Consider the following 127,168-nt stretch of genomic DNA (forward strand, 5'->3'; position numbering starts at 1 on the left):
CATTTTACCTACCTTATAAAGGATGGAAGGCTGAGTCAACCTTGGGCCGGGCTTGAACCTGCAGTAATTGCAGGCTTTGTGTTCTTAATAACAGGCTTTACCAGCCTGCGCTATTCACCGGCCCTTCCAACCTTCCTAACCCACTTTTCTAAAGGTGAAGGTGATGTCCCAGCAGAACTATGGAATATCCTTCTCAAACACACACATACACACTCCCGCCTCCAGTCCTGGGGCTGGGGACATTGCCAGGTAGCTCAGCCACAGATTGAAAATATGCTCTGGCTGCACTCCTGGCTCTGTCTTTCTCCCTTGCTATTTATAGCTGCCTCCAAATAACTTGTTTTTGTCGTGGAAATGGAAAGAGACATCCCTCCCAGAGATAGAGAATAGGGTGGTGCCAATTTTTAGGCACTAGACACTGAGGGCAGAGGCTGGGTAATTATTAATCTTTGAAAACCTAGTGGTTTTGCCAACGTAAGTGGGGCATGAGTACTTTAAATAAGCAAACGCAATTTCTGCTCCATCCCTTTTTTGTCACTGATTGTTATAATGGGATAAGGAAGATTTATTTTTTTTAATAAAAGAGGAAAGGAGAAACAGCTTTCCAGAGATTGGGGCAGAATGTTTCTTTGCTAAATCAGTAGCTGAGTCAGGTCATCTAGTGGGTTTATTCTTAATCAAGTAGGATTGGGTCTTGTAGTGCAAATCAGCATGGGAATTCACAAATATGAAGCGTCCGTGCAAAAACACAGCTTACTTGGGTCAAGCCACTGCTGAGGGAGCCATCTACTGCATCTCATGCTTGCAAAGCCAGGGCAGCCACATTCCCAGCCATATTCTACTGCCCTAAAATGCAGAGTAGCTCTCTAGGCTAACTTCCTGCATATTTCTTTAGCCAGTTCCGAACAGCCTTTCCTGGTCTATGCCTCCATCTGGCTCTCACAATGCGAACTCAAATGATATGTCTCCATGTGGTACGTATTGTGGTTGTGGTTATGACTGTGCAATGCAAAGAAAGTGGGCCAATTATGGGGCCGAAGTGGCTGCTCTGCTAACGCTCTGAATGTATGATTTATTTTCTGTGGGCACAGAGATGGCTGCCCTCCCATCACTTGCAAACGTAGGCATCTGTTTCTTCTCCCTCTTCCTTTCACCCCTCCCCCCCAAAAATCAGCACTAGACTGGCTCCCATTAGTTCTAGCAGCTCCTTCCCAATAAAGACACTTTTCCTTTTATGGCAAAAGCATCTGGAAAGTGATGGAGGGGAGGAAGGGGGGGGGACAGCCACTCCCAGTTCAACAGTCCAATGGTACTCTCTTGGCAGAACCTGGAGAACAGCCCGAGACCTCTCAGTGAGAACTGGCTGGCTGATGGTCTTGGGGGTGGGACAGGGCACTTTTTCCACAAGAGGGTGCTGTCCCCAACTCCTTCTGGGCCTGTTTTACAGACTGCTGCTCACCATTGAACAGAATTAGAAACAGTCCAAAGAATTCAGAGTGAGCAGAATGCCAAGCCCTTCCAGTTAGAGTTCGGTCTGCCGCAAAAGCTTTCAGCAAAGCTGAGATGGTCAAGCATTTCTTCTTCCCTGGAACATGCTCAATCTCTAGAAAGCAGCCCCCTTACATGCCTCTTTGAAGCAGTGGCTGTGGCTTGAAGTGGCCTTTAGATGTTTATCATACTATGACAGGGGTCCCCAACCTTGGCAACTTTAAGCCTGGTGGACTGCACAAAAGTGCCTACTGTTCCTGTCCAATTGTTCCCTTTATTATATCTAATTAATATAGCTAATGTATATTCTTTACTTATATATATGTGTGTGTGTGTGTGTGTGTGTGTGTGTGTGTGTGTGTGTGTGTGTTTTCTGAGGTTTTCGCGGGTGTTTGTATGTAGGTCTTTGGTTATTCAGGTTTTCTCCCGCGTAAAATTGGAAGTGTCTTGGCGACGTTTCGACGAAGTCTCATTCGTCATCTTCAGGCTTCAGCTTCGTGCTTCTGGGAGCAATGTTCCAGTAGCGGAAATTTTGAGCAGTTCGAACAACCAGTAGTGGAAATTTTGAGTAGTTCAGAGAACTGGCAAATACCACCTCTGGCTGACCCCAGAGTGGGGTGGGAAGGGAGATTTTGCAGTATCCTGCCCCTGCCACGCCCACCACACCATGCCCACCAAGCCATGCCCACAGAAACGGTAGTAAAAAAATTTGGATTTCACCACTGCTTTTAAGGTAGTCCCCAGGAGGGAGGGGGATGGAGGGGAGCAGCTGGAATGGAGGCTTTTTTGTGAAAGGCAGGAAAATGGGGAAGGGGATTTTCCTGCCTGTCATCCATTCCTCAATCTCAGCACAGACTGAGGGAAGGATGGTAGGCAGGAATATTCCCCTCCCCACTTTCCTGCCATTCACGACAAGGAGTGGCTGGGGTGGGGGCAGTAAGGAGCCCCTTGATGTGAGTGATGTTGAGTTTGCCACAGCCACCCAGTCACCCAGTCAGATGACCTCCCCCAACAAGCCACGCCTACAGAACCGGTGGGGAATTTTTTTAATTTCACCCCTGCTTCAAGCAGCTCAATTCTCGATAAATTGATTGATATGTCCATGTAGTGTTCTTGGCACAATACTGGTGTTTTGCCATTGCTTTCTTCCAGGACACTTCTGCTTCTCAAGATAAAATTATGGGATTTCCTGGTGGTCTCCCACAATGGTGGGTTTCAAATTTTTTTTACTACCGGTTTTGTAGGTGTGGCTTGGTGGGCATGGCATGGATTGGTGGGTGTGGCATAGCTTAGTGGGTATGACTTGGTGGGCGTGGCAGGGGAAGGATACTGTAAAATCTCGATTCCCACCCCACTCCAGGGGAAGGTTATTGCAAAATCCCCATTTCCTCCTGATCAGCTGGGACTTGGGAGGCAGAGAATAGATGGGGGCAGGGCCAGTCAGAATTTTTACTACCGGTTCTCCGAACTACTCAAAATTTCCACTACCGGTTCTCCAGAACTGGTCAGAACCTGATGAAACCTACCTCTGGTCTCCCATCCAAGTGTTGACTAGATCCAATCTTACTTATTATTTAAAATTCAGCCAAGGTTGGCTTGGAGCTACTACTAGCTGGGTGGTAGATTTAGTCAATCTCTACTGTAGTCTTGTCTCATATGTCTCTGATCTTGGTTGTTTTCTTGCAAATGTTTCATTACCCAAACCAGGTAACACCATCAGTGCATTGATGATGACCCCTCAGTTCTTATTTAGCAACTGCCTCATTTATAGCGACCATTTGAAATTATGATGGTGATGAAAAAGTAATTTTATGACCAGTCTTCATGTTTTTGACATTCTCAGGTCTGTAAAGCAAAGGAAAGCTGAAATAAGATTGTAAGCAGTTTCACTTAGCAACTCTTTCGTTTAATGACTAAGATGCCATTCTCAATTGTGGTTGCTAACCATTCCAAACACCTCTTCCCAAGGCTTGAACCAGATGGTTAGGAGTCGGACCTCAGTTCTACAGACACCCATTGGCTATTCCGAGAAGCCCTGCATCTCATCTAGCTGACAGTGAAAGCTCATCCATCAGGAATGTGATTGTTTAACAGTGAAACTAGTTACTCAGAGAGATGTTCAAGCAGAGGCTGGATAGTCATCTTTTGAGAATACTTTAATTCGGATTTCTACATTTGAGGAGGGGAATTCAACTCCATAGTCCAAATGTGTCTCTCCTCTCTTACTGAGTTCACCACACATACTACTAAGCCATCAAACAATCTCCCCCCCAAAAAAAATTCATGTTACACAATTGCAACAAATGTGACCCCTGATGTGTGAACAGAGTCGAAATTTCTGTCATTGTTTAAATTCTGTTTAAAGCAGGCAAATTGTAGCTCTTAGTTCTCATGAATTCCACATTCGAAATTTCACATTCAAACAAAATGCTGTGTAAAACAAATCTCCTTTTATTTTCTAACAAACATGAAGTTCAAAAAAACAACCAAACTCCTTCCGGCTTTTTTGGTATTAGAAAAGAAGGGGCAAAAATCTATCTATCCAGTTGTGCTTCTTTCTCCCATATACAGTATCACTTTACATCTTTCCACAAACATGATGACATCTCTTGTTCACATTTGAACTAAAAAGCCCCTCATAGTAACCTTCTGCTTCTGCTCAGGCCTTGATCATTTGGGTTTTCCATATCTGCACGTTTTCAAATCATCCATGCCATTTGCAAAGTGTGGCAACCTGAACATTATGCAATATGATTTTGGTAAATAAATCAATAAATACAAATGAAAATTAATAAATTTTAAATCATTTTTTTTTGCTATATTTTGTATTCAGGCAATACAAAAGGAGAGGTCTAATATTTAATGACTTTGTTTCAAAAATGAAATTTGGGGATGAGGATGGGTTTCCTAGCAGCAGCACACTGATAGAGAGATTCTCAGCAGCATCACAACCTCAAGCCCTTTTTCCTGGTCAATGCAGTTTTAAAGATTAAGTGCAATATTTTATTTTAATTTCCCCTTTTCACCACTTTCCAGCCATTTTATTTTTCCTGGTGAATGCTCTCTTTTCTTTGGGTGGCAGCTGTTGTATTTCTGATTGCGGGATACTTGCTTTTCTTTGTGTATAGCATTTTTATGGATGTATTGGTTTTAATGGATTGTATTAATCTGACATGTATTGATTTATCACCTGCTTTGGAAGCCTCTGAAGTAAGCAAACCTAAATATTTGAAGAAAATGAATGTCCAAATAATATGAGTATTGGCTCAACTATCCATGCACAGTCTCAGAAACTGTGAATGCTCAGTCTTGGATAACAGTACAACTGCACTGGCGGAGTGACAAAGATATAGGGCAGCCAGAGGGAACATTCATGATCTCCGCATATATTAATCTTTTGAAATTGGCGCATAGTTAATAAAGGGAAATTTGTGGCGGATTGCAATTGATTGTTATGGCTATCTTCCTTCCAGGATCAGAGGCAGAATATGAATACCAATGTATGAGGAAAGGAATAACTTGTGCTACAACCTTCACATCCTCTCTCCATGAATGGGCTGCCATCTGCCCTCCCCATGTTTAAGAGGCAAACTCCAGGAACTTCATGGAGTTGCATAACTTGAAAGTAAGGCTGGTCTGATCCAATTCAGCTCTAGGCCATACTTGGAATACTGCACCCAGTTTTGGTCTCCACAATGTAAAAAAAAGTGGAACCTCTAGAAAGAGTGCAGAGAAGAGCAACAAAGATGATTAGGGGACTGGAGGCTAAAACATACGAAGAATGGTTGCAGGAACTGGGTATGTCTAGTTTAATAAAAAGAAGAACTAGGGGTGAACTAGAAGTGTTTCAATATCCAAAGAAAAGAGAGTCAAGATATTCTCCAAAGCACCTGAGGGCAGGACAAGAAGCAATGGGTGGAAACTAATCAAGGAGAGAAGCAACCCAGAACTAAGGAGAAATTTCCTGACAAGTTAGAACAATTAATCAGTGGAACAACCTGCCTCCAGAAGTTGTGAATGCTCCAACTCTGGAAGTTTTTAAGAATATGTTGAATAACCATTTATCTGAAGTAGTGTAGGGTTTCCTGCCTAAGCAGGGGGTTGGACTAGAAGATCTCCAAGGTCCCTTCCAACTCTGTTATTCTGTTTTTCTATACTTACAAAGTTCTGCTGTTTTCTTCTATCTTCTTGAAAGGAAAGCAGGATGTCTTATTTTGGATGGGGTTGATGATGGCTTCGAGATGTTTAATTCCTGGGTGTTAGAGAAAATCTTCATCTTTTTCAAACCCCATCACACTGTCATTCTCTCTGTTTATTTATTAGTTGGTATATCGTCTGGTTGGTTTCTCCTCACTCTCACTTCCTTCTAGGGAAGGAAGCTGAGGATAAAGGGCAGAAAGCAGAAGACAGTAGGTCTTCTCTCACACAATACAGCAGGGTGTTACCCCAGATGCTTCCTCCTCTGTGGCTGAACTTCTGGTGTAGAGACCAACTGCTCCTGTCCCTGTCAGAGAAGAGTCGTAGCACTGCAACAAGGCATAATTTCTATCAGTGCCTGAACCCAGAAAAAATCTTAGGGGAGCTTAGGGGAGCAATAGAACACACATGATTCCTGGTGTCAGCCAAAAATGGAGCCAGTGGTTACTTGTGGGCAGATGGCTGAGCCAGAACATGAAGCTCCACCCCAGTGTAGCTGCTGATGGTTGGTAAATAGAAGCCAGGCTTCTGGACTGTCATAAAGATTTGTGTCTTTTCTATAAAGAGCAGAGAACAGTCATTGACAAATATCTACATACAGAACACAGGAGACCATCCTGAAGCTGGAGTAGACAGAATTAAGAGCTCAGCAATGGTCCTATAGGTGTTGCACTTGCCATCAGAATTTTCTTTAAAGCAGGGGTCTCCAACCTTGGCAACTTTACGACTTGTGGACTTCAACTCCCAGGGTTTCTCAGCCAGCAAAGCCAACTCTTGGAGTTGGTCCACAAGAACTCTGGAAGTTGAAGTCCACAAGTCTTAAGGTTGCCAAGGTTGGAGACCCCTGCTTTAAACATTGCCATTCCTCTATTGTGAAATAGCCCAATTCCATGGGATGGTAGGTGATAGCAGAAGCCATTTTTTCGGAAAAGAACTCAAGAAGGCAGTTTGTCAACTGACCTGTTTTATTGCTGCATGTTCATCTTAATATATCCATCACTGCTGACCCAGTTAGATTTTCTGATCGTATCCCAAGGTCCTTTCCTAATATTTATTTTATTTATTTAAAAGATCTGTATGGCCGGAATATCTAAACAAACAACTCTGGGAGGCTCACAACAACAGGAAAACCCAAAACTATAAAAATTGTAAAACATAAAACCATCAAGCCAAAACAAAACCTGGCACTTGCAATAATCCCCTTGGGATGCCCCACAACCCATTCCAGACGCCCTCATTCTATCCCAGTGCCTAGGTAAAAAGCCAGTTCTTGATGGCCTTCCAACAAGCTTGAGGGCCCACAGAATTATTGGTGTGTGTGTGTGTGTGTGTGTGTGTGTGTGTGTGTGTGTGTGTTATGCATGCTTGCATTCCATTAGGTAGGGGCAGCCATGGAAAGGGCACACTTCCAAGGTCTCCTGAGAAGGCAAGATTTCAGGGAAAGGACCTGAAGTATGGCTGCCCTATCCAATCTGGTAGGATAGGCGGATTATCTCAGGGAGCTGTGGTTCCACAAATATGCTAACAAGATACTCCATAGCTTCTAGGCTGGATATGTCTTACTTGTAAACCTCCTGAACACCTTCATTATTGATAACACCACCAGCCTCTCTCCTGCTGAACGTTTCCTTCAGGCAAGTGCTATGTTCCTCTCTCTCTCAGAGGAACATAGTTGCCTGAAGGAAACGTTGCCATGCATACCCTGCTTTCAGCAGGTCCCTTTTGCAGCAATTTTTATTTGCAAAGAACCTGCTCTTCTCTCAGAGAAAGGCTCAAAGCTAAATCATCACAATGCCTATTTTTCAGATACGAAATGAATACGGTAGATGTGATTAACTGCATTTTGTAGCGCAGCAATTTCTGAAAAAAGTAGAAAATACATTTTCACATGATTACTTCTTGGAATTACCAATATTGTAACCTTTGTTCCTGTATCTATTCAAGCAGGACCAATCATGACATCTACAATATTGTTGGGCTCTTATTCCTTGCTCTGTTTCCACCACGACATAACTCATCATCCATCAACCGTGCCCTCCCATACTCTATATAGCATAGCTTTTTCATAAAAGAATAAATGGCCACACACAAAACTCACTTCACAAAGAAAATGACTTTCCAGTGCGCTCTGTTACTCTGTGAATTTAAACTAAGTATGGTATCTTCTTTCCAAAGGAAGATTGCAGGGCAAAGTTGCTAGGCTATATTTGATTAGGAAAGTTTTAGATAGCAAGGTGGGTGGCACATACATTTAATAAATAAATTTTTATTTATTTAAATATTAGTTATTTATTTATATTTATTTATATTTCCACTTTGGAGAGAATAGAAATTATATGGTTTTGGCACACTACGATAGGATTAATATAATGTGCTAAACCCAGGTTAACAAATACAATTGTTTTGTTCTACTAATATCTCATAAACTTAATACAAGTTTATACAAGACCTGATTCAAACAGAGACTAAAGCAAAGTTTAAATAACTCAGATTAAGGCCTGGTAGCTCTTTTTATTCTATATGCTAAATTGGCCTTGTTTTGTGATTTAGCATGCTGTACAAACACAACTGATTGGGAATGTTTATGGTTCTGTATGTTGTGCAAACATGAAAAAACGTATTCGTTTTGTAACCAAATTAAATGTGTTTTTAAACACAGCTTATGTGCCTGTCAATGAGCTGTTCATGAAAGCTTATGCCTTTTAGTGAAATGTGTTAGTCAGAAAAGGTGCTAGCAGACTCCGGATTTGTGTGTGTGTGTGTGTGGCCACTCTGGTTATCTGAACAGACAGATTCCAATCCAAGAAAGCTGACATCATAGGGCATTAAAGAATTCTTTCTGTGCAAGAGGCTGACATGTCTGTTTCCTGGGAAATGCAGGAGAGTGGGAGGAATGGGGAGAAATGAATCCTTAATCACTCAGAAAGACCAACTTTAAGATATCCCACCACTTAGCCTGCTGAACTGCAAGCAACCAGAAGGAAAGGAAGCCGCCATCAATTTATCCAGATGTTTAGTTATGTCTCCATACTTTTGATCCCCCGCCCTACACACCCACCTATCCAACCAGGGGTGAAATGCTACCAGTTTACTGCAGTTTGGGCGAATCTGTGGTGATAAAAACTACCAGTTTGGGCGAACCAGTAGTAAAAAAATGCTTTAAAAAGTAAAAAAAAAAGTTTCCAACAATCACAGCTGTGCCGCGTGATTGTCGAAACCTTTTTTTTTTTTTTACTTTTTTAAAGCATTTTTTTTACTACCAGTTTGGGTCCTTATTTTACCCACCTTGGAAGGATGGAAGGCTGAGCCTGGTGAGATTTGAACTGCCAAATTCCAGGCCAGCCAGCAGCCAGCAGAAATAGCCTGTAGTACTGCACTCTAACCACTGTACCACCGCAAACAAAATAAGCTTCAGAGGGAAATAATGAATGATAGATTCCTGAAATTGTCTACAGCAGGGGTGTCAAATTCACATTGTCACTTGATGTATCACAACTTTCCCCCCCTTCACTAAAATAGGGTGACGCATGGCCCACTGGACGCGAGTTTGACACCCCTGGTTTAAAGTATTGTTCAAGAGTGATGTCCTTTGAATTTAAGTTTAAAATTAATATTAAGGCCATTTTTGGAATAGGAAACGTTCATCTGCTCTTGTATGCACATTTTACTGAGAAATCAGCTGCATCAGGTTTTATGAGACAGTCCTGTGTGGGTTGTGAGGCTATTGGCTAATTAAACAGATGGTTGTGTTATCTGCAAAGAGGGGGAAGGCAGGCTTGGGAGCTTCTAGAAAACATGTCACTTGTTGCGAGGCTACCTTTCAATTAGCCCTCACAATCACTGATATTTTCTCATGATTTCAGAAATGGCAAGTTTTCAACCTCCTTCCATCCCCTACTACTAGTTTTTAGCTTGATGCCTTCTAACTCCACTTTAGGAATGAAGGTAGCTAGATACATTCGAGCAAGTGGACGGTTAGGGGGTTTATCCAGCTGGGCCGCTCACGTGTGGCAGTGCTCATCTTGTTCCAAGAGAAGAAGGATGGGACCAAGTTCCTGGCCAATCACTTCCTCTCAGCCCTAGGAAGGAGGCAGTGGCAAATTACTTCTGAAAAGCTTTCCAAATAGAATTGCAGCAACTTATCCAGGTAGTCTCCAGGAGTCAACATTGACTCAAAGGTACCACCAACAACAACCATCACCACTGGTTCTCTTCCATCTCTACTACTCAATGTACAATCATTCTGTGAAATAATTGAGTCTGATATAGCAGAGGCACTATTTTGCCAGCATATCTATGATTGTTGATGCTCCTTCCAGCCATTTAAATTCCAATTTTTATTTCTTCTACTCCAGTGTGCATAGCAGTGTCCATTCTATGAATCGTTGAAGTCTGAATTTCAAAATCTTGAGCTTTACCTTAATTACATAAAAGATAAGTGCAACTGTTTGGTAGCTGGAGCATTCTCTAGCAATTTCAGGCAAGAGTTCTTCAGGTTCTCTGTTGATCACATCTAATCCATGAAACGTATTTCTCTTCCCCAGATAATCTTATAATATTATATTGTGTATCTGATGATTTTATTTTCTTTGGTTTAAGTTGTAATTTTGCAAGAAGAAACTGACAATCTGAGCTGCAGCCAGAATCACATCTTTTTTTTATTGACTGCAGAGTTTATTTGCTTGCAGAAAATATATAAATGTAATGTTGGTGTTTTCCATTCAGTGCTATCCATGTGGAGAGTGAAAAATGACTCTCCACATGGTTGTCAGAAGATGGTATTTGTTATAAGCACATAATTTGCTGGGTAGAACTCTCGTTTAGAATTCCTCATTCCTTTCATATGCAAGTTTTCTATAATTTCAAAAAGCATTTTGCTTCCAATATTAGCATGTCAGGTTCCTACAATTATTATGAAGTGTGTTGATTCATACAGTGTCAACAAGATGTTGCAGGTTACTATGAAACTAGTTATGGTCTGCAGCTGCTTCTGCATCTAAGACATAGACTTGGAACACAAATGATAGGTTTAACGGGCTCAAATTGAGATTACTATAGCATTTTGGGACTTGCACCTCAGCATTGACTTTGGCACCTTTTATGATGGCTTCTATGATTTTGTGAGGGCATAAAGCTGGGGTTGCTATCTGCATTTGGGAAAAGCAGCTGCAGCCCCACAGAAAATGTTTCCCATCCCCCCCTTCCCAAGAATAAGCTCACTCACCTTTCTCCCAAAGGGCAATAAAAGTTTTCAGCCCCAGAAACTTGAAAGGAGATTGCTTTATTAGTTAGTTAGTTAGTTAGTTCATTCATTCTTTCATTTGTTAGTTCGTTCATTCATTCATTTGCTCATTCATTCATTTGCTCATTCACTCATTCGCTTATTCATTCATTCATTTATTTGCTTATTTGCTTATTTGCTCATTCATTTACTCACTCATTCATTCATTCGTTCATTCGCTTATTCATTCATTCATTCATTCATTCATCTGCTCATTCATTTATGGATTCATTCATTCATTCGCTCATTCATTCACGGATTCATTCATTCATTCATTCCAGGGGTCACACAGTTTACTCATGTTGCTGATATCTAGAGCTAACTTTGCTCCACTCAGGCCTATAGCCTCGGTGTGCAAAAGAGAAGAACACAACAAGCAGCCAAGGGAGTGGGAAATGACATCCGGGAATGTATAACTATTACAGGCAAGCAGTTCAAGACTACAAGTTACTGCCAAGACGACAAGCTACAATAAGCAGCCTATTATGATGTGATTCCTGCCTGGAGATTGGCTTAGAAGCGGCCTGGAGCTCGGAGCAACCAGAAGAAGAGCAATCATGAGAAGGCAGCACCTAATCTCAACAAGCACAAGAACTTTTAAGACTTTCATTTAAAGACTTATTTATGTGGCTACATCAACTTCCAAAGCCTAGGAGGGTAGAGCTAACCCAGAAAAGGTGCGTGCTACAATAAAGCATTTTGTACAGTTATCTTCCATACTATTCTTGGAAAATAAGAAGCCTTGCAGGCTTAATTATGGTTTACCCATTTTCTCTTATTTTCTCGCTCAAAGTGGAGGAATTGATGTTCCTCTGTTCTGATATGAAGTGACTTAGTCCAGTCCATTCAGTTTACCTCTTCCCAGAGTGTCAATTTTCATTCTTGTCATTTTTTTCCTATCACCACATCAAAGTTGTCAGGATAGTTATGAGATTCCACAAACCAATTGTGTGTGTGTGTATGGGTGGGTGCATGCACACTGACCTATTTATTTATATATACTGTAGTGCAACACCGGATTTTCCTTTTGCCAGTGGCTACATCAGCAGCTAGACATCCTTTTTTGACTTCAATTCAGCCACGTCATAAACATAGTCTTATCCTCTGCTCATTCCCAGTAGCTCAACCTTCCAACCTGGGGTGAGGGGTGGTGGGTTCATTTTACCGGATTATAGTGACATTACCTGTGCTATGAATATCCATTCATTTTTCCTGCTGGAATATTGGAAGAGTTGAATTCTGGGAGTTGAAGTCCACAAGTCTTAAAGTTGCCAAGGTTGGAGACCCCTGGATTAGATGGCAGCAGAATTCCTTATTTAGGGGAATTAAGGCACCTTTTTGTGCAATAGAAATCATGTCACAAACAAACCTGTGTTAGTTTTGGTGTACTGCTTTGCCTACTCTGACATAGATATATGTGAGAATGCTGAGGATTATCTCTGATTGTTTTGTTTTTTTTAGAATAGAATAGAACAGAACAGAACAGAACAGAATTTTTTATTGGCCAAGTGTGATTGGACACACAAGGAATTTGTCTTGGTGCATATGCTCTCAGTGTACATAAAAGAAAAGATACATTCGTCAAGAATCATAAGGTACAACATTTAATGATAGTCATAGGGAAACAGTCAATATAAATCTTAAGGATACCAGCAACAAGGTTACAGTCATACAATCATAAGTGGGAGGAGATGGGTGATAGGAATGATGAGAAGATTAATAGTAATGCAGACTTAGTAACTAGTTTGATAGTGTTGAGGGAATTATTTGTTTAGCAGAATGATGGCGTTTGGGAAAACACTGTTCTTGTGTCTAGTTGTTCTGGTGTGCAGTGCTCTATAGCATCGTTTTGAGGGTAGGAATTGAAACAGTTTATGTCCAGGATGTGAGGGGTCAGTAAATATTTTCACAGTCCTCTTTTTGACTTATGCAGTATATAGGTCCTCAGTAGAAGGCAGGTTGGTAGTAATTGTTTTCTCCGTAGTGCTAATTACTCTGAAGTCTGTGTCTGTCTGGTTGGGTTGCAGAGCCAAACCAGACAGTTATAGAGATGCAGATCAGTAATTCCTCTGTAGAACTGTATCAGCAGCTCCTTGGGCACTTTGAGCTTTCTGAGTTGGCGCAGAAAGAACATTCTTTGTTGTGCTTTTTTGATGACGTTTTTGATGTTAGGTGTCCATTTAGGTTGTGATATATGGTAGAACCTAGAAATTTGAAGGTCTCTCCTGTTGATACTGAGTTGTCTAGCAAAATGTTTATACAGATTGGTAGAAAAAGAAGTCAGTACCCATGTTCCTACAGTATACTTAGGTCAATAAAAGTTTTAGCAGTGTACGTAGATGATAAGTTTGACTAATTTTTATAATGACTTAGCAGTTGTGTTAATTGATTAGTTATGGTTCAGTGTATTATCCAAGTCCCGAAAACATGCTAATTCAATAACAGGCTTAAGTATATTGTGAGAATTCATCCTATCAGCAATTATTGTGCATGATATCTACATGAAACTTTCATAGTCAGAGATAGTCTATCTCCAAATACTAATTCTAAAGATATCTAGCAAGAAAAAGTACAGTATTTCCTTAACTTGGCCCCATCTGAGTTTTAAAGTATTTTTCTTGACTATGGCAATGGTCTGATCTGAGCCATTCTAGAGATGCTGGTTGCCTCAAATATCCAATTAAAACAAATTCTTGTAGTATTGAAGAAGAAAGAAGAGGGGGACAATCTATTCTCTAAAGCACCTTAAGGCAAGGCAAAAAATAATGGATGAGACATATCAAAAAGAGATTTAAGGAGAAATTTCCAGACAATGAGAGCAATCAATGAGTGGAATATCTTGCCTTCAGAAGTTGTGCTCCAACACTGGAGGGTTTTAAGAAGAGATTGGGCAGCCATTTGTCCAGAATGCTATAGGGTCTCCTGCTTTGGTAGGGATGGGATTAGATGACCTCCAGGTTCCCTCCCAACTCTGTTATTCTGCATTTTGTAAATAAATTGCAAAATGAAAACACCATACAAAAGTAAGTGGCAGCAAGGTAGTCATATAAAACCAAAAACAATATAAATTAAAACATAATTTCAAGCCAGTTAAAAAGCATAGGAAAACAGGAAGGCCTCCAGCTAGTGTTAAAATTATACTAATGTGAGTGTTGTTTTTTTTTTGTTTTTTTTGTTTACATTTATACCCCGCCCTTCTCCGAAGACTCAGGGCGGCTTACAGTGTATAGGGCAATAGTCTCATTCTATTTGTATATATTTTTTACAAAGTCAACTTATTGCCCCCCCAACAATCTGGGTCCTCATTTTACCTACCTTATAAAGGATGGAAGGCTGAGTCAACCTTGGGCCGGGCTCGAACCTGCAGTAATTGCAGGCTTTGTGTTCTTAATAACAGGTCTTAATAACAGGCCTTACCAGGCTGAGCTATCCGGCCCTGTACTGAGTGTCAATCAGAGGTGGGTTTCAGCAGGTTCTGACCAGTTCTGGAGAACTGGTAGCGGAAATTTTGACTACTTCGGAGAATCGGTAATTAAAATTCTAACTAGCCCCACCCCCATCTATTCTCTGCCTCCCAAGTCCCAGCCTATTGGGAGGAAATGGGGATTTTGCAGTAACCTTCCCCTGAAATGGGGTGGGAATGGAGATTTTACAATATCCTTCCTCTGCCACACCCACCAAGCCATGCCACGCCCACCAGGCCACGTCCACCAAGTCACGCCATGCCCACCAGGCCACGCCCACAGAACCGGTAGTAAAAAAATTTGAAACCCACCACTAGTGTCAATGGAGCCTATGTTGGTGGGGGCGTGGATTCCATAAAAGAGTTGCATGCATAGAAGTTCTCTCCCTTGTAAAGACCCACCTCACTTCCTTTGCCAGTGGTGGGGTGGGGAACCTGGAGGATTAGAAGATCCTAAGGTCTGGGTAGGTACATTCAGGAGGAGGCACTCATTCAGGTAACCGCATCCTAAACTGTTTAGGGCTTTAAAAATCCAAATTAACTCTTTGAATTAACTCTAATATAAAGTATACTGATCTTCAAATTAACATCTTTTGCTTAGAAACGTGTGACTGTTAGAGCAGTTGAACTATATGCTATTCATTTGTGCTCAAAATGTCCAAATGTATCCATGGACTTTAACCTTCGGATTGCACAATACCTCTTGAACATTGAAGTCCATGGATAAATCTGGATGTTGCACACAAATGTATGTAGTACATTTCAGGGGTGAAATGCTACCGTATTGGACCGGATCGTGAGATCCGGTAGTGATTGTGGCGCGATCCGGTAGCGATGGTGGAGCAAAACTCCTCCACATGCCCAAGTGTCATTACTTCCTGGTTTTAACCAGGAAGTAATGTGTTTTTTACCTTCTGCGCATACGCAGACGGTTTTGAGCATGCACAGGTCTGTGCGCGCATGTGACACGCACATGCACACTTCCAAGCCAGTAAGGAAGGTAAGTAGATTTCACCCCTGGTGCATTCATTACTGTGCTTGTGTCTGAAACAATCACATCCCATGAAGCAAGAAAATGATCCACAATTGGAGCCTGTGCCGACAGCTGCAGCTTGCTTACTTTTGACAAGTTTATATGGAGAAGAGGCCCTATAGTCCACAGAAAGAAGTGAGAGCAAAATTCAGAGGCCTAGCAGAGTTTCTGTATGCTCAGATTCCAAAAGGCAGGAAGGCTCAGAGTCCACTGACAGAAAAACAGAGCAGTGTAAGAAAATATTCCAAGGTTTATTCCTCCCTGCAGCTGGAACTTCAGGAACCCAGCCTCCTCCTATCTTTGATAAAACCTAAATTTCTACCAACTCCATAAAAACATTGGAAACCGTTTTTCTATCTTCCAGAACAGACTAGAAGAAGGATCATTTGAAGTATTAAGAAATCGACAAAAATGTTCTTGGTATTATTATAACCACAAAATGATAGTAAAGAAATCTAAAAATTTAGAAACTTCTTTTTGGTACCATCCAGTGGTCATCTGGATTTCAGTATTTAGATGTGGCTGCCTTAAACCGTCCCTTCATACAGGAAGGGACTTGACTTGTTTACTTTAATATCTGTTTTAATATAATTTTTGTTGGGTTTTTTTAATGGTTTCAGCAGAATTTCTATTTGTTTTTCTATTGCTTATGTGTTTTTTTAAGAGGGAAAAAATAAATTCAATGGTGTGAATTGAGTAATGACAGTCCCATCTTAGCCATGAAAGCCAGCAGGGTGACCTAGAGCCATTCACTCTCAGCCCCAACTCAACTCACAGGGTTGCTGTTGTGGAGGAGATAGGAGGAAGCAGGTTATGTTCATCACCCTGAGTTATTTGTACAAAATAATAAAGATGGGATATAAATAAACAAACAAAGTTTGAGAAACACTGATGCAAACTGTTGCCTGTTGTTTATGTTTCTCCTCTCTCTTTTTTTTGCCTCTTTTTTTGCATTTTTGCTAGTCTATATACTACATCTATATACTACCAAAATTCTCACTGTGTTTATCTACAGGTATTGGTACTGTCAAGGTAGCCAAAACAGTGCATTATACTGCAGCAATTTTAGAGCACCTAAAATCTGTTAACGTAAAGAATGCGTAAAAAGTCCAGGACCCATAACGCCTGTGGAATTGAAATTCCCATGTTGTTCAGACCAATTTTATTCAAGAATTTGCAACGTTCCTGCGGCCATAATAGTTGGAAGGGACCTTGGAGGTCTTTTAGACCAACTCAAACTGCTCAATCAGCTCAAGCAGGAAACCCTATACTATTTCATATAAATGATTGTCCAAATTCCAATCTCTTCTTAAAAGCCTCCAGTGTTGGAGTACCCACAACTTCTGGAGGCAAGTCGTTGCACTGATTACCGGTAATTGTTTTTGCTATCAGGAAATTTCTTCTTAGTTGTAGGTTGGTTATCTCCTTGATTAGTTTCCATCCACTGTGTCTTGTCTTGCCTTCTGGTGCTTTGGAAAATAGAGGTTGACCCCCCCCCTTCTTTGTGGCAGCCCTCAAATATTGGAACACTGCTATTATGTCACCGTGTATTATTACATGGAATAACTTGTCACTGAGTACTTTAATGGAGTTTGTTTCAATTTTCTCCTAGTAAATTTCAGCAAAATAAACTCATAGCTATACTGAAATCTTTGTGTGTAATGGCAGCACCATCTTGTGGTTCAATATTGTAGGTCCCCTTTTTCCTGTCTTGGAAAACAATGCAGTCTTGTTTTCCTCTCATGTAGCATATGGTACTTTAAGTTCTTGTAAACCAGAATGTATTCCCCACTTTTCTTCTGTGAATTTGAAACAAAGCCTTCAAGCTATTTTTTTTTACAGTACTGTAGTTCCAAATAATGCTGTAGAGCTAGCATAATTTTCGTTCCCCAAACTGTGCTGGAATATAATCCAAGAGTTATATCTAGCAGCCTACACCTAGCATCCTGCAAGGGGACCTCAGGGAAAGAACAATTAACTCAGTACTAGAAGAAGTTTCAATCACCTAGCCCAGTGATGGCTAAACTTTTTGCCATCGCGTGCCAGGAGGGGGGTCGGGGTGTGTGTGTCGTGCGCGTGTGCGCCCATACTCATAATTCTATGCGCACCACCCCCGTGCATGCACGCGCGACCCCTGCCTCCTGGCACGTGATGGCCCGGTAGGCCCGTTTTTCTCTCTCACCTGGCTTCAGAGCTTCTCTATGAGTCTGGGGAGGGCAAAAACGCCCCCCCCGGAGGCCCTCCAGAGGCCAGAAACGGCCCATTTACCAACTTCCGGTTGAACAAGGAAGTGACTTTTTTGCTGTCCCCAGCATCCAGAGACTCATAGAGAGGCTCTGAAGCCATGTGTGAGAGAAAAACTGGCCTTTCCCACCACCACCCAGCCCCTCTGGAGGCAGGAAACAGCCTGTTTCCCTACTTCTGGTGGGCCCAGAAGCCTGAAAATCAGCGAGCTGGTGAGCGCATGCGCCCCGGAGCTGAGCTCGCGTGCCCACTGATATGGCTACGCGTTCCACTTGTGGCATGCGTGCCATAAATTTGCCATCACGCACCTAGCGGGTTCTGTTGAAAATCTGAACCACCCAGTTTTTCTAAGATAGTGAAAGATATCCTAAATCCTTTGGCTTGCTACTCTTCTACTGTATAATGCTACTGCAGATAAAATTGGAAGTGATTACCAAATACCACCACTTCAAAAGGTCACTCATTTTTCCAGATGGGTCAAAGCAGAAACAAACCACACTACAATGTGTAATTCTAATACCAAGAATTATGATTGAGGCTTCAAGCAATGTGGCATAAACATGCATGGAATGAAAGTTCTATAAACACTTCCAATGAAAAAAGAGTTGCTTCCAGACTAACCATTTCCTCTGCAATTGCCATGATCTATTTTTTGTTTTTAAACTGAAAATCCAGATAGCATGACAATCAAATCACTACTTTCTCTTCCATTTGGCAGAAAAAGTGATTAGTTTCTCTTTTTGTTATCAATTAGTTATTTTGCTCTTTAGAAAAGAGGGTGAGAAAAAATTGGAAAGAGAGTAGGAATTAAAGCATTGTCTCCAGCAAGGCACAAAAGCTGGGGAAAATGTGAGACAGCTCATCCCCAAAGTGCTGAATGTGAAGCAATAAAAAGAGCAAAATGCGCCAATACACCACCATTAACATCAAAAAAAATGCTGAATTAGGGCAAGCTGTGAAGTTTCTTGGCCCCTGGGGAGTGGATGATATAATATATGAATGTATGAATATAAACAATATATTAAGCATTCTGCAGAATCTGTGTTAATCCAATTACTTATGAAAGTCCAATGCAACTTTAGCTTCTGTAGGATCACAAATGGTCTTCCAATGGTCGAAATAGTTGCAGCCATAACCACTTCAGTCTGTGAGACTCCCCCCGCCCCATAGTCGCCCATTTTAATTTTCCTTCTTAAGCTGGGATAGACAGCCAATTTTATAGGAGGAGGAGGAGGACCTGGGCATACTTTTAAATGTGTGGACGAACTCCCAGAATTCCCTATCCAGCCGCATCATTGCTGAGAATTCCAATAGTTCTGTAAGAAGAATGAACTAGGACTTAAAATGATATAATGAGGCAGAAACCACAATAAAACCAACAAGACTGAATGCAAGATAGATAAATATGACTTTCTATGTTTAGTTATAAAGATAGTATAGGATTAAAGGGGAGGTGCCGGGGGAGGGGAGGAGAGAGTACATGTGCAAATGTGTGTATTCCCCTTAGGCTGATAGTAACCAGCAGCAATTCTAAAGTACCGTATTTTTCGAAGCATAAGACGCACCCTTTCCCCCACCCCCAAAAGAGGGTGAAAATTTGGGTATGTATTATACACCGAATGTTGCTCTGCCCAGCTTCTCAAGCAGAGGTTTCAGAGGCTGAAAAAAGCCTCTTAAAGGGAGGTTTCAGAGGCTGAAAAAAAAGCAAAGTGCAGAGCTCACAACCAACAAACCTGTTGCTAAAGCTCACCTCTGAGAACAGCTGATTGGGGGTATTCCCAGAGGCCATCCACCCACCAATCAGCTTTTTTCTTATTTTCCTCTCCAAAAGCTAAGATGCGTCTTATACTCTGGTGCGTCTTATAGTCCGAAAAATACAGTATATCAAATCAGACATGCTGTTGGATGACAATCAAAAGTTCCACAGGAGGCAGGATCAGCTTGGCATCTATTGGCAATTTTAGTCTGTTATGACCATGTCCTCTCCTTCTCAATTGTCTAGTGTGCTCTTCCGCTATCCTTTTTTTCTCCCAATCCTGCAGAAAACTGAAAGATCTGTGGTCTTTTTTTTTTTTGCAAAAATTTTTTATTTTTCCATAATAATTCCCACAATTTGACCAGTGTACAATACAATCACTTATCCAACAATCAGTCCTATACTCAAATTATACTCAGTCAGGGCTGCTCGACTGCCACTCCCCCCTTTAATCCTTTCTTCCCTTCTCATCCTTCTTAAACTTCCCCCACCACCTTCTCCTCGCTTTCCTACTTCCCCTCCTCTTTCCCACTTCTCACTACCATCCTTTCTAACCCTCTATCTTCTCCTTCTTCTCCTCCTCCTATCCTTTCTTCTCCTCCTTCTTTCCTCCCTACCCACCTACCTACCTACTTTCTTCCTTCTTTACTCCTCTTTCCTTACCCTTTCCTTCGGGAGTGTTTGCCGAGCAGTCCCGACATTACACCATTCCAACTTGTTTAATTCTACCATTATTCCTGTACAATGGCAACCAATCAATTTATAGTCTTCCCCTTCCCCGCCTCCTTCCCCCCCCCCGAGACTTCCCAGAACAGAATACAGGGTATTGTAACTAACAAACATAATCTAAAATATAACATAAAACATATTCCATTTCACACCATCACACTATCAATTCCCTTCTTTCTTAAACTAATACATAATAATTCCTAACTTCACTCAAAAACTAATTGATATTTTTTAATCTGATACTTATTTTGAATATAATCAATCCACTTCCTCCATTCCAATATATATTTTTCTTGTGTACAGTCTTTCAAGTAGGCAGAAATTTTGCCATTTCTGCTAAATTTGATACTTTACTAATCCATTCTCCAATTGTAGGTAAGTCTTCTTTCTTCCAATATTGTGCAATCAATAATCTTGCAGCAGTTATTAAATTCAGAATCAGTTTTGTCTCTATAACAGTGCAATCTGAGATTATTCCTAATAAAAAGAACTGTGGAACAAACTTGATCTTCTTTTTCAAAATGTTCTGCATAATCCACCATATTTTAATCCAAAAGGCTTTAACTTTTTTGCAAGTCCACCATATATGATAATAGGTAGCATCCTCACAATCACATCTCCAACATTTTGCTTTCACATTTGGATACATACATGACAGTTTTTTAGGATCTAAATGCCATCTATAAAACATTTTATAAAAATTTTCTCTTAAATTTTGTGCTTATGAATTTAACATTCCTCACCCAAATTTTTCCCATGTTTCTAACATTATAGGTTGTTGAAAATTTTGTGCCCATTTTACCATACAATCTTTAACCAACTCCATTTCTGAATCAATTTCAACCAATACATTATATAATCTCTTTATATGCTGTTGACCTTGATCTTTTATTTGTTTTACCAGATTATCATCACTTTGCCTTATACCAATTTTCTGATCTATTTTCCATCTAGATTGCAATTGTCCATACTGGAACCATGTATAATTTCTTCCTTCATCCTCAATTTCTCCCTAGATTTCAACTGTAATTCCCTTTTCCATAGTCAAAAGCTCTTTGTAAGTGATAACTTCCATTTTTTGTAATATATTTATATTCTCTATCATATGTCTGGGGATGGTCCATATTGGTATCTTTCCATCTAACTTATATTGATATTTTTTCCAAATCCTCAACAACGCACTTCTGACCATATTATTCTTAAATGTCTTATCAATTTTCTTGTCATATATTACATATGCCATCCATATAACAAACCATAACCTTCTATATTCAAAATCCTTTCCTCTGTTAAATTAATCCAATCAGAAATTAAAGTTAAAACAACTGCATCATAGTACAATTTCAAATTAGGCATTTTAAACCCCTCTTTCCCTAACGCCTTGCATTATTTTTAACTTTATCCTCGGTTTTTACCCTTCCATACAAATTTATTAATCCTTTTGCCATTCTTGTAAATTTGCATCTTTCTTCAAAATTGGAATCATTTGAAACAAAAATAAAAATCTAGGCAAAACATTCATTTTATAGCTGCCACTCTTCCCAACAATGATAATTGTAACTTCTTCCATTTCTCCATTTCTTTAATTACTTTTCCCCACAATACCTCATAATTGTTTTTATATAATTTTACATTCGATGCTGTAATGTATACTCCTAAGTATTTAACCTTTTAACTACTTCATATCCAGTTATTCTTTCTAATTCTTCCTCTGATGTGTATTCATATTTTTAATTATCATTTTGTCTTCTGTTGATTCACTTTAAACCCAGATACCTTACTATACTGATCAATTGTCTCCATCAAATATACAGCTGAATGTATTGGTTGAGATAAAGAAACAACCAAATCATCTGCAAACGCCTTAATTTATAATCTTGATTTTTAATTCTAATTCCTTTTATTCGATCTAAACCACGATCTTACTCAATAATATTTCCAAAGTTAGAATGAATAATAATGGTGACAAGGGACATCCTTGTCTAGTCCCTTTCTCAATCTTGAAAGATTCTGTTAATCCACCATTTACTATTATTTGAGCTGTTTGCTTTTGATATATAGCCTTAATTGCTTGAATAAAATAATCCCCAAATTGCATTTTTCTATTACTTTAAACAAAACTGCCAATCCAATCTATCAAAAGCTTTTTCGCATCCAAAAGAGGAATGCTGCTGAAACCTGGCTGTTTCCTTCCAAATATTCAAGTAAATTTACAATTTGTCTCATATTATATCTCATCTGTCTCCCCTTAATAAATCCTGATTGGTCATTATGAATTAATTGATTCATCAGTGGCATCAATCTATTCGCTAGTATCTTAGCAAATATCTTATAATCAGTATTTAAAAGCGATATTGGCCTATAATTCTCTGGTTTAACACCATCTCGATCTTCTTTAGGTATTAATGAAATAAAAGCTGTCCTCCATGAAGGAGGAGCTTCTCCTCCCCTTTGTATTCTGTTAAATAACTCCTTAAGTGGTACAATCATCTCATTTTGTAAATTTTTATAATAAGTAGTTGTCAAGCCATCTGTACCTGGTGCTTTATTCGCTTTAAGCTGCTTAATTGCAAACACTATTTCCTCTGAAGAAATTAATTGATTCAACTCTTCCCTTTGATCTACTGTAATTTCTAAAATACCGTGGTCCTGTAAATATCTATCTATATCTTTATCACTAATCACATCTCTAGAATATAACTTAGTATAATATTCTAAAAAAGCTTTTTTAATCAAATTTTGCTGATATACTTCCTTACCTCTATATTCTATTTTATCAATTATCGTCGTTTCTGTTTCTTTCTTAATAAATATGCTAACCACCTTCCAGGTTTATTAGAATTATTAAACAAATTATGTCTTACATATTGTAAATTAGTTGCCACCTGATCTGCCATTAACATATTAAATTGACCTCTTAATATATTTATTGACTCTTTTGTTTTACTATCTCCTGGATTGCCTACCAATAACTGCTCCTTCCTTTTAATTTCCTCTTCTAGTTCTTTTCGCCTTTTGTGCAGTCTATTTCTATATTTATTATTCATCTCTAATAAAATTCCCCTCATATAAGCTTTACTGGTGTCCCAAACTATCTCTATAGGTGTCCCTTTATCCATGTTCAAAGAAAAAAATTCCTTCATTAGAGTTTTACATTCATTTACATTTTGTTCATATTTAAACAAGTTCTCATTCATCCTCCACGACCTCCTGGCCTCTTTTTCCCGATCTAACTCAATCCATACCGGCTATGATCAGACAAGGTTCTAGAACAAATTTTGTCTTCTTCACTCTGAAAAACAAATCATTAGTAATTAAAATGAAATCAATCCTAGAAAAGATTGATGTCTGTCAGAAAAAATGTAAAATCTCTCTCTTTTCATTGCGTTCTCGCCATACATCTCTCAATTCTAAATCTTCCATCAAATCAAAGAATGCCTTTGGCAGTTTTACACGATTGGAAATATTTCTAAAACTTCTTTTATCTTTCTGGGTATCCATCACTCCATTCCAATCACCCATTAATATATAAGTTTTATAATCCCAAGATGTTATTCTTTTATGTAAAACTTATAAAATTTTTCTTGTTGTTGATTTGGTGCATAAACTCCTATTAAAAGTATTTTCTCCTTCCAATAAAAGTTCAATAGCAATATATCTTCCTTGATTATCCGCTTCAATTAATGTTGCAGATAAATTACTCTTTATATAAACAACTAGTCCATTCTTCTTTTCTGTAGCAGATGCAACAAAATGTATTCCCAATTTGAATTTATCAAATATTTCTGGTCTAATGTTCTAATATGTGTTTCTTGTAAACATACAATGTCATTTTAAATTGCTTCAAATAATGAAATATCTTTCTTCTCTTTTGTGGTGAGTTTAATCCATTGACATTCCAAGATAAAAGTCTAATTGCCATTATCAGCAATCGGAAACTTTTGAAGCACCAGCCGCAAATCATATCTTTCTTTGGGCCTTGCTCCTCCACTGTTTCTGTCTTGGTAATAGCAGATTGAGCCTGTTGAGCCTTTTCTTCTTGTTCCTTGCGTTTGACAGCTGCTCTTGTCATCCTTGGCTCTTTTGGAATCTCTGATCCCATCTTAGACACATCCAACGCTTGTAAACGGTCTTCTTCCATTACTATCACTTCTTTTTCTTTAATTTCACCTTCCTTTCTCCTACCATCCGGAGATGGTGGACTTCAGCTTAAGCACATAAGCATAAAACTCTTGTGCTTTACTGACTGTATTAAGACGATGTGCTTTCCTTCATAGTAAACTATTATACCAATTGGGATGTCCCATCTATACTCAATCTGACGTTTTTAAGTTCGTTCACCAAAAAGCAAACTCCTTCCTACCTCTCAACATTTTGGGGAATTTCCTTTAGTATTAAAATATCTTGGCGGCTGCTTGAATCTTGTCTCCTTTAAAAAGCTTGTAAAATCTCATTTCTCACTGTTCTAGTAGTAAAATAAATAACAATGTCTCTGGGAAGATTTCTTTGTCTTGCTATCCAGGAATTCACACGATAAATTTTATCAATATAAAATGCCACATCTACTGGCCGAACTGCCAAAATCTCTGCAAAGGCCTCCGAAAAAATTTGCTTCAAATTCTCATTTTTACATTCTTTTAGTCCACGGATTCGTAAAGCAAGTTCCATTGCTCTATATTGTACCAAAACAATTTCATCATCAACTTTATCCATTTTACTTTGAACTGCCTCAATCTCATTTTCCAATTTTAAATTAACTTTCTTTATTTCTTCTACTTCCTGCTCCAATAAAATCACATTTGATGCCAGACCCTGTACTGCTGACACCAAACCTTCTTTAACTTCTTTATTTCCAGTCTGAATTTCTAACATCTGTTTTTCATCTCTGACATTTCTTCTGTAATTAATTTAAACTTATCCTCTATCTGGGAAGTTTGCCAATTCATAGCATCGTTAAGAGATTCTTTCATAAATTCTTTCAGGTTATCCTGAAGTGCTTCCAAATTTAGTGATTTTGTATCTGCTGTATGTGCTGGAGAGACTCCCGGTGTTAATGTTCCTGGAGTTTTTGTAGCAGTTGACTTTAATTGTTTTGCTGCCATCTCTTAAAATTTCTCTTTAACTTAATATTACGTATAAACCTTTTAAGTCTTTTTTTTTCCCAGTCTCAGTATCTCTTCTCCCTTCTCATTACAATGTTTAAAAAAAAAAAATTTCCAGCTGGCCTCAGCAATAAACAACAGACAGTGAGACTTGTAACACTTTCGTTTTCAACTGTGTAGCTCATTAAAGAACGATCGCCATTTTCACTTTGAAGTCAGATCCAAAACTTAAAAAAAAAAATAACAACAGGGAATTGATTGATTACTTGCTTTTATAATTAGAGCTCTCCTGTTTCTGTTCAGTCCGGTATTATCTTCTTTAAGTTAAAATTGGTCCCGGCTAATATTACGTATAAACCTTTTAAGTCTTTTTTTTTTAAAATCAGTCTCAATATCTCGATCTCTTCTCCCTTCTCATTACAATGTTTAAAAAAAAATTCCAGCTGGCCTTCAGCAATAAACAGCAAACAGAGAATTGTAACACTTTCGTTTTCAACTGCGTAGCTCATTAAAGAACGATCGCCATTTTCACTTTGAAGTCAAATCCAAAACTTAAAAAAAAAAATAACAGGGAATTGATTGATTACTTGCTTTTATAATTAGAGCTCTCCTGTTTCTGTTCAGTCCGGTATTATCTTCTTTAAGTTAAAATTGGTCCCGGAAGTTGGTCGCGGCAATTAGGTCTGCCGGAGCAGGAAAAAAGCCTCAGATCTGGAGCACTTGAAGTTCTGAGGGGGCTTAACCCTTCGAGCCCCCTGGTATCTTCCAGGAGCTCTAGGGAAGCTCTACCTCTGCTTCTTTTTGCTCACCACCGCTTCTTCTCCCGAAGAGGGGGGTTTCCGAACTGCTGGACAGCTGATTGTCGCTGTCTTAGAAGTCCAACATGATCCAGAGGTTGGTGACCAGAAAGATCACCTCCATTGCCAACGGAGCCAACCAGGAAGTCAAAGATCTGTGGTCTTAAAGAGGAGATTTTGGCTCTTTTAAAGCCCCAACTTTCACACGTGTGAATACCTGATTACCAGGTTTGTGGAGATCCTACTTCATGAGCGCCTGCTTCCTTGAAACTCTGTACTTTCCAAATTCAACTCAAGCCATTTCAGTTTCCTTCGAGTATGTACAGGTAGTCCTTGACATTGAGCCCAAAATTTCTGTTGTGTCTGCGGCCCCCGAGCCAGGCCTCCTGCCAGAAAGTGACTTGAAAAGTGAGGGGGAAGGGCCATCAGCCCTTGGGAGCACCGGCTTCCCTGGCTCAGCTCCAGGAGCCAGAGGCAGGCCAGGTGGAAGAGATAACAAGGCCTCTATCCCCTGACTCTTTTCCCCCCACCAGGCCATGCATTCAGACCCAGCTGATGGCAATCAGGCTTGGTTGGACCCTAGTTTTCGTAGGCAGGAGAGGAGGGAACAACAGAAGCAGGGGTGGGGCAGGCCTAGGAACTGCTGAGTCATGGAGCCACACCCCACAGGATATAAAGGCAGCAAGAACTGCTGTGCCTCTTCGTAGCAGGCAAATCAATTGATTAACTAAGAGCTGAAGTTTGTTCCTGGGTGACTCATCGGCGTCGAGGGAGATAACAGAGACACTTGGCAGACACTCGCTATTTTGCTGCCAGAGCTGATAGTGCCGGCTAATTAAGCCATCACTCCGATGGAGGCGAAGGAGGACAGAACAATTTCTTTTACTAAGTGAAACATTTGTTATGACTTTTCTTGCCGCAGTTGTTCAGTGAATCACTGCTTTTGTTAAATTAGTGAAACTGTTAAGTGAATCTGGCCTTCCTATTGACTTTGCTTGTCAGAAGGTTGCAAAAGGGAATCATGTCCCCTGGACGCTGCAATCATCATAAATATGACTCAGTTGCCAAATGTTTGAATTTTGATCACGTGACCATGGAGATGCTGCAATGGTTGTGTGAAAACTGGTCATAAGTTCCTTTTTTTTGGTGCCTTTGTAACTTTGAATGGTTACTAAATGAACTGTTGTAAGTCAAGGACTATCTGTAAAGAGATTTGATAGAGCACTAAAACTTCATTGCTGTCATGATTGGTGGGTGATTTCCCACCGTCTGGCATATGTAAAAGGATGCTGGTTGAGGTATTCTGGGAGTTGAAGTCCACACATCTTAAAGTTGTCATGATTAAAAAACACAGCATTGTATAGTTATGAAAAGGAGAATGACAATGTAATCTTCTATGGGTCTGAGAGAAATAGGTCACAGTTATCCCCAATGGCATCTACATGTCTCGCTCATTTTAACATGGCAGGCAAGTGTCTGCTCCCATCTCTGAACCAATGCCATCGGCTGTCGTTTGAAGATCATTTGACGGCCGTCTCCAGGAGGGCCTTCCACCAGGTTCGCCTGGTTCGGCAGTTGCGCCCCTTCCTTGATCGGGATGCCTTATGCACGGTCACTCACGCGCTCGTTACCTCTCGCTTGGATTATTGTAACGCTCTCTACATGGGGCTCCCCTTGAAGTGCGTCCGGAGGCTTCAGTTAGTCCAGAACGCAGCCGCGCGGGTGATAGAGGGAGCTGCACGCAGCTCCCATGTAACACCTCTCCTGCGCAGGCTGCACTGGCTACCTGTGGCCTCTCGGGTCCACTTTAAGGTGTTAGTCACGACCTTTAAGGCGCTCCATGGCTTAGGACCTGGGTACTTACGGGACCACCTGCTGCTACCACATGCCTCCCACCGCCCCGTACGCTCTCCCAGTGAGGGACTCCTCAGGTGCCGTCCGCCAAACAATGTCGGCTGGCGGCCCCAGGAGTAGGGCCTTCTCTGTGGGGGCTCCCACACTCTGGAACGAACTCCCCGGGCTTCGCCAGATATCTGACCTTCGGACATTCCGTCGCGAACTGAAAACATATCTCTTTATTCGCGCGGGGCTGGCTTGAATGGAATTTTAAACTCAAATTTTTAGCAATTTTAATGGGGTTTTTGGTTTTATGGTAAATTTCTTAAATTTTTCAGGCTCATTTAATAAGTTTTTAATTGATATTTTAACTTTGTATATTGTATATTGTTCTTTGTTGGTTTTATTCTGCCTGTACACCGCCCTGAGTCCTTCGGGAGAAGGGCGGTATAAAAATCAAATAAATATAAATATAAATATATCTGAGGGGACCTCTGGAATGACATCTCCCCACCCACACCAAATATGTTTGACAGCAACCTTGTTGGCCTTTAAAAAAGCATCAAATGCCTGGTTCTTTCAGCGGCAGCCAAAAAAGCCAATGCAATCCTGTTGCATTAACAGGGGGATACAATCAAGATCAAGTGAGGTACTAATACCACTCTATAAAGCCCTAGTAAGACCACACTGAGAGTACTACATCCAGTTTTGGTCACCACGCTATAAAAAAGATATTGAGACTCTAGAAAAAGTGCAGAGGAGAGCAACCAGGATGATTAGGGGACTGGAGACTAAAACATATGAAGAACGGCTGCAGGAACTGGGCATGGCTACTCTAGTGAAGAGAAGGACCAGGGGAGACATGATAGCAGCCATCTATTTGAGCCATCTATCCACTATTTGAGGGGCTGCCACAGAGATGAAGGGGTCAATCTATTTTCCAAAGCACCTGAAGGCCAGATAAGGAACAATGGATGGAAACTGAGCAAGGCTTAGGACCCGGGTACTTACGAGACCGCCTGCTGTTACCCTTTGCCTCCCACCGACCCGTACGCTCTCACAGAGAGGGTCTCCTCAGGGTGCCGTCCGCCAAACAGTGTCGGCTGGCGGCCCCCAGGAGTAGGGCCTTCTCTGTGGGGGCAGTGACGCTCTGGAACGAACTTCCCCCTGGCCTGCGTCAAGTGCCTGATCTTCGGACCTTCCGTCATGAGCTCAAAACATATTTATTCATTTAAGCGGGACTGGCATAATACTGTTGAATTTTAATTGGGTTTTCTTAATATTTTAAAATTTTAAATCTAAATTTTTAATTATCAGCCTTTATAATTTGCTATGTTTTAAATGTTGTCTTAATTGTATATATTCTGTTTTTTATTTTTGGCTGTACACCGCCCTGAGTCCTTCGGGAGAAGGGCGGTATAAAAATTTAATAAATAAATAATAATAATAAATAATAATAAAGGAGAGATTCAACCTAGAAATGAGGAGGAACTTTCTGACAGTGAGAACAATCAACCAATGGAGCAGCTTGCCTTCAGAAGTTGTGGGAGCTTCAGCACTTCAGCCTTTAAAGAAAAGATTGGACTCCCATTTGTCAGAAATGAACTAGGGTCTCCTGCTTGAGTGGGGGGGGGAGGACGATGGGAGGACTAGATGACCTGTACGTCCCTTCCAACTCTGTTAATCTGTAAATCTTTCCTTCTGCGCTGGGGGCCTAGATTGTCTTTGCCTGGAGGAGGATACTACTATCCTTAATGCCTATTAAGAGTTTGCTTTTATTTTTAACTAGCTGGATGCCCGTGCTTCATGAAACTATGTGCTCAGGCTTGATAAATTGACACTTACAGCCTGAAACTTAATGTAGAATGTATAACTCCGTAGCATCAGTGTGTGTTAATATAATGCAACTGGCAGTTGGAACAGAGGGGGAGTGGGAACAGAATGTCCCAGGCCGCAGCATCCATCAGTATTCATTCGGGTACATCCTGGCAGCGTATGAGAATTGAGGGGTGTTTGGAAACAGTATTTGCTGTGTGAGCAAGAAGGAGACAGGAAGGAGGCTGGGCATGGCTTAGCTCAAACGTTCTGTATTAAAGCTCCTTCTGTATTAAAGCTGCTGTGAAAATAAAACTAAAAGTGAAACTCCTCTCCTCCGCTTGTATTTTGCATTTGTAACAGATTTCTTTCAGGTGGGGAGTGGGAGTAGAACTCCTTAGCATCAGAGCTGTTAATAATAATATAGGAAATACTAACACTCCAATGGTCATTTGAAAAATCCTTTCTTAATAAGTACCTAGAAGCCAAGAGGAACATAGTGGCAAATTTTCAAGTTTGTAGGCTTTAGGGTTCTGGAGATTTTGTGATTAATGCATGAGTGGTTTTCGCTTTTATATATATGTGTGTCTGTGTGCTATCTATATATATAAGATTGACTGGTTTCTGCCCGGAGTATGTAACTATCTCATCTAAATAACACGCCTTTTAAAGGTAAATTTAGACGCGCGCGTTGCGTTTTCATTCGACGCATTTGAAGGATCGGAGTGAGGGGGCGTCAAGGGGAAGCGGAGCAGACACCAGCCGGACTCGCCTGCAGGATGGCCGTGGGGGCCACGCTTTTCCTTTCAACCGCCAGGGGGCGCCCGATTGGGCGGTCCCGCCGCAATTTGACTCCCTGCGCCGAGGGCGGTGAGCAGCAATACGAAAGAAAGCAGCCTCTTCAGTACTTCCGGAACTCGTTCGGTTCCGTTTCTCCCTCCCCCCCCCCCACACGCACTTTTTCTAGCGAGAGCGGAAGGGGAGAGCGGCGTGCGTGCCTTGACGTCGCCGGCTGGAATCTTCGGGACAGAGACGGAAGGAGGAGGGTGGGGCCGCTGCCCAAACCGAAAGGTGAGTGGACTTGGCTCCCGGGCGAATCGGCCTTGCCACGTCGCTTTCTTCTCGGCTCACTTTGTGAGCGCCGCGGAGAGACTCCCAGGGCCCGTTGCCCCTTTAAGCCCTTCCGCGGCCGAAGTGCTGCCGCCCGTAGCGGACTAGCCTCTTTGCTTTTCTCCCGCAGGATGGTGACGGACGTGCAACTGGCCATCTTTGCCAACATGCTTGGAGTCTCGCTGTTTCTCCTGGTCGTCCTTTATCACTACGTGGCCGTCAACAACCCGAAGAAGCAGGAGTGAGCGAATGACTGGAGCGCCTCTCCGGACCCCCACCCCACCCCACCAGGTAATTCGACTCCCCTTCTTTTCGGGCCCCCTCCCCCGCCCATGGATCCAGAGGCAGCGAGTATCTCACACCCATCCCTCCTTTTCTTTTGACAGAATGCAGAGCCATCAGCACATGAAGGCCCAGATGCTATAGCTGTACTTGGCTTTGTTGAAACCCTGAAGATAATAAATGATTAGAGAATACACTTCATTTGCTGTATCAGAGAGTTGTTACGATTGCATCACTTCCCAAAGCAGATTCTAACCATCAGTCTCTCTTACACACACAACACACACTTCAAAAAGCAGTAGGTTTTCTTTTATTTTTCTGACAAATGAAATTTATTAATAGAAACATGTTATAAGACAAACTTGTTTCAAAAATAGCTTCCAACCCAGTAACCAATTATATACAGTGGTGGAAATAACATTGGAGGAAGGGTCTTGACCACCGCTCTGGGCTGTAGTCAGACCAGGAGGAGCTGGTCATGTTATGGTTTCCACGTGTCATACATGCACCTATACAGCTTCTTGCAGTTAGCCTGATTTGCTTCTTTTTTTGAAAGGCACCTCCTTCACAAAAAAAACATTAGATGGATTTCCAGATTTAGATGAGGATTCCTGGGAAACCTTAAGCCTTCCATATCTTGTGTAGCTGGCTACAAAAAGAGGATGTGATGTGAGGCCCTTATTCCTAGCAAAGTCTCAAAGTCAGAACTACTGGCTGCTGTCCTAAAAAGCAGCTTTGGTTTAAGAGAGGAGAGGAAGGGGGTGATTGGATCTGGAACTCATCAAGTGTCAACAAGAAGGGTCTCAAGAGGTTTCTTCCACTCCAAGGGATGAGTTGGAGTCAGCTGGCATGCTGTGGGGTGGTGGCACTTGAGGAGCTAGAGCACAATGGCTGCAGCTGTTGTGCCCCCACTGGCAAGTCAGGCCTCAGTGCAGAAAGACAGGATCTTGCGGTAGGTGAGTTGGGGGGAATCTGATCGCCCAGGGAGATGCTGCAACAGAGAGAGCTGGCTCAGAGGACTTATGATGTCAACTGCAGCTATGCTGCCCCAAAGTTTCAATAAGGAGGGTGGCTACTGCCTATACAACGGTAAAGGCGTTGCTTCTTCTTCTTCTGTCTACAAGACAAGGGTTCAAGGGGATGGCAGCGGCTGCAGGCAAGGGTTGCAGCAGCAGCTGGCTTTGCAGAACTCCCTCCTCCCCATACCTCGTCCAGCAAAACTTTGGGAGGACACAGAAAAAGTGATTCTTCCCTCTGACTCGTTACTGGCATTTCCAGTTGAAATTCTGTAGGAAGAGAAACAAGGTTGTATCTGTTGCCACTATTTAGTATGGAAAATCTGAGGGACAGTCCAAAAAGGACAAACGGCAGCCTTGGTAACAGTACAGAATGCCCTGCAAGAACCTACCTGGCAAGGAACTTTGTGCTGGTATCTCTGGGGCTGCATATTTCCACACCTTGAGGGAAGAGTCATCACTGCAGCTATGAAATCTGAGTAAGTGCTGGGTTTGTCCTACTGGTCTCCTGCGTATGGGGATCCTGCTCGGCCGAGGCATCAGTATATCTAGACTGCAAAGAAAACACTTGGTTGGAAGTTGTGCATCATAGTCAATCAGTAATAAAGAACCTTAGGAATCCTAAGAGAATGCTGGACAACAGTAAGAATATGCACAATTTCTAGATTGGTCTTAGCTTTCTTGCTTAAGAGATGACTAATATGAAACTTCCAAACCTGGTCCTTTTATGTTAGGCACAAAAGGGGAAATTGTATAGATCTTTCCACCTCAGTTTATAAAACTACTATTTGTTACCTTCTAGTTGCTATTACCTTGTAGTTTCTGATAATTTTTCATTGTTCAGACGTCTTGAAAAGTTCTGCATGGAGAAAGAGAAACCAGTTGGGATATTGCATGTAAAGCCTGTATGTCCAATGCTACCATAGTATTGGTACAGAGGATATTGATGATAAGAAATCACTGTGCTAGAGGGGTCCTACAATGTGTTTTTGAAATTTGGTAATGCCAGACAACTAACGACCAGTGATTGATGTCTAGTGTAAGGAAAGTCCTAAACAGACTAGCAGCCCAGGGGGATGGCATTTACCCATGAGAGTCAAGCTCTGTGTACCAGTGTAATCACTGCCTTTTACCTGTAGCAACGCTAGGCCACAAGGTGGAGGCTTCAGCTTCTCAGGGACATGCTCAGTGCTAGCCTTGGCAGTTTTATGTAGGCTGTTGCAGCTGGGTCCTGCATGATCAATGAGAGAAAGGTAAACAAGGAAGGTAATACAAGCTTACACTGAACTCCCCAGACTCTGATACTTCTTAGTTGTGATTTGATTGGCAATCAGATGCACAAAAAGCAATACTAATACCAAAACTCCAGCACATTTTGCTTCTGTTTGGAGCAATGAGATCCATCATATTGAGCAATGACAGGATGATATCCCTAACAGAGACGTGGAGGTTTGTTGTATCAGATCCCTCAGGATAATTGGCTGTATTGTTTGGGGCAGAGACTTCAGTCAAGATATAAAGGGACTGTGATTGAGCTTTCATAGAGACTTGCTGAAATCAGGATAGTTGCTCACTTCAGACACATTAATTCCATCACCATGGAACACAATGGAACCATAAACTAGTAAGATGCTGTTTATCTGGCATGTTATGTAATTTTTGCTTATATAATTAGTTGGATGTGTTGACAAAAAAGAAAGTAAACAATAAATTAATTTAAGTTGTGGGAAAGTATCGTACAAACACAGCCAATATTACAAAGAAAAATATATAAAAATTTTGGCTGGATATTGGATTTCTCAGATGTTTAATCCTTCCTATTCAGGTGTCAAATTTGATGATTTTATATTTATCTACCATCAATATTTTTTAAATGTAACAATTAATGCCTATACACATGGAGTCAAGAAATTGGGAGAGATACTGTATCTTCCTTAGTGAGCAGTTAAAACAAAAAGTCAATTTCTGGATGGAATCCTTAGAAAGGCTGAAGATAGAACCAGATTTGAATAAATCTTATTTTCAGTCAAACCAGAATAAATGCAAAAGTTCAATGTTGTATTTTAAAAAAACAGAGGCTCATTGATGATTTGCTTGTTTCTTTTTTCAAATTTCTGAGTCTTTGATATATATACCTCCATCATTGATTGGCTCTAATTTACTGGTTTGTCGATATATTATTGCTACCTAAAACTGTAAGCTGATGGAGATTCAAACAAGCAAAAAAGCCTCTACTTCTTCCCTCCCTTCCAAGACTTTTTAATTGTTTGAGCTTAAATATGTATATTACTCATTCTGAGTTGTGTTGTATAAGCAAAAACCTATTTGAGAAATCCTCACATTTCTTCCAAATACAGCGTAAACTGAATAAGTAACACTGTCCTGGCAGTATATAGTGAACTTGTAAAAATCATGCTGCTTTTACCCACCATTAAAATCACATGGTGTTAGTTCCAGTTTAACTGCAAGTACAAAAACCATTTGAAAGCAGCATTCAGCAACTTCTGCTCAAGAATAACACCTTCTCTATCTGAATATATTTTCTTTGATTGGAACAGCTTGAGTGGGTTGATGGGAAGAAGATGAATAGGCCCCTATAAATGGACTGATCTGCACTGCTCCAACTTCAATGTCAAATCTCTCTCTCATCACCAAATTATGTTTATAATTTTTTTTCCAACCAATCTTGCAAGAAAGAAAAAGGATAGTTAGAGATTAGTTCAAAGAAAGAAGAAACTCCCCGCATTTTCATGCTGTGGCTACTGTGAGTCAAGTGGCTATGCTTACACTTTAATTACTCAGGTAATAGAGGTGCAACTGACATCTACAAGGAACAGGTCAACAGTATGTGACCTGTTACATCACTTACATTTCTTCTGCTGGCATACTTCAATAGTCTGTTTAATTTCTGCTGTAGAGGCACTTTTTGGCAAAGGGGGAGAGGCAAAGTGGCATACAAACCTGGTATGTTGATAGTAGTTGGAAGGGAGCAGGAGCCTAGGCTGGGAGCCAGCTGGAGATGAGAGGTGTTTCTGGTGGAACAAGGGAGAGAGGGTGCCTGGATGCTGCTCACAGCAGCTCGTAGCAAAGTCTGGTGCTGATGGCGTCTCTTCTCCTGAACTCGAGGTTCTAAGTAGGATGAGGGACAAGCAAAATGCCAGCTCTGAAAGGTCTTGGTATCACCATCCCTTAGGTTCTACTTATTCCATTACAGAAATTACCTATGCATCATTCCTTCAGTGAAAGTTTATCTACAGTAGCATAGGAACATGAGAGGACTCTGTTACCTTCTTTTCCACTAAGGCCAATTCCATTATTTCAGAGTTTCAGAGTGTATTGTACTATAGACCATCTGTCCTCAACCTTTGTGGAACCAGGAACCGGTTTCGTGGAAGGCAATTTTTCCATGGACCGGTGGGGAGGCATGGTTTTGTGTACAACCTAGATCTCGTGCATGAAGCTTTGCTTGCTTACCCGCTGCTTGCGTGGCCTGGTTCCTAATAGGCCGCTGACCGGTACTGGTCCATGGCCCTGGGGTTGGGGATCTCTGCTATAGACTATTGCACTATGACGAAAAGGAGAACTGATTGCATACTTAGTGCTACTGTAATCCAGGGAAAATATAGCTGCCATGTGTGTATGTGCATGGGCACACGCCCAGACAAATGTACAAGATTAGGACAGGCTGCCCTGATATTTTCAGGAACAAGACAGAATAACCCAAGGAATTACTGGAAAGCTCAAGTTTCAGAAAAGCTGACATTTCATCCTTGCAAGGATGTTAATTTCTTTTGCCCTCTGCCACATGTGGAGATTGGTGCTTATATTGTACTGGAGGTTCTTGAGTCTGGGGAGTCTGTGGGCCATCTTCACTCTACATTACAGTCAGCAGGCTGTTGCTTGGGGAAGGGAACCAGTTATAGAAGGTACAGACATATTTGCTGAGAGACACAAAATGTAATATTCACTGACTTCTTCCTCCTTAAGACATTTTTCTTTTGCAGCAGTAGCAAGTAAAGATGCCAAGAAAGTAGAATTGCTGAGCATTTGTCCTCTCTGTCTAAACTTTACCAACAGAGTTTAATTGACACAATGATGCATTCACATAGCATACTCAACACTGTTACTGAAGTAACCCATCCTCTGGGTTCATTTAATACACTAAACTACAAATTATCTATGGTTATATTGTTTGTCAATGCCAGGCAGAATAATGTTTATATACTCAAATATTTGTTTTCACCCAAGAGAAAAGACCATCATGAGTATGGTATTCATCCACTGACTGGGTCACCTTGGACCTCACCTGGTTTCATATTAAGGAGGTATTTGTAAACATCTAATATGATAGTTTGCTACCCCTCACTATATATATTACTGGTAGGGATTTAGAGCTGAAGAATTCAGACTCAGATCCTTGCTTTATGAATAAATACTCTTGATCATGGGTGTCAAACTCGCGGCGTCACGTCATCACATGATGCTTTGCAACGGTTTTCCTTCATGGAGCTGGGGTGGGCGTGGCCTGCGCGTGACGAATTCGGCCCATGGGCTGCCAGTTTGACACCCCTTCTCTTGATGAACTTTATCCCCTCTTAGTTTAATAAGTTGTACTGAGCGCAAAATTTATTGGCACAGACACTACTTTAAAGCTTCTCAGTAGGGTGAAATCAATTAATACAAAATAACAGCCTGAAGGGTTGGAACAATTTCACGAGAGGTTGAAAAGAGGAGGCTCCATAACCTTTTTCAAAGTACCCAACATATTGCTAGAGAACACCATTTTCCTGCAGTTGTCTCATGAGGCAGTAGTTCACAACTTATCAAGTGATGTCTCTGTCCAGTGCTATGTGCAAGTATCACAGAGGCCATCTGAAGTCCATGAAAGGTGAAAGGGGGCTTGGATTGACACAGGGGAAACTTGTGCAAGATTCTTGTACATGTTTATTTCAAAAATTAAGAAATAATGTTCTTTTAAGGCTGCCTCTTTCCACAGCATATCCATTCCCAGATCCATCTGAATGCTCCCAGCACAGATTCGTTAGGCAGCTTACCTCGCACAAGGGCCAGCACCCTTGAGGCACCTTTCCGAGGGCTCTGCCCCAACCCCCCAGAGGAGGCAGGGGTGTGAGAGGAGCTGAAGGTGAAGCTGGGTGAGTTCTTGACCTGAGGGGTAGCTTGTTGATTGACGCTACCATTACTGAAGCTTCTGGCTCGGCAGAGAGAATTCTCTGAGCTGGAAGCAGAAATCCCACTGGGAGAAAATATAAAAGAAAAGAATCAGAGACAGGGCAGTTTTTTCCACAATGCCCTTGGCAAGAGTTATTTTTTGCATCTTGAGATATAAAGTCTTATTCTAAAGTAGTCCTTCTGATACCTTTTGCATGGTGCTTAAGCACAATGTCTTGGTTTCCATATACAACTGTTAACTGTTAGTCTATCCTTCTCCTGCTCACCTCCTTTCTCTTCCCTTTCCTTCTGAAAGGACATTACGCTTGGCTCTTTACCCAGGCATTAGGATAAGAGCTTAAGGAGAGTGGTTAGGGCAGCCTGGGAGATTGGTTTTTAGTTTTTATATATTCTTATGGTTTTATTATAAGTGCCCAGAGCTTTTTAAGATGATCAGACATATTCTTCTCAAAATCCCCAAAGCTTTAACCAAAAACTGTCTACTATTGACCTCACCCCCATATAAACCTGAAAAAAATTAACATAAAATAAATTCTCTCAGCCCAACTCATCTCATAGGTTGTGGGGGAAATAGGAGGCAGAAGGCATATTAAATACGTTCATCACCTTGTGGTGATTGTTTTTTACAACTCTGTAATCTCTTAAATCAGGGTAGAGTCAAAGCAACTGAATGGGGCGGAAAAAAGTTAACCTAAAATGAAATAAAATATACAGTGATAGCTACTTTGATGTGTAGTTATAGATATCAGGCTAGAAACTGGGAGACTGGGTTCTAGTCCCACTTTAGGCACAAAGCCAAGTAGGCAACTGGGGTGGTCATTTAATCTCAGTCCTAAGAAAGAGGAGAGGGCAAACCAGTTCCAAAAAATATTGCCAATAAAATTCAGGGACTTGTCTAGGCAATCACCAGGAGTCAAAAGGAATCGGATACAAAACAAAATACAAAGCAACATATCTGTTAACATCTGTTAACATAGGATAAATTTGCCATGTTTCTTAAACGTAGTTCCATTAATTTTATTGCTAAATAACTATATTGCAGTGTTCTCTCCAGTGTACATATTAGAAGAAAATAACACCGATCACATATAATCCTTTCGTAAAACAATAGAAGAGAAAATAGTACTAGGACAAAGTACCATTTCTTTGTTCTTAGGCCCTTTTCTCTGAAATCTGAATGGAAATGTTATTAAGTTAGAGAAGGAGGCGTTCCTCCCAACTAAATAGAAATCAGTGGGGATTTTAGGTTTATCATTTAGCCTTCTCTTTTCAGAATATTAGCCTTTCTTCTATTCTCCTTCCAGCCGTAAGAAGGATCAGAACAACAAAGTAGTATGTGCAATTTCAAATACCACAAACACCTCTTCTCTCAAAATTATTTTTCTAAAAAGCTTTTGTGACAAAATAATCTACAGGTAGAAAGATTCTATTCTGTTATGAGGACTAATTGAATGTAACACAAGGGAAGGGTATAATGACCCTCCAGTATGCAGGTATTTTATGCAGGCAGATATACTTTCTATGCAGCAAAGCTGCAAATAAAGAGACTGTGGCAATCCAGGACTAAATTTTCAGGGAAAGATTTGTGGAAAAACAATCCTGAATTCCTACAGATAGTCCTTTGTCTGTCCCAGTTGAAATTCCTATGAGCTTTACTTTTTTCATTGAACCTACATCCCCATCTGGTCACGTACTTGCCACCCTTGGGTGGGGTTTTGGTACCCTTCCTCTTGAAGTAGCCTGTCACTCCTCTCATGCTGCGCACATGTTTCAGCATCCACGCACGCAGATTGCTAAGGCAACTGTGTTCAGAGAGGACAATCCGAGGCCAGGGGTTGCATTCTGCCATATCCAGTGCTGCGATTGCTAAAGCCCTTCCAACCTGTATATGAAGGATGGCAGTAGATTGTTAAAATTCAGGCCTCATTTGTGTTTTTCTGATTGTTTTAAATCTAGAGCAGGATTCAACAAAAATAAACCAGAAAGACCCCCACCTTAAACAATTGCTAAGTACACCCCTTACAAATAAAGGGTGATGAGTTTTATCAAAGGCCTCAAATATGGTAATCAGATGTGCTTCTTATACTTATATCATGTTGATCAATGAGCTAAGAAGAGAAAACAATACTGAGGCATCCTGTCACTGGCGTCAATTAACCTGAAGATAAGACGAGCCAATCTCCAGCCTGGCACGTATCAATTTGTATCCCAATTCCATGATTCCAAATTTCTTTTGTGTATTGCAGATTTGGCTTATATATTTCAGAGAATACACAAAAGCAAAAACTTGGAGAAAAGACCCAGAATGTTGGGTAGAACACTTTAACAGACATAGTGTGATCCCTGTGCTGTTCATTGTAAATCAGTTTTCCACTCGGTAAAGGCATGACATTGCTCAATTTTCCCAATTTTAAGATAAAGGTAAGGGTTTCCCCTTTCCAGTCATGTCTGACTCTAGAGGGCAGTGCACATTTCTCAGCTGAGGTAGCTAGAGTTGTCTGAAGACATTTCCATGACCATGTGGACAGCATGACTATACCTGAGATGTATAGAATGCTGTTATCTTCCCACCAAAGTGGTACTTATTTATCTTATTTGCATCTGCATGCTTTTGAACTGCTAGGTGGGCAGGAGCTGGGGCAAGTAACAGGAGGTCACTCCGACACATGGCGCTCAGGTCTCGAACCTGGGCTGTCAGTTTTCCAGTTTTAACTGCTGAGCCATTGTTATGCTTGCCTGAGAATGGATAATCCCAAAGTAAATAACTTTACATTTCACAGCAGAAGTAAATCAAAATAAATCATTTACATTTTACAGCAGCATCTGAGCAATGTTCCATCACCTGCCAGCATTCGAGGAGACCTCACAATGAGTTTATGATGATCAATGCCTGCTAGGTAAATGATTTTTCAGGTGGCTCTACTTTTCAGTCTGTGATGTGCAATTTGTTGGCATCCAAGAAAGAACAGTATCTAAGCAGGCATTTAGTAAACTGTCCTCTTAAGACCCAGAACAAGTCTAAAAACACATCCTCAGCACAGCTCCTGAAAATGCTGAAATTCTGGGAAACTCCCAATACTTTTGCCATGTTAAGAAGTTGCCACTTGGCCAACTTTATAGCCCCACAATCCAAAGGCTATGGATGCTTTCCTCTGAATTAATCATGGTATGAGGAGTTATCTGTGTGTATAGGGTTTGAGCAAGATAGAGTGAGGACATCATGGGCCCTTGCATAAAGACTAAATAAATAGTCCTGAAGGCTCTTTGCAAATACTGATTCCACTTCTCCCTGGATAGGAGAATGTTTCCCAGTGTAGGAGTGTAGACTACTCTTCCACATGTCCTGGAACATGGTGACTTAATCTAACACTGAATCTGGGGTGGGGTGGCCTGAGATACCTGCTCAAACAGCTCCACAGTGTATTTGGATGGGAATGTTGGGAGAGGAGGAGGGGTTGCCCGCCCATTATCGTGACATGCTGCTGGAACAGTATTGACTGATCTTCCTGTGTTGTAATTGCACTCCAGTGTGTAACTAGGAAACAGATGGAAAAGGTTACCAACATTAATGCAAATTATGAACTAATTCTTAGTTTTTTATATGACACATTCTGTAAACCTCTGATAGGTAACTCCATGATTATGAAAAATTCATAATTTTTTTATCCCAAAAGATGTTCCCATAGAGACCTTTTCATGCAATAGCATGATTAGTAAAAAAAAAAGCTGGAGTTTTTATTATTCGACTATGCATTGGTAAAAAGACAGATTCAGGCACCAAATAATATTATGGTTTACTATTAAGAGTCTTGATATCAGAAATGGAACATTCTGCTTGATCTGATTAGGAAAAGCATCCATTTCTCTGTACAGAGCAATGATTGAACTGGATGATCTGGATGTTTCAAACTGGATGTTTGAAAACATTGTAACAATAACCAATATGCTAATGAAAAGACTCTTGGCCTCATGTTATTCCTAGATGAAAAAGATATGTTGGTAGCACCAAAAGGATCAGCATGAAATCATCCTAAACAATAACATATGCCTCTGCTCAAATATGGATTCCTATCATATTTTGTTAGATAGAACGTATTTTGTATACGTTTATACAAATTCTAGCCTTCCTTTGAAAGCCAACTATTTAGCACTGGGAAATTCACTCCATAGTACTAGAGTTACTACATATGCTGCCAGGATTCCCTAATGACCTTCCTCTCAACAGTTACTCCACTTGTGGGAATTTTTTTTTTAAATTTGAATTTATATCCTGCCCTTCTCCGAAGACTCAGGCTTCTCTCTGGCTTCAGTTTGACCTACCAGATTCTTAAGGTGGCAGGAACTTTGGGGATATTGGAGATTTGGAGATGGGAGAAAAGGAAGACCTACAGAACCATGGTTGCGATCATGAGGTAGTATCTCATTGAAGCACATACCTGTGAATGATGCCTGAGGCCTTGTAAATGGCCACACGCCCACTGCCCTCTTTTGATTGTCCATCCCGCTTGTCTTTAGCATACATATTCTTCTCTGAAAAGTTGCACCCCGTGAAATCAAAATGAGCAGAATTCAAGGAGATGAGCTTAGGAAATAGCATATTTTCAACCTGTAAAAGCAATTAAGAGACTGGAGACTCAAAGCTCTTCCTATTTTGACATGCTAGAGAAACAGGCAGTTTTGCTTCTTGTCAGAGACACTGGCTGGGAAGCAACAATCTAGCCAAAGAAACTGAAGACAGTAATAAAGAGATTCAGCCTGCTAGAGAAAGCAATTCATGGTGATTAGGTTTAACAACTGAACAGAACACAGTACATGAAATGCTCAGAACACTGTGCCACGGTCAAACATCAGCAGGAGCATGGAAGTTATAAAAGAGAACCAACACACATAGAAACTGACATCATCTTTAGGTTTGAAAGGCACCTGAAGAAAATATTTAGCACTTTAGTCAGAGAAGTCAGTTGAGTTTTTGTCAATTGAGTCTTCTGTAACCCTCCAAACCCAGTCCTGCAAAGAAGTTAACTAGAGAGAAAAGCAAGAGGCACACATAAAAACATCCCTTTTGTTTGGTTCCTGAAGCCACTTCATTTCTATCTGTAACATTCTTAAGTAAGTCTAAACTCATCTTGGAGGAGCCAAATATGGGACTATTTTATCTGCCTCTAATCCCTTCTGCGCTGCCTTTGGGATTATACAAGCTCAATATTGCCTGTCCAGGGCATTGCTAAAGGGGCCAAATAAGTCTCACCTGGCAGTTCTCGTCAGAAATGTTGTTCCCATACATGAAACAGCCACGCTTAGAGGCATGTCCATGCAGATCAACATAGTAAGCCAGACCACTCTGTTGAGGTGGGATGGTTTCTGGAGCTGGTGGTGGAGGATTCTCAACTTCATTCTCACAGTGTTCAGATAACAGTTCTTTTGAAAGGATCCAGACATTAGAGTCATTGCTTCCTGGTACCTCTGAAGCCTCAAGATCCTGAGATGAGGTGATGCAGGAATCTCTGGAACAATTGCGAAGGTTGTTTGTTTTCTCCAGCTCAGAAAGAGGGATGTCTTCGCTATGGGAACATTTGCGGGTACAACGCTGATTGGCTATTTTTGTGTTGAGTGGAGGGACATAGGTTCGCCAATCAGGAGAACCAGGCTGCATCCGGCTGTGAACATGGTGATAGAGCATGACAGCCTTGGCCCCATATACAGCAGGATGCAGGTCTGCATCAGGGTTCAAATACTGACGATTCAGATTAACTCCACGAGCGTCTGTCCTGTGGGAAGCAGAATAAAACGTGATGAATGAGACCGGGCAAAGATGTCTCTTGTTGATCTTGAACACAGCTACACTGTATGTATGTATGTATGTACGTATGTATGTATGTATGCATGCATATATTTCCTGCTTTTATTATTTTTACAAATAATCCAAGGTGGTGAACAAATTAAGACATTCTTCCACTTGTGAAGGAAGAGAAATTGCAACTATTGTCTTGTGCATAATGTACAGCCAATATTGCCAAGTCTCACATTATTAACAGACTGCTCACTTAAATGTTTATCCTAGAGATCCAAGCAGCCCTAGTCCCCCCTACATATATGAAGCTAGGAGGCAATTATAATGTATCTATGAATCAGAACAGACATTGCTGATCATCAAACTATCCTAGTCAATGTTTTATGCTCATTAGCTCAGTGGCTAGGCAGCCTCACAGGCTCAGAGATTTGGACTGGCTGTTGCTTTGAGAGCAGAGCAGATATTGCTTGATAAATTCAATGATCTCATGTGAACACTTCAAGTCTCAGATCGTAATCTACTACAATTCCCTTATAACTGCAGGAGGGCAAAGAGGAAAAACAAGGATCTACTCTCCCTCCACACCTATTGGCCTTAGCCTGTTGCTCTTTCTCAACCCCCAAGCAATAGTAATCTGCTGGAGAAGCTAAATGTGGATAGATTACAATCAGCCACAAAGAACCAGAGCTTCTTCCTGTTTAACACCCATCCTCCAAAGCCTAAATGTCTGCACAATATTTACCGATAGTGTCCTCGCATCACTCCATCTGGATTTAGCATAGGGATGAGTTTAAAGACAAACATACGACGCAGCATTTGGGCTCGAGGATCCTCCTCTCTCAGTATGAATTCCAGGAATCCATTGAACACAAAGCTAGAGGGTGTTTCCCCGGGATGTACTCTGCTGCTCAGAAAGAATACCTACCACAGGGTGGGGGAGTCAGGAAGAGGAGAAATGCAAAAGTATTAGTGATTTTTCCAAATTGGAAGCTTTCTAGCTTTCCTTAAAGACTGCAAGCCCTGCAAATATTTTTGTTTCCCATCTGTTTATGACATAATTATTATACCAGTATACAGTACTGCTTTAGTGTTAAGTGTCACAGTGCAGAATTAAATAGAGAGAACTCCTACCAGTATCTTCAGGATCACCCTAAGATACAAACAGAAAAGAGGAAGAGAGAAACAAAAGGAAATAGTTTAAACCCTAAAGTTATTGAGAAAATCATTTGAGCAGGATGAAGTTTTCAAAAGTAGGCATTGCTAAAAACAAATAGAAACTCGCAAACCACCAGAAGAACAAAGAATGTGAAAGAAAAACAGGACAGAGAAAAATAAATAAGCAATTACTAAGATTTTTTTCAATTAAATAAGGAAGAGGCAATTAAAGCAGAAAAAAGCAATGTGAAATATGAAAAATCGGGGGCGGGGGCGGAATCAGATGAAAAAATAGAGGAAGAGCAACTAGAAGAGAAAGCAAACTAAGGGGAAGGGTTATCTTGATTGATGTAGACAAAGCAATGCCTCAGTAATGTCAGAAGACACTTGATGGTTTATCCCCCATTGAAATGAGGGATGGGCAGTCACAACTGCCTTCCTATCTCATCCATAGCAATTGTAGACCTATGGCTCTTTCTGAATAACCTATTATATTACAGCAACTTCAGCAGCTTCTACAGCAGCATTTTCTACATCTCACATGCATCAACTAACTTACTCTCTTCCCCACAAAACAGTGTGGTCGGGGTGTGTTCTTGTCCGGGAATAACTTCTCCAGTCGAGCCTCCCGCGTCTCCTGCATGCCATGGCATGATGTGATGGTGACCAAGTCCACACGTAGCTTATCCAGGGAATAGCACAACAATTCCCGATGATAATAGATGGCATCCATATAGCTGGAGATTAAAAGAATAGGCAGGCCATTTCAGTGTAGTGTGGTTTCTAATTTACTCCATGAGCACCACCCTTTAGTTCTGTTCAAGGATCCTCATACTGACTTCTGCCTCCTCCCCAAAAAGAACTTCACACAAGTTCCCCCCCCCAAATAATCTTATTTTAAGGATTTTACTTTGGAAGAGAGAGGAAGGAACGTCTAAAGAATTCTCTCCATTGCCAATTTTCATTCCTCATCTTTGTCCATTTTTCTGTTGGACTTTGATCCAAGAATCATTCCAACACTCGAGCGGAACTATTTTAGCTATCTGGGCCAACTTGTTATTCTTGTGCAATAAAGAGCCATTCCCACAGTTTTCTATTGGAAGTTCTGAAAACTGATATGAAGTAGAAAACCAGAGGAACTTTCTGGTAGCCTCAGCCTTTCAATGGGCCCTCATTTGAGATAAGCTTATTTCTAAAAGAGATGAAAAAGGGAAAAACTGTCCATTTAGATCTTGAAAAATTCTCCCAAAGCATGTCAAATTATTTCACAAAGGCTGCCTGGGGGCCCGATGAAAAATCTTGCCCATCAGCTACCTCCCACTTGAGATCACCTAGGCCTGGCAAGGGAATCAAAGCAGTCACTTACGGTGTACCCCTGGGTGGGGCCGCCTCCTTTTTCCCTTTTCCACGTCCTCCTCTAGAGTATTTTCTTGTTCTGTGGGTGGTGGAGCGCGGCTTCCCCTCAGCTTTTCTAGAGTCTGCGCCTGCCCTCCGACTAATTGTGCCATAATGTTGGACACTAGTTTAGATGGGCAAAGAAGGGTCTAGCTAAGTTTTTCTTTTCCACTTCTCCAGACCATTCCCCCAGCCAAGTCTTCTTCATTCATTCAATCTTATCATCCCAGCTTCTTTGAATAAACAAGCCCAGTTGTTTCCAAAGAGACAGAGAAATAAGAAAAACCAAGTAAAAGGCAAGAATTTTATCAAAATGTGTTGGAAAGAATAAGGTTAATATGGTGAGGAATTTCTTTCTGTTTAGATATTTCATTTTCTTTATCCCCTTCCCTAGAGAACCAGTGTAGCATCACAAGATTTTTAATTGGACTCTGAAAGAGCTATTTTTGCTTTTTTTTATCATTGCCATAGCTGCAAGTACACTCAACAATAGGACATAACAATGATAGAGGAAGAATAATTAAGTAGTAAGAACACAATCTCATCATGCTCCAGAGGAATTCCTGATTGTCATGAATTTATTTTAAAACATTTATACCTATTCTTTATTTATTATCCACATTATCCTACAGAAAATGAAGCAGTAAAAATATAATGAAACTATTTTAGGTGACAGGTAACAGAGGGGGAAATGATCACAGCAGAAAATAATGCAGCTAAAAACACAGAAGAGTAAAACTCTCCAGCAAAATGTTTTGAAACCAATATGTTTTAATGCCAAGAAAAAGGGAAGGGGCCAAATAGATCTCTTTGGGAAAACATTGTAAAACATATCTGGCAATCATTCCTTGGTACAAAGATAGGAGAGAACCCAACGAATAGCAGAAAATTCATTCTGTCCAATAAGAAAGAGGATATTCTAAGAAGGGGCTTCTTCCACCAAAGAAATCGTTTTGCATGAATATTCTGGGGCTGGGCTCTCACAACACATTTAATTTGGTCATTAAATTAACCCATTCTGGGGATTTGTAGGATAAACTGATACACTAAACTGAATGGAGTACAATAGCAATAAACAAATGAGAATGAAATAAGTTTAGCATGTACAAATGCAACCACTAGCTTTTTAAATGATCTGGTTGGAAATGCTGTTCTTTGTATACAGCTAATAATTACAGATGAATCTGATCTGCCATACTTTTTCTGTAATAAAGCTTCATTTCTGACTAGAACCTGTATTGTATTTAATTTGAATTGAATTGAATTGAATTGAATGGTTTATTGACCAAGTATGATTAGACACACAAGGGATTTGTCTCTAGTACAGATGCACTTAGTGTACTTACAAGGCAATAGAGAATCACCATCATCATCAATAAAAGAGGGAAGTAAAGAAGATAATAAATGGAATAAATAATAACACTACTGCCACACTCTATGGGACACACACTCTATTTAGAGAAAAGATGGCCCTGCTTCTATAACTGGCTTTTATAATAATAGATTAGAACTTTTAATACTGATGATCCAAGCCATGAGATTCCTCCTAGAGTTAAAAAAGTTTCTAAATAGTGATTCAGGGGCAGGACTGTAAGTCACTGATACAGCAGGAGTTTTGCATACAGAAGATGCACATTAAAGCCTTAGCAACTTCAATAAGACTGGAAAAATCAATCTGAAACCATTTGGAACATTCCCACTCACTCTAACACACACCAAATTGGAGACACCCTTGGTTAAATTCAAGAGAGGCGCTTTTTGATATTCACATGAGCAGAAAAACACTTAATTAACAAAAAAATATTAACTAGAAGCATATACACAAAAGCACTTTCCAGGTGGCTCTTGATGGCTTTTTTTGAGAGCTGAATGACTGCAAGGATATTCCAAATCAAGCAACACTCTGGTTACATGTATTATAAGATGATGTCCATTTCTGATATTTTGTATTAATTATTTCTTTTTGGTATCCCTGCATATCTGAGTTTGGGTTCTGGGTTTAAGGAGAATCACTGTAATAAATTATTTTGCGCTAATAGACAGGATATAGGAAAAAGCTTAGCATTTGGTATCTAGTTGTTTATTCAATTTACATATAATCTGCCTTCACACACACACACGATCTAAGAGATATGAGAGAGACTGATGTAACACCAAAAATAGAATCTATAATAACTCTGGACCCTCTTACTTGGACAGAAGATCTATTTTTATGCATACTAGAAGCCCACAACAGTAAACAAATATGAGGTGGAAAAGTTTGCTCAACCATCCCCAAACCTAAGCTTGGTGATCAAGCTCTAGCACTATCACAGAGAAAGACTTGAATAGCACCAAAATCTGGTCTGAACAGAACAATGTTACCCACTCTGTTCCCAAATGGTTCCTTCCTCCTTATTGTTTACCCAAGTAACTCCAGGTAAACAATCATTTGTATATATGCTTAATACACAAAGTATTTCTCCTAGCTGACTCTACAAGATATAAGACTTGCTAGGAAGGGAATGGTAGCAGTGTATCAAAACTAGAATTACCTGCTAGGAGAGAGATGTCTGCACTCTGCAAAGTGGGCATCCAGCTGTGTCAGCATGTCCTGGCATTCTGTATATGAGAAGGGATAGCAGAAGGCAAAGTATGTGGTGGCTCCTCGACAATCCAGGAATCGGTGCACAAAAGATAGGACAAACTGAGTCTCCGCCATCTGCATGAGTTAAAATGCCGAAGGATGATCTCCAGTATAAGTTGAAGCATTACAGACAACTTAGGACACAAATAAACACAATGTTGTTCTTAGCCTGCTGCAATTCTGGCTTGCACAAGATCCTTAGTTTTTTAGTATTACCTGAATCAGATGTTCAGCTCTGCCAGATATATCACTGCTTTTATCATCTTAACTGTCACAACACACCCACCTGTTGTGATATGTTAGGCAAATAAGCCGAAAATATTGTTTGCACCATGATGTTAAAATAAGAATCTAGAAAGACTGTGATATGTAGACTAAGTTCTTTATTCTTTTGGGCAGTGTAGGCACATGAATAAAGGCAAATATACCTGTCCCAGCATAATGTTGCAGGATCCAATCTGAGTTGGTCACTGGGACCAGAGATTTAGTATTTCAAGCTTTCGGACTCATGCTGGAGCCCATCCTGAGGGAACCTTACTCTCACCAGAATGTGTGCTTTGGGCTATTCTTTGCATAGTATTTATGTATGTATTTATGTGTGGCTTCTAAAGTAATGATCAGAATAGACTTCTAAAGTAAAGTATCTCAGATGATAAGTTCAACACTTCTATTGCTGGCTACATATAAATACTATGCATAGAACAGCCCAAAGCACACATTCTGGTGAGGGAGAAGTTCTCTGAGGATAGGGTCCAGCATGAGTCTGAAAGCTCAGAAGACTAAACCTCTGGTCCCAGTGACCGACCCAGATTGGATCCTGTAGCCTAAGCACACATGCATTTTCTTATATTGTTAAGCAGTAAGAAGAATCATGTACGCATGCATCTGTGACTCAGCCAAACAGCCTGAAATTAAACCAAGCTGATATTGCATCCTGGAAATGGAAGAAGAGAGAATGAATTTAGTGCATTCCAACTTTTCAAAACATGGAAGAAACAGCCCAATAGAAACACAAAGCAGATAGTATCAGGACCTAATAATAATAATAGCCTTTATTGTCATTGTACATCATGTATACAATGATATTGGACCTCTTTATCAGCACTCAAGGCTCCCCTTTCTGATAATTAGATACTGCCTTTGCCATTCCACTTTTATGAAGCCCGAAGTTGGCTCAAATAAATTCACTTTTCCATCCACTCCCATATTTAAGAAAGTCAGGTTCATGTCATACGTTGTTTCTGGAGGCTATCAGGATACAATAGTACATTTAAGCCCAACCTCAGCAAATCTTTCCTCAAAATACATGTTATGAAGATACCTCATAGGCAGGTCGCTCACGAATGCGTTCCCAACGGGGCTTGATAGGTACCGTCTTGACTAAAGGTGTCATTCCCTGGGAATAAAGTTTGGTCTGCTTGTTCATATTCACAATATGAATCTTGATCAACTTGCCAGGAATTCCTCCCCTCACACTAAAGTAAAACCAGGATCTGGGGAAGAAAGAAGAAAGGGGAAAGACAAAGAAGAGTTAGATAACAGCCACTCGTCATTTACACTTCAGATCCCAGAAACTGCATTTCTGCCCAGAAAGACCAGGCACATTTGGAATTGGGCACTGTCCTTTTCACAGTTGACCTCCATTCCTTTTCTTTTTAAAGAATAAAGTACAGTATATCCAACTGAAAGTCATATACTTTTCTTGTCTACCAACCTGTATTTTCCCTTTCTCTGGTATTTTTATATGCCTATTTTAAATTGTGACACCATTGGAGTAAGAGTTTGTTATACTGTATGTATGTATGTATGTATGTATATGTATGTATATATATATATGTATGTATAATCTATGCATGCATGTGTACATATGTATGTCTCTGTGCATAAATATATGTATCAATATATAAATCAAATTAAAAGTGATAACTTCTGGTCTCTGTTCAGAATAGACTTCTAAAGTATCTCAGATGATAGGTACAACTCTGCTATTAATAAATGGAAAAGGATAGAACGATTGTGTGATAAAAAGGGTTAGGAATAGCTTCCATGACAGTTCCATTCCTACAATCAGTAGATAAAATAGAAAAATGGATGTTGTTTCAATGGTCATTTTACCTGTTCCCATTCTCATATTCTGTGTCACCACAATCTGGCTTGGTCCACACATTGAATTCATAGTCTGCAGTGGGGAGGGAGTTGCCAAACACCACTGAGGCAGAAGAAGTATTGATGCTGCCACTGCCATTCAAGCTGTTGTCACCATCACCTTCCTGGTGTTCCACCTTTTCAACATGAGCCAAATTGCCAGAGTCAAATTTGGAGCTGAACAATAGGCCACCACAGCGTATTTCCATCGTAATCTCGGTGACCAGAATGATTTCATCCTCCTACAATATGTTGTCTGAAGTACTTCCTAAACAACAAAATGGAATGGCGACATTTTTACCTAAAATTCCTTTACCTTTACCTATCATACTGATAAGAACACACACACAAAAATTCTTCAGTTAATATCAACTGAGCCCAAGTTTATAAAAACAAACTACTAGATCACAAAACCTTTATTCTGAACTTCCTATAAGAATATCATTCAAATTCCTTGATGTGAAAACATTTTAACATTTTTTCATTCAATCCAGACTACCAACATCATTTTTGGCAAACCCAAACCCCAAATCTGCCTTTGGAAAGTTGGATTTCAGCAGCTTGAATATAATCTAAATGTCTGCAGTCATTTACCACAGAAGATATCCTACTTGTGACATAGCTGTCCACAAGCAGCAGGAATCAGAATGATACAAGTTATACTACTTGATTTAACTGGCTGTCAGGTTCCAGATCTCTTTATACAGTGCTAGCTTTAAATTCAAAGTTATTTGTGAATAACTTTGGTTAATGTCTTTGGTCTGGAGAATTCAGGAAATACAAACTGAAGTAAGTATATTAAGATACGTTTGCAATATTTGCAGGGTTTTTACTTTACAAAAAAAAGCAAATAAGGGGAATGTGGTAGTTTAAGAAAACTTTCTTAAGATATTTTTTTTCACTCTTTCACAGAGAGCCAGTAGAATGTAGTGATGAAAGTGTTCTGAACTGGCACGTGGGAAGACACTAGCTGAGTTTGGGACAATCACAATTTCTGAGCCCAATCTCACTAGGTTGCAGAGAGGGGGAATTAAGGGGTGGGGAAAGATGCTACATGTAAACTTTAAGCTTTCAAATGAAATGCAGGTATAAAACTAATAAATACATGCACAAAATTAAAAGTACAAGAATTGCTGACCCGGTAACCCAGCCAGGCTAAGGCATGTATGCCAAGACATTTTTCGACACAAAAGAGTAGGCAATACATTATCCTGTAATTTTGAACAATATCAAGGCTCAGTTCACCCCTTGCATCAAGCCATAATGTAATTGGTTAATTGTGTGAACCAGGCACAATATTACTCTGGATACTGTTGATTGGGTTATATGAAGAATGTTTCTATAGTAGAAAACTACATAATAATAGAGTAAAAGGCTGTAAAAACAACAAAGTCTGAGCATGTTTTTAGTCAGAGGGGAGGAGACAGATTAATCCGTAGGGGTATTACTATTTTTTGCCTAATGGCTCAGTGGATACCTGAGCGTCACGCCCCCTCCATTTCCTTCCCGATCGTAGGGGCCGCCTGCCACATGGAGTCAGAAGTCAGCCAGGTAGACGCAGAAGGGCTATTATTTTACTGTCCTTTATTCTTTCCGTCCCCCTTTCCGGAACCGAAGCTTCGATGGAGAGGCAATGAAGGGAAGGTCCATAAACTCCTATTTTTTAATTGTATGTATTGGACACACACAGGTGAGAACAAGAGGGTAACACGGATGCAACCATGGCCCCAGCGCGGCCCACTCTCCTCCCTTCTCCCCTCAAATCCACTAACCTGCTCCCGTCGCCGCCGCCAGGGGCACCGGCCAGGCCAGCCCTACCTTCGGCCGGTTGCCCAGGCAACAACAACGCTTTTTTTCATAGGCTATGCTGCTTTAGCTGGAGCAATCCAGCTCCCTATTGGTCCGCTGTACCTCTCCATAGCAACACGACGCACCATTGGCTAGCCGCGTCCCTTCCATGGTGACACGGTTGCTATGGTTGCCGACGGTGCAGGAGCGCCGCCAATTAACTCGTTTTCGTTGTAAAAAGGATGAAGCCATTGGCCAATCTCACGAGTGGCGTGGCTACGGGTAACGTCGCCTTATTTCTATCTGGCTTCGAACCAGGCGAAGGTCGGCGAAAAGCGTCCCCGTCGCAGCCTCAACAAAACCGTTCAGTTGCTCCCCTCAGCGGCTCATTAGCCTCCGACTGAGGTGCGCGGTGGGATATTCCGGATCGTTTTCAGGAACGCAACGGAGCGCCTTCTGCTCCACTCGAAGAGTCCTAAAGGCCCCTGGCAGAGCGAGGTTTTGGCTTCAGCAGAAACAAGCCCCGAAGGATTGACCTCCTGGATCGCTCAAGGAAGATGTCAAGGATTTAAAATTTTAAAAGTTGCCTCAAGCTGCAACCCTCCTTCTCTTTGCCTTCTGAAATGTCGCTCGTTCGTTGGAATCCCTCCCGCTCGGTGCGCTGGATGTGCTGTAGAGCTGATTTTTCCATAGCCCTCCCATCCTCGACCTCGAAAAACGTTGTACATTTGGGAACTGGATTAAAGGACAGTAAAAAGCTGTAGTAAAAAAGTTTTATACCATTAATAAGCGGGAAGACTTTTACTCAAAACCTTGAGGCAATTTTTTTTTTTGGTTAGGTGCTTCCCGTTAAACAGCATCAAAATTGGAAGTGGAGGATGCGGGCATCGATCCCGCTACCTCTCGCATGCTAAGCGAGCGCTCTACCATTTGAGCTAATCCCCCTGTTGTTGTAGATCCCTTTTTCTCTTAGTAAGAAACTATAATCATGAAACTGCTCTGTTGTAAGGTTTTATATATATATATATAATTCAGAATTATGGTTTGGGTTTTGGCAAGTTTAGTTCCTTTTTGGAGATCTATAATTAAACTGCTCCAATTGGCAAAAAAAGAATATATTTGGAGTCTGGAGGGAGTAACACAAATATTTCTCAAGTAAATGAGCCCAAACTCTACATTTAGGAAAAACTAGACAAGGCTGCACACTTCAGGTATCCAAGCAAGTAACTGCTAGAGCTCAAACTGTAAGACTACTTGCACCCAGAAAACCACAAAAGTAATGATCTGTGACAAAAAGATTGCACTTTGTGCACTGTTAGGGCTACAATAGCTGACCTGCAAACCAGCTGAATAATTACTAGATGGCAGCAAAACAATATAGAAAAGTGGTGCCATCCATCATTCATCCAGATTCCTGCAGCTCATACATAGCACAGTAGCTATTTTCTGCTAGAATTGGGAGACGGATGGGACCAAGGTGCTCAGACTAAAGAAAAAAATAGTCCAACCTATCAAAAGCAATATTGTAAAAAATAGATTAGGATAGGAATGCAAGTTAAAATAGGCAGGAAAGTGGAAAGGCAACACCTATCCACTCTAGTCTAGATGAGTACAAATTAGTGAAACCAGATGGATTACATTCCAGAGTGCTGAAGGAGCTGGCAGATGTGATCTTGCAACTACTGACCCATAGATCCTGGAGCACCAGGAAACTACCAAAGGACTGGAAAAGAACTTGATGTGGTTCCTATCTTCAAAAAAGGGAAAAAAAGATAATCCAAGAAACTACAGACCAATCAGTCTGACATCAATACCTGGAAAAGTTAACCAAGCAACAGATCTGTAAATACCTAGAAACAAGCAAAGCTATTATAGAAGCCAGCATGGGTTTGTCAAAAACAGATCAGACAGGCGAACCTCATTGCATTCTTTGACAAAACGAGTAAATTATTGAACCAGTGAAATGTTCTGGACATTGTGTACTTGGACTTCAATAAGACATTTACAGGGTAGACCATAACCTATTTTTTGGTAAGATAAAAAAAATATGGGATAGACAGCATCAACACCAGATAATTGTAATTGGCTAATCAACCAGACTCAACATGTAATCCTCAAAGGAACTACATCTGCCTGGAAGGAAGCATGCAGTGGCGTTCTCCAAGGTCTTAGCCCAAATGATTTAGATGAGGGGAGAGAAGGGGAACTCATCAAATTTGTACACAACACCAAGCTTGGGGGGTGGGGTATAGCCAAAGGTAGACTCAAGATCCAGAAGGATCTTGACAAACTTGGACACTGGGCTCTATCCAACAAAATGTAATTCAGTGGTGAGAAATGTAAGTTTTTAGGCAAGAAAAACCAAATGCACAGTATAGAGAAAGTGGTACCTGATTTAAGAGCAAACTGCGAGAGGGTTCTAAAAGTCCTTGTGGACAACCTTTTTAAGTATCAGCCAGCAATGTACTGCAGCAGCCAAAAAAGCCAATGCAGTCCTAGGCTGCATCCAGAGGGGAATAGTATCAAGATCATTTGAATACCACTTTATATTACTTTGGCAAGACCACACTTGGAATAGTACATCCAGTTCTGGTCTCGACAATACAGAAAAGATGTTGAGCCGCTGGGAGAAGTCCAGAGAAGAGCAACAAATATGATTTAGTGAGTGGAGGCTAAAATAATATAATTAATTGTAGGAAGAGGGTATGTCTAGTCTACAGAGGACAAGGAGCGACAATAGCAGTTTTCCAATATTTGAGGGACTGTCACAGAGAAGAGAGGTCAACTTACTCTCCAAAACATCTGAGGGCAGAAGTAATGGATGGAGACTTATCAAGGAAAGTTCCAACCCATAACTAATAGGAAATTTCCTTGTCAGTGAGAACAATTAATCAGTGGAACAGCTTGCCTCCACATGTGGGTGATCCATCACTGGAGATTTTAAAGAAAAGATTGGACAGCCATTTGTCCTGAATGGTATAGTCTCCTGCCTGAGCAGGCGCTAGGACTAGAAGACATCTAAGGTACCTTCCAGTGGTATTATTCTGTTAAAGCAGGGGTGTCAAACTGGCGAGGCTGAATGCATCACATGCAGGTCACGGCCACCCCAGCTCCATGAAGGGAAAAAATGTGATATATCATGATGGTAATGTGACGCCATGAGTTTGACACCTGTGTGTTAAAGGTTCTAAAAATGCACAACAATATTTGGATTCTCATGCACATGGATGCTACTGCAGGTCTCTCTTCCTCCAGCAAGGACAGCATTAAGATTTTTTTCCCTGTAAAATGTAAATTGACATAGCTCTGCAGAAAAGGGAGGAGTAATTAATGGCCAAAGGCCATGTCATCACTAGTAAAATAATGCCATGCTCCAACTATAATGTTGAAGGACTGGATTATCCAAGAGAACATCCTAAAGAAAGAACAAGCTGGTTTTAGATCAGGTAGACCAAATAGTTTCAGACTTAACTGAAAAAACGTGTATTTTGCTCCATGGGTCACTTTTATGCATCTTTATTAATTTCAAAGTGGCTTCTGGTTCAGTATAGCAGAGTTTATTATGGTCCAAGTTGAATAACTCAACAATTGCTAAACATTTTCTGCTGTTTATTGCTGCATGAGGGAGCTTCCTTGCAGATCAGGACAGATCTCCATTTAAAATACTGTATACTAGTTCCAACTCTGTTCAACTTCTATATTTTTGATCCAACACAATGCACATCTGTGATCCTAAATTGACAAAAAACATCTTCCAATTTTGCTATAAGGAGATGATGCTCTTGGTCTATTCTTAAGGCATGTCTGAAGAGCCATTCTCTTCTTTGGTTCAACATTGCCAAGAGGAACAGTTGATCAATTATCAAAAAACCTCAATATTCTTTTCTAAAAGACCCACAGCCCATAGGTGAACTATCAACAACTACATAATCGAGCACCTTCAAATATCTTGGGGTTGCATTTAAAGCAAGGCGAGTCACTCATGCAATTTATATTGCCTCTCTTACACAAGGAGTACCTCAGCCATTTTGTGATTTCATCATATGCTCAGTAGTTCTGTTGCCTGTTGTCATCAAACTTTTCCAGGCCAAAGCTCTAACCCAACTTCTATTTAGACCAACATTGGGCCAAATAGTAACTTCAGACCCACTAGAGATCATAGTCATGGTATACAAATTTAAATAATAAAATAAAATAAAAAAAATCATTCTTATCAAAATAGAAACTACAGCATGGATACCAACAATTAATTTCAATTAAACCTAACTTTTTTAGGTTGTTCCACCTCACTGTGCGATCATTTTCAATCCAGCAGGAAGGCGGCTCCCTAGCATTTTGCCGTCAACTCCCAGTTAATTTATGCACATTATATAAGGACCAGGCCAGAGAACCTATCACATGCCGCTTCCTGGTTAGGAATTATCCAGTTCTATGGGAGCCCATCTATATTTATTAGAGTCCTAGTATTTTATCTTTATGCATATCAACTTTTTTCTTTACCCCTTGAATGTGGATGGACCTTGGCAAGGACATTCTGCAATGCCCTTTTTTCTTGGGCTGATCATAGCCAGTACAACAAAAATTCCTATAACTAGCTGCTTGTGCCTTGTGTATGGAAGAAATAAAATGAATAACACATGTGCTTTATAGTTTTATCTAGCTCAATACCAAAATTGACCCTTTTCGTAAGAATGTCAAGGCAGTGAGAAATCTTAATATAAGACATTTCGAAAGGGGCAGATGGCATAGACAGACATGAAAACAAGTAATGTAACCAAATACGCTGTCCTTTATTGTACATGACAAGAGTCTCACACAATTGTCATGACCAAGTCCACCGTTATAAGCTTGCTGAGCTAAAGGGAGATATGTGCTGCACAGGACTCACTTTTACAATTGAAATATGAATGCACAACCAGCTTTTCTTTGTGCATCCCAGATATATGGTATTTGATTACAGCTCCAGTCAACATATTTAGACTAGAAATATACAATCAATTGATTCATGGGTCTCAGAAACCTTGGGGATTGTAGTCCCTAAAACACTAAATATAAATATACGAGCTGACATATTAAGTGTAGCTAAATAAAACCAAACAGTGTCTTTGCCTTGGTGGCATCACTTCTTTGTCCTGGTCTGGAGTATTTTGTGGAACACCACTCAGGGCTCAAAGGCTTTGGCCCTTCATCCAAAAAAGATGTGCTCCTCTGTTCTACATCCAGAGGATAACCAGTTCAGGAAAGGCTGAGATATACCAACTGGTAGGTAGGAGCAGCAGGCCAAAAAGAACCAATCTCTAGCTTATTATTTCCCCATTGCATACTTTCACACATACAGACATATCAAACCTCTGTTGAAAGAGGGCCAATGGCTCGTCAAGATATTTAGGGCAGAGTAGGGTGTATAGGGTGTATAGGATAGGTCCTACTTCAAAGCTAAAATGGCATTTCCAAGCCACTGATTTAGCTGAAGAGACTACAGCAAAACAAAGCATTGGGGAGGGAGGGACAAAATGCCACTCATAGACTTCCTGGGAGACTGACCTAGCTTATCCATCCCTTCTTTTTTTTTAGTTTCAACTAAGACCAGGAGGTGAGGAATATCTGGCCCTCAGCCTCCATACACCTCAGAATTCAGACCTGTTGAATGATTTACTGTACCTCACCCAGATTTCTTGCAATAAGTGGGCCTCTGGTGGCTCAACAGACTAAGACAGTCTGTTATTAACACAGCTGCTTGCAATTACTGCAAGTTCAAGTCCCACCAGGCCCAAGGTTGACTCAGCCTTCCATCCTTTATAAGGTAGGTAAAATGAGGACCCAGATAGTTGGGGGCAATAAGTTGACTTTGTATATAATATACAAATGGATGAAGACTATTGTTTAACACAGTGTAAGCTGCCCTGAGTCTTCGGAGAAGGGCGGGATATAAATGCAAAAAAAAAAAAAAGTCTTGTTTGGGAATGGGGATAGAGACACAAAGCCAGAAGTTAAGTGTTGTCAGAAGATAACAAGTGGCCCACCCATGTTCATCTCTAGGTCTACTACTAAAGTTTCATCCATTTCAGACTGCTACACATTCTCAGAGGAATGTGGCTTCCAAGAGAAGAAAAGCCCCACTCCCTCCACATCAGTAGATGTTTATTCCAAAGTGAAGTACCCATCCCAGTTTGCATAATCTGTTCCACAATTCAGTAAGGCAAACACATTTTGGGGGAAAGGCCAAGACCCTTTGCTTTTGGTATAAAGAAATTAACGTATTAATTGCTTTGAGAAGTGGTAATAGTACAACCTTGGGAAATGTACCAGAAATATCTCAGATCCAATAAAGATGGGAAGTAAACCAATAAGGTAGCATTCACTTTGAGAACCAGACTGCATGACTGGCTCAAAACTTCAGGGGGTACATTTATGATAAAAGCTAAGAATAAAAGGAAGAGCTCCATGCATAAAGTGGTAGGAAGTCACTGACCCAGCAACCAATTTATTTGAGATACTACTGAAAGAGGAAGTGCTTTTCCAAAATCATTGCTGGGCTACACCTTGCTCTCTTAAAGACTGTTATTACCACTGTAGCCTGGGGCAGTCATATCAAGGAAACAGCCTGCCAACAGCTGCCTGGAAGCTCAGCTGAGAACAAGCCTGACAGCACAGCAAATTGGGAGCTTGAAGACATCTGGTCTGGGAAGCTCTGGGCTTCTGCAACAAGTCAAAGTTGTGCCATTCTTTGTTTTGATGGTCAGACTAAAGAATAAGCAATTTGGTACATTCTGCTTTAGAGAGAGCAGTAGCCTAAACTTCATTTTCAGCTTCTGAGCCTAGGATCACTGCTAGTGCCTAGAGATGATGGAAACAGCCCAGTCCTTAATGGCCACAGTTGTATCCTGCAGGTATGTCCAAGAAGATTGGATGAGGTTGGTCAGATGAATTTTCAAGCAGGTCCAGGACCCTTCACCACTAAAAGAAGAAACAAAAAATGATTGGAGGCTACAGAGACACAGCATGAACCATTCAAAGAACTGAGATAACTGCTGATATTGACTTAACTGAAAGTGAAATTTAGATGCTCCATGAATTCCACAACCTGTATATTAGATTGCTGCAAGCATACAAAAACCATATATTTTAAGATAGAGATGGGGAGCCTCCCTCAGAAATGTACTTTGGTCCTGTCATCTTCTCAGTAGCAGATTTTGTTTCACAACCCCTCCTAAAAGAAGGCATGACTCAACCAAAATTACTATTTCCTATTGGAATGGCTGCAATTAAATTATGTTTCTACCATGTGCTTTCCTTAACTTCTGACATAATTCATATTCTTTTTATAATTGGAACAATGCTTCCACCTCTGCTTGGAACACAGCAAGCATGGCTTGTTCCCTCCTTAGGATGGAGAGTAAACCAGGGTCTCGCATTTCAGTTAATGACTATTTTTGGTAACTTTTTTTAGTATAAGCAGCCGATTCTTCAGTTATACTTTACAGTTTTTGGTTCATCCGGATCAAAGGAAAGGATAAAATAGCTCTAGTCTTTCTAAAGTCATTTTTAAATATTTTTTAAAATCACATCTTTAATATTTTTATAAATAATTCAAGATGGCATATCTAATATGTCTTCCTCTTATTTTCCCTACAACAACAATCCTGTAAAGTGAGTTGGGTCTGAGAGAGAATGACTAGCCCAAAGTCACCCAGCTGGCTTTCATGCCTAAAATGGAACTAAAAGTCAGTCTCCTAGTTTTTAGTCTGGTGCCTTAACTGCTAAACCAAACTGGCCCTCTAATAGTGATCTAAGTTTTGCCAGCTTAGCCAGAAGACATATCAAGTTCACTGCCAACCATCAAGAGAAAGAGCAATTTCTTTTTAACTAGCCTTAATGATGGTTAAAAGTAATTCCTTTTTAACTGGCCCTAATGCTAATTAAACCTGAAATCAGAAAATCCTTCATTTCTAAGAGCTATTCTGTACTATAATTAAAAGAAACATATTGTTACCTTAACCAGGATGGAGGGGCGTAGAGGGGTGGTAATCTGCAGACTTAGATGAAATTGGATTCCACCTCCCAACTGTTTTTACCATGGGCAATGTTGGTTAGGACTAATAAGAATTGAGAATTTAAGATTTGGAGGACTATAAATTCACCTCCTCTGCTAAACAAAGTGAGATTAGATGCCCACAAGCCAATATGGAATGTCTGTGTACCATCCTGATAAATTAGCAGGCCAGAAGCTCAATTTTACTAATCCATATGGCTGAACAGATTGGTGACACAGAGACAGAAAACAATGCAAAACTGTTTCTTTATGTTTATTTTGCACCATTTATTCCTCTCATGACAAGGAAATTCCTCTCATGACAATGCAAAGAAAAACTGAAGGCCACCTCTAATAATTGCCATTCCAGAGAATTAAAATCAGCCTCTGAGGCCCTGCCCACACATCTCCAAACTTTGCAAGCTCCTAGCCTTAGAAGCTAGGATACTTTAAATAATTAAACATGGGAATGCACAGGGTACCAGATTATTTTACTAAATCCACACTTTGTGTTCAAGTTCTGTAACAAGAAACTCATGAACCTGCGCACATTAAGTGCATTCAGAGTTCATTAGTCACCGTTATAGTGTAGCTATAATAAATCTGCTGTTTCTCCTCAACTGCCTTTTTTTCAGTGCTTCTTTTGGGATACATCGAGGATCTGCCTTGTGCATCACTAAGCAGATAGTCCTCTAATTGGGGATCCTCATAGTTCTCTTTCACCATATGCATACACACTTTAATATTCTTGTATTCCTATTTAGCTTTAGCAAACATATAACTAACCATGCCAAAGTGAATTAAATTCAGTTCTGCCCAGGGCCCAAAGATATGTAGACAGTGCATACTTGCAGAAAGCTAACCACATTTTCCAGATTCCGTCCAATGACATAGCAATGTAGTCCACAGCAGGCAGAAAGAAGTTTCGCATGAGGAATAGTAGTAATTCTCTGAGGTACTCAACAGCATGCAGCACAGAATCTGGCAGCTGTGTCTGAAGCTATGGAGAAAATAAAGATGCTCAGTTGAGCAGTTTACAGGATTGGCTACTAATCAACCAGCTCCTCACTGGCTTAACATGCTACTAAAATACTTATCACTTGATAAGTTTGAAAATGACCATGTGCCAAGTTCCTATTGTTCAACAGGCTGCTCAAAGGCCATTATTTAGATTGCTATGCCAATGACATAGAGCAACCAACCACAGATGGTTATTGTGTCCAATATCCCTCAGCGGTATAACAATAAAATATAAATCAACCACAACCTAATGTCCACAAGAAGTGCTATACTATAAATTCCATCATTTTCAGTTAATATTATCAGCGGCCAACACTTTGGGGACATCTAACAGAGAAAGATACCACATAACATGCAAGTTATCCCATCCAGAGAGAGAGGAGGGCAAAAACACCAACATTCCCTTTAAGACTTACATTGAAGAATGCTTACATTCCTTTGCAACATTCCCTTTGCAAAGGAATGTAAGCTTGAAAGGTTGTAACTCTTCCCTGTCAGGAATAGACATGACAATGGACTCTTCATTGCTGCCCCTGATGCTTCCTCCTTGTCTTCTGTGTGGTTTTTGCCGTTTTCCTTCCTAATTTTTGAAATCCTCCGTGCTTCTGGACATTAAAAACTCTACATTTCTCCCCTGTTCTCAACTCCTAATTTCCAACTTCTACCTAACAAAGCTTGGCTGCCCAGCCAAAAGCAGCAGCATTCTTACCCATTCACTGAGCCTAAGGAGGTTGATGCTGAGCCAGGCTAAATGAGCAGAGCACTTCCCAGAGATGTAGGTAGCAGTTTCATTTGTCTTGGTCCAGGCCAGCTCCAAATTGGGTCCGAGCACCGTTGCCACTTGGGAGTAGTAGATTGGTATATTTACTTCTAGCCAGCTGCAGGGAGAGAAGGGGGGGGATGGAATGAGGTTTTGCTTTGAAAAAGAAATTCCCTCAAAGGCGTCACCCAGCCAGATGGAATAATCTCTCAATTGTCTGTGATTCTGAATACAATTCTCTTCTGGATGCTCTTTTAAAGTGCTCCCTTTGCTAAAACAGCTAAAATGTATTACCAACCTGTATCCTTTTATAGAGAAATGGGAAACTTTGTCCCAGGCTTGCTCAGTTGCAGACAGGATGCCAGAAGAACGAAGGACCTGTGCAGAGGCAGAAGCTGCAAAACAAAACAAAACAATGGATGAAAGATTTTCATTACAGCGAAGCCCATGTATTTTTCAGCCTTATGGGGAGAAAAGAAGCACCATCTCACATGCCTCCAGAAACAAATCCTAACCTTGGAAGGAGCCATGAGTCTTGATATCATATGTCAGAAATCCAGCAGTAACTATAAGGAGGACTAAAATCAGCCATGGCCAACGAAACCCACTGGCTTTCATCTTGAGCAGCAGGTTCTAAAGAACAGAACCAAAAAAGCAGTGCTGAAAGCGGAATGAAGCAAATAAGCATCCATATAGGTTTGCTAACTTGTGCGCCATTCCATAAGCAAATAAATTACCTTGCACACAGCTCTACAAGCTGCTACATCCTGAACATTGTTTGGTCCTTTCATAGCCAGCTCTTCATTTATGACACTGAATGAATGAACTGTTTCCTGTAAAGATTTTCGCACCTAGGAAAGAAAAAGTCCGGTAAAGTAGAGAAGAAATCAGTCCTCCCTTTGCCTAGGGTTTATTTGCCTTTTATAATATTTATTTTTTATATTTTTTTTAATGTCTATTATTTTTATATCTGTTGCTTTCTTTGATTGTTGTGCAGCGCTCTGAGACACCTTTGGTGAGATGGGAGGCTATATAAATTTGATAAATAACAAACAAACAAACATGTATTTTCCTTAAAGCTCATCTGCATAAAGCAGGGGTCTCCAACCTTGGCAACTCTAAGCCTGGCGGACTTCAACTCCCAGAATCCCCCAGCCAGCAAAGCTGGGAGTTGAAGTCCGCCAGGCTTAAAGTTGCCAAGGTTGAAGACCCCTGGCATAAAGCTTTCAAGTTTCATCACTTCATTTGATCTTAGTGTCTCTGAGTCTTATTCACAAGTGGGCACAAACAGAACTCCTTCAGTTCAATCACAAACTAGAGAGAATGTATCTTTTCGTTTTCTAATCTGTTTTAGCCATACGTAAAACACCATACTAAATTTTAATATCTCAACAAATACTTCCTGGTATGTTAAAATAATAACTTTGTTTGCATTGAATCAATCTGCCCTTAACATACATACATACACATATACACACACACACACACATTCTTTTGATATTTATTACCCTTTTCTGACTTCGCTAACTCAAGTCTCCCATGAAAAACCTATTCCTTGGGGGAGTAGGGGAAGAGACACAAACCTTTTTGGTAGTGTTGCCCCAGGTCTCCAAAAAGTGATTCAGGAGCAAGCTGAAAAAACAAAGCAAAAATATTAACAGTGAGGTGTTTTAAAGAACTCTTGTCTCCTAAACTCAGATATTGGAACAGAAAAAGTGTGCAAATAGGGACGGCCCATTCACAACAGTATATGAAAAGGAAGAAATTGCTATGCATCTTAACAAATGATTAAGTCAGCTGGCAGTTGCTTAACATACAATTTGATTGGTTTTATCTTGATTAATTTTGATTTTGTCGCACAGTGTTAAATCAACCCACCGTATTAGTTTACATTGCAGTGTATTATCCTAATCCATTCAACAAGCAGATCTAACTGTATCATGAGAATATGATTACTGGATTTTCCTATCGCCTCCCTGCCTCCCTCCCCACTAAATGTGTGAATGATGATCCATTGTTTATTAGGGCAAATTAGCTTTATATCATACAAAATACAACATGGCTGAATTGCTCATGTGATCAAAGTAGCACTTTTTTCACTCTCACCTTGACTGTGGGAGGTGTTTGATGTATAGTTGTTTCCACACACTGAAACTGAGAGGATCAAGATTGAGGCACTCGGTCAAACAGTTCAGGAGCTGCAGAGGGCAAGTCAGAATAATTCTCAGAGGACTAAAGATTAGACACTGGACATTTCCAAACAGCAGTGATAGTGCAGTCATAATATTACAGGTTTCAAGACAGCAGATTTAATTTATCAAGTTGCTCCATGCTTTCCCCAGTCAACGGAAAAAATCTTCCCTGCCTTTGGGACATTGAAAAAGACATGGGTATCTTAATGTTACTTCTTGAAAGGGCTACCCTTAACATGGGAAGCCTCATGCATGCATCAGAGCTTCAAAGAGATATCTTCCCAAGTCTAACAGTTCCATACCAATGTCTGCCCCGAACTTAGGGGTGCAAAAAATACATTTGAATCAGGAGAACTCAGCTATGGAGTTTGTGCAGGCATCCTGCGATTTTTGCAGGCATCTCATTCTTACACATCCTCTCTGTTTCTTTCCTCTCTGTGGAAACAAAGGGAGCAAAGCACAGAACCATTTGGTTTTACCAGTGAAAGAAAACAGCCATAGCTTGAAAAGAACAGCAAATACTTCACACCAAGAAAAGATGCTTGCCCCATGAACATCTCGAATTAAAAGAACGACAGCCCTGAACTCTCAAGCCACAGCCACTTGAGTAAATAAAACAGTCCGGCTGGAACAACTTGACTTCATTTAAGGTTAAGAGTCATTGACTGAGATGGGTGGCCATAGAAATTGAATGGAACGAATGAATGAACGAATGAATGAATGAATGAATGAAACATTTCATATTATAAGCTTATCTTGAACCTCCCTGAGGTTCTTTCTGATTCAAAAGAGGGGATAACCATCTGTATGAATTTTAAAACCTGTAAAATCTACATTAATCATTTAATCAAATAATTTTTGATTAAAAATGAAAGCCAGTATAACATAGTAGTGAAGGTGTTTGAGCAGGGGACAGCAAGATTCACTCACATCTAAGAAAGCTTGCTGGGTGAATTTGGGCAAATCTCGCAACCTAACCTATTTTGCAGGGGGGAAAAATAGGGGAAACATTATGTTACCTTGAGCTCCTGGATGAAAGGTGGGCTATAAAAATAAAAATGAATTACATATTGTAGGCCAACTAAGACAGATATATCTTCAAAACCTTAAAAAGATGGGACTGGGGGACACTGTGCTGAAGCCAGGTTTCTCCTCTGTAAGTCAGCCTCCTCCTTTCCAGACTATGATGAGAGGAGACAAGGTTAACTCCTCAGACAGTCCGGTTAGAATAGTCCTGGACTCAGCCCTCCCTCCCTTATCAGCATCTATGTGAACCTGCTGGAGGTAAACTGCTTGTATGGGATAAGGTATCCCTTTTTGGTTTGAGCATAAGATGAACTCCCTGCCCTGGTGCTATCAGGATTTGAAAAGGAAAAAACAAACAAACACCACAAGTCCAGGCTTAATCCCAGCAGGATGAAATGGCTATTGATCTGGAAGGCCTTAAAACCTTTACTTTTACTTACAGAGTAAGGAAGATGATGTGGATTATTCTATTACTGGGGTTGATGAAAGGTGAAAAATATTTTAAGTTGCAACAAAACAGATAAAGAGTTCATAAGAAGTTCAGACAAAACATTTCCCTAACTCATTGAAGTATGAAAAGAGGGAGGAGGTACAACACAATCAGACTTGCAAGATTCTGTTATTGTAGCCAATATCAAGAAAAAATAGTTTTAGCTATCTTGTGGAATTGATTTCTTGGTCTGGCCTACCTAGAGAAGCCGACAAGAGAGCATATGGTGCTTTTCTGTTTATGATGTTTGCTTTGCTGTTGGACTGCTATCTTAAGAACCTTTTGGAATTATTTTTCTATTTGTTTTGGTTACTTTTTTATATTTTGCTGTTTTTGCTACTTTATTGCTCTGAACCACCCTGAGTTGATTTGAATGGGGTAATTACAAGAACTATTACTCAGGTAAAGAGGGCTGGTGTAAGTCCAACTTTCACCAAGCAGTGGTCCAAGATAATAAGGTTATTCCAGAGGGTTTCAACAGCAGAGTATTATTCCAAGTACAGCTGAAGAACAAAAGTATGTAACCAGCAAAACACGAGCGCAAAGATCAACTGTGTTTGGCCTAGAATCGTGGCTATTTTAAATCTAACACAGCATGTATGAGCTGCAACAGACAAACCAAGCTCAAAGTGGAATACTGAAATCGCCTTGCCTTAGTAACTTGGTTTGGTCAGCTCAGCTCAGCCAGGGAGTTTGCAAGGCAGAGAAGTAGCTACTTTAGAAGATACATTTCTATATTCATTATATTCCTTGTTCCTATTTTCAAGGTCACAGATTGCATAAGGCTGAGCTCTGACAAAATTTCTGGAACCGATAATGTCATTCATAGGGACTAAAATTAGATTGTCTCCATGCTCATTTACACTGCTGGATAGCATGCCAAAAGAAGCTCCCTCCATTCAAGCTATATCAGTTATTTCATCTATTACCAAATCACAAATAATTTTAGTTTTGTTCTTTCCTGATTTACCACAGATACACAAGCAGATCTAAACAATTAGGATTAGTTACTCAGATACAGTTGATAGAGAAGCAGGGTGATATCAAATGTTAGTAAAATACATTAATAGAACAAACATAATTGATTATCTAAATGATCAAGTCAACAATTCTGAACTTCCTAGTGAATATTCTGATTGGATTGGTTCTGCAGAAACAGCAGACTTCCTCTTTATAGGGCTCACTCTGTCATGGAAAAGATTGCCCCTTGTATGAAGAGACTTAACCCTGAAGGGTTTCAGTTTAACATGCTATTGTGCCCTAATTAATTGGGTGCCACTTTTTAATGCAGATTGTTGGCTAAATGTTGCAGCCCATTAAGGTGCTTAAGAACTATGTTTGTTCCTTCGATTCTGTCCCCATCCCAGCCTCACCTCTTTCTTCATGTCACGGGGACAGTTGGGCATCGTCCTGGAGAGGAAGGAAGGGAAATAAGTATGCAGGGAAGTTTCAGGATTACCGCCAAAGGCCAACACTTTCAGGCGGGGATATAATTGCCGAAGCTGCTCCTGCAGACTGAAGAAAAAAGCAAATTATATCAGTTCAACCATATCCCAAAATGAGAAAGGTGCATTTCTGCTACAGACATCTTCCAAAGATACCAGGAAGAAAAACCAGATAACAGGGGCTTAAGGATGTTATGATGACTCTTCATTTGTTGCACCTTCCCTCATTCATCAACCCTGCCAAAAAGTATTTTGTGCTCAACAATGGTGCAATCATTCCCTCACATGAAGGAACGTTGGAAAAATGACATGGCCTTCATTGTTCTAAGGGAATGTTTCTCAAACTTGGCAACTTTTAACAGGTGTGGACTTCAACTCCCAGTATTCCCTTAGCCAGCCATGTTAGCTGGGGAAATCCAGAAATACCCTTTTAAAGCTACAGAAATGGTGTTCAAAAGCAAGTGCTGGGGCACTGTGCTCCACTGTCTAAGGCATAGGAATACCTGTCAACAAACTGGCGCAAAAGAAACAAGGGCAGGAAAAGGAGGGAGAAGAAAACAGGCAGGTACTAAAGAACAAACTGAGTGACTGTTGCTTCCTTTGCACCCCATTTTTTTAAATCTATGTAAGAATAATGCAAGAAGAAACAAATGACTGTAAAAAGTACTGGGTTTGGTAGATTATAAAATCACCAGTAATATATTGTAAGTTATTGGCACCTGACAACTCCTTCCACCTTTGTGCTTGTAATATTTTGCAATTTAAAAAAACCTCTGAAGAATAATATGGAAAATTTGTGTGTGTCAAAAATTGAAGTGGGAATAATTCACCTTGCTATGGAAAAACTATCATAAAGAAAAAAACAGACACACGTGGCTGCAGAAAATGATGGGCGTGTGTCCTTTTTACTTTTTGTTACTTTTATTAATTACTTATTACTGCTGCATTTGTGCAAATATTGTGGCCTTTTTGCTTGTACTTCTACCTTACATTTACCATCTCCTCCTTTGGCTGTTTATCCACCAAAGGAACAACTTTCATTAAATAAACAATAAAACATATCTGGCTGGCTGGTGCAATACATGCCTGCTCCTATATAGGACAAATGTTGTCCTAACCCAGCAATTATTTGCCCCAGTCCCAATTTTTTCCCCCTGCCCCACTGTTATCCCAAAGTTCCTCCATCTATAGAAGAGGCATTCCACAGCAATATTTTCTGAGACAGGAGAGGTGGATTGATTGCATATGATTCTCCTTTTGGCTGACATACCTGGAGGATAAAGAGTTGTTGGGCATGAATGCAAAATCCAAAAGAGGGAAGAAGTCTTTGGGCCCTATCATCCCAAACCCTTTTGTCAAATTAGGATGTATCCTGCCAAAGAGAAAACATGGTTAGTCTGTCCTCAGATTCCTGGCTATCAGCGTCAAGTGAATCTCATTCCAAATTCTTCTTCCACATCTAAATTCTCTCATGATCAGAATTATTACCAACAACACATATACAGAAAGGCTTTAGTGCTCTGTAGATGAATTATCAGAGCTTTTAGTATCCTGGTTTCCCTCCTTTCGCATCACAAAGATTCACTTCTATATATGAAATCTATCCCAGCCCTCTTAGTACAGGAGTAAGATTTAACTCCCTATACAGCAAGAGATGACAACCATTTAAGCTGTGACAAAACACACAAAACATGGTGGAAAAAGGAACAAGAGGACCATAACTGATAAAAGCTCAAACACACATTATTTTAAATCTGTATCTGAGATTAAAAAAAGGAAAGGAAACATGAACTAACAGTTCTTCAGTTATTTTGCTGCTTGCGAAGCCTCTTGGAAAGTTAAACTGATTTCTGAATTATAGCCTAGCCCTTTAGGATTAAAAAACACCTGATAGCAAAGTCACAAATGTTTCCCAATAACAGCACTCCCCGTTACACATGAACTCACATCAGCAGCCGATCCAAGTAACTGATGGCATATGGAGAGAGAGATTTGATGCCCAGAACTGGAAGCATGATGCCAAGCCACACTAGGAAGAGAAGGGACATAACAGTACTTTTCGGGGGAGGGAGGGGGGGAAAGCATGCTGCACTCATAACTTTCCATTCCTCCATGAGGGAGTTCAGCACTGTCCACTGAAAACAGTGGGATGTGCCTAAGCAATTTCCCTCCCGGACATAGACTAATTCTGTTTCCAAAGACAGCTGCTTCATCCACATTCAGCAGGTTACTTGCCAAAGAAAGAGACTGAACATAAAGAGGGTCTTATCACCAACACTGACATTCTCTAAATTCCACTGAAGATATTACCTAGCCTGGTAATGAAATGTTCAGAAACCAACCTACAAGCTCAGAGAACGAACCTCCACTCTCAGGGTCTTATCACTTGCCGGGAACAACTTTGCTCTTCCCGCTTCTCCTGCTGGGCGTAAGGCTCCCCTAAGAACATAGGCAAGCATAATTCTGCCTTTAAACAACTGTTACTGTGGTACCAACTTTTTCCCTGTTTTTTCCCTGTGAAAGCTGAAAGTGGAGCATAGCGCTATTTCAGCATAGGCACCTGAAGTACCTATTTTTGAAGGAGTTAGCACAGGGATGAGACTCAGCTGGTCAAAGTTAGGGCACACTCAAAACTTTCCCACAATTTATTCTAACGTATGAGAAACTTTAATAGGATTGTTCCACTCAAATGTGTGGGAAGATATTTATGAACATGAAGAATGTTCATAAGGAAGACTTTGGAGGACTATAAACTCAGCTATTTGATTCCTTATCAGATACTGCTCTTACAAAAACAAGTTTAGCTAGTTTGAAAAACTTTTTTACTTTACTCTGAATTAAGCATGCAAAATTCTTCGTTTCATTCCCAGACTCTTTTTGAATGGTCAGTTTTGCTTTTTATTATTTCGGTTGACATTAAGTACTTTTAAAAAAATGTGTAGGCAAGCAAGATTTTCATAATACATAAATGCAAGTGATAAAATAATGGCATATGAAAAATATTAATTTTAAAGGCTGCCTTGAATTTCAGGGCATTAAAAAGCAAACATTCCCAATGAACATAAAAATCCTGTTGTTCTCACCTTTAAGCCCTTCTGTAAGGTCAGCAAAACCAGCTTGTCCCAAGGCCCACATAATGGTGAGACATTTGGCTGGTCGATTCTGGTGGGATCTCAACAGTTCAAGATACTGAAACAGAAAAGGCAAAGGCAGATTAATGTAACGTTCGTAGCAAGAAAGTATGCAAAGCATTCTGCCTCACAGGGCTCCTTGCTAAATGGTCTCATCCAACATGGCACCTCAGACATAAAATGGTTAATCCATCTGGCATTCCATGGACCACAGTGCAATTAGTCTTCCAATATTCAATTTTACAGAGATGATCTTGAATATTACTCACAACTGCTTTTTAGAAGAGTAGACCCCCTGTCAACTTACCTTGCTCAAGTTTGCTGTAGCAACTTTAGGTTTGTCCAGTAATATAGCCTGTATGCAGATCCTATAGCTGTGCAGTGACTCCCCTGAAAGGTAAGGCAATTTGGTCACTGCCACATAGGATATATTACAGTAACTTGGAGATCGAGTCCTTACAGCCCATGCCGAGCCTTGCAGAAAAAAATCTGTCTGAATTTGGGGTGTGAATCTTGCTTTCCTAACATGTGAAATGTGCTGTTTCTGCCATCACTCTTCCTCCATTAATTTGTCATAACCATAAATAAGAGTGAAATCTTACTTAACAGAATAACAGAGTTGGAAGGGACCTTGGAGGTCTTCTAGTCCAACCTCCTGCTCAACCAGAAGACCTATACCATTTCAGACAATGGTTGTCCAATCTCCTCTTTAAAACCTCCAGTGATGAAGCATCAACAATTTCTGAAGGTAAGCTGTTCCACTGATTGTTTTTACTGTCAGAAAATCTCTCCTTATTTCTAGGTTAATTCTCTCCTTGATTAGTTTCCGTCCCTTGCTTCTTGTCCTACCTTCAGGTGCTTTGGAAAATAGTTTGACTCCCTCTTCTTTGTGGCAGCCCCTCCAATACCGGAACATTGCTACCATGTCATGCCTAGTCCTTCTTTTCATTAAACTAGACATATATTTTAGCCTCCAATCCCCTAATAATCTTTGCTGCTCTTCTCTGTACTTTTTAGAGTCTCAATATATTCTATGTATTGTGACGACCAAAACTGGATGCAATTCCAAGTGTGGTCTTACCAAGGCATTATAAAACAGTACTAATACTTCACATGATCTTGATTCTACCCCTCTATTAATGCAGCCTAGGACTGTGTTAGCTTTTTTTGGCAGTGTTGTGTCTCGTCCAATCTCACCTCAGCGGGGGTCTTCTTATCTGCTTCCGAACATGGAAGAAGAAATACCTCCAGCCCCCAGCTCTGGCTCCATGCCCAGGCAAACGGAGCAACTAGACCCCTCCCCCTCCTCCACAGCATGTGAGCCTGAGGAAGGTTTATTATCAACAGCTGCCGACTGGAGTGACCCTCGCGTCAGAAGACTTGATAGGCGGAGGCAACAGAAGGAAGGGAGGGGCAGGCCTGGATAAGTGCTGAGTCATGGAGCCACACCCCATGGCCTATATAAAGGATCTGCTTTCTGGCATTCTCTGAGTCAGGCAAAGTCTAAACATATCTTGCTGAAGTCACTTTCTGGTCTCCTGCCTGCCTTGAGGACTTTGCTAGGACTTTGGCAGAGCTGCAGAGGCACACCTGATTCGGATTTCCCTGACCCGGCCGTCAGCGGAGGAGTGGGACACAACAGGCAGCTGCAGTACACTGCTGGCTGATATTTAAATGACTGTCCACTAGGCACCTCCTATTCTATACCATAATATAGAATATTGGTTGTTCTTACCTAAGTGTAAAAACGTACTTTTCTCACCACTGAATTTTATTTTGTTATAGGGCCCAGTGTTCAAGCCCGTCAATGTCCTTCTGGATCTTGAGCCTATCTTCTGGATTGTTGGTTGTTCCCACCAGCTTGGTGTCATCTGCAAATTTGCTGAGTTCCCCCCAGCCTTGAGGTTGACCATGCAAGCATTGCAAGGCGCTGTGAAAGAAACTCTATGGCACTGTGACATCCAGCCAAGGGAACTAGACATTGCAGCTGCTGACAGAACCTGCCAGCAAGCCATGTGCTTCACTACCTTTGAAGACAGGTGTTGCCAAAAAGTCAGAAAAAACCCTGATCAGCATTACAGAATAATACCTACAGTTACTACAAAAATGGATTTCCAGTGCTGCTACTGGGCTAGAGTTAGAACTTCCAGATTGGGACTGCAGAGCCATCCCTATGTCCACAGATGAACCACATGACAGCATGTCTTCTTCGAATCTGAAGGACTGCCATACATGTCATGGTGGAAATTTACATTATTTTTGTAATGGCATTTAAAATAAAAGAATGTAAATGATGTCATTTGCACAACAATTTTAGCAAATTTCATTTCCATATTATTAATCAAATGACAAAATTATAAATTTACTGTGTTATCATACCATTACCTAGTTATGTAAACTGAAGCAAATGACATCATTTGAAAAATGATGTCGTTACAGAAATGATGTAAATGGCTGCAGATTTCATAAAATCAAGGTTTAATCATCTTGGCTGAACTTCTTCAAATGCAGCATATGCTTATCATTTGGTGAGATGTGCAGACAGAAATTTGATCCACAGTATTCACTAAATGATCATCCTTTAAACTAAGGGTTGTCTGTGCTCTTTCCACCTCCATTAATTCTTTGTTAGGAAGTTAACTTTATGTTTCTATTTCTTTTACAACTGATTTTCAAAATGCAAAGTTCTTGAAGAAATGACCTGCCTGCCATTAGCTACATGTAAAAGAAACCATCATCCTGTTCTTAATCTTGCTTAGTGACCTCGGCCTACATGGCAGAAGGTTTGATTCCAAGATATATTAGCTGATCCATACGTTACTCTTATCTTACCAGGAGTTTTGTCCAACTCTTGCAACATCGTGTAAATACAATGGTCAAAGAAAAGCTCCAGGACACCCCCAGCTTTCAATAGTAGAGACTTGATAATGCTCCTTAATTCTTTATTCACCAGACAATAGGGATAGTCTGCAGCCAAAAATATAAATAGCAAGATCAAGATTTTAGTCAGCATCCTTGGTCAGAGCACTGATACCACAACATTTCCACACATCTGCTTAAAACAAGCATCCGAGGTGGGGTACTTCTGAAAAAGAGCACCACATCCCTGGGCATGCTAGGATGTTATAATACAGATTATTACAGTAGAACCTGTGAGCATAGTTGCTACTTCAGCAGGATCATATCACAAGTCAAGGAAAGAGGCCTAAAGGAAAGTTGTGCAATATTTTCACTTCAAAGACAAAAGAGGTTCAATTACAGCAGATGCCCTAGGCCTGTGACGGCGAACCTATGGCATGAGAGCCACAGGTGGCACGCAGAGCCATATCGGTGGGCACGCGAACTCAGCTTCAGTGCACATGCACGCACCGACCACCTAATTCTTAGGCCTTTAGGACCTACCGGAAGTCACCAATCAGGCCATTTCTGGCCTCAGGAGGGCCTCCGGGGGGTGGGGAAGGTCGTTTCTGCTCTCCCCAGACTCCTAGAAAGACTCTGGAGCCTGCGGAGAGCGAAAAACAGGCCTACCTTGCCCATCGTGCCATCACGTAACAAAAGCAGGGGGAGTGTGGATGGGTCATGCACGCATGCGTGGGGGGGCAGGGCACACAGAATTATGTGTGTGGGGACACGTGTGCGTGACCACCACCACCCGTGCCCCCCCCCCACTTTTGGTCTGTGATGGCAAAAAGGTTAGCCATCACTGCCCTAGCCCCTAAAATAATGTATCTGTGAGGCCTCTTCCAAATTAAAACTGCTGGTATGCACTCTGAAAGTGCTTCCATTTAATTTCACTTTTTTCCTCTTTGAAGGTAATTCCTCCTGGGTTTTTTGGGGGTAAGGCTGGCACTCAGGCTGCCCAGAGTGGGCATGCAGATTTATCATTGGAACCACATGAAACAGCCCCAGGAACAGCCGCTCTTGAAAGAAAGTAAAACCAGGCAAAAATGCCTTGATCCTGGCCAAGTCACCTTGCGTAGTGCTCAAAGGCAGGTTTGAGGCCATTGCATGAGCTGTTGCTGCCAGTGCAAAGACCACTAACATATCCAGGGTTTTGATCTCAGATATCACAGCCCCAGCAGTTCATCCTAAACAGCACATATCTAGGCAGAGTGAACCAAGTGGCATTCCCCCACCCAACTCCCCTTTCCTCTGCAACTTGAAAACCTCTGTGTTCCACTTTTCTCTGTATACCTCTGGGCAAAATAATTCAATTGCAAGTATACTAAGGCATTAACTATTATGGCCAGGCTGTCCTTTTAAGAGCTGGAGAGCCAAACAAAGCTGATGAAAGATAATTCTATATGGCCTAAAGTAATCTGACTGAATAAAGGAATAGCTGCTGTTTCCCAGAAGGGGCAACCTCAAGTAGAACAATTTAAATGGCTACCTCTATACATGCATGCTTATTCTAGTAACAGTATTCCCATTCTTGAATGAGAGCAACATTATTCCCTTGGTGCTACCAACCATGAGGGTGCTGACTGAGGGTGGGCTCACTCTTCATGGCCTGCAGCTTGTAGTTCAAATATCCAGCTAGATCTTTGACCCACACTGAAGGGTTCTCTGGGAACAAGTTCAAGCTTTTATCAAGCTCTCTCTGGAGTTCTGATAAATCCAGCTAGAAATAAAAAAAAGGTACAGTGAAGAATTGGAAAGGTGAGAACTGTCAACTTAATCTCAGTCTCATTTGCAGATGGGATGGGAGCTAAAATTATAATGCAAACTGGCATCAATTAGAACTGCTTTATGGAATGAGAACTATATGTGACCTTTGAATATTATCGGGAGGTGATAATAAAAAAAAGTCAGGGCAAGAAAAAAAACTAAACTTAACTCTACTTGTCATATTTATACTGCAGCCCATCTCACAAACAACTGACTCTGGGTGAAGTACAACAAAGCTAAAAAATATTTACAATATTATTAAAAGCTGAATTATACAAGCATAAAGCCAAAAGAAAAAGAATTGGGAAAAGAACAATTTATGTATACATTATTATAACAAGATTAATTATGATTTCCTTTCATGTGATTAGTAATAATATTCTTTGGTCCTAATTATACATAACAGGTTGGTATCAACTTTTCGAACAGCTGTGGGGCATGCAGGCGATACAGCACTTAAATATGTAACCTACTCCAGGGAGAAAGAAGGGGAGTCTAAAGCCTGAGTGAATTAGAGGCTGGATTCTTCTGAAAACAAGATAAATACACACAATGTTAAAGTTTTCCTAAAGGAATAACATTTGTCTGAGAAAGAAAAGTCACTACAAAGTCCTTTTGCAATTCTTGCTACCCTGAGCTGGAATACAGTACTGGTAACCATACTGGTAACTCCAGCTAACAATTTACGACCTTCCCTCTGCAGAAAAAGAACAATGTTAAGTTCAACTTAATTTGCACAACAAATTATTGCATTCAATAATTCTTGGGTCAACTACTGTTGTTTCTACCGTACAGTTGCAATTAAAGACTTGTAGATAATAACATTACTAGATAAAGAATAAACTTTCAGTACATTGCCTTCTCTGTTTCAGAAGTAGCCTCTAATTTGCAATATAATACAAACATACAAAAGAGACAATTTTTGGAAAAATGACACTGACTGCTTTCAATGCATCCTCCAGAGTCCGGTTTTTGATTTGCTTGTTCTGTCCACTATCTCCAGCTGTCCCTTTCTTAGCATTTTTTCCAAGGTTTTGCTTTTTCTGCTGCTGGCGTGCAGGTGGTGGAGGCACCTGTTCTTTATTCTGCTTCTTTGTTGATTTCTCAAAGCCAAGTTCAAAGAGAGTTTCTGAAGTGGCAAGTGGAACTATGAGAACAGAAGAGAGACATGTGAAGCCTGACTACTGAAATGGCCTGTGTTGATACAACATATTTAACAGTTACAGAATTAACCCACTTTCTAGATTTACACACTATACATTTTAAAAAATGGCTTAGCCATAAACTAAGCCACAAAGTGGGACCTAACGTTAACTAACTTTGTATGTAATTGAAATACTTTTCTCCAGTGACTATCTAATTTGTTAAATGCATTATGTACATGGCTAAAAAATAAAATTGCATAAAATAAATTTGCATCATTAAAAGACCCCGATTTTGAAAAAGTGCTTTTGTTACAGAGCAATGTTTCTTCCTGTATAATTAACACACTTTTATAGATCCCAGAATATCTCAGCATTGGGCTCAACAGTAGAAAGAACAAATCTGTAGAAAAAACAAATCTGTAAAAAGTATAGCCCATTTTAAACAGAGGGGAAATGCTTCTGAACATCCAACTAAAGACCCCATGTTTCAGAATCATGTGCCATCAAGCCCCCACACTATGAGAGGGGAGGACAGTGTAACAGTCACTTGCAAGGGTCTCTCTACATCTCCTCTGGCTTTCCTGCCTTTCCAGGCCTGCCGTCCGCTGGGTGGCAGGGAATTTGTTCCAGGGCTAGGTTTAAACCCCCAAAGCAGAGCCACGGGAAAAGCATAACGTGGCCAGATTCCTTCCTTCCTTCCTCTCTCTTGCACGCTAGGCTACCGCTGCATATGGAGGCTCAGCTGTGTGTCTGTGCTCCTCACTCACTGGGCGAGGCCAGACCGCGTCCTCCGTTGGCGTCTCCAAGCGCCTTTCGCCCCATAGAGCCGCCACCGCCGCCACCGGCCGCTCCCCTGCGGGAAGGCTTCCGCACCACTTCCCAACGTGCCGTCGCAGCCATCAGCCTTCCCTGGCGCGCTTCCTACGCCTTCGCCTCCTTCGACCATAGAGGCGCGCCCGCGGGAGGAAAAAAGACGGACCCGCGCGCTTTCCCTCGTTCGCGGAATGACGGCCCGCCCCCTTCGGCTTCCAGGCCACGCTCATTGGCCGAGACGCCCCTTCCGCGCGACTCCGCGGCGAACGTTGCTTCTGCCACGTCCTAAAGCTCGCCCGCCTCCTCGGGTCGTGACACGCAAGCTCCCTCCTTCCCAATTTTATTTTGTTGTATTCAGAGAGTTCTCCACTCCTCTGAATACAACAAAATACCTTATGCCGCCAGACTTGAAATCTTGGGTTTAGAAAAGTTAGAACTCCGCCGCCTTCCACAGGACCTGTGTTTAACTCATAGAATCATCTATTGCAATGTCCTTCCTGTCAAAGACTACTTCAGCTTCAATTGCAACAATACAAGAGCAAACAACAGATTTAAACTTAATGTTAACCGCTTCAATCTTGATTGCAGAAAATATGACTTCTGTAACAGAGTTATTAATACTTGGAACACACTACCTGACTCTGTGGTCTCTTCTCAAAATCCCCAAAGCTTTAACCAAAAACTACCTACTATTGACCTCACCCAGTGGTGGGATTCAACCAGTTCGCACCACTTTGGAAGAACCGGTTGTTAACTTTCTGAGCAGTTTGGCAAACTGGTTGTTGGAAGAAATAATTAGGGCAGAGAACCGGTTGTTAAATTACTTGAATCCCACCACTGACCTCACCCCATTCCTAAGAGGTCTGTAAGGGGCGTGCATAAGAGCCCTTACAGAATTCTTACCCCTTACAGAATTCCCCAGCTGGGGAATTCTGGGAGTTGAAGTCCGCCAGGCTTAAAGTTGCTAAGGTTGGAGACCCCTGAGCTTTGGGAGGCGCCTGAATAGCCAGATTTGGACTCGGATCACCACGGTTCTGCCCACATCCCTACGGAAGACCCAAGAAGCAACCGAGCTGTTCTTGCTCATTGGCCTGTGACACGGAGCTACATCACCTCTGAATAAGGATGTGTGGACCTTGATTTTCATGCCAAACAGCTCCTGCTCGAGGAACATAGGTTCATTTATTGGACGCCCCCACCCCGGTACAAATTTGATGTGGTGGCTAGTGGCTAAGATGTTGAGCTTGTCAATCGAAAGGTCGGCAGTTCATTGGTTCGAATCCCTAGTGCCGCCTAACGGGGTGAGCTCCCGTTACTTGTCCCAGCTTCTGCCAACCTAGCAGTTCAAAAGCATGTAAAAAAAAATGCAAGGAGAAAAATAGGGACCACCTTTGGTGGGAAGGTAACAGCGTTCCATGCGCCTTTGGCGTTTAGTCATGCTGGCCACATGACCATGGAGACATCTTCGGACAGCGCTGGCTCTTCAGCTTTGAAACGGAGATGAGCACCGCCCCCTAGAATTGGGAATGTAGCACATATCTGTGAGGGGAACCTTTACCTTTACCTCATTCATTGTCATATCTGGAGATTCTCAGTCATCCAGGTCATAATTGTCCCAAAGGTGCTTTTTTTTCCAAGAAGCAACTGGACTTTCTGTTTTTTCTTTGAAGACGTTTTGCTTCTCATCCAAGAAGCTTCTTCAGCTTCAAATGGATGGTGGGAGGAATGGAAGTCTGAGCTGAAGAAGCTTCTTGGATGAGAAAGTCCAGTTGCCACTTGAAAAAAAGCACCTTTGGGACATTCATTGTCATGTTTATGTAATGCATATTGGAGGGACTGACCCTCCAAGTTATTCTAAGTATAAGATTACTCTTAAGTTCTGTTCTTTTTACAAAAAGCTGGATGTGAAAGCAAGACTTGCTCCTTGGGCCACTCTCCCATGTTATTTGTTGTGCAGTCGCTAAGGCGTCTCAAACTCCGTGATGATGGACCATGGCACTCCAGGCCTCCCCGTCCTCCACTATTCTCCAGGAGTTTGCCAAAATTCACGTTCATTGCATCGATGACACTATCTAATCCTCTCATTCTCTGTAGGCCCCGTCTCCTTTCTGGCTTCCATTTTTCTCAACATCAGGGTCTTTTCCAATGAGTCCTCTCTTCTCACTGGGTGGCCAAAATATTTGAGCTTCAGCTTCGCTATCTCTCCTTCCAAACATGTCAGGGTTGAATTCCTTTAGCACTAAACAAGTAAAGGTGGAGTAGCAAGGAGGCCTAAAGAAGGGTGCATTAAAAAGTTTCTATGAGTGATACTTATCTTGGCTTGACTCTAAAAACGTCGCTACCAACCACTTTCTTCCATAATAGACTCCAACTTGCAGAATTACAATTTGCTTCAGCAAAACTATGTTGAGACTTGTGGTTAATTAGTCAAGAGATACCCCTCACTGGGAAAGAATACACTCAAGAGAGATGTATTGGAAGTCTCAAAGCAGTGTATGTGCAATAGTGTACTTGTGTGTTGCCCAAGATCTCTCTACATCTCAGATTAATAATATGCAAATCTCATGATACAACAGCTGTATTTTATCCTTACTCTCCCTGAATTGATTTAAATTATTTTTAAAGCAAGCCATTAGGGTAGCCATTGCTCCAGCTTCTGATAGCAAATTCCAGCTCAGTTTAGCTCTGTATAAAATGCCTTTATCTTAACTTCCACCACTGAGTTTCAATCATTAATCATTTAAGGATTTATGAAAGGGAAAATGTTATTCACTATAACCATGTATAATTTTTGCTCTGTATCTCTATCATGTCTTTTTTCTGCTCTATATCACTCAAATGTCCCTATAGTAGAACCTCTGGTCACGACCATAATTTGTTCCATAACTTTGGTCGCAAACCAATTTGGTCGTGACCCAAACCTAATTTTGGAAATTTGGCGCTTACAAAAAAATGGCGCTGAAGAGGAAATCAGCCGCAAAAAGAGAAAAAAGTGAATTTTTTGGTCAGAACCTGATTTGGTCATAATCAGAAGCGTTTGCGACCAGTGGTTCTACTGTACAGGAATTTCTCTAGACTGTTGACTGCATTACAGATAGTCCTCGACTTACAACCAAAATTGAGCCCAGAATTAATGTTGCTAAGTGAGACATTTGTTAAGTGAGTTTTGCCCCATTTTATGACTTCTTGCCACATTTGTTAAGTGAATCACTGCAGTTGTTAAATTAGTAATATGGTTGTTAAGTGAATCTGGCTTCCCCATTAATTTTGTCAAAAGATGATCATGAATCTCGGGACATTGCAACTGCCAATATGAACCAGTTGTCAATCATCCCAATTTTGATGTGACCAAGGTGATGCTGCAACGGTCATAAGTGTGAAAAATGGTAAATAAGTCACTTTTTTCAGTGCTGTTTAGTGACTTTGAACAGTCACTAAATGAACTGTTGTAAGTGGAGGACTACCTGTATCTAGCTTATTCTTATGATTCACTTTTATTTGGGTATTAAACACATCTCATAATATGGCTTTTGCTTATTTTATGATCATCAGTCTTCAAGATATGGCCACAGTTTTAATTGTATGATGTTGCAGCTGTCAGAGCTGTTCTTACAAGCAATAGACAAATTGGCATTTGTAAACGTAGAATAGTGTTCAAATAATATTTAGGCACAGCGATCCCTAAAGGAAAGGATGACTTGATCCAGAGTCGGTTTGGAAAGGCTTTGCACTCTCAAAAATCTCATAATGAATACTGCCTTCTGTCTATCCTGTGTGTACATGTATGTCTCTTTCTCTTTGGAACACCTTACCCCCAGAAATGAGGCAGGCATCCATTCTTTGGCCTTTACAAAGCGTGTTAAGACCTGGTTTTGCCAGTTGACATGGGAGTTAGACTGATGCAACATTGGGGATATTTTTCACCTTTTTGACTCTTAATATTTTAAGACAGACCTTTTAAATTCTGTTTTAAATCTAGAAAAATTACTACAGTATGTTATAAAGTACCTGCTGTGCCTGGAAAAATGGGAAGTATTTATTCAAATGAAAGTACTTGGTGAGATACAACAGATCACCTCATCTGGGAAAGAGATTTATGTCTCTTCTAACTTCCTTCCTTCCCTCTTTCTTTTCTTTTCTTTTCCTTTCTCCATTTCCTCCCTCCTTATCTAGCAGTCCTCAGTTTCTTGGCTGCCAAAAAGAAAAAGTCTTCCTACATAAGAAACTAGAAAAGGGCCTGTCAAAATCAGGAACTATTGGTCTGATCAGAATTGCCATGTTCATCTGATTCATCATTGGTTTGGTGCTTCAGGATGTTGTGGCCTTCCAGCTGCCAGCAGAGCTGGTGACAGACTCAGATGATGAAGAGGTTGGGTAGGAACGTGGGCTAGCGCTGGAGTCTGGGGAAGACTCTGATCGATGCTCTGACATTTCCCAGCCACCAGAGAGGCAGCTGCCTTTGGAGGCTGATATGAGGAGGAAGAACAGCTGGGGCCTGTTCCAGATGCACTTATGCGCAGAGCAGTTAGGAGAGGTGAGCAACGGAGGGCAAGGAGTTGACTCGGGAAGCAAAGCACATGTAGACGCTGAATGGCCCTCTCTGGCTGGGGAATAAATAGAAGGAAAGGGGAGTGGTTGTAGGAGACAACAATTCATATTTCTGAAGATTTTGCTCATTGTGTTTCGTGCCACAAAGGCTGCTTGTCAGAACTTAATTTGCAGCTTTTCAGCTGGGAGCTCACGCCTAAGGTCTGTACTGCAGTTAACTCCTTGAAGGACTATTGCCTGGACTTTTCAGTGGGTGACTGCAATTAATTCACAAAAAGTAAATAAAGACGGTTTTTTTCATGAAAAGGAGTCTGTTTCTTGCTTCTGCTAAGGCTGGGTCAGAACACAGGACTTGGTGCACCGATCTTTTGGCAGCAACCATATCTATCCATTCAAGTGGAGATGGGGGTTATGGCACACACATCAGGACAGATTTTAACCACACAAATTTATTTTAAATAAAATGCAACACAGATGCAGGCTTTGCACACCAGTGTCTGATTGAACAGGCAATGCAAACAGGGAACGGGTCAAGGCAGAGTCTGTGTGGCAAACTTATCCAAACAGCATGAACTAAACTTTGGTAGGGTCAGAACGATAAGTGAAGAGCAAACGTCTGAGCCCTTCCCAATAGCAGGCTCAATTGTAGCCTGTGTTTGTGGAAAACAGAACATTGTTGGGGAAGTTCGCTTCATGCTTCTTTTCCAAACAATAGCGCTGCCATGTTCCAAAATTATCTCCCATAAAACCCCAAAAAAGAAAAAGCCACCATCTAGTAAATTCTCTTCTTCTTGGGTCTACCTGATATATCAAGTAGAGTGCCTGGAAAACTCATATTCTCAGCAGCATTATTAAAATCCCCCTTACCCCCCAAATAAATATTCCAGTCCATTCTCTTCCCCCTCCCCCTGCACCCACCCACTGAGCGAGCTTCCAGTACTGAGCTTGGCCTTTAGGCTCACATGCTCCCAAATTTCCTGAAGCCAGGAGGGGTGCCAGAGCTTGGCTCGGCATGAATATGACAGGCAAAGTGCTAGTGAAATCCAGTACGGAAAAATATACAAAGAATTTGTCTCTCAATATAATACAAGGGATTGCAGCACTCACACCCAAGACAACTGAAATCAATAAATAGAGGTATATGGGATGGACCAGGAGGAGGAGGAAAAGGAGCCAGGCCACCAATCTAGGAATTTTGCCCCACTACAAGGTATTTATAGTGCTGCTCTTCGCCACCTACTGATGCCTATTTTTACCATGTAGCTCTGGGCTTCCTGTGGGCTCTGCACAACATACAGAAACCACTGGGGGCTTCTTGTCGGTAGAAAACCTGTTATAATGTGTGACTGTGGAGGATGAGGCTGTACAATGCAAAACCTTAAATGTCCATGGTAAGTGAGGAGCATGGGGTGATCTGTCATGGCCAGACAGCGAGAAACCAAGTGTGCTTTCGCACAGCTAATATTCATCCTGATCTTCTGGATGTTGCTCTTCCAGTTCATCGTCCTCTGGCGGGGCAAAGCCTTCCTGTAAGAACATTGTGAGAAATAGTGAGATTATTGTAACTATATAGTGTGTTCTCCCTCTAACCACGCATGCAAACCACATGGCTCATGCTTCAGACATTGATAAGCAAGCCCCAAACTCCCAACTCCCTGGAAATAGTGATCAACGCTGGTCCCATACTGCACTGACCTCTGTAGCATACAGGATGCTAATGATGCCTGAAATGATGGGGCTGTTCTCACTCTCGTGCTCCTGGCAGATCAGCTCAATGTCCCGCAGTTTGCTAAAGTAGAAGTCACGCTCTTTCTCCAGCCCATCCACTGTCAGTTTCAAATCCATCAACTATCGAAATGAAGACAACCAACAAAAATTGAACAAGAGAATGAGCATCATAATGACAGCCCTGATATGTCATTCATCAGCTCATATCCAACACACCAAGCAAGTAAACTCTGCAACTGAGAGGCACCCAACCATTGCGGCACTAATGTCTGGGCGTAAGTGGTGTGTAGAAACAGCAAGAGCCTTTGGAAGCAATTGCAGTTCATTCTATTCTAACAGAGAAAAACATTACTTGTTTTGTAGACAACTAATTTTTCTCCTGAAGTTCTCAGGTAGGGGGCAGGGGAAATAGTGTTTTATATTAGGTTACACAACAGGATATGCTTTAATAAAACATCAAGCCTCCCAATCTCATCAGAATGTTACAGGTTATAAATGTATAAATATATATTTTTTAAAATATCTGCAATTGGGAAGAAATCCAAGTTCTAGCTGACTTTTTTTAATGGCCACTTAACTGTATGGTATTAACTACTCCCCTCTTAAGTATAGCTCAAAACACAAGATGCTTCCTATTTAACAATTCAGTTTCTGCCACATTCCTTCACTAAAGCAACTGGGAAACTAAAGCAAACTAATAAAGCATATTTGTTCATTGATTCTAAAAGCAACTGGACTTCAAAACAGCACTTACACTGCTTTAATGGCTCCTATTTTAATGTGGAAATGAAAAGTTCCTTTCATCTAGAATGAAAGAGAATAGTAGAGAATAGCCAAAGAAAAGTAGCCAAACAAAATTTAAGACAGCTTGAATGATGTATTTGCTTTCTGACTGAAAAAATTAGGGATTTTCCTGGAAGAATAATCTCATATGCTATAAATATTTGCATCGAGAAAACGTGGTGAAATGTCCCATATAAGCAAGGAGAATCTGGATTTGGATCACTGTCAGACACAAATGCTAGTCAGGGGTTCCCAACCTTTTCTATACCCCGCATCCTTAGAACACTTCTGATATATTCATATATCAGTGTATATGCATATAGTGTATATGCATATACACTATAATTTTGAAACTTCTAAACCCACATTTTCGCACCCCCCTGAAATATCATCTCACACCCCCAGTTGGGAACCCCTGTGCTAGATTGATGCAATCACTAGACTGACTAGAGCAGGTTGGGTAGTTCATCATATTATGAGAACCTAACCAATCTTTTCTGTAACATGAACCTGGGTATATTAATTATTATAATTAAATGTATTGGGTGCCCAGCTGGGCAGCATACAAAACTAGAGCAAACATAAAAACAGTCATAATATGACTGATTCGTTTGGACATAGCATGCTATGTAAACATATGTATTTCATTAATTCTCATTTGGCATGTTGTGTGAGCTCAGCCAAAATTTATTGTGTGCCAGTTAATATCTGTATCATGGCTATATAATAGATGTTACAGCTGTTTCAAGCTACTGGATAGATTGGAGTTTTGAATTATAAACTGTCAGCCAGTGGGATAGTCTCAGATAGATACAAAGAAACGGTTGTTGATTTATGTCTTCTTAGAAACCAGTTAGGCAGCAAGATACCAAAATAGTGGGTTTCTGCCAGATTTTTGTACTTCCCTCCATCTAATCTACAGCATAAAGCTGTTGGGAGAATGAAAAGAGTGCAGAAGGAGCTGGAGAACCTTCAATCAAACCCAACCTTTATCAACTTAGTGTCCTCTAGAGGTGTATGTATTTGTTTATTTAAATAAATTGGCCACTCAACTCCAGTGGACCCTGGGCAGTGTACAAAACTAGAAGAACATAAAAAAGTTAAAAACATAAAATCAGATAGGTAGTCCATAATAAAATAATCTGGTAAACGAAATCAACAAAACAACACAGGGCCTTAAGCAAATCATAAATATCAACCCAAGTCCTGGGACCAAAGTCATGTTTTCAAAGCTTTATAGAACCCTAGGAGTGAGAGTGCTATCCTGGTCTTGGGTGAGTTGCTCCAGAAGGTGGAAGCTTCAATTTTGCTTCAGAGTACTAGATCCTTCTTCAGAGTGCGAACCAGGATGAATTTCCTAAGGAAAAAGCAAATCTACTTCCACAACACCCAACACCATAGCAGAGCAAGAGGCAGAACCCCTCCAGCTTGTGACATGAACAAAGTAATAATGAATGTAGGAAAGTTCTTTGTAAATATTGGGGTTGCCAAAGGAAGAAATTCTATTTTTTCTTCTTCTTGCCCCACCTGTTGGTTAAGCTCCAGGATCTGGGCATCAGCTTCACTGCCCCCATTCCGGGCCAAAGGAGGATTTTTCCGTACAATATTGCTGGGAGTGACGTTCATTCGGGCTGGATTCTGTATGTTCTTGGGGCCCGTTGGGGAGGTTCTCTGTGGAACTTTATGAAGTAAAAAAAAAAAGCTTTAGTCTATGACCCCTCATTAAGGGACCCACCCACCATTGCTGAGCCAGGCCAAATGAAAGCCTAAGACATAATGAATGAGCTTATATGCACAGCTAGAGTCCCAGTGCTGTCTGCTGAGACTTCCTGGACACAGAAAGGACCGCTCAAGGTCAGAGTTCTTGTGCTTAATAGTTCCAGAGAAAGACAGACTCTGGAGAAGCCAGACGTTAAGCCTTCCTACTTATGAACACAACTCAAACAAAGATGGCAACAGCATAAAGCTACATGCAGCTTTCCCTCAGCCGGTTGCAAAGCCATCCCAGCATGTGCTGCTGCCCCTCTACAGCAAAGCAAGCAAGCCCAGCTGGGGAGAGACATGCAGAACCAGGAGGTAGCCTTTGGACCCCACTCCCTTCTCAAACAGTCAAGGTGGGCATCTTTATCATTCTATCTGGTGCCTCTAGTTCAATGTCCCTCAGCCTTGGCAACTTTTCAGTCGTGTGGACTTTAACTCTCAGAATTCCCCAGCCAGCCGTGGGAGTTCTGGGAGTTGAAGTCCACACCTCTGAAAGTTGCCAAGGCTGAGAAACACTGTTCTAGTTCTTTCCTGTGGAACTTTCTGTTCTATATGGCTTACACCAGTAAGCAGATAGCTCATCTCCCTCTTAAGCAGAAGATTCAGTTAAAAGAAATTTAACTGAGGGCTTCCGGTGGCAACGCAGGCTTCGCGGACGTTCCTTTGGGATCGTCTGCCCTGGGTTTCGTCAAATTATGTTATGTAATGCCCGGTCCGTGGCAAATAAAGCCCCCTTGATTTGTGATCTTATTCAGGGGGAGTCCGCGGACCTTATGGGCATTACGGAGACCTGGTTGGGGCCAGAGGGGGGGGTTCCCCTCGTCGAACTGTGCCCCCCAGGTTTCCGAGCATTCCATCAGCCGAGGGTCCAGGGTAGGGGTGGAGGGGTGGCGGTTGTCATTAAGGAAGATCTAGAGCCGAGGGAGGCCACTGTTCCTCAGATTGCCGGCTGTGAATCCCTTTATGTGAGGTGGGGCCATAGGAATCAGTTGGGCTTGTTGATCACGTACCTGGCTCCTTGCTGCGTGACCACAGCCCTGCCCGAGCTGCTGGAGTTATTTGCCACTGTGGCAGTTGAGACCCCCAGACTGATAGTTATGGGGGATTTCAACTTGCCATCAGCTGGCTTATCATCGACTGCAGCTCGGGAGTTCCAGGCTTCCATGACGGCCTTGGACCTGATTCGAGTAAATGATGGCCCTACGCACATGGGGGGAGGCACGCTGGATCTGATTTATATCTCTGGTCAGTGGCTAAATGATCTGATACTAGACGATTTAGTAACAGAACCAATGTCATGGACAGATCATTTTCTCCTTCGTCTGGACTTCCGAACCGCCACCCACCATCGCAGGGAGACGGAACCTACACGCTGGTTCCGTCCCAGGCGCCTGATGGACCCTGAGAGGTTCCTGACGGAGCTTGGGCCATTCCCTGAGGATCTGGCCCACGGCACGACTGAGGAACTAGTTGCGGCCTGGGAACAGGCCGCGGCTGGGGCCTTGGACCGTGTCGTGCCTTTGCGGCCTCTGACCCGGCGCAGATCTCGCCTGGCCCCTTGGTTCTCCGAGGGGCTGAGAGAGATGAAACGCCGGAGAAGACGCCTAGAGAGCACTTGGAGGTCCAGTCATTCGGTTGATCGGACACTAGTTAGGTCCTATTCTAGGACCTACCTAGTGGCAATGAGGAGGCGAGGCGCCCACGCCCACCCTCATTGCGCCGGCAGATAACCGCCCGGCCGCCCTGTTTGGTGACCCGCCTCCTTCATCAGGAGGTGCGGGATGACCCGTTACAGGACGTGCCGAGGAGTTTAGTGGTTATCTATATGACAAAATCGCTCAGCTCCGGGATGGTCTGGACCAAATTGGGATGATCCAAGCGAGGGAGAGGAGGCACGCCTTGTTGAGTCTGTTTGGGATGAATTTGACCCTGTGGCTCCCGAGGACGTGGACAGGTTGTTGGGAGGCTCGCCACTACATGTTTATTGGATCCGTGTCCTTCCTGGCTGGTGCTGGCCACTCAGGAGGTGACACGAGGCTGGCTCCAGAGGATTATAAATGCTTCTTTGTTGGAAGGGTTTTCCTGCCGCCTTGAAAGAGGCGGTGGTGAGACCCTCCTTAAGAAGCCTTCCTGGACCCGGCTATTTTGGGAAATTATCGTTAGTCTCCAACCTTCGCTGCTATGGCGGTTGTAGAGAGTGCTGTGGCCAGCTACCCCAATACCTGGAAGAACTGTCTATCTAGACCTGCTCCAGTCCGCTTCCGACCCGTTACAGCACGGAGACAGCTTTGGTCGCATTGGTGGATGATCTCTGGAGGGCCAGGGACAGGGTTATTCCTCTGCCCTGGTCCTATTAGACCTCTCAGCGGCTTTTGATACCATCGACCATGGTATCTGCTGCGCCGGCTGGGGGATTGGGAGTGGAGGCACCGTTTATCGGTGGTTCTCCTCCTATCTCTCCGACCGGTCGCAGACGGTGTTGACAGGGGCGCAGAGGTCGACCGCGAGGGCCCTCACTTGTGGGGTGCCGCAGGCGGCGATTCTCTCGCCCCTTCTGTTCAACATCTACATGAAGCCCGTGGGTGAGATCATTAGTGGCTTTGGGGTGAAGTACCATCAGTACGCTGATGACACTCAGCTGTACTTCTCCACCCCAGGTCACCCCAATGAAGTTGTTGAAGTGCTGTCCCGGTGTTTGGAAGCCGACGGGTCTGGATGGGGAGAAACAGGCTCAAGCTCAATCCTCCAAGACGGAGTGGCTGTGGATGCCGGCATTCGATTCAGTCAGCTGCAGCTGCAGCTGACTGTTGGAGGCGAGTTATTGGCCCCAAAGGATAGGGTGCGCAACTTAGGGTCCTCCTGGATGAGCGGCTGTCGTTTGAAGATCATCTGACGGCCGCTCCAGGGGGCCTTCCACCAGGTTCGCCTGGTTCGCAGTTGCGCCTTCCTTGATCGGGATGCCTTGTGCACAGTCACTCACGCACTGCTACCTCTCGCTGGATTATTGTAATGCTCTCTACATGGGGCTCCCTTGAGGTGCACTCAAGGCTTCAGTTAGTCCAGAATGCAGCTGCGCGGGTGATAGAGGGAGTGTCGCGTACTCCCATGTAACACCTCTCCTGCGCAGACTGCACTGGCTTCCTGTGGCTTTCGGGTGCACTTTAAGGTTTTGGTTATGACCTTTAAAGCGCCCATGGCTTAGGGCCTGGGTACTTACGGGACCGCCTACTGTTACCATATGCCTCCCACCGACCCGCACGCTCTCACAGAGAGGACTTCTCAGGGTGCCGTCCGCCAAGCAATGTCGGCTGGCGGCCCCAGGAAGGTCCTTCTCTGTGGGGCTCCCACACTCTGGAACGAGCTTCCCCGGTTTACGCCAAATACCTGACCTTCGACCTTTCGCGAACTGAAGACACATCTTTTATTCGCTGGGCTGGGTTAATTTTTATGGATTTTATAGTTTTATTAATTTTAAACGGGTTTTAGTTTTTATAGATTTTAAATTTTAGGCAAATTATAATAAGTTTTTTAATTTTATATTTTATATATAGTGTCTTGTTTGTTTTTATTTGCCTGTACACCGCCCTGAGTCCTTCGGGAGAAGGGCGGTATAAAAATTTAATAAATGAAATGAAATGAAATGAAACCGTCCCTGACAGCGTACATGGGCTGTCAAACGGTTTGGGATTCCCTCCCCCAGATGAAGGGGGAGGGAAGAGTGGTCAGGATTTGGGTAGAGCTCCCCGGGGTCCCCTGGAATTTAACCAGGGATCAAGGTGAGAGCTCCTTTAGCCTGATGACTCCTTGCCCAGGGTGCTTCTGTTTATACAGAACGAGAAGTCACACCATCTCTGTGTCAAGATTTATTCCTAAAGAGAATTCAACACAGACAGAACAAAGTAGGAGGACTAGCAAGAATTTGCAAGTAATAAATCTTAACTTCAGCTCATAAATAGCTTTCCTTTGAACTAACTTTCAACTTGAGTGGATTTAAAATGGCGTTTGCAATAAACAAAGGAAAACGAAACTATAAAGAAGAAGAATATAACAAGCTACTTTTACAAGAACTGTTAATGATTTTTTTCTCCTTTTACCTTTTTCTTTATCACAATGTTTAAGAAGAAAAGTTTATTGAAATTTTTCTTTTTCTCTTTTGGTAGATTTTACAGTTTATGAATGGCTCTTAAGCAAACAGAACTAACTATTAAAATCTTGCAAACTTTTTCATTTTAAATACGGAAACTTTTATTTTTTATTTTTATTTTATTTTTTAATAGAGAATTTGCAAGTAATAAATCTTAACTTCAGCTCTTAAATAGCTTTCCTTTGAACTAACTTTCAACTTGAGTGGATTTAAAATGGCGTTTGCAATATACAAAGGAAAGCGAAGCTATAAAGAAGAAGAGCATAACAAGCTACTTTTTAAAATGAAATGAACAAGAACTGTTAATGATTTTTTTCTCTTTTTACCTTTTTCTTTATCACAATGTTTAAGAAGAAAAGTTTATTGAAATTTTTCTTTTTCTCTTTTGGTAGATTTTACAGTTTATGAATGGCTCTTAAGCAAACAGAACTAACTATTAAAATCTTGCAAACTTCTTTATTTTAAATATGGATCTTTTTTTTTATTCTCTTCTTTTTTCTTTTTTTTTAAACAAGAGATTTTTACACCAATATATTAAGGATTGGAAAGTCTTTATTGTTAGATGTTAAGCTGATTGGGTGAGTAGATGGAGGAAAATGTGTAAGGAAATGTGTAAGGAAATGTGTAAGATAGAAGACAAGGGGAAGGAGAATGCTTAAGGTGATTTTGATGGTATTTTCTTTTTTTAATATATATACATAGGGTTTAATTTTTACAACTGACTTATTTTGGGTATATCACTATTTGATATATGTGAGGTATAAAGGAATGGGAAGATGGAATATTGTTTAACTTTTGGAGGACAGATAGAAAAATTTATGGATGTAATGTTGGTATTTGGTTAAATAGAATTTAATTGTTATAATTGATATATTTTGGATATAAGTTATAATTTTAATAATGTTATTTGTTAGATGTAAGGTAAATTGAAGAAATATTAATATTTGTAATGTTATTTGATTTATGTAAGGGATATTTTGGAGATTGAAAATGTAAGGAAATGTAAGATAGAAGACAAGGGAAGGAGAATGTTTAAGATGTGATTTTGATGGTATCTTTTTATATATATATATATATAGGGTTTAATTGTAAGGTAAATTGAAGAAATATTAATATTAGCAATGTTATTTGATTTAGGTAAGTGATATTAAAGATATGAGAAGATAGAATATTGTTTACTTTTGGAGATTGGATAAAAATTTAAGAATTTAAGCTGGAAATATGAATTATGTTTGGGACACTGTTAAGGAAGAAAGGTATATTATAGAAGAATTTTTGATGAATACTGGAAGATGGAATATCGTTTTGGTCTTGATCGATGAAGATTGGATATATATTTGGTCTTAATTGATGAAGATATTTTATTGATGAACTGAAAATACTAACTTAATTGGAAGATTCTGAAGATTTTAGGAGTGGAATGGACTGATATATAATGGACTGGAAGAAGAATGTTTTTTTTTTTGTTTTTGGAAGGGGAGTTAAGGTCTTGACTTATGTTGTATTTTAATTTATGATTGTTAATTTTATACCCTGTACTTTGTTCTGGGAAGTCTCGGGGGGTGGGGGGGGGGGGGGAGATGAAGGATCAATGTAAAGGAATGATTGAAGATATGTAATTAAGAAATAGAAATAATCTGAAATGAAAGCGGGCTGCTCAGCTGCCATTTCAGAAGGGAATGGAGAGGAGAGGAGGAGTGAAGGAAGAAAGCAGGTAGGAAAGAGAGAGGTAGAAAAGGGGAAAGGAGAGGAAGAAGAAAGGGAAAGAGAGAGGGTTAGAAAGGGTGGAAGAGAAGAGTAGGGAAAGAGGAGAGGATGTAGAAAAGCGAAGGAGAGGAAGGATGAAGAAAGTAGAAGAAAGTAGAGAAGGGAGGAGGAAGGTTTGTTAAGGAAGGAAGTGGTAGCTGGGCAGGTCCGAATAAGTAACAAATGAAAGTTAATGATTAATGTTGAATAAGAGACTGTATATTGAATAGGTTGTTGGAAAATGAAAATAAAACTTTTTACAAAAAAAGAAATTTAACTATCAGAACCCCTCATTATTCTAGGATCCAATTTGGGTTGGTTAACGGGACGAGAGGTTTAGTTGGACTTGTGCTAGAGCCCATCCCCAGGGAACTTCTCTCTACCAGAATGTGTGCTTTGGGCTATTTTCTGTGTAGTACTTATATGGTGCCTGATTGTGTGTGGCTTTCTAATTGTTTATTGGAATGTTGATGGCCCACTATTAAGTTGTTGATTGTGGTGTTGATGACCAGCTATTAAAGTTACCAGCCATCAACACCCCAATCAACAACTAAGAAGCCACACACAACCAGGCACCATATAAGTACTACACAGAAAATAGCCCAAAGCACACATTCTGGTTGAGTGAAGTTTTCTAAGGATGGGCTCCAGCATGACTCCGAAAGCTTAGAAGACTAAACCTCTGGTCCTGGTGACCAACCCAAATTGGATTCTGCAACATTATTCTGTATATAAATGTATATTTGCCTTCATTCCTCATTGTTCTGCTAAATTCTTTCTAAAACTATTCATTTTTTCTTCAGCTGCTTGATGATACATCAGAATTGGCTTCAGTAGCACATCAAGATTAAAACTCTTGAAATCCAGCAGGAGTTCAAATACTAATGTGAAATGAGAGTTTTTCTCACTTCTGCTGAGAGCATGGCCTCTGATTAAAAATCCAGAAAGACAATGCTTCCTAAATAGCTCTACCAGCAAGCATTTTGAAGATAACAAGAGGAGATTCAGATAGCCAGGTTCAGAACTTTTTTTTCGTATAAAAATGGGAACTCTATTGCCCTTCAGATACTAATAAACTATAATTTCCAGGAGCCCCAATCAATATGACCAAGAATGGGGCATGCTGGGAATTACAGGTAGTCCTTGACTTACAACCATAATTGATGTGAGTTTAATTAAGTGAGTTTTGCCCTATTTTACTACCTTTCTTGCCACAGTCATTAAGTGAATCACTGGAAAGTGAATCTGGCTTCCACAATGATTTGGCTTGTCAGAAGATTGCAAAAAGTGATCACATGACCCTGGGAGACTATAATCGTCATAACTATGAGTCAGTTGCCAGGCATCTGAATTTTGATCATGTGACCATGGGGATGCTGCAATGGTTCTAAGTGTGAAAAACAGTCATAGGTCACTTCTTTCAACTAAACAAAGTAAGTCAGGGACTACTGTACAGTTCTGCAATTCTTGCAACACTAGTTCCCTATCCGTGCAATAAAACTTTCATGAACAAATTATCCTCTTCCAGACTGCTGGGACGATAGTAACAAGATGGCTAACTGGCCAATAATGAGAGGGCCCCCTCAAATAATTATCAAATTAAATTTTTGATGTAGGATGTGATATGATTTCAAGGCTCTTGATATCAGATGAACTTGGACATGTGAGATCTGGATTTATATTACTGATTCCAGGACCCTATTTAACTAGTAGAACAGGAGTGAGCAAAAGTAATTCTAAGCAGTATGAATCATTTGGTCAGATTTGCATACCGTATTTTTCGGAGTATAAGATGAACCGGAGTATAAGACGCACCTTAGTTTTTGGGGCGGAAAATAAGAAAAAAGCTGATTGGCAGGTGAATCGGCCTCCTGGAATACCCCCAATCAGCTTTTCCCAGAGGTGAATTTTAGCAACAGGTTCCTTGGTTGTGAGCTCTGTGCCTTGCTTTTTTTTTGCTTTTTTTTCCCTGCCTCTGAAAGCCTCCGAAACAGCTTCAGAAAAAAAGCCTCTGAAGCTCTGTTTGGGGGCTTTTTCTGAAGCTTCGTTTCTGATGCTTTTTTCAGCCTCTGAAACCTCAGTTTGAGAAGCTGGGCGGAGCTACATTTGGAGTATAAGATGCATCCAGATTTTCACCCTCTTTTTTGGGGGAAAAAGGTGCATCTTATACTCCGAAAAATACCGTAGCTTTCTCCTATGAAGGCAAAGTCCTACCACTGATTTTCTTTTGAAAAAAGCATATATGCTCCATAAGCACGCCTGGTTATAGTATTTGCTGAGATGAAAGGTTCCACAGTGCAAGGCAGCCAGTCCCCACCAAAATCATATCTGTATGCTGGAATATGTAACTTTCATGGGAACAAGAATGCAGTGTCTTGTCAACTGGTTTGATCCTTGCTCATTTCTACTTTTACTTACTACCATTCCAAAATCCATGTATTTTCCACTAAGCATATAGCTGTCTCTCAGATCAGTAAGGATTTGGCTCTTCTCTCCTTCCCTCCCACTGCTACCCAGGAGTTGCCAAGCTGGATGCCATGAAGCTGAGGTCATGCTAGAGGCGGGATCCTGGGGTCCCAACTGTCTCTAGCAACATTACCTGCAGTGCCAATGGGTTTCTTGTGTTTGTTGAAGATCTGATCACCTGGGTTTGGAGAGGGTGCCACTTCCTGGCCTTGTCTCGCCAATAATGGATTGTACTCCTTTCCGTCATAGTTGGCATCAAAGAATTTATTAAACCACTGAATGAACTCAAAGTTATCTTGGAACTTTCCTTTTACCAACCTCTCCACTGGGATGATCTGTAACAGCAAAAGTCCATGAAAAGTAATGTTCTTTGTAAAATTCATATTTCCCTCACTTTTCAGTATTTATACAGTATAACATAAAACATACTCAATGGGCCAGAGCATAGGCATACTTGAAGAATGGTCATTGTGTTAGTAAGAAATCTAACACTGCTAATACAGGTGATTTATTTTAATATAACCTTAAAATGGGAAGTTGCTAGTTATTATAACGTATAAATTTGAGTGGGTGTCAAAATGGAATTTACATAATACAAAGCATATTCAAAGTATGCAAATCATATTTTTAGTCTAACAAATTGTTCTACTAAAGAGTAGAATGCTTTGTACATGTGTAGTTCCTACATTTAAAGACTCTTATTTCTTGACCTCCCATGCAACAAACTGAAAAGTCTCCAGTTATACAGGAACACCATGCATATACTGAAACTCCAGAAGAGTAAGTTACTTTTTCTCTTTGCCTATTGCTGGAGTGGATGTAATTTTCAAACAGATTAATCACAATTTCTTTGGAATATTAGAACCATACTTTCTTCAAACTTCTCAGTATACAGACTTGGGATCATTCAATAATCAGCAATTATATGATTTTTTTTAACTATCTATTTTAATTTATTTATTCTATAATATAGAGTATATTTTACACTATAAGCAGATGATGTTTCATTTGAATAAAAAATTGTTATATTTAGTAAACAAACTGATCAATAAAAAGCTTCAATTTGTAAAAAGCTGCTAAATATCTCTGTTTAATTTATGGCGCCTTTCCAAACATTCTACATGATCTTTCTGAACTTATATTAAATGGCTCTGTTAGGACTAGCAGTTCTGGGATGCAAAAATCCAGATAAACACAGAGTGATACGGAAATCTTTGCAGCCCAGAATTGAATCATTGTATCATTGAAAAAGGTATGAAATTAAGATGCCCTGGCTACCTGATTTTCATGAGCTGCATATTTCTTCAAAGACACTTAGCAAAAGCCATGAACCTTAGATGCAACTCAGGTTGTTAATCCTTAAAATTAAAACAGGGCCAACTACTAGGGCCAACTCCTTTCCAGGAACTGGCTACCATGGGGAACAGGATATGTGATTACGTGAGTTTTAGGTATGATCCAGACAAAGGGATTGATATTCCTAAAAGCTTAATATGCCAGGTTGGGATCCTGAGTCTCATGCCCATTTAATTAGACAAGTGACCCATCTGAACCAAAATTTTGCTTACTACTAGGGTAACAGGTTTAATTAGTTTGTGAGAATTATAAGCCAAGAATAACTTAATATTCTGGCAACTATATCAATCAAAATTGGCCCGATTTGGTGGTAATCCGCATTACCAGATAGGCATTCTACATATGCTCACCATCTTATCTTGAAACTTTCTACAGCTATAGCAAGGCTTTTCATCAATACCTACCATCGTCTTCAGATAGTTCATTTTAGATCCATTTTTTCATTTAGAAGTTCTGATGAGAGTTAAATATACCAATATTTGCAGCAGAAAAGTGGTAGATTGTGTGCCTGTTTATATGACATTTCAAGAACCATAATAACTGTCAAGCAACCTGCTCATCCCCTCCCCGACATGGCCTATTATTCCACATAAGGAACAATAACCAGCTAATGTAGTAAAGTAAGTGTCCCTAGAAGAAACTCTTGTGCCAGCCAAACAAAAAGGGGATTGTAACAGTGCAACAGATTCAAACAGTGCACCAAAGCTCCGGAAATTCCTTGTTGATGTCTATATTCCAAAAGATGAAAAAAGCCCTGCATTATCTACAGTACAATATTTAATTTGACTGAAAAGAGTTTCTACAGGAGGAGGATAAATAAAATATTTACTGGAGCATATATCAATCTCAGAGGTGGAATGAACATCAGAAAAGGCAAGAATAAAAACAGATTTGGCCTCAACATCTGCTGCTAATAAATGTTTCAAATCATCCCTTAAATTCTGGCATGTTGACTATAGAAAGTACTTTCCCAATTCCAGAAGGTGACTTGCTTCCAAACAAAGATGACAGACATTATACCTATCAGTACAAGCTGCAAGTTTCTTAGAATCAGTAGAAGCTCCCTTCTACAAACAAAGTAGAGAACTCTTAGTACTGTTTTGAGAGGAACAATTTGAGGACAGATGGGAGGTGGGATTAAGAAAGAAAGTTAATGCAAAATGAAGTCCAAATGTAATAAATTACTGTATAAAGACTAGAGAAAGATAGCTTAAATAATTTTTTAGCATCGTAGCATCGTTTTGTTTTATAGAAATGTTTGTAAATTACAATTTGAAGTTGGTAGAATGTGTATGGGTGAACATGTATGAAAAAACTGCCAGACGAATAAAAGAAAAGATGGCAAGTGCAACAGGCCAGAAGGAATAAAACAAAGAGTTCCTCATCAAAAGCCTCATCTTTTGCCAAATCGTCATGGCTCTTCTCAACAAAAGGAAAGTGAGGGATATCCAAATCTTGGGGAGTGAGGACCTCATTCCAGAAGGCAGGCACTGCTACAAAGAAGGTCTGCTTCTGGGGTTTAATTGAAGAAAGCCAGAGAACGCCAACCTTGCAAGATTGAATTGGTTAGGTAGATACTATGGCAGATAGGCAGTCCCTCAAGTAGCCAGGCCTTATGCCTTGTGGGGTCTCATACTGTATTTAACAACCAGCATCTTGAATCACACCTAAAAACTAAACTGGCAACCAGCGCAGCTCACAAAGCAGAGGTGTCATGTGGGCATACCAAGGCATGCCCATCACTTCTCCCATCACTACATTCTGGATCAATTAAAGCTTAAAGAAAATGTCTCTAACAATACTAATGGTGCAGTTGTTTATTTCCTTGAACAACTATTTTGAGAGACAAGGCCAAGATGCCTATTTATTTTGTACATTTATATACCTTGCGCTCTCAAGCAACAAGCTGGCCCACAGCACTTGAGATTCTACTATTGACTCCAGGAATGTATAAAAGTTGCCATTCTGGAGACAGAACATTCATTTTCCCTGGAATGCACCGCGCATTGGCAATTTCTATTTTGAAAGATTGACTTCTAGAAAACTATGGGACACCAACTATCTATTTCTACATGGAACTGCAAAAAGACACAGTAACTGCACAAGCCAGCCCAGCCAAAATTTGAAGCAAGAGAAAGAAAGAGCAACTACAGAAGCCATCCACACTAGTGGGTTTAGTCTATCTAACTATGCAAAGGCAGGTCTATTTTAGCCTATGTCGGGGAGCCTCAGCCACACACTGATGATACAAAAAGAAAACTCTTATCTGCCTGCTGTCTAGCAGAAACCCACCTTGTCCACACCCATCTTCTTGAATGCAGCCTGTAACACCTTGAAGTTGTGTATATATTCATGCTCCAATTTGGCCTGAAACTTCACCTTCCTCAAGTGAATGCAGCCAGGGAATAGCATGTCCATGAACTGGCAATAGGCAGCCCCTGTCAAGGACAGAAAGACACACACAAACTAGTTTCCACCCACACCTGCTGCCTCTTACAACTAGATCAGAATCCTTTCATCTACAACAATTAGATTTTCAACTCCCTTCCTCTTAATTCTAACAAGCACAACCCAGGCTTTTTGAACCCTAGTCAATTTCTTGGGGGCCAGAGAATTGTTTGGTCAGCAAAAATCCCAGAAAATACAGATAAAAGAAAATGTTCCAGGCATCAAATAGTATGAGCTCACAAAGACTATTTTGTGTTTAGTGTATCCAGGCTCAGAATAAAATGGGCAGTTACGTCCATTTTTTAAAAAAAAATCTTACAAAATGAATGGGCTTTAAGCTATGGAGGAAAAATGACTGCATTATCCAGTGATAGGTAAAGATTCTACCACCTTTCCTATGGGCTGGAGTTAATTGAGGAGATAATACAGACCAAAAAGAGTTAACGAAGCTCAGGCTCTGAGAGATGGAAAGAATAATTTTGAACTGCTTCCTCATGGAGAGAAATGCACTTTGGAGATGACAAGAACACAGATTTCAAGTTTTGCCTGAATTTAATAATACTGTGTATTTTTAGTTATGCAGTATTGGAATTAATTGAAAGGAGAAACAGGGAAAGGTACTTCAACTTTTCATCCCCTTAAATGCAATCTCTCTCTCTCTGCACTCTCTCTCTCGCTCTCTCTCCCCTCTCTCTCTCTCAACAAAACATCATCACCACCTCAATCAAAGTCTACATGTTTTATTGGGGGAGAATTGACTTATATCAATTAGATTAGAGAGTGTAGTTATGTGAAGTACATCATTCTCTGCATCATGCATATACTAACATGCTGACTAGATTTATACAACATGATAAGCTGAGCTAAAATGGGTTTGTGTAGTTTGCATTTCAATGTATTATGGGACCCCATCTTATCCATTTTGTATAAATAAAACTATCCAATTGAGCCATATTCTAGTTTGTCTGGTTATAGCATCTTATACAGCAGTAATGGACAATCTTTTTGGCACCGAGTGACCAAACTGGAACATGTGTGCATGTGTGTGCATGTGTGAGCGCTGAAAACCCAAAGACCAGCTGGCTGGCGCATATATGCCTGTTTTTGAGCCATTTTGGGGTCGTTTTCAGGCCATTTTTGGGCTGTTTTCAGGCCATTTTCTAGTGCTCTGGCACCCGCGAAGACCTGCTGGCCACGTCTACCACTGGAAACCAGAAGAGCAGCTGGCAACGGCACACGTGCCCACAGAGTGGGCTCTATGTACCAACTCTGGCATGCGTTCCATAGGTTCGCCATCATGGTTATATAGTAGTAGTATTTTGTTAACCTACGAATGGGATTCAGTATGAAGAATCAACCTGATTATTTGTGCTGGACTTTTCTAACTTAATAATGGCAGGTGCCTATATTAGTTTCTTTCCTCAACCTTCAGAGAAATGACAGCCTGAGCCCACATAATGGGGCTCGTGATATAACACTGAGCTGACAACAAACTGGACATTAAAAAAAAAAGATGTAACCTGCCTGATATGTAAGTTTGTAGCTATTTTTAAATTTTCTTGTTAGTGGATGATTGTTGTATGTCACATAATGTGTATTTGTATATTCTCTGACATGGGCTTTCATTCTCAGGAAGGTTTCCAAATGCATATGCATTGTGCATATATATTAAATATTTTGTACTGCAACTGAACTTTCAAGTTGTGCAACCCAACAGCTGTGTTAGTGTTTTACTGAGCTTTACAGGCAGATTGCTAAATGCATATAGTATGCATTATGTGTATTTTAAGTAGTAGTGTAGTTTTAAGACTTTGTCATTTTTTCCCCAAATATTGGACAGCAGATACCACCCCAAGTATTTTTAAGGCTAATAAGTCTTGTTGCAAAAATCTAGACTAACACTAGAAGCTGACAATCCTCCCCTCCTCTGTTATTTTAATTACTTTTTGCTACCATTTGGAGATCATCCAGATTTTTTGCACCCCAGATCTGCAAAAATATACATGAGGTATTGCAACAAGCTATAAGCTCAATGAATAAATAAATCCTGTTCTTCCCTACAAGGGAACATTTAAACTATTATGAACCTGGTTCCAGTGAAACAGTTTTCCAATAAAATGTTTCACTAGAGAGTTTCTTTCCTGTCACAGTACCTGAGCAAAGCTGCTCAATCTTGGTGTAGCTGAGCTGTAGAGAGTCGTTGACCCATGCTAGCATGTCATGGCGACTCAGGTTCTCACTAGTCACAGACGTGGAATGCACATTGACGGCCATGCCCCAACTGTAAAAAGAAGGGAAAGCAGGAGTTAATTCATCACAAGGTTACCAGAGAGCAAGAAACTAAGTCTAAAACCCTAAGCTTTGCCAGAAAGACAAGCACCAAGTCTCTCAAGTCCCTCAATTTGAATGTCATAGAAAAAAATTGAGATTTTGCACACACATTTATGCCATGATGTCTCTGCACTAGTCTTTGAGATTTTTACATAAGCAAACAAAGAAGCAAGGAAAGGAAAAATAAGTGGCCAGAAGTCTTCCCATCCATGTTATGTCACTAATATTTTAATCCTAAGGGAAAGCTGGAAAAATTTACTTGTATGTCATTTCACACCCTTATTTCTTGGCTGTGGCATTTAAAAATCAACCAGAGAAAGAGGTAGTCAGATGGAGATTAGTGTGAAAAGGATCACATCAAGATTCAGAAGCATCATTTTAAGTGCTGTAGAGACAGGCCAGGGTTTTGTTTTGTTTTACTACATATAAAACCCAGATAAAATAAAACAGAAAGCTCATAGCAGTGACCCCAGAACATACCATATGGAAATCAGAACACATAACCACTAAAGGTGAGTTCGTGTCTTCAAAAATGTAGCAATCACCATTAACACTTCTGATTCAGTGCAAGTTCTGTTCATCAGACTTACACTTGACCATTCAACATGAAAAGGTTTCCACTCCTCTGCTTTTCATAAAGGAAGCTGCTTCTGTAGATTTGCAAACAACTGCAGACGCATCCCACGGAGTCACACACCTTGGGCCAGCATTGCCCAGTTTTTGTCTGCACACATTAATTGGGCCACCAGAAGGCACTAGTGTGTACTACGCTGGTCTGCTGGTCACAGAGTATGAATACAATAAGGCTGAAGAGTGCACAGTTGTTCTTTGAGATCAAATATAAGGCATGTTTAGGCTGTCCTGCAGAGTGAAGTAGTAATAGCAGTTAATGTTTAGTGGCTAGAAAAACACAGAGGGATCTTATTACAGGTGAAAGACTACCCTCTGCCCGCTTATCCCTCTTGAGATTGGATCAAGTAAACCTATTTATTCACCTATACAGAGGTTCTTACCAGACCTATCTCCAACCACCATGTAGTTCGAGCAAGACTAGTCTAGGAAAGTGATAGCAAATTCCTGGGTGTGTCATAAAGCCTTTCACCTGCTTAGCCAATCAAATGGCAGAACTGACACCTCACTACTAAACACTCAAAAATAGCAAACACGTTTCTCTTACTTCTGGAATAGCAAAATATATATATATTAAAAATTAAAAAAATCCTAGGAATTTCATTAATTAATTAATTAAGTCCATTTCATTAATCAGGAAAGACTTCTAATCTGACAGTAAGGTGGAATTTTTTCTTTTGCCATTTCAGATTTCCAATTTCCAAGAATAAATGGAAGTCTTTCTCCAAACTTACAGCAGACTAAACATTACTGGTATCTTGGCTATGCCCCAGTAGAAACAGCTGTCTCTTTGCAGCTACTCCACAAGTCAAGCAGGATAAATAAATGCTGCTTGATCCCATTCCAAGTTTCTACAGAGGCACCATTTCTATTCCACCCATGTTGGCAAAATTGGCAAAAACACCCCATCGCATGCAAAAAAGGGAGAAAAATTGGTCGTAACATCTTGGGAGCACAGGATCTGAATTTCAGCCATGGTTAACAAGTTTAAGCTTAGGTTCTGCACAGAATGCTTAGCCAAAAACTACTTATCCAAATGCCCCTGGGCAGAGCCTCATTATACTACGCCCTTCTTTCTAACCTCCTCCCTATCTTCACAGGTCAGCTATAGGCTGCTGGCTTTCCACCATCATTAGCAGTAAGAAGCAATGATCTGGTCCCCCACAAATAGCTTATAGCAGCAGAAAAACAGCAACTTCTCTCCCGGATGACAGCTCATCATATTTTCTAACAGCTCTTTTGTTATCAAAGTGTAATTTTTTTTTAGCCTAAGTCCCTCCCAGAATACAACTGTTTCTCTAACCATTCTTGGACAGGTATCTATCACCAAACCTTGAAGGAAGGAGGGGATTTATTAGAATGATAATACACTTTATTTTTTTACATGATTAAAAAAAGCAAGAACTTGATGTTATGAAAAGTTGATCCCTGTTAACTGTTTCGGAAATAGTTCAACAAATATTCTCACACTGTCATGTAGCCAGAGGAATTATCCTCAGCATGTTTTTTATGGGGAACGTAAGAGAGAGAGACCATTGTCATGGGAGTATTAATGGTATTAGGATAAACATCCAAAACAGCTTCCAAAAAAAGTGCTGAAACATGGGAAAACTAAACCATATCGTTATGTCTCAAAAGAAGTACATTTGCTGTTTTTGCATCTGGTCAAACACCAAGTGTGGTGGAGCAGTATTTAACACAAACAGTATTCTCATTTCTCGGTGGCCCTGTGGCCTAGTGGTAAAGAAACTCCCCTCCCATTTGGAAGATTGAAAATTCAATCCTAGGTAGCGGCAAATGCTTCTCTCGTAGGGCACAAAGAAAAAATATCTGGGGCAAAGTCCATGTGGTATCAGGAAGGGCATCAAAAGGTATGAGTGCAAGGCACTGACTGCACTTGAAATCTATAATCAATTACTTTAGGCACACGCAGAACATCTCTGTCCAGCATGGGCAAGTGGCAATCAATAAGGTACATTTGATCTTCCAGCCAAGACTTTAAGCAACCTCATAAAGTAGGAAATCCTGATTCTTTTTAATATACCAACAAAATTCTTAGAACCTTTCTTGTTTCTATATACCTGCACTAATTGATTGACTAATTCTGTGCCATTGGTGTCAACTCTTAAGCAAACCATATAAACAAACTTCCTCTATGCTTACATTGATTCATACATTCTTTTTTCTTTAAAATTCTCACTTTCCTTTTTAATGAGCTCATCAATTTCATCCAATCACAACAGACATACCCACTCTCACTTTACATTACAGAGTTGGCAAAAGCAAATGTCTATACATTGCCATTTTCATTTATTTTGACAGTCATTTCTCAGAGCAGATATTAACTTTTCTATCTACCGCTTTTCGATCAATGTTTCTTTTTCTTAAATGTGTTCTACCAAGTTATATAAATTTATCTACTTGCTGTACTTCGTTTTTTATAAATTGCAATAAGTTATTCCCATAAAACACAACTATCTTGATTGTTGTTACAATGCTTCTCAGATCCATTCTCACTGTTGCATCATTCAATCAATCTAATATTCATTGCAAATCATTCAGGTTTCCAGCCAGCAAAATGACATTGTCAGTGCAAAAAAGAGCATACACATTTACATTCCCCACCAATATATAGCCCTAACACCACCACAAATATTCCTCATAAATTAGGAGAGAGTTTGCACAGAATTGCATGTAATATTCTAAACATCTTGCTTATAGGTGTATCTAAGTATAAAAATATGATGAACCCTCTGCTTTATTTTTTACATCACATTGTAGGTAGAACTATCATATGATGGTAGAGGGCCCTGAGATTATGTTTTGATTTATTGTAGGTTGGGTTTTTTTACCTTATGTAAGCCTTTTTACACTCAGTGCCTAGCTCATAATTAAAATGTTGCAGAGTTCCGTGGTCATGTGATTGCTATATGTGATGGGTTTCTACAAAAAAAAAATCAATAGGGAAGTGGCAGAAGATCACAAATGTGATGTCCTCACTTAATAACCCATGCTGATTTGCTTAATGATGGTGACTGGAAGTGCCAGAATTTCCGTTGTTAAGCAGTGCGGTCAGATGACATCACCCTTTACAACTGCATTGCTTAGTAATGGAAATATCAGTCCCAATTACCATAATTAAGTAAGGACGTACCTGTATATAAAATTAGCGTTTCTTGTAAGGGCAAACTCCAAACACAAACTGGCTTGCAATGAAAGAAAGCCACTGGCTAAGTCCATAATCTATACCTACCATTATCATGCTTTAAGAGCTCAGTCTAGAAATAAAGTCACATAACATAAGACAACAGTTTTCACACATCTAATGGTTGACATAGATGAAGAGATACAAATGAAAGCAGGAAACAGAGGCAAAAGAATCTTAAAGACAGCTGCTGTGATGAAAATAATTTTATGAACACTTTACAACTACTTGTAATCCTGCGGTACTGTAATATACAGCGTGATCTGAACTTCTGAACTAATCAGTACATTAACAGATTCTGATTAACAATGTACAATATCTTAATGTTACTGAACACACTACATCAATATTGACTCAGTCAATACTTTTCTTGTTGAAAAGGGTGGGTGAAGCCCTGGCCTAAGATAATCTTGGGGTGAGGGTGGAGTAAACTGAATAAATGAGGTGACAATCAGGTGTGAATTTAAGATGCTTTCATTGATCAGTCAGGTTCTTTTAGGATGCTTAAAAACAGCAGAGATATATCTCTTTTTGACAATATTTTTCTGCAACTGGCATCTGGCAGCATCAGCAGAATAATATATCAGGTGAAACAAACTACAATGATTTGTAACACAAGCCCGTCTGTTTCATGCAAGTAAGTAAGTAAGGGCCGGTGAATAGCGCAGGCTGGTAAAGCCTGTTATTAAGAACACAAAGCCTGCAATTACTGCAGGTTCGAGCCCGGCCCAAGGTTGACTCAGCCTTCCATCCTTTATAAGGTAGGTAAAATGAGGACCCAGATTGTTGGGGGGGCAATAAGTTGACTTTGTAAAAATATACAAATAGAATGAGACTATTGCCTTATACATTGTAAGCCGCCCTGAGTCTTCGGAGAAGGGCGGGGTATAAATGTAAACAAAAAAAAAAAAAGTGATTCTAGGAGAAAAACAGCAGTTTGGGAGAGTTCAACCCAAACTTTTCCACAGCAGAATAAAGCCGAGGGAAATCACTAAGAGATAACTACTACAATATAAACAATTCCCTTGGAGCCATTCTCTAGCCTGCAAAAGGCTTACTGTATTTCCACAGAATGCCATTATGCAAAAAGGAAGCACAATATCGCTTTCACACAGCCTATTATTTTCTGATTAAATAGATTCAGTACAAAACATCCTAAGTCTGGTAAAATACAGGCTATTGTAAAAAACGAAAATAGGGGGAGGAAGCAATATTAAGCATGAGGGGTCTTTGGTGTTCTGTGAGCTTGGTTTTTTTCTTGCAGGTGTTTCATTACCCAAACTAGTATAGCACTGATGATGTTACCTAGTTTGGTAAAAGTATCCTTATTTGTTCACATATGTCCTAAATTATATTAGATGCAATCCAAGATGTTCACTTGTGCATGCCCACTAAAATGGAATGGAGGAAACTCAGAAAAGAACTTTGTAAGAGGTTCCCTATCAACTACCGTATTGCATGTATAAGAAACTTCCTTTCAATTTTGTGTTCTGCTCTGTAAGTCTTGGCAGTGAAAGTTCACCATGCAACCTTGACTTATTGTATTGAGAATAAGGGGAAAAAATCAAATATGAATAGTATTGTCTCGAGCAATTTTAGCAATAGCACTTAGACTTATATACAACCTCATAGTGCTTTTACAGCCCTCTCTTAGCAGTTTAGAGTCAGCATATTGCCCCCAACAATCTGGGTCATTTTACCCACCTAAAAGGGATGGAAGGCTGAGTCAACCTTGAGCCGGTAGCTTGTAGTACTGCACCTCCTCGGCTCTATTTAAGCTTTAACAGTTTAAATAGTTAACATGTTGCACTGAACAAGCCACATAGCATACAAGCTTAAGAACATTGCAAGTATTGTAGGCACTTGTGCAGTCTTTTAGGTTCCAATGAAAAGTACTACAAATCGACACAGCTGCTTGCCTGAGTTTTTTTCATTTGAAAGGAGGTGGCTTACTTTGGAATCTGTTACATATGAGACTATTTTGGAACCTGAGCAGAATATTCAAGCATAGTTGGCCGTCCTTTAGGATCATAGCACAATCTTTCAAAACAGAAGGAAGAAAGGAAAGCACTGTCCACCGTTTGCTCTGTATGTATGTGTGTACACACACACACACACACATGCAGACAAAAACATGGAGACACTACACGCTTAAAAGAAAACAGATTTTGACAGGAACGTTTAGAGATGTTACTATACAAGGACTGCATTGAAGAGAAAGAGGAGAAGTTGGAAATTGTGGATGAAATGCATTAATTGTTTAGCATCTATTACGTAACTTGGCAAAAGGAAATATGTTGATAATGAATAACAATGATACAACTAATCTTTGCATAACAGCTGGTTGCATAATGACTATTTGAAGTTATGGCCTCGGAAACATCATATCGCCCGCACACTCCTGCAGTCATGTGATCGTGATCAGGTTGCTTGGAAATTTGTGCACATTTACAACCAATTGCCAAGTGCCCTGCAATCATAAGATCACCCCTTAACTTTCTCTGCCAGCCTCCCCAGAAAGTCAATGGGAAAGCCAGCAGGGTTGCAAGGTGCTGCTGCCTGTCAAGAGTACTCCCTCCCTCCCTCCTTCTCATCTCTGGTGGCTGGCAGAAAGAGCTCCTATCTATCCATGCCTGCTTGGATCTCTGCAACCGAAATCCAAGCAATCCAAGATGAATAAGTAATCCCAAAATAATCTCTTATTTGATGGTATTCATGAAAGAAGTAAAACCTGTAACATATCTCTACCAAAAGCTCAAGAGGATTTTTAAAATGGACATTTCTGAAATTTTCAGTAATGCCCCATCAATAACTTTTAAAACGTTTGAATGTTATCAACGGACCTAAGGTTAAAGTTGATTTATCTAAAAATTATTCAAAAGATATTGGACACCTGCAAAAATGTACTTCAGAGGATACACATCAGATTTGCTTTGTTGGAGATGTAAAAATGTGGGGTTTCATTGACCCATATGATACAGAATTTAAAAACTATAAAAACAATTTCCTTAAAATAATAAAAAAAAACCAGACAATTAGAATGCATCCTTTAAAATATAGAATTTTTATTGAAAGTTTTACATAAAGACAAATATATGCAACCTTCAAAAGAGCATACAAAGTAAATGTTTATTATAGGGTATTTTCATTGTTACAAAATCAGTATCTTAGATGCTCCTTCCCTCTATTATGAACTATTTAAAAATTACCAGATACTTAAGAAGTTAGACATTACTAATTTTTACAAAAACAGCGCCATCTTATGAAAATCATAGACTAGGCAAAGATGCTGTTAAAGGGCTCTTTGTAAGGATTATTCTTCACACTGACAAAAGAATTAGCAGTTATCAAAAAATGATGAACATATGTTCCTCTTTCATAAAAGAATCCAGATTATAAGAAGCAAAATCTGACACTATTTAAAACTGATTCTAGTTAACACTTTAGGAGAAAATGGGCATTAACACCTGTGCTGGATTATGAAAATTTTAAACAAATTAAATTAAAGCCCATTAATTTGCTAGATACTGCAGTGGAGATGTTAGGATGTCTGACTAGGATTTTGGAAGTCCAAATGCAAATCCTCTCAGCCCCAGAAGCTCACTGAGGGATTCTGGACCAGTCACTTCACCCCTAGCCTATGCTACTTCACAGTAGTCCTTGACTTATGACCACAATTGAGCCCAAAATTTCTGTTGCTAAGTGAGACATTTGTTAAGTGAGTTTTGTCCCATTTTATGACCTTTCTTGCCATAGTTGTTAAGTGAATCACTGAAGTTGTTAAATTAGTAACATGATTATCTGGCTTCCCCACTGACATAGCTTGTCAGAAGGTCACAATAGGGGCTCACATGATCCTGGGACCCTGCAACCGTCATAAATATGAACCAGTTGCCAAGTGTGTGAGTTTTGATCATGTGACTATGAGGATGCTGAAATGTCGTAAGTGTGAAAAATGGTCATAAATCACTTTTTCTACTTTTTCACTTCACTTTTTACTATTGTAACTTTGAACAGTCATTAAATGAACTGCTGTAAGTTGAGGATTACCCACCTATATTATGAGGAAAAATTGGGGGAGGGAGTGCTGCACATGACAACTCAAACCCCTGAAAGAAAGGCACAGTAGCTTACATCAAGCATTTATTCATTTTTTAAATCTAATTAGTGATTGAATCCACCTTGTCCAATCATGCTGCTATAGAGCATAATGGGTTGAAGATAAGCTTGGTGCTTGTTTGTACCGGACAGCTGCAGGCATTGCCATAGCTGAAATTTTGCCACTATTATTCCCAGCTGTGGACTCAGAATTGCTGCAGTTCCCATTCCTTCATTCACTCTCTCTCCCACCTTTTAAAGCAAAGGGGAGTCCTAGTTCATCACACCAATTTTCTTTATGAAAACCAAGCAGAAATGTTCAGCCAAGAGAAAAGGTGAAGTATTACTTCTTTTTGGGGGAATAGGAGAGCCCTGCTTACACCTGGCAATGACGTGAAATTTCCAGGGAAAAGCTTCTACAAAATCTTTCAGAGATATAGAAGGATTAGTGCTTTGTTTCTAAATAGCTTCTCAGATTGTTTTACTTATGGAGATATCATGGCTCCTAAGAGACTCTAGCCTGCTATCTTTCCCTTCAAACTACAAGAACATACATACAAAATTACAAAACTCTATCTTACAGCAAAACTATATCTCTATTTAATTTTATTTCTCTAGCCACCCATCTTAATATGTAATTCTACATATAATTGGGAAGTACAGGTAATCCTCAATTTACAACAGTTCATTTAGTGACTGTTCAAGATTACAACAGCACTGAAAAAAGTGACATGACCATTTTTCACTTATGGCCTTTGCAGTAGACCCATGGTCACGTTATTTACAATCGGATGCTTGACAACTGGTTCATATTTATGAGGGTTGCAGTGTCCCGGGGGTAATGTGATCATCTTTTGTGATCTTCTGACAAGCAAAGTCATGGGAAAGCCCGAGTCATTTAACAACTGTGTTATTAATTTAACAACTGCAGTGATTCACTAAACAAATGTGGCAAGAAAAATCATAAAGTGGGGCAAAACTTTAAGGGCCGCGGTGTGGCTCAGGCTGTAAGAAGCCTGTTATTAAAACACAGCTGCCTGCAATTACTGCAGGTTCTAGTCCCACCAAGTCCAAGGTTGACTCAGCCTTCCATCCTTTATAAGGTAGGTAAAATGAGGACCCAGATTGTTGGGGGGGCAATAAGTTGACTTTGTAAATATACAAATAGAATGAGACTATTGCCTTACACACTGTAAGCCGCCCTGAGTCTTCGGAGAAGGGCGGGATATAAATGTAAACAAAACAAAAAAACCTTAAATTTCTCTCTTAGCCAAATTTCTCTGGGCTCACTTGTGGTTGTAAGAGTCACCTCTATATAGTAATTAATTTAGATGATAATTATGTTTTCCCAGGACATAAAGGTGCATCTAAGGATTAATGTGAGTGGCAAACAAATGAATGTCCTTTTTGATTATAGTGGACAACATCTGCCTGCCTTAACAAGACCTACAACAGCTGAGAGAGATTGAGTAAGTGCCTTGAATATGTCTTACCATAAATGTTCAAAACAATGGGAAATATTCTCTTAACTATCTTAAAAATGCTTCTTTTGTGATTTGCTGCTTCTAGACCACAATCTGTCCTGAAACCTAGTCTGTTTAAATACAAGTTTAAACCGATAAAACAGAATTTTATGTTGAAATTAAAAGAGCTGTGATGATGATAGCATGTACTGTATCACATTGGAAGGTAAGCAGGAAAATGAATCGTTGCTTGTGAAAAACAATTTTTAATTCCTGACGATGGTAGCACTGCCTACATAATTATTATGGGGACAGAAATAGAAGTTGGATTTGGCATTTAACAGGACTAAGAATAAATCCTGCTACAGTTCATAGAATTTTCATTTGTTTCATTTAATAGGAATTTAGGTCTCTTGATTTATTTACACATTTGCCAAATTATAGAGTAGCTTCTATTCCATAAGTGTTTCATAACAAATTTGTCTGTAGAATTTTGCTTTTGTTGAAACAAATTGTAAAAAGACATATCATCAGTCCAGATCCCAGGCACCCATTGGTTTGGAGTCAGAGGCTACAGAATGGTGTCTATTAGCATGGCTTCCTCCTCCCTTTGTCTTCCACTGCTAACCCAGTTTCTAGTAGTAGATCATAAAAGCAAGAGAATGCTAGGTGCCACACAGCAGAGGCTTTTCAATTAGCATATTCCAAGCCACTCACACCTATGTTCATTCCCACTCAACAATGGTGAAGTTTTTCTTACTGGTCAGCAGTCACATAATTTGCTCTGTCCTGCTTATGCACCTCCCAAGACAGAAATATTCAAATGGGTGGCACAAAGCAAGAAATGCATTTTAACAAAGGAAACCAAACAGAATTTGGCAGTATGCCAGAAATCAATCTCATGGGGGAGACCAAGCATCACTACACAGTTATTCCAAATAAAGGCTCACGAAGGGGAGCAGGACAAGACAATAGCAGCTTTAGAAGAATGACTGTAACCTTCAATCACTTTACCTATAGATTTTCTCAGCCGTTTTTCAGGTCATGCAGTTGGAAAATAATGACCTACCGTGTTTCTAATCAGTGTTGTTCATGAAATGACTGGAAAAGACTAACATTATGCTCAGAAAAGCAACCTCTGCAGATCTCAGGTCAGAATACTGTCCAGCGTGACCACTTGATCTGCACACTGAATGTATGCCAACAGGCCTCAGATCAAAGTACATTGTACTCTATACTCTGCAGTCATCCTCACTAGACATGAAATCGATTGGCATGGCATAGAGAATATGATCTTTCTACTCAGAAGTAGTAGTCCTACCTCACAATGATTTATGCTTGTTGTATACCATCCAGAATAATTTTCTATGAGAAGGGCAGCCATATAAATTTGATTATTAGGATTGAAGTTTTGGGCGTCACTTGAACACTCTTTCTTTTGCCCAGCAATTCAAATTTGAATTTCCTGACCATGTGTTTCATAGCCATGTTTTTTACAGATACATTCTGCCTATAGTGTAAAACAAACATATTTTTGTGGCTCATGGATTGTCAGTATTTTGTATTATTTTCAATATCTTAACCATGTTGGTAACTGGCCAACAAATATTTACAGCGTGTTTATTTTTTTATATAAAAACAATTGAAAAAACATGAGGCCCAATCAGGAACAGATACACAGAATGGGTAACAGCTGAGTCTCTTGAAATCATTTATATTCCTAATTAATCTCATTTGTTTATTATTTACTTATTTATTCTGTATTCTGCCCATGCCCAAAAGCTTTGGAACTTATAAAATGGTAGGAGAATAACAATTCAGAAAGTGCTCTCCATTCTCGCCCATCCTTATTCTCTTGGAGTACCAATGACGTTTAACCAAAAGATAGCCATCAGCCCAGAGTAGACAAGATGCTACTTATGATAAATCAAAGAAGACTAAGACCTGACCTGTAATGACAAACTGCAGACTGCAAGGTAAACGTGATGTTAATAAAGCAACCAAAGAAAATTGTTTATTTATCGGAGGAGGAGGAGGCATGGTACAGCACTCTGAACAAAGAGAAAAAATATGGCTGGGAAACAATTTGTTACACCTATATGCCGTTAGGCAGGTGAGGCATTTTGTAGGTCCTGTTAGCCAAGGAAAGCTGGCTGGCAGGAACCATGAGACTTGCCTTCTCTTCTGTATCCCCTGCTGGAATATTCTCCCTTCAATATCAAGACACCTCCAACATTGTTAACCTTTCATAAAGCGTGAAGAATTGGTTGTGGGCCCAGGCCTGGGCCCCCAAGTGTGTTAAGGGCCTCATTTCCTAGCTGTATTAGGGTAGGAACAGTTTTACTTGATGCTATTTATATTGTACTCTTTTAATGTTTTATAATGTACACCACCAAGAGTCACTTGTTGAGATGGGCAGCTATAAAAATCAGATCAATACACGAATAGCAAATTCTATTGTTACAAAATTATCACAAAATAATTTTAAACATCCATGTGGCACCAGTGAAACCTTGTATAAATAGACATCTTGGCAACTTCAAGGCATTGAAAGAAAAGCAGGGTTGGGGGAGGACCAATAACAAAATGTGTGCATGATTTTATAAAAGGTGGCTTAAACCACTTAAAATATGAGACAAGTGGCCTGTAAAAAAAAAGGCGAAAAACCAGTGGTAAGCAGAATGTACGTCTATAGAATGAACAGGGATTGAAAAGGTAATACATAACTTTTCATCCTCTGTTCATTTTTCATCCATACTACATCATGATTTCCATTTGTTCCATTCCAACTATAAGCAATAACTTAGAAACTATAAGAATGGCTAACGGATAATAATTAGAATATTATAAAGGGATAGATATATGTCACAAAGACATTTTATACTGGAACTGTAAATGTTATATTTGAACAGCTTTACTGTTCAAAAATCAGAAAGAAAGGTTTAGGGACATCGAGTCCAAATCATTCAATGCAGGAATTCAGTTAAGGCATCCCTGACAGATGGCTGTCCAGCTTTTATTTAATATATCCTCTGAATGTTCGACATCCTTAAGATATTTCAGAATTACTATTATAGCTCTTTCTTGTCTTCTCCCAATGTAAACTTCCTTTAATTTTTGAAAAATGTAATTCATTTTTAAAGTGGTAGAAATGTAGAAAATAAGAGGAAGGATTATATTAGGTATGTTCACCACCTTGAATTATTTATAAAAATAATACAAAAATAAAAATAATGAAGTTGGGAGATTTTATACATACACACAGACATATACCGTGTTACCCCGAAAATGCACCAGGTTATATCTTCGGGAGATGTCTTACCCGCTTACCTTAGGATCACCGCAGCCGGGCTTTCCATGCCCCAACACCTATCGCACTGCTGCCCAACTTCTGTGGCCGCTTATGGCCAGACGCCATGTGGCTCATCATGCCAGTGATACCTCTCATATCCCATGCGGTCTCCTGCTGCAAGCAGCACCAGTGCGATACATCACATGGTGTCCAGCCATGAGTGGCGGCACTGGCGTGATGCACCACATGAAGTCCAGCCGCAAGTGGCCACATTAGTCAGGCAGTGGCACACAGGTGTCAGGGTGTGGGAGGCCTGGCTGCAAAGCGGATGCAGGGTGCGTGGGGCAGCTCCACCCCCTAGTTCAGTGTTGGCAAACCTATGGCATGGTGCCAAAGCAGCACGCAAAACCATTCCACAACAAATGTGCGGCCTCACCGGCTCCTCTTCCGCATTCCTGTGCTCAAACGCGCACCAATCAGCTGGCTGTCGCATGCACGGGAGCGGCAGATCCCGGAAGACCGGCGTTCCAGCACACATGTGCAGGCCGGCACCCGACCTTCCAGGTTAATGTAACGCGCATGGGCGATGGCCAGCTGTTCGTCGGGCACGCTTCCGTGCCGGTATCCGGGAGTTTGGGTGCCGGCTCGCACATGCGCAATGGACCGCCGCTCTTCCGGTATCGCCGCTCTCGTGCACATAAAGGCCAGCAGGGCCGTGCATACCTTGCGGGATGGTTTCGTGTGCCACTTCCGGCCTGCAGGCCAGCATGCGGGAACGCCAGAGGTTCACCAACACTGCCCTAGTTTGATTTTTACACATGCACCTCATTCCACCTTGTAGAACCAGATGGTGGGACAGAGTGGTGGGCAGGGTTTTAACCTTATTTTTGAGGTAGGACTTATATTAGGTGCACATGGAAAAACCAAGCTAGGACTTATTTTTTTTGATAGGTTTTAATTTCGGGGAAACACAGGCATATACAGATATATATATACACACATACACACACATACTACATACATATAAAATATCTATACGTATCCCAACTTTATGTTTGTTTTGTTTGTTTGTTTGTTTGTTTACATTTATATCCCGCCCTTCTCCGAAGACTCAGGGCGGCTTACAGTGTGTAAGGCAATAGTCTCATTCTATTTGTATATTTACAAAGTCAACTTATTGCCCCCCCAACAATCTGGGTCCTCATTTTACCTACCTTATAAAGGATGGAAGGCTGAGTCAACCTTGGACCTGGTGGGGCTTGAACCTGCAGTAATTGCAGGCAGCTGGTTTTAATAACAGGCTTCTTATAGCCTTGAGCCACCACGGCCCCCTTTACACACACACAACACACACACACACACAGAGAGAGAAACTGAAGGACAAGGTTTTTAGAAATGAGAAAAATTACCGCTCTTTGAAGGGACCTATTTTTGATAGATAAAGAAATAATGAATTAGCCTAGGTTTGAGATTTCAGGCAAGTATCACTAGAGGCAAAAATATGTATAGTGGAATGATATAACACAGGTTGTTTATTTGGTCTTCTAAAACATTTTGACTCCTGAGCAAACGGGTCTCTTTAGTGGGAAATTAGTTATAGAAGTAGAGTAAAAATAAATGGTTGGTTATTATAACAGAGACACTGCCTATGCTCTGAATCTGAGCTGATGGGGACTCTCTTAGAAAGAGATATTGGGGTCACAATTGATAAGTTTAATTAAATTGACTTAAGAATGAAGGCAAATTGACATAATCCAGAGTGTAATTCTATTTATCATGTGACTTATCCGGCTCTCTTCAACTGCTGGGAGAGGAAAAACGTTCTCAGACAGGACTGTGGGGTAAGACCAAGCATGTTGTAATTAAGAGACTATATAAATAACTCAACTGTAGTAGTAACAGTAAGGAACAGGAATTTTCCCAACCCATGCAGCTGTCTTTAGAATTTTTGTACAAGGCCACAGAACTTCAAGCTCAACTAAGCAACTGCCGTGGCCAAAATGGTGTCTGCAAACTGTTAATTGGTTTTGTTCAAAAATTGCTGAATTACCACCCTTCAGACAAAGATAGTAGTTCTTTTCATATGGAACTACAGGTGAGCAGCCACATCTTAAAATGAAGCTTGAAACAACAGCTTTTGCCACAAATGTATAGAAACATTGGTAGTTGATTGTCTATGGAGATTTTCAGTCATCCAGGTCATGGTTGTCCCAAAAGTGCTTTCTCAAGAGGCAACTGAACTTTCTGTTTTTTTCTTTGAAGACATTTCTCTTCTCATCCAAGAAGAAAATGAGGAAGTTTCTTGGATGAGAAAAGAAATGTCTTCAAAGAAAAAAACCAGAAAATCCAGTTGCCTCTTGAAAAAGCACCTTTGGGATAGGTAGTTGATTGTCCTGCTTTGAATTAGTTTTAAAATTAACCAGAGTGCCATCACTGTGACTTTAAATAAATTGTAACCATTGATTCTAAAATTACATTAATATTTTCAAGTAGATCTCCAGCTATCTCTCCACATTATCTTATTACAATCAAGTGAATTGCCCAGGTAATAATCTACCAAGTAAAAATGTAGAATGTAATACTTTGGAACAGAACTCAACTGAAGTGAAACTGAAAAGGAAGTTTAGCTATGATATGCACAAGTAGAAAAGGCATCTAGCATTTTACCATAGTGGCAATGGCCTCATGCATCTAGACATTCTTTACTGCTTACAGAAAAAGTGGCTGATGTTCACTATAAGTACCATTGGGGGTCTTCTGTGTTCCGCCTCTTCTCCAGGCTTGCATGATAGCTTGAAAAAATATTTCTCAAAATAGAAGGCCCACATTGCAGCCCCAATTTAATAAACTCCACAATCATACAGTCCAGAATATGTCCTTCACAATGACATCACTGCCTGGGTGTCAGAACTGACTTCCAAACAATTTGAAGAAAGATGAAAAAATTCCAGCACCAGTAAATCATGTAGACAGCTTAGCCCAATTTATACTGTCAGCATTTCTCTCTTGAGGTCAGCACACAGTAGAAATGAATCACATTCCTTAGTTGTTCATCTCTCAGTGCCTTTCCCATTAAGTTTTACTTAATTACTACCTCCAAAATTCAAATTCTTTATTGCAAGATGTGCTTAATTTTGCCTATCCCAAGTTTTGAAAACATTGCTGAAAAAAAGGCAGAAACTGAGGATGAGGCAAGGATTGGCTGAAGCAGCTGCCTAGGGAGGTTGAGAAATTTCTTGAACATTTTCAAAAGAAGATCAGACAAATATTTATTAGCAGCTGTTTAAAGTCTGAGCTAAAAAATCTACAGCTGCCTTGAAATCTGAAATTACAAAGGCCTGTTCAAAGACAGAGCATACTACTCTTATGTTACTTTCTTGAAAAGATATATACTTCAGCAAGAAGCATAGTGCACCTTCCAAGCTGTATTTTAAATTGTTTCAAAATTTTCTGTTTCTTTCTCCAGTTTCCTCTTCCTTTTGTAAGTTTAATGTAGTGCAGCAAACACTAGTTTATCAAGCAACTATATCTCTGATAACCACATTTTAAAAACCTACCTCATTCTCCACTTTTTCCTCTCTTTCTTTAATCTCCTGTTAGTAGGCCGTATCAAGTTAATGGGAATTCTTGGAGACATCATCAAATGGAGTCTGGTCTCAAAAACTGATTAAGAAGATACATCTTTGGATCCAAGAGAAAATAACCAGCCACATATACACAGAGCTATTTATCTTCAAAACACTAAGTGCCATGCACAGTCAGGAAGGCTCATTTAGGAAACACCTCAGTTTTAAATACCAATTATTCCATCAACCAGTCTCATAAATATTTATGGCAGCTCAATACTAGGGTGATCAAGACTGAGTTTTAGACAGGTCATACAGAATAGTTGGGACCATTTCACAGCAGGGTACAAAGCCTTTCCTTTTCACCATTTAAACATAATTGAAGCAAGAACCAATTATCAAAGGGCAGCAAGAAGTCAAAGGAGAAATATAACAGCCACACATATAAATGAAACTATTGCAGACCTCTCACATCAGTTTTTCAGAAGTATGTTCATATACTAGTTCATACAGTCACATCAGAGAAACTCAACAGAAGAGACTACTCAAATACTGTATTTGTAAGATAAGTTTACATCCCACATCCAAGGAGGATTAAAAGACCTCTTGACCTCCATTCCCCTGTCCAGCAGGGAAATGGGTAGCCTAAACCAGTCTTATTAGGAGAAACTGGTGTATCTTATGACACAGCACAAAGAAAAACAAGTGCCAGAAAAAGGACCAGGCACGAACAACTGAGAGAGAGAGAGATCATGAAAAATACATTTAAAAGAAATCTATAGGAAGGCTAGAGCCATATCAAATGGGATCTGACAGGTAATCATGACCATGCCTTTTCTTGATTTCTGCACCAAGTACAGAGAAGACATGCTGGAATTCTAAAATAGGGCATCCACTCAAGTAAGTTTGCAGAATTTATAAGAAACGATGTTCTTGTCATGAAACCTCATCTACTTACCACAGAGATCAGGTACACTGCCAAGCTGACCAGCATATGTAGCATTTGTTTATGATCATTTGTTTAACACCTGTTTGAAATTATGATGGCACTGAAAAAAAGTTACTTATGACCAGTCCTTGCACTTATGACTGTCATAGAGTCACTGCGGTCAAATGATCAAAATTTGGCTACTTGGCAACCAGTATGTATTTACAACAGTTGCAGCATCCCAGCTTCATGCAATTGTATTTGCAACCTTCCCTGGAAGCTTTCGAAAAGCAAAGTTAATGGGAGAAACCAGATTCACTTAAGAACGTTTGCTTAACAGTCATGGCAAAAAGGTTGTAAAGTCAGGCATGACTCATTTAACAATCACATCACTTAGTGATGGAAGTTCCAGTCCAAATTGTGGTCATAAGGACTACCCGTATTGTAAGCAAATACAGTCCAGAAGTGACCAAATCCAGCTTGTAATGGTGTTCCAGCTCACAATCTGCCATAATATGCCAAAGATAGGTAAGAAATACCACCTTCCACACCCCAACCCCAAACTGGGTGATTCTGGGCCAGTTGCTCTCTCTCAGACCTAGGAAGAAGGCAATTGCAAACAACTTCTGAAATTTTACAGAAACTTGTCCAGGCAATCACCAGGAGTCAATACTGATTTGAAGGTGTGTGTGAGTGCACGCACACACACATGCAATGACACTTCATCAAAAAGTAGAAAACAGTGAACGGTACTGGATAAATTCGTCAACAGATTACTTGCTTTTCCTCAATTCCCAGAGGCCGTGTTCATGTAAAAACAAAAATACAATAAATATGCATCAGAGTCATTCACAAAAATTATCATTAACTTGCTTCAGTGTTTGTACGATTTAGCATATTAATCAATCCCAACCTGTCTATTAATTTATGATTCAATACATGAGAATCCAGAAAATGTATTCATTCCATAATCTATAGGCTATATAGTACTTACTATATGTACCCAGAATCTCTCATAAAAGATCTCAATTTCCAGATGTTGCATTGCTCTGAATATTTTATTGATATGTGTGTGTGCGGGCATAAATGTGCATTTTAAATAAAATTATCATGCCTATAACAATTTAATATAAGCACCTATTTTCCAAGAGGAAGATGGAATGTATTAACTTGGATTTGGGAAAATGGGATCATTTTTTTTTACTTTAGGATGGATGAAACCGAACCAGCACCTCCTAAAATATGTGAATCATCTGTCTGTATCTGTGTAGCATTGTCCTGATGAAATGACCAGATAGTCACAAAAGTAAAAAGCCATTTTCTAGGCCATCTAACCCAGTGGGCCAGCCATTCTTACACAATGTAAGCCGCCCTGAGTCTTCGGAGAAGGGCGGGATATAAATGTAAATAAAAAAAAATTCTGCATTCTAAAGGTCTACAGAATTACTCAGTCACCTCTATACATATGGGCTAGATCAGGGGTCTCCAACCTTGGCAACTTTAAGTGATGTCCTACAGGCTTAAAGTTGCCTAGGCTAGATCATGTATGAGTCTATGTGCTCAATACACAAGTCCCTACTGAGCAGACTGGTTAATACACAATACGTATTCACATATCTCTAATCAAGGCTAGGAATATAATCATATCCCACAGCGGGTGATCAATGACTTGCTGGCTAAAAAATCCAAATCACAAATGGCCTTGCAAAACCAAGTCACTGGAACCTTCAGAACCTACTGGAATTAATTTGCACCCAGTTTTGCAGAATGCCAGGCATGGGACTTTACTTTTCCTGACAAGACTTTTTTTTCTCTCTCTCAAAACTTCAATCTTTCTAAATTTTCCCCTTTAGTCCCGACGGATTGGTGAAGAAGTCAGTGCAGGGAGACAGACAAATACTCAAAGAAACTCCTGAGCCTCCAAGTAGAAATCCCCGCATGGTCCACACCCCAAATTTAGAAATTGCCGACAAGAGGCTGAGCCCGGGAGACACGCAAAGAACTCAATTTCCCGGCTTCCACGGCAAGAAGTCCGAGGGCTCCTTCTGCAGCGACATCCGTGGCGCAGCAAAGAAAGCTATTTTTTCCCCCTCCCTGGCAGCGGAGGCTTCTTCCACGGCTGCCCGGGGAAGATCGCGCCTTGCCACCTTCTCTCTCAGTTATCAAGCATCATCCCCATCCCCGAGGACGCTCTGCCGAGTCACGGCGGCCTGTAGTGCGCAAGCAGGTCCCCACCTGGCCGAGCCGGGACCAGGACACGGCCGGGACATTTGCTCCAGCGGACAGCGCGCTCTCGCCACCGCCGCCGCCGCCTCAGAGGAGCAGAAGCGGGATGAGGGCGAGCGGCAGCGCGGCCCCCTCACTAAGGAAAAGACCACAGCGCGCCGGTCCCTTAAGAAAGGCGAGCTGCGGCGGCGGCAACCGCAGCCTCGAATAGCACCTCTTGCCCCAATTTGCCTCCGCTCTAGGGAAGACCCCCACCCCGAAAACGGCGGTCCTTCGGGAAAGGGGACCGAAAAGGGTCCCCCGAACAAGCGGTGAGGGGCCATGACGGAGCACTTTCCGCCTCCCCAATGCCCGCAGGCGGCGGGAAGGGGCTCCCTCTTGTTGTTCTTGCCCTCCCCAACCGCCTTCCCTTCACTCACGGCGGTGCCGGCGCGGCAACGGCGGCTGGCTGGCTCCGTCTTTGCCCTCCCGCCGACCGGCCTGACTTCTTACGGTAGCAGAGGCGGCGGCGGCGGCGGCGGCGGCGGCTCCTCCTCCGAGTCCGCACCGACCAGGTCGGCTTTGCGGGGAGGGGGAGGAGGCTCCCACGCATGCGCCGCCCCCTAAACAAGCACAGGATGGCTAGGCCTCATCTTCAACCCCGCCCTTCCCGCTGTCATAGCAACCACAAGGGGGGGAGAGCGAGTGATTTGCTGCTGCTCCCATGACAACCGAGGCGGGAGAAGTCCCGCCTACACGCTGCCCTCACAGTGCCCACCTCTTCGCGCAGTGTCTCTGACAGATCGAGAGAGAGCGCCATCCCGGCTGTGGCGAGCTCCGTCGAGTGAGCTCTTGCACACAGGACGAACCCGCTCTTGTCTTCTGTATCCACCTCTTTTCGGTAAATCGCTTTACCGTGATCCGAGCCGCCTCTGCTCTGGCGTTTTAGCAGTCTTTCCAAGGATTTAAAAAAAATAACTTGGGAGTTTCGTACTCCTGACACCGTCTATTTTTTTAAAAAAAATACTTCCAGACTGTGTAACCCTGAAAAAAATATCTTACTGGAATACTCTTTTGTCAATTCAACAACAGTTAAGCCTTATTGGAAATTGTAAATCCTCAGTTTGAGAGATTTGAGTTTGTTGTACTGCAATGTAATGCAATAGACAAAATACTTCTGTATACTGTATGCTTCTGTACATATGTAAATTCTATTGAAATCATGTTCAGCTCATCCTATAAATTATGAAATGCTGTCCAAAGGCATGTCTTGATTTAGGCACCTTGACGTCTGCAGTATCTTTCTTGGCTGCCAATGGGACCTCTTTTGGAAGCACCAGTCAGTGACCTACAAACATTAAAGAAAAATTACCAGCAGCCTAGAGGAATGTCAGATAATGTTCTGTTCCTAAAAATGGAAAAAGTGGAATTAGGATATGTCATTTCAAACTTGGTAAGAGAAAAACAAGACCTATGCATAGCTGAAGTTAGAAATGAGGAAAACAAGCTGACTCTCGGCCACCTTAGACTGTGGCAAAAAGGTGGATCTTCATAAAAGCCACGTGATGATTATGATGATAATATTTCATGACATTCCCCTCTGTTAAAAGCCTTTTGACAAGACAACTCACATTTTTTGCCTTTTAAAAGAAAAATTTTAGAAACTTATGTTGCATACCTATGCCAGGATAGAATAGCTCCCACCTGATTGCCTTACAAATTCTGGGAATTATCATCCCAAAACATCTGGAATTTATCTTGTTGAAGGCTGATGTATATAATAAACCATGATAAAATAAGAACATTTTTTATAATTTATTCAGATTTTTGTGAAGTCATGCTAATCTAATCTTGTTAACCTTTTTTTGGGGGGGGACAGGACAACTATCTTGGTTGAGAAAGATAACAAAGGATTTTATATTAACAATTTCACTGGAAGCCAATGCTGGAAGGACCAACAATTTCATATTCAGAAAGAGAATTATCAAGACTGGTACAGGTAGTCCTCAACTTACCACCACAATGGGGATAGAATTCCATTCTAATTGAGGTGGTTATTAAGTGAGTTGCACCCAATTTTACAATCTTTTTTGCCTTGGTTGTTAAATAAATCACCTTGGTTGTTAAGTGAATCACACAATCGTTAAATTAATCTGACTTTCCCCATTGACTTTGCTAGTTGGAGCCAGCTGGGAAGGTCGCAATAGATACCAGTTGCCAAGCACTTGAATTTTGATCATATGACCACAGGTTGGCCACAGTACAATGGTTGTACGAGAACCAGTCATGAGTCTCTTTTTTCAGGTCACGAAATATTTTTTATTTATTTTTATTTATTTATTAGATTTTTATACCGCCCTTCTCCCGAAGGACTCAGGGCGGTGTACAGCCAGAATAAGAACAAAATATATACAATTTAAAACAACATTTAAAAAGAGCAAATTTTAAAGGCTGATTATTAAAATTTAGATTTAAAATTTAAAAAATATTAAGAATACCCAATTAAAATTCATCAATAATTATGCCAGTCCCGCTTTAATGAATAAATATGTTTTGAGCTCACGACGGAAGGTCCGAAGATCAGGCACTTGACGCAGGCCAGGGGGAAGTTCGTTCCATATGGTTGTAAATTGAGGACCAACTATAAACTGTTTCCAGATCAAAGATGGGATGTGGCTATTTGTGTGGGGAAGGCAAAGAGCTTTAACACAGCACAGAGGCATATTTTCTTGTTGACATTATTTGCCATTATAAGCCCCAGTGCCAAGTCTGAAATCTGGAACAAAGTTCATAGTTTGAACCTTTTCTAATTAAGTTATGCATAGGCGAGTTCACAGTGATTAGAAAGCTATAAACAAAGGTAATAAAGCCGGCAGAGCATGAGGAAGGACAATCTGGAGTTCAGTGCAGTGCAGCTTTTTTAGAATTATGTCAGCTAAGGAGGAAAAATATTTGCGACGTTAGTGAGACAGACATATTGGAAGGAATTGCAAGAACCTGTGGACTGAAGGCAATGACAAGAGAGCCAGTTTGGTATAATTGTCAAGGCACCAGAGTAGAAATTGGGAGACTGTGAGTTCAAGACCCACTTTAAGCACAAAGCCAGCTGGGTGACCTTGGTCCAGTTAGTCACTCTGAACCCGAGAAAGAAGGCAATGCAAACCACTTCTGAAATCTTATCAACAAAACTATAGGGACTTGTGTGGTCACTTTCCAGGAGTCCCCCCCTCCTCCCTCCCTCCCTCCCTTCCTCTCACACACACAATTGGCAATAATATTAAAGTATGGGATGTGGTGGCTCGGTGGCTAAGATGCTGAGCTTGTCAATTGAAAGGTCGGGAGTTCAGCAGTTTGAATCCCTAGTGCTGCATAATGGGATGAGCTCCCGTTACTTTTCCCAGCTTTTGCCAACCTAGCAGTTCAAAAGCACGTAAAAAATGTAAGTAGAAAAATAGGGACCACCTTTGGCGGGAAGGTAACAGTGTTCCGTGTGCCTTTGGTGTTTAGTCATGCCAGCCACATGACCACGGAGATGTTTTCGGACAGCGCTGGCTCTTCGGCTTTGAAATAGAGGAGCACTGCCCCCTAGAGTTGGGAACGACTAGCACATATATGCGAGGGGAACGTTTTAACTTTATAGAACAATAAAAATTTACACTGCAGCTAAAGAAGGGATGGAATCCACCTTAAGCTTTCTTTTCTTCAAAACTGCTACTAGAAGATCATTGAACATTGCAAGATTACACGAAAGTCTGATCCCCTTACCTTATGTTACATAGTTCTCACAATTTCTGTTTCCAGAAGTATAGATAGTATGACTGTCTCTTCCACTTATTCAGGGATCCCATGACTCTATGGTCTCTGTCTCTGCATCAGGAGTGCTGGTGGCTGTGTTTCAAGTGAGCAGGGCAACTAGGTCTTTAGTTCTAAACTAAAGTTGTGTATAAACTCACCCAGCTTGTCCAGCTCCATCTATATCTCAGAGCTCAAATTACAAGAGAATAGAAATGACCAGACTCAGTTCTTTTTTTAGGAAGGACCTGTGTTGTTTCCAATGTTACTAAGAGGAGAAAGAGTTGGAGGTTGTGGATTTACTCAGGGTCTCCCTGCCTTTTATCCCCTAATAATCCTACAAATGAATGCAAAACTCAGGCAGAAGCCAAAAAGCTAGTTTGCAAAACTGGGCTAACAAACCAGGCCCATCCTCTTCATTCACATTCATTCCAGGATTCCTCCATTAGTTGAGTGCCTACCTTTATTTCTACTTCCTAAAATCCAATGTGTTATCTTTTATGTTTTGTTTTTATAAAAGAACACTGAGATAAAACGCTGCAGGAAATAACCAGAAAGATAATGACAATTAATGAAAAGGCAGCAAAAAGAGGAAACAAGCATAATAAAAATATTGTGTGGGCATATCCACTGACTCCTACATAATTTAAGAGAAATTACAAACATTTTAAAAAAATACATATTCCATATTTGTATAGAAGTCTTAGGAAAATTCTTAAGAAAAGCAGAATATTCATCCCTCAAGCCATCTCTTCATGTCCCTTTTATCACCAATAAGCATGGCAAAACAAAATTGAACAGAAGGGCAGTGTTAAAAATCAAGCTCTGGTTCTTATCTAACCCAGGTAGTACATCATTAAATATTTGTAGTAGAAGATTAAACCACTCTCTGCAATCCTCTCTTTTGCCTATCTACACCAAATAGAACAGGAAGAATGTTTGTGACTGTTTTCTCTACCATCTTGCATGTCTTTGGGTATGGACAATATTTTGAGATAAAAGGGAAATACTTAACTTTAAACATCTCCATTTGAAAGAATACTCAGAAGTGGTGTATTATCAGCCTATTTCTCTCTTTCTTGAACAACAGATCTGAGTATAACTTATCAACACTGTAGAATTGTTTGGATTCGGTCTCCAAATGGTGCTTCAGAGTTTGAAGGAATACAAACACTACACTTCTAAAACAGGGGTCTCCAACCGTGGCAACTTTAAGCCTGGAGGACTTCAACTCCCAGAATTCCCTAGCCAGCTTTTCTGGGGAATTCTGGGAGTTGAAGTCCTCCAGGCTTAAAGTTACCAAGGTTGGAGACCCCTGGTCTAAAACATATGCACAGATGCATCTGGTCCTGAGCCCAAGCAGTTTCCCTCTATAATTGCTGCAGGATCCTGGGAAAGCATGAAGTTACTTTAAGGTGTTGCAGATAGGAAACAGGTTTGCAGCCCGAAGCCTGTAGATTACAGACAGTGCATAGCATAGCATAGCCATAGCATTCAAAACACAGGTGAACTCCATTATTAGAGAAAAAGTTACAGCAGCAACAAAAATGAAGGAGGTTGCTTGATGTTCGTAAATGAGCTGGCAAAATTACGTTAATGTCGTTTGATGGATCAGTGAGACAGAATGCTGAGAAATATGCTTGCTTCATGGAGATAAAGTTAGCCTGACTATTTAAGTTTGGAGGCAAATATATCAGCTACACCAAAAGCTGATGGATTTTCCAAGTTTGCATGGAGTTACTGTGACATTTTATTAGGGCTGTCATCCCCAATTACAAATATCTAGATGACCAAGCAGATGGGACCAAAACATCCAAAGTTTTATGCACTTCTTTGCTATCATTGATGATCATTGAGTATTTGCAGCCCAGATAAACTAATCCTGATAACATATCCTGATATTGCACATGAGAGCCATGGTGGCACAGTGGTTAGAATGCAGTACTACAGGCTACTTCTGCTGACTGCTAACTGCCTGCAACTTGGCAGTTCGAATCTCACCAGGCTCAAGGTTGACTCAGCCTTCCATCCTTCCAAGGTCGATAAAATGGGGACCCAGAATGTTGGGGGCAATATGCTGACTCTGTAAACTGCTTAGAGAGGACTATAAAGCACTGTGAAGTGGTATGAAAGTGTTATTGCTATTTTACTTAGAACTTTGAAGAAATGCCAGGGCTGATAATGGAGTAGGATTACCATTGTTCCCACGCTGAACACATCTACTTCTTTTCATGCTTAGAAAGAAGCCCCTGAAGCAATCTAATGTCTGAGAGGTATGTCTTATGCTCATCCACTTTAATGAAAGAGAAACAACGGACAGAAGGAAAATGCTGTTATTTAGTGATTTCCCATTGTGAAGGGTGAGTTTCAAGTATTTCCTGAATGACAGGCTAACACAAATGTTTCCGGTTACAACACAACAAGCATATACAACTAAGCTGCTAGACTTTCACTTCTCTGAACTCAAGTTGGAGGGAAACGGAAAGGTCAAACTTGGTACAGAGCCAGGTTCGAGACACTCAAAGTTCAGTGTTGGTGAACTTACCTGGCAACAGGGGGCAGCAACACTTTTCTAGATGGCTATCAGCCTTTAAAGGTTAACTAGGAAACCAAAATCATGTGGACTAATGTTATTTTTATTGTAGTTATACTGACAGAATCTTGCAAATCTGAATGTGTCAGCACAGTCCCACCCTTTACGTTTGTGTCAACTAAGGAAGGGACTGTCTGAGTTGTTTATGCATTGTACAGTTTTGCCCCAAACTTAGATTTCTTTTATCTGGCCTTTGCCTTAGTAGTAGCTCTTCCTCCTGTAACAAATGAAGGCAAATATATGTGTCCAGTGGTGGGATTCAAGTAATTTAACAACCGGTTCTCTGCCCTAATGATTTCTTCCAACAACCAGTTTGCCAAACTGCTCAGACAGTTAAAACCAGTTCTCCCAAAGTGGTGCGAAGTGGCTGAATCCCACAGTGTCCCAGGATAATGTTTCAGGAGCTACCCTGGGTCAGTCACTGGAACCAGAGGTTTTGTCTCCTCTCCTGCTGGAACCCATCCTCAGGGGACTTCTCTGTGTGCTTTGGGCCATTCTGTGTGTGGTATTTATATGGTGCTTGTTGTGTGTAGCATTTTAGATGTAAATTGGGGAGTTGATGGATGGCTATTAAGTCCTTGGTGGTTGTTTTCTTGTGCTGCCAAGCCCCTGCCTCCTAAGTATTTGATAAGATGGGTGTAAATCTTCCTCTTGTCTCTCAAGGCCATTTCTTTATTCTTTACAGTGGCTGAATTTATAGAATGAGATGGAGTAATGATTCATCAGGAGCCTTACCTTACGGGGAAAACACTGGTGCTGAGCACCCTGTTGCTTCGCTGAATACATAGAAAGGATGGAAAGAGTTCATTAACAAGACCTTCAGACCTGCCAGCTTTAGCTATCCAAATACAGAGAGCACTAATCAGGATTGGCCTTAAGAAGTACAAAAATACGTGAATGAATGAGAATACTTTTGAATTCTTTTGTTTTCCTATTTATGTTTCTTTGAATTTTTCATTTGGTAGTCTTTGTTTTGCATAGTATAAAACCTGAACATATAAAGTGATGGGCACATTCACACAGTATGTTACTTGGTGGTGAGGCAGGTGGGGCATAAATGTAATAAAAATTAATAAAAATATGCAGTTTGGTTAGTATTAACTTTGGGTTTTTTGTCTGTCATA

General features: G+C 40.6%; 4 protein-coding genes and 1 non-coding gene across 13 annotated transcripts; 1 reads left to right on the forward strand and 4 right to left on the reverse strand.

Annotated features, from left to right (window-relative positions):
* The first annotated feature begins 30,981 nt into the window (after positions 1 to 30,981).
* On the forward strand, positions 30,982 to 31,334 carry OST4 (oligosaccharyltransferase complex subunit 4, non-catalytic). The gene is made up of 2 exons (XM_058164685.1): positions 30,982 to 31,142; positions 31,238 to 31,334. Exon 1 carries the CDS (start codon positions 30,983 to 30,985, stop codon positions 31,094 to 31,096), a length of 114 nt encoding a protein of 37 aa, XP_058020668.1. The 5' UTR covers position 30,982; the 3' UTR covers positions 31,097 to 31,142; positions 31,238 to 31,334.
* A 28-nt stretch (positions 31,335 to 31,362) lies between these two features.
* On the reverse strand, positions 31,363 to 52,285 carry AGBL5 (AGBL carboxypeptidase 5). 7 transcript variants are annotated; one of them, XM_058164677.1, is made up of 18 exons: positions 52,224 to 52,277; positions 51,929 to 52,107; positions 50,422 to 50,719; positions 49,628 to 49,799; positions 48,215 to 48,381; positions 45,652 to 45,804; positions 44,845 to 45,022; positions 43,873 to 44,051; positions 42,588 to 43,107; positions 41,776 to 41,945; positions 40,739 to 40,874; positions 39,034 to 39,221; positions 37,204 to 37,403; positions 35,111 to 35,278; positions 33,283 to 33,380; positions 32,962 to 33,008; positions 32,542 to 32,702; positions 31,363 to 32,419 (listed from the first exon to the last, which is right to left on the reverse strand). In XM_058164677.1, exons 3-18 carry the CDS (start codon positions 50,658 to 50,660, stop codon positions 32,190 to 32,192), a joined length of 3,006 nt encoding a protein of 1,001 aa, XP_058020660.1. In that variant the 5' UTR covers positions 50,661 to 50,719; positions 51,929 to 52,107; positions 52,224 to 52,277; the 3' UTR covers positions 31,363 to 32,189. The 7 variants fall into 7 exon arrangements, with proteins under 7 accessions (XP_058020660.1, XP_058020662.1, XP_058020661.1 ...); XM_058164679.1 differs by lacking the exon at positions 52,224 to 52,277 and having other exon boundaries at positions 31,363 to 32,124; positions 32,340 to 32,419; positions 51,929 to 52,213; XM_058164678.1 differs by lacking the exon at positions 51,929 to 52,107 and having other exon boundaries at positions 52,224 to 52,285.
* An 826-nt stretch (positions 52,286 to 53,111) lies between these two features.
* TRNAA-AGC (transfer RNA alanine (anticodon AGC)) lies at positions 53,112 to 53,184 on the reverse strand. Its single transcript has one exon. It is a non-coding gene; the product is annotated as a tRNA-Ala (tRNA).
* A 5,509-nt stretch (positions 53,185 to 58,693) lies between these two features.
* Positions 58,694 to 77,156, reverse strand: TMEM214 (transmembrane protein 214). Of its 2 annotated transcripts, none has more exons than XM_058164686.1 (17): positions 76,916 to 77,156; positions 75,945 to 76,150; positions 74,806 to 74,956; positions 73,168 to 73,302; positions 70,643 to 70,725; positions 70,288 to 70,393; positions 69,152 to 69,233; positions 68,475 to 68,576; positions 67,133 to 67,274; positions 64,158 to 64,249; positions 63,635 to 63,683; positions 62,789 to 62,902; positions 62,567 to 62,684; positions 62,350 to 62,446; positions 62,001 to 62,169; positions 61,120 to 61,271; positions 58,694 to 59,196 (listed from the first exon to the last, which is right to left on the reverse strand). In XM_058164686.1, exons 1-17 carry the CDS (start codon positions 77,046 to 77,048, stop codon positions 59,070 to 59,072), a joined length of 2,058 nt encoding a protein of 685 aa, XP_058020669.1. In that variant the 5' UTR covers positions 77,049 to 77,156; the 3' UTR covers positions 58,694 to 59,069. The 2 variants fall into 2 exon arrangements, with proteins under 2 accessions (XP_058020669.1, XP_058020670.1); XM_058164687.1 differs by having other exon boundaries at positions 77,022 to 77,151.
* A 4,786-nt stretch (positions 77,157 to 81,942) lies between these two features.
* MAPRE3 (microtubule associated protein RP/EB family member 3) lies at positions 81,943 to 120,310 on the reverse strand. 2 transcript variants are annotated; one of them, XM_058164689.1, is made up of 7 exons: positions 120,100 to 120,310; positions 100,095 to 100,222; positions 97,786 to 97,931; positions 94,316 to 94,472; positions 85,548 to 85,699; positions 83,205 to 83,357; positions 81,943 to 83,036 (listed from the first exon to the last, which is right to left on the reverse strand). In XM_058164689.1, the coding sequence occupies exons 1-7, from the start codon at positions 120,270 to 120,272 to the stop codon at positions 82,968 to 82,970; spliced, it is 978 nt and encodes a 325-aa protein (XP_058020672.1). In that variant the 5' UTR covers positions 120,273 to 120,310; the 3' UTR covers positions 81,943 to 82,967. The 2 variants fall into 2 exon arrangements, with proteins under 2 accessions (XP_058020672.1, XP_058020671.1); XM_058164688.1 differs by having other exon boundaries at positions 94,271 to 94,472; positions 120,100 to 120,306.
* Between the last annotated feature and the right edge of the window lie 6,858 nt (positions 120,311 to 127,168).

Source organism: Ahaetulla prasina, chromosome 1 (genome assembly GCF_028640845.1).
Source record: "Ahaetulla prasina isolate Xishuangbanna chromosome 1, ASM2864084v1, whole genome shotgun sequence".
NCBI classification, from domain to species: Eukaryota; Metazoa; Chordata; class Lepidosauria; order Squamata; family Colubridae; genus Ahaetulla; species Ahaetulla prasina.

Excerpts from the sequence above, each read along its gene's own strand:
- TMEM214 (XM_058164686.1), bottom strand. The coding sequence starts at position 77,048 with ATGGCTGCGACGGCACGTTGGGAAGTGGTGCGGAAGCCTTCCCGCAGG. Across the intron at positions 70,726-73,167 it reads AGAGTTGGACAAAACTCCTG|GGGAGTCACTGCACAGCTAT; the intron begins GTAAGATAAGAG and ends CTTACCTTTCAG. Across the intron at positions 61,272-62,000 it reads TCCTTAGGCTCAGTGAATGG|CTTCAGACACAGCTGCCAGA; the intron begins GTAAGAATGCTG and ends TTTTCTCCATAG.
- MAPRE3 (XM_058164688.1), bottom strand. The coding sequence starts at position 120,272 with ATGCGTGGGAGCCTCCTCCCCCTCCCCGCAAAGCCGACCTGGTCGGTG. Across the intron at positions 100,223-120,099 it reads GTTGCCGCGCCGGCACCGCC|TTGGGGCATGGCCGTCAATG; the intron begins GTGAGTGAAGGG and ends TTCTTTTTACAG. Across the intron at positions 83,358-85,547 it reads TCCTGGAGCTTAACCAACAG|TTGATGGATTTGAAACTGAC; the intron begins GTGGGGCAAGAA and ends TCATTTCGATAG.
- AGBL5 (XM_058164678.1), bottom strand. The coding sequence starts at position 50,660 with ATGGAAATACGCTGTGGTGGCCTATTGTTCAGCTCCAAATTTGACTCT. Across the intron at positions 41,946-42,587 it reads TTTCTGACGAGAACTGCCAG|GTTGAAAATATGCTATTTCC; the intron begins GTGAGACTTATT and ends TTGCTTTTACAG. Across the intron at positions 37,404-39,033 it reads ACCCCACCCAAGGGTGGCAA|TGGGATTTCTGCTTCCAGCT; the intron begins GTACGTGACCAG and ends ATTTTCTCCCAG.
- OST4 (XM_058164685.1), top strand. The coding sequence starts at position 30,983 with ATGGTGACGGACGTGCAACTGGCCATCTTTGCCAACATGCTTGGAGTC.